General features: G+C 44.5%; 3 protein-coding genes across 18 annotated transcripts; 2 read left to right on the top strand and 1 right to left on the bottom strand.

Annotated features, from left to right (window-relative positions):
• The first annotated feature begins 16,230 nt into the window (after window positions 1–16,230).
• Window positions 16,231–57,965, top strand: LOC133347748 (tyrosine-protein kinase Fyn-like). Of its 3 annotated transcripts, none has more exons than XM_061560306.1 (12): window positions 16,231–16,531; window positions 33,290–33,555; window positions 40,839–40,935; window positions 42,933–43,031; window positions 44,251–44,354; window positions 45,636–45,785; window positions 47,440–47,604; window positions 49,723–49,902; window positions 51,153–51,229; window positions 52,081–52,234; window positions 54,602–54,733; window positions 55,559–57,965. In XM_061560306.1, the coding sequence occupies exons 2-12, from the start codon at window positions 33,306–33,308 to the stop codon at window positions 55,765–55,767; spliced, it is 1,617 nt and encodes a 538-aa protein (XP_061416290.1). In that variant the 5' UTR covers window positions 16,231–16,531; window positions 33,290–33,305; the 3' UTR covers window positions 55,768–57,965. The 3 variants fall into 3 exon arrangements, with proteins under 3 accessions (XP_061416290.1, XP_061416291.1, XP_061416289.1); XM_061560307.1 differs by lacking the exon at window positions 47,440–47,604 and adding an exon at window positions 48,171–48,326 and having other exon boundaries at window positions 40,836–40,935; XM_061560305.1 differs by having other exon boundaries at window positions 40,836–40,935.
• A 7,831-nt stretch (window positions 57,966–65,796) lies between these two features.
• LOC133347747 (tyrosine-protein kinase HCK-like) lies at window positions 65,797–110,643 on the top strand. Of its 5 annotated transcripts, none has more exons than XM_061560299.1 (13): window positions 65,797–65,985; window positions 70,364–70,521; window positions 80,322–80,373; window positions 81,889–81,979; window positions 84,292–84,390; window positions 85,464–85,567; window positions 88,222–88,371; window positions 90,953–91,105; window positions 91,868–92,047; window positions 97,107–97,183; window positions 103,386–103,539; window positions 105,292–105,423; window positions 105,668–110,643. In XM_061560299.1, exons 2-13 carry the CDS (start codon window positions 70,402–70,404, stop codon window positions 105,868–105,870), a joined length of 1,515 nt encoding a protein of 504 aa, XP_061416283.1. In that variant the 5' UTR covers window positions 65,797–65,985; window positions 70,364–70,401; the 3' UTR covers window positions 105,871–110,643. The 5 variants fall into 5 exon arrangements, with proteins under 5 accessions (XP_061416283.1, XP_061416285.1, XP_061416287.1 ...); XM_061560301.1 differs by having other exon boundaries at window positions 65,805–65,970; XM_061560303.1 differs by having other exon boundaries at window positions 65,983–66,000.
• A 4,972-nt stretch (window positions 110,644–115,615) lies between these two features.
• GCKR (glucokinase regulator) lies at window positions 115,616–143,977 on the bottom strand. 10 transcript variants are annotated; one of them, XM_061560297.1, is made up of 19 exons: window positions 140,424–140,512; window positions 139,141–139,209; window positions 138,173–138,241; window positions 137,134–137,195; window positions 136,785–136,858; window positions 136,352–136,418; window positions 135,606–135,659; window positions 134,134–134,228; window positions 132,761–132,869; window positions 128,663–128,781; window positions 126,510–126,608; window positions 124,873–124,970; window positions 124,487–124,563; window positions 123,963–124,059; window positions 122,679–122,776; window positions 121,037–121,120; window positions 120,414–120,563; window positions 119,623–119,757; window positions 115,616–118,771 (listed from the first exon to the last, which is right to left on the bottom strand). In XM_061560297.1, the coding sequence occupies exons 3-19, from the start codon at window positions 138,207–138,209 to the stop codon at window positions 118,583–118,585; spliced, it is 1,644 nt and encodes a 547-aa protein (XP_061416281.1). In that variant the 5' UTR covers window positions 138,210–138,241; window positions 139,141–139,209; window positions 140,424–140,512; the 3' UTR covers window positions 115,616–118,582. The 10 variants fall into 10 exon arrangements, with proteins under 10 accessions (XP_061416281.1, XP_061416279.1, XP_061416278.1 ...); XM_061560295.1 differs by lacking the exon at window positions 139,141–139,209 and adding an exon at window positions 139,276–139,313 and having other exon boundaries at window positions 140,424–140,510; XM_061560292.1 differs by lacking the exon at window positions 137,134–137,195 and adding an exon at window positions 143,952–143,977 and having other exon boundaries at window positions 115,617–118,771; window positions 140,424–140,598.
• Between the last annotated feature and the right edge of the window lie 202 nt (window positions 143,978–144,179).

The raw sequence follows: 144,179 nt of genomic DNA, 5'->3' as shown, positions 1-144,179 counted from the left end.
TGCAATCATCTACTCGTGTGCACGAGGCTCGGTGGATTGTTGCATCACAAGACCGCGAGAGACGGAGATGGCTTGGGGGAGGGCTTCACCCAGCAGTGTATAGATCAATGACTGATGGTGATGTTTGTTTACTTCGATGTGCACCAATTTGTGACAGAAAGAAAGAGACCCGAGATGACGACGTCAGATAAATACTTACATATACAATGTTATGTATCCACACGAGGTGACACACCTTTTAAATGCCCTGTAAACTCAAATTAAATAAACCGGCTTCGGTGTCTCTGACACATCATCAGCTTGATTTATTTTCATTTATTATTATTTAATTTTTTATTTTATTTTATTATTTTTACCTACGTGACTTTACCGGAAAAAAACCTAAGAGTACATCATCAGCTCCTTGAGCGAGCGGGCCACCAAACGGACATTATTTTCGTGCATGCAACATCAAGCGAAAGTTCTGCCTTGCCATAGCTTGGGTGACGTCAATGCCCTCTCAGAAAGGATAAAAAAAAGAGCCAGCGAGTGCACCACCGTGGGGACTGCGGATGATTGCCTGGAAACCTGGAAATAGTTACTCAACATTCAATGCATCGGGCGGGTTTTTCCCCCCACCCCCACTCCATTATTTTCGAAGCATTATCAAATCTGCTGTCAAAACAGTTACATGAACCCAACCTCAGTGTCAACACGATTCGGTTGGGCACAGCGAGTCGGGGAGGGACGTTCTCGTGAATCGTGACCGCAGCTGTTCATTTCCTGCCGTTGTTCGTGCCCAGCCGGGTTGTACCCAACGCGGTCCCAACTCCAGAGTTAAGGGAAGTGATCCACGGTTGCGCGTGACATCTCAAAACAAAACCAGGCCCGAATGACCACTCAGACAGCGGAGGGTGGCGGAGGATCGCTCCGTTTAGCACCGAAGAGGCACGAGGAATGGCACCCCCCCCCCCCCCCGGCTCTTGACACCGACCATACAACTGGAGTGGTTAATGACTTGCGCTCGCTGCAATGCCGTTGCGCGCGATGCAGGCAGCACACCCGGTACAAGCGCTACCTTTTGACCTCCCTTTATACGATGGATCGATAGCGAAGAGACCAATCGGACAACTGGAGTGCCTTCTTCTCTCGAGAGGCGATTTAATTGGTGTTTGTGAAAAGAAAAAACGTCTTTATAGAATGTGGGCTTCAAGCTTCCCGTAGCGAGCGCCAGACGTGAAAAGCAATTGGGCAGTCATCGCCAACGCATTGCTGCTCTCGGTGAATGCATCTCCCCAAGCACTGTCACAGAAGCTGCTTGCGCTTCTGTGGCCGTCTGGAACGCTCTTCCTTCCGACATTAGGAATCCACTGGGAGCTATGTACTTTTGCATAATCTAGATTGAAAACTCATTTCTTTAGAACAGTTTTTTTGTGTGATTAGTTTGATGTCTCTCCCCCGCACCTACAATTAGCGCGGTTGGCTCCGTACGGTGCGAAAGAAGTTCAACATACATGCATATACATACATTGGAGCAGCGATAGCAGAATGATGAGGAGACAACTTATGTTTGAGAGTCAGAGGCAGCCCTAACAGACAGACAGGCCGGATATTTGCCTGGGAGGGTTTCTGTGGAAGGGGAGGACGCAATTTATGGAGCAGCCTTGGTTGAAAATGACAACCACGGACAACCGTGTCCACCGGATGACCCAGCTGGTGGCGTCTGTCTCAATCAGGGGTTGGAGAAACTGTTCCTTGCCGAGGGCTGAACAGGACTCTCATACACCTTTTGGTGGGCAACCACACATGAAAACCCACACCTGAGAGTCACTGCTGTCACTGCCAGAGAAGCCCTTGCAAGTGACACACGTTTGCCGAGCCTCCTTTAAATTGAACAGCTTTACCAGTTTGACAATACAGCCCTCTAGTAGCCGATTAGTGTATCTTAAGGTACTTACGGTGATGGATAGACGTCGTTTTACGGGCCGTTTCGAAGCGGTAAGCCTCAGGCGGTCACGGCGCGAGTTAAACGAAGTTGCGACCCCGATGCGGGCCGCGGGCCGCATGTTCCCCAACCCTCGTTAAAAATAACCCCCAAAGGCTGCGTGCCCCTATCCCTGTCACTACCCCCACAGTACAAGGGGGCTTCGCCATTTGCACGTGGCCCAGTGCCCGGAATTCTGTGTCAATGACCATCACCTCCGTGCTGTCCGGATTCTCGGCCAACTTCCTGACATCCAGGATGAGACGTCAGTAAGATGACAATTTTTCCATTGAGCTTATCAGCGTTCTCGAGCGCTCTGTAAAGGAGACGCGGAGCTACGTGTTATTCAAATCCACGCCGTCCTTGTAACGTCTCCCAACAGACCTACAGTATGTCTACGATAAATAAGAAGTGATGATAATATGAAGCCCTGTGGGAGCCCCATACAGGAGATTCGCAGGGAGGGATGACGAGTGATGTTTGCTTACAATGACAATAAGAGATAGAAAAAAGGAAACACGTGCAGCAGGAAACAAACCCAAATCAGAAACATCGCATTGACAATGAATTGGCCGAAGCAGGGCACATCGCTGGACAGGATGAAGGTCTATGGACGAGACTGATAACGGAATGGCGTACATAGGAGAGAATTCATCCAAAAGGACGACCACCGCGGAGATGGAGGGATGGGATCAGTTCATGTGCAGGAGTGAGATGGAGTGATGGCATCAGTTCATGTGCAGGAGTAAGATGGAGTGATTGGATCAGCTCATGTGCAGGAGTAAGATGGAGTGATGGGATCAGCTCATGTGTAGGAGTGAGATGGAGTGATGGGATCAGTTCATGTGCAGGAGTAATATGGAGTGATGGGATCAGCTCATGGGTAGAAGTAAGATGGAGTGATTGGATCAGCTCATGTGCAGGAGTAAGATGGAGTGATGGGATCAGCTCATGTGCAGGAGTGAGATGAAGTGATGGCATCAGTTCATGTGCAGGAGTAAGATGGAGTGATTGGATCAGCTCATGTGCAGGAGTAATATGGAGTGATGGGATCAGCTCATGGGTAGGAGTAAGATGGAGTGATTGGATCAGCTCATGTGCAGGAGTAAGATGGAGTGATTGGATCAGCTCATGTGCAGGAGTAAGATGGAGTGATGGGATCAGCTCATGTGCAGGAGTGAGATGGAGTGATGGCATCAGTTCATGTGCAGGAGTAAGATGGAGTGATTGGATCAGCTCATGTGCAGGAGTAAGATGGAGTGATGGGATCAGCTCATGTGCAGGAGTGAGATGGAGTGATGGCATCAGTTCAAGTGCAGGAGTAAGATGGAGTGATTGGATCAGCTCATGTGCAGGAGTAAGATGGAGTGATGGGATCAGGTCAGTGCAGGAGTAAGATGGAGTGATGGGATCAGCTCATGTGCAGGAGTGAGATGGAGTGATGGGATCAGGTCAGTGCAGGAGTAAGATGGAGTGATGGGATCAGCTCATGTGCAGGAGTGAGATGGAGTGATGGCATCAGTTCATGTGCAGGAGTAAGATGGAGTGATTGGATCAGCTCATGTGCAGGAGTAAGATGGAGTGATGGGATCAGCTCATGTGTAGGAGTGATATGGAGTGATGGGATCAGTTCATGTGCAGGAGTAAGATGGAGTGCTGCGATCAGTTCATGTGCAGGAGTGAGATGGAGTGATGGCATCAGCTCATGTGCAGGAGTGAGATGGAGTGCTGCGATCAGCTCATGCGCAGGAGTGAGATGGAGTGATGGGATCAGTTCATGTGCAGGAGTAAGATGGAGTGATGGGATCAGCTCATGTGCAGGAGTGAGATGGAGTGATGGGATCAGCTCATGTGTAGGAGTGAGATGGAGTGATGGGATCAGTTCATGTGCAGGAGTAATATGGAGTGATGGGATCAGCTCATGGGTAGGAGTAAGATGGAGTGATTGGATCAGCTCATGTGCAGGAGTAAGATGGAGTGATGGGATCAGCTCATGTGCAGGAGTGAGATGGAGTGATGGCATCAGTTCATGTGCAGGAGTAAGATGGAGTGATTGGATCAGCTCATGTGCAGGAGTAAGATGGAGTGATGGGATCAGCTCATGTGCAGGAGTGAGATGGAGTGATGGCATCAGTTCATGTGCAGGAGTAAGATGGAGTGATTGGATCAGCTCATGTGCAGGAGTAAGATGGAGTGATGGGATCAGCTCATGTGCAGGAGTGAGATGGAGTGATGGCATCACTTCATGTGCAGGAGTAAGATGGAGTGATTGGATCAGCTCATGTGCAGGAGTAAGATGGAGTGATGGGATCAGCTCATGTGCAGGAGTGAGATGGAGTGCTGCGATCAGCTCATGTGCAGGAGTAAGATGGAGTGATGGAATCAGTTCATGCGGATGAGTGAGATCCGTGTTGTTCCGTCCAGGACTCAAGCGTCACTTCCCCAAACCCGAGCCGATTCCCGCCGTGTCGATAGCAATTTATCACTGATGTCGGAATAACATAACCAGTACAGACTGTTCTTCCATGTCTATCGCTACCATTGGGTAATCAAGTATGACCAGAATGGCTGCCTTGGTCCCATGTCCTGGTCTAAATCCTAAGTGGTGTATCATCACACATGTCACTCTTTGGGGTTTTCACCTGATTAAACTAAATAAACTCACATTTTATTTGCAGTCGATTGAGCTTCCTGGTGGTGCGTTAATCTTTAGCTTAGATTGCTTTTGGGTAGCATCACCACTGCATGCCCTCGTCTATCCAACTTCCTAGTTTTGCCGCAGCAGCAGTCCTGTGGAGCTCATCGTTTTATTGCGATGAGTTGCGAAGGCAAATCGGATCAGCTATTCCATCCATCCAGAGCAGCTGAACACAAGTCTATCGTTCAAATGGGAAATGGGTGTCAGTGTCAAAATACGATGCAGGGATGTGGCTGTCCGGTGTGTTTTCTGGTTGTACCACGTGTTGGTCAGATGACCTGTTGGAGACATCGGGTAGCCCATCGCACACAACTGCAAAAAACGTACGCGGTACGACCCACAGTGTTGTACTTAATGGACCCCCACTGTTATGAATGTGTCAGTTCTGAACAAGTGATAAATAAGCTATGGGCTACCCGATATCTAAATTATTAATGTTAAATAATTTATCGATTAAATGTAATTAATTATGACAAAAAACCCTATCAAAATTGTGCATGTGTGAAGGAAAATAGTTCAGCATATGCTCATATCAGGATGTGGGTAATTTAATCAGGATGTGGCAATTGCCACACACCGCGATACTTTCAGAAATGAAGATTAAAATGCAAACTTGGTTAATATATTTCCAAAACGCACCCAACCACCAGCAGAAATTATTCCACAGACCAGATTTGTTTTAAAATTGACACTGATTCATTTGGTAAAAATGGTAATACAATTAAAATAAAATGTATTTAAGTGCGTAATTATATATACGGTTCCACGGCATTTCCTTCACTTCATAAGCAGTGCTTTAGCTGATGATACCTATCAATCATATAGCTATCAATTTGCATCTATGGACCCATTCTAACAACCCATCCACCCATAAATGTGTGCACGTGTACACGTGTCCATCCACTCACTTGATCAAGGTACCTACATGCTAATCCATACATACATCCATAAATCTATATACATCCTTTCATCAATGTCAATACATACTCTCTGCCGATTATCTATCCAGGAAACTCTCAATGAGTCTCGATAAGCATTTTCCAGATGGTCCTGCATTTGTCTATTAGGATTCGAGTATTTTTTATACAGTATCTATAAGAAAAAATAAGGCCGATATTTCAATGCATTCAATGTGGGTATTTATCTGAATGAAAATGCTTAAATCCACTTGAAGTGTATTGAAATACATTTCCTATACCCATACATTTGTTTTACATTTGAAACGTGACTTCCCGTGTTCACATTAATCACGAGCAGAAGCGTGGCATGACAATAGTAATATGACGTTAGCCATCTGTGGGTATTGATCACACAAGACCTACTGCATTTGATCGCGCTACGTTATATATTACACAGTGGTACATTACGTGGAAGAATAAGACCGTGTGTGTACGCCACGTGCAAGCGTCGGTGTGGCGAGTGTGTCCTGCGCAGTGCAATAAGCAGAGATACACTCGGCCGCAGTGTCAATGGAAATCTTTATGATGCCACTGTACTTTCATTTAAGCGCTCTCGCTAATCACATCTGGAAGCCCTAGTAGCAGTAATACATTTGTTTAACCAGCGTAACTGCCGATGAGACCCAGCAGGTCAAAGCCAGTCGTCCAGTGCTTATTCATTTAACAGTTGCTGCTGGGTCAATTGTTCCGGAAGGCCAATAAATAGGCTATTGGAAACTAATCTAACATTTTAAAAATTTAAGTGGAGAAAGAATGCGGAGAAAGAAACGGAATGTCCGATTATTTATGAACTTTTCACAGGAGGTGCATCACTGTCGCACACTGGTGCGTAACCCCATCCCCCTTGCTGTCTGTTCTTGATTGCTTGCCAATACTGTACATATTTCACGTTCCTCGTTTGCTCATTGTAAACTGTTTATTTGTAAAGCGTCGTGGATCGGTGGCGCAGTGGTTAGCGCACTGCCCTATGAGCCCCGACGACATCTTGAGTGTCTTTTCCCAACCCTGGGAGTCTGCAAACCTCGCATTTGCCTGGAGCTACCTGGAAGCAGTGCCTGGAGCGACATCGTCATCCTCCGTAAGGGGCCGTGCCCCGGATACTTGTGCAGCCCATCCTGTGAGCCCTTCCTCGTGTCTCCTGCCGGGCGCTGACCTGGATGAGCGCTGCGTGTTACTTACTACGCATCCTCCTCCTCCACCCCCCATAGGACCCCAACTCCCATCGCCTCTGTCGCCAGTGTTCTCTTGGATTGAGCGCTCTGTTGTTTGAGACGACATTTCTTGTTGTTTTTGCATCCTTGCTGAAACTTAATAAATCACACTTATGAATTTTTTCGTTATTTATTTAGTTTTAGTGACTTGCTGTTGCAACTTGCTGACCCGCCCATACTGGACATTTATGAAAAAGAGCTTCATAGCTCATCGGATTCCTCTAGTTTAAATAGAGATTCAGACTCAGAGAGAGACTTTGTTCGCTTCATTAAGACCACCTCTGAGAGTAACTGCGCCCGACAGAGGTAGATCTCGGAACTCCCATAAGGGTGAGCAGTCCGGGAATTTGAAGCTTGTTAAATATGGCCCTATATTGCTATTCCACAAAACATACATTCAATATATTATCTCTGGTAAATATCAGGGTTGGTGGGGCTGGTGGCGATTGTCACTCTTGGATCCGCCAGTGAGGGTGCCTAACGACCCGCTGGCCGGAATGTCGCGCTGGTGGTCTCATCGGTAGAATTCGGCTGAGACATTTGGGGAGGTGGGCCTTGCTTCCTCAACAAGTCCTGTGTTCATCTTCTTGGTTCTTTCGGTAAAGTCACGTAGAAGGGAAGTAATCAAATAATAAAAATAAAACATAATAAAATAATTCTCACGACGTTTCGGCCACAACGCAAGCAGCCGTCCGAAACGTCATGAGAATTATTTTATTATCTTTTATTTTTTATTACTTTATTACTTCCCTTCTACGTGACTTTACCGAAAGAACCAAGAAGATGAATCCCTGCAGTCACGAAAGCTTTAAATCGAAAAGTCCTGTGTTCTCGTGATGGCCCGAGACTACGAGACTGATCCTCACAGGCCACACACTTTCGATATTGAAAATGACTGTAACATTATTGCACGTGCAGCTTCATCACTCAGGACTCCCATGTACCCATCGAACAAAGACGGGCACTGCATCACGCGCTTTCAGATGCGATTATGCGGCCCTCTAAAACGCTCTTCCTTCGGATGTTAGGAACCCACTGGAGCTAAGCACTTTTAAATCTAGATTAAAATTAATTTCTTTTAATTGCATTTCTGTGTTTAGTTTGTTGTCATTTCCCCGCACCTCCGATGAGCACAATTGGCTCGGTATGGTGATTAACAAGTTCAACATACACACACGTCATAATCACAATACACACACGTCATAATCACAATACACACACGTCATAATCACAATACACACACGTCATAATCACAATACACACACGTCATCATCACAATACACACACGTCATAATCACAATACACACACGTCATAATCACAATACACACACGTCATCATCACAATACACACACGTCATAATCACAATACACACACGTCATAATCACAATACACACACGTCATAATCACAATACACACACGTCATCATCACAATACACACACGTCATAATCACAATACACACACGTACGGTACCCAACACTGTTCATCATCAGACAATACGTCTTCATCATTATGTGCGTCTCTCAACATAAAACTAAAGTTTTTCTTCCACAACCAATGAGCCACACGGCCTTCTGAGAGAGTACATCATTCCAGCAGCATTGCTTCAAGGCAAGAAAACTGTGGACCAGCAGTCAAATTGGCTTTGAATCAATGCCGATGAACTGCTGATCTGACATGCAAGGACCCAATCTCGATTTGAAGCTTTCGTGACTGCAGGAATCCATACTATCGGTTCTTTCGGTAAAGTCACGTAGGTGACTTTATCGAAAGAACCAGAGAGTATGCAAGGACCCATTTCTTATTTACGATATGGATTCAATTTCGACGCATAATTATAGAACAATACTGCATGTAATGCTAATGATGATTTTGAGTTATATATACGGCACAGTACGGATATAGTCATTCTGACTCACCTTGTGGGTTCAATGTACCTTAAACTGTGGGCAGGATTCTATCAACAATAGTGCTCGCGTAGCACACAAATCGGACCGTTTACAGCCTGACTCTGATACGTGAACACCGAGCGTCGTAAAGAGGCAGCTGTTCGACAAAGGACCGTGGCACGCAGGGGGTGAAGTCATGCGTAAAGATGTGAACTGTAGTCGGTTTGGACATTGGTACTTTGCGGCAGTAATTCTAGATTTGAAGCTTTCGTGACTACAAGGATTCATACTCTTTGGTTTTTTCGGTCAAGTCACGTAGGTGAAAAATAAAATAAAACAACTAAATTAAATCACGACGTTTCGGGCGCACCACAAGTGTCCTTCTTCAGGTGGGGACAACGTAGCGAAAGCGCACACTTAAGCACACTTAAGCACACTTAAGCAGTTGCGCTTTCGCTACGTTGTCCCCACCTGAAGAAGGACGCTTGTGTTGCGCCCGAAACGTCGTGATTTAATTTAGTTGTTTTCATTTATTTTATTTTTTACCTAGGTGACTTTACCGAAAAAAACAAAGAGTACTCTGGGGCAGGGCTACATTGCAAGTTTCAAGTAGATTTTGTATTAACCGCGAGAGAAGTCATTACATTGCAGCCCATTCAATCAGTCCGCCTAAACACATTGCATGGCATTAATAATTATCATTGATAACTTACAGCAGTTATATGGATTGTTTGACCATACTTCACAACATTGGTCATTGAGGGTGAAGTGGTGGGGGAGGGGGCACGCGGAAAAAGGTTCAGATATCTCTTGCCACTGTCGTTAGCCGTGCCCAGGGATCGAACTCGGGTCGCTGGCTTCATAGCATCGTGCTAATCCAATACACCACCGTTCTTGCACACATTACGTTAATGTGCGTGTACCTTGTACTTGTAATTAAAGTAGGTATATGCATCGAAGCAATGATTACTTGATTTAGATTGATTATTACAACTTAATAATTCGGACTTGTATAGCGCCCTTCATTTAGGGATCACAGAGCGCTGTGCATAATACAATAACACAATGAGCAGATTGAAATTAATTATTCAGGCCATTGGCAATGATGAATAGATCATGGACAGACAAAATGAGTAACATAAATGTATGATGAATAGTGAGTACACAACAAGAAAATGAGTAACAAAACTAATTAGAGAAAGGAAGGGTTACATTTTTTGGACGTGTAATGAGAAAACAAGAGACTGAATACACAGCAATGTTTGACTCGGAAAATTATAAATACAACACGAAGCTGGGGAAGACAGCGAATGATGTTATGTAATCAATTTGAACATGCAGATGCATCTGGGAGGAGTATCTAATGCACGGTTCTTGAGTAATATCTCACGGGGACAGAGTTAAATGTATGGCCATTGAGTGCCGACATTTTAAAAAGAAAGGACACGGCACATGGAAAGAGAATATTTTCTTTGGTTACAAAGTACAAGTCAATTGAACTGTATTCACTTAAATGGGGGGAACTTCTGTAATTGATTAATGTTTAACTTATATTGTCGTTGTGTTCATTGACACGTCCTCCGTTGCACAATGTTGTGTACTGTACACAATGTTTTGTCCACAAGTTGGAATTTGTGTCGTTTTTTCTGTTGCAATCGCGCATACCCAAATCTCCCTCGGAAGATACTGCTATTGTCAGTGTTGAACGAACAAAACACGCGAGAATGCATTTGCACAAAAGATCAACACATTCGTTCAATAACACCGCCCTACAATGAAATGGTAATATATAATGTGCATGTTGGACTTCTTTCGCACCGTACGTCGTCAACCGTGCGAATCGGAGGTGCAGGGGGTGTGGGACAACAAACTAAACACAAAAAGCAGTTCTAAAGAAGTGAGCTTTCAATCTAGATATAAAAGGGCAATCTAGATATAAAAGGGCAAATCTCCAGTGGCTTCCTAATCTCGGAAGAAGATCGTTTTAGACGGCCACAGAAGCGCATCTGAAAGTTTCAAGCAATGCCCCTTCATAGCAGAGAAGTCATTCAGAGACATTGCCCGAAATGTTGCCAATTGCACATTGGGTCACATTAGGGCAGCGCAACTGCCAAGTTTTGTTCACTTTTAGTTATTTGTCCTCTACTCAAATGGATCTTCGCTGCTCACAAATAAAGTGTATCTACTGTTCTAATACCCGACAGAAAACCCCCTGATGCACGCTTTGTTTGCTTCCTCGAGCCGCCTTGTCGCTCATCAAACATCCACAACACAAACCTAACCTTGACCCCCCCGTACACCCTCACTATTGCTCCGGGGTCCACGCTTGCATATGAGACGTAACCCTCTCTCTCTCTCTCTCGACTTCTCACCGTACATTTTAATAATAATAATATGATAATAATAAAGTGGGGGCCAAAATAGATCGCGTGAAGACGAGCCATTGGCATTTCGGCACGTCCGTCAAAAAGCAGAAGATGTTTTTTTTGTAACCGTGTCCCTCCCTCTGCAGGGAGGACAACTTCGAGGGAGTGCCCTCCACCTATTTGTGGCGTGAGTCAATCGCGTGTCACTGCGGTGGACAAGTGACGCACAGCAAAGACAGATCTCTCTCTCACACACACACACGCACAGGTGAGTGTTGGCAGTGCCTAAGAGTAATCCACAGGATTTTACCCAACATTTCATCATCACTTATTCCATATTCCCCTGGCACTCGAAACCGCTGATCCGCCAAAGCAATCTTCGAAGAGTTTACACAGAGGGCGTATTTTTAGAGGGGGAAAAAAAACTCTATCCGTTACTGTACTGAGAATGTTAGCAGAATTGTGATATTTTAAGAACGTATTTGTTCCAGGTTGTCATAACAGTCAGTGAGGCCAATGAAGAATGTGTTTAATCAGTGTGTACTACCTGCTGGATGATATAAGGCTCAGAAAATGATGATGATCGTATTGTATTAATTAACCAAAAGTGTTTCTGGCTGGAAAGATGGACGGACAGTCACGTCCAGAGGACGTGCGCATTTTGCTAGTTCATGACAAAAGGAATTTTTAAAATGCAAAATGCACGACACATTGTGGAGAGAAACATGCGCGGAAATGATATTGAGAGCCAGAAAGAGGAACACGTGCATTCGAAAGCACACGCAGGTTAATGACATTCAAACTTTTAAATGAAAATAAGTGGCTTGGGCAGGACACGGTGCTTTGAAGGGATGACGCCAGATGGTCGACAATAAAGATTCCTGAGAAGTACGTCCACCGAGGAGACTTGAGTTTCAATATCAGCTCATGTGCCCAGTGTTATAGGCGATCCTGGCTTGGATGCATTCATCCAGCAGTGGGTCGACCAAGGCTCATGATAATTGCGACGATGATGCCACTCTGGGTACGTGTCTGCTTGCCATGCGTGTGCGGCTTGTCATCCCGCAGTAAACATCGCACTTGCAAATTCAGCAAGTCTTCCTCCCCGCTGTGCAGACGCACAGGAGGAGAGTGGGTGTCGCTGTTGCGGATTAATCGGATAAAACCTCCGAGGATAGAGGGAAGCAACACAGCGAAAGGATTTGGTCGTCAATATCGCGCAGATTTTCCAAAGCTTACATCAGGGCTAAATCCACGCCGCCCTTCTATCCAACACATTAGCGATTTGCACTATCACTCCCGGCACGAAAGACACACGGGAACGTAGAAAACGTGCTGCCTGCCACTTGTCAAATGTAAACAATGGACTGTACTGTGGTGGTGAAATAGATGGGAAGCTATGGCAGTGGGCTCAGTGGTGTGTGCACTGCACTACGAACCCAGTACCGTATGAGTTGGATTCCCACAGCCACAACCACCACACTAACGATCATGGTGAAGTATGATCAAATGACCAATACAGCGTGTAAGGGAGGCCTTGATCCAGCACTGGATTGACAAAGGGCTGTGCATTATTTATTGGGAGTGTGTTGCGTGGTAAGCTTCAATGGGTCAAAGTAAAAATGCACACTGTGACACCAGAGTTTTATTTTTGTAGCTCACCCTTTGCAATATATTTGAGTAAATTGTTTATCTTTGTAGTCTTGTGAATACTCCCTTAAAAAGTGATGGATTTTACACACACAATCAGGTTGCAGGAAAGAAGAGAGCAGCCATGATAGAAATCAGCCATTTGTCATGAAAGTGGGTCAATGCATCACTCCGATAACAAGAAATGCCAATAAGACACGCGCTGCTTTTTTAAAAAAACACGCAACGAGTGTGCGGATACCCTCTGGAGCATCGGGGCTCACGTTGAGACGAGTGGCAATGTCTTTGTGTGCGGGGTTTCTGCGCGTTAAAAATCCAGCGCCATGGCAATGTGCTGTGAGAACGCTCCATCTGTTAATAGCTGCGTCCATGTCGTTGATGAAATCTGAAGATTTCCTGTTTTCACTAAATAACCACATTATCCGTTCCCCCAAATGCCTTCCGAGGGCGGTACGCTAATAGCTGGACTGTAGGGAACCCCTCAAAATAAAGACTATGGGTTAAGATTTTTGCTTTGAGTTTTTTGTTACTCATAAAGTTATATTTATTTAAGTTACAAAGGTTTGGAACATTTGGATAATTACATTAAAAAAAAACATGTACCCAGGAATTTAAGCTTCACTGAATCGAATGCCATCGTTTTGGAAGGCTCCTGCACTGGGCTCTTTGTCGAATTCCATGAATGAGTACTCGGCTAACGTGGGAGGAAGCCTGGAGAAAATCCACCACGATAGTGTATCCACTCAGCACCGTCACCATGCCCTGGCCCACACCTCGCCGGCCCTGCCTGCAACACCTGGCACGCCCTGGCAGCGGTGCCTCCAATTACCAACCCAAAACAAGTAAACCCGTAAAAACAAAGTTTTTCACTCTAAATCCTTTATATGCGTGGCGGATAGAGTTCTCTCGTCCTCTGGCTTGAGATGGCTGCAATCTATGGGTCAGATGATTGTCTGCCAGTATTAAGCAATTGGTAATTAAATATTTAATTTGTTTTCCCTAAACAGTGTAAAATTTTGGAAAAAAATTCACGAAAATTAATTGTCACACACAACGAGTCTGTGTGGAAAATGTCAGCTCGATTGGATCACGGGAAGTGGGTTAAAAAACGAGCGAAAGATTTGCACGGTCCTAAGCAAGCAAGCGAACTTAATATAAAGGATTTAAAAATATATTCGCCTGTGGAGGACGCGGGGATCGATCCCGCGACCTTTGGCATGGGAAGCAAGGGCGCTACCAACTGCGCTACTCCGCCACGGCCTGTGGAGTGGTTACGCTCTGGGCGCTTACACTCTGACGTTCAGCCAAAGCCATGAATGCGTTCTATTTGAATATATGTAAAATAAAAATTTTTTGCCTAAAAAGTGTAACATTTTGGGAATTTTTTTTCACGAACAATAATTGTCTGGCACAACGAGTCTGTGTGGAAAATGTCAGCTCGATTGGATCACGGGAAGTGGGTTAAAAAACGACCGAAAGATTTGCACGGTCCTAAGCAAGCAAGCAAACACGTGAACTTAATATAAAGGATTTAAAAAAAACACTCAACACATTCGTCAATAACACTGTGGGCCTTAAAAGAAAATAAATATATATAGGCGACGTTTCGGGCAATGGTGCTTATTCTTAGAGCAAATACTAGCAAGACTCAACCGAGGCCACGTGGCCTAATCCAAAAATAAATAAGAATATTTGTATTGGGTACAATAACCTACGTTTTAAGTTAACAGGCTCAACATACTAAACTCGTGAGATTTGAGATTGGTGACTTTGTCATACGCTATACCTTAACGAATAAACACATATCCTCCTCCAGATCAAATATTTACACTGCTTGAATGCATTAAAAAAATACCGTACAGTACAATGATTGAGACTGACGTGGTATGGGGAGGCCTTTACCCAGTCAGCAGTGGATTGATAAATCTTAAAGTCTTAAAGTCACTTTATTGTCAAGTGTGTTACATGCATGACATACAACACAGATGAAATTGCAGTCCTCTCTCTTGGTCCCACGGTGCAACCAAGCAATTAAAAAATGAATCACAATTAACAGACATAAATAAACAATAAACAATCGGCGATCAACACAAGATAAATAATCTAAAATGTAATAAACTTAAAATAAACAGTCAAGAATTTTTAAAATGTAAAATATTATTTAAATAAAGTATTTAAAGAAATAAGATATTTAAACCAGTGTGGTAGTGCGATGTAGTGCAATGTGCAGTCCAGAGATCAGGATGTGCGAGTGAATGTGTGAATGACAGAATAAAGTGAATAGATTTTGAAATACGAACTTTTATTTTCTATTCGTACAACTGGCTAATATCATATATTTTTATTTTGAAACCCGGTGTATTCAGGACAACGATTGGACATTGCTCCTTGAGGGAGGAAGCGATGACTCAATGATTAGTTGGTCTGTCAGGGGTAACACTCGACTCATCAGTACATCTCTTTTAAACATGAGCCATTCTATTGAGAGCTGTATCAGGCGTTAACACTCGATTACTCTCATAATACATCTGTTGACTGACACGACTCCGTCATAGATTGTGTCAGGAGCTGGCAGAGATTAACAAATCGATTAACTACATTTCTCTCAATCAACACTTGCTTGAAATCACCGAATTAATCACAACACGGCTCCTCACTCATCGATTACAACTCATTTGCTTAGCACTGTCAAGGGGAGAACACTCGATTATTATACTTCATTAAAATTACGTACATACGATTAATCGATAACAGCTCCATTAATATATATCGCCAATGCAACTGACTGATCAGGTCCTCGTGTGACAAATTAATCGAATTGTTATCGATTACTGAAATCTCGTGAATTAATCGAGCTCATAACTCGACTAAACGAACTATAACCCAGCTAATAACGCGACTAATCGAGCTAATACATTCTAATAATCGAGATATTATCACGCTAATAACGCAACAACTCGAGTCTTCACAAAGTTAATAACTCGACTAATCGAGCTCCAATCGAATCGTAAATCACAACGCGCGCCTCTGCGCGCATGCGCATTGGCCGCCGCTCGAGACGTCAGCGGGGCGGGGCCATCACAAAGGGCGTGAGGGGGAGGGGCTCAGTGAGGTGGGGGTGGGGTGAGAGGCGTGGGGTGGGGCTCAGTGAGGGTGGGGTGAGAGGCGTGGGGCGGGGCTTAGCGAGGTGGGGGTGGGGGGGTAAGAGGCATGAGGGGGAGGGGCGGGGCGGTGTTTTTAGATTGCCCACAACAGGCGCGCGCCAGCCCACCCCCCTGGAGTCCCCCTTCGCGCCTCCCCATTGGCCCGTGGGCGTGGCTAGACGCGAAACCACGCCCCGGGGCGCCCTAGCGCCCTGCTCGCGATTGGCCTGAAGGCGCCGGGGGAGTGGGGCGGGGGTCACGCGAGGACCAATCGCGAGGCGCGACACGGGCGGAGGGGGCGGGTCGCGCGGACGGGTGGGGAATGTGAAGCCGCCTCCCTCTAGCGGCCATTTTAGCACCGCCCGGTTCGCGGCGGTGGAAGCAGCGGAGCCGCCCGTCGTTCTCCGTCTGTCGCCTGCCCCTCTCGCTCCCTCCCCGTGTCTCACGCTTCGGCCTCCTCGTTAGTCGTGTTTTGCTGCTGCTGCTGCTGCCGTCGTCGTCGTTCGCAGCATTTCCCCTCTCTCCGTCGCCGTCAATTCCCCGCGTTCGTCGCGAGGCAGTTCATTTTGCCGCCCCCTTCCCCCCTCCTCCTCCTCCCAGCAGGCGTCGGCGGTCGCAAGGTTGGGGCCGCATTCACCCCCCCCATGGGATAGGTGAGAGAGCGGGCATCGTCGTCTGGTGTCACTCCTCGCGGTGGTGTTTACCAAGCGTGGGTTCTGTGTTGGGTTCGATCCGTTTGGGTGTACTTGTTGTTGGCTTGGTGAGGAGGGGCTGTGATTTTGGTCGGAGAGACCGCTCCCTGACACGGGCCAGACAACTACCGTGGCTTGATTTGCATCGGCCCTCGTTTTCATTTGGACAGTGTCTCCAAAGCCTGGCGGCGTGGGGGAACGTCGTAGTCGTCGTCTGGCTGACGCCACCGTTGTTACCATTGCTGATGTCTCTTCATCACCATTGCTGTAGTCTCTTCATCACCATTGCTGGTGTCTCTTCATCACCATTGCTGTAGTCTCTTCATCACCATTGCTGTAGTCTCTTCATCACCATTGCTGGTGTCTCTTCATCACCATTGCTGGTGTCTCTTCATCACCATTGCTGTAGTCTCTTCATCACCATTGCTGTAGTCTCTTCATTACCATTGCTGGTGTCTCTTCATCACCATTGCTGGTGTCTCTTCATTACCATGGCTGTAGTCTCTTCATCACCATTGCTGGTGTCTCTTCATCACCATTGCTGGTGTCTCTTCATTACCATTGCTGTAGTCTCTTCATCACCATTGCTGGTGTCTCTTCATCACCATTGCTGGTGTCTCTTCATCACCATTGCTGTAGTCTCTTCATCACCATTGCTGTAGTCTCTTCATCACCATTGCTGTAGTCTCTTCATTACCATTGCTGGTGTCTCTTCATCACCATTGCTGTAGTCTCTTCATTACCATTGCTGGTGTCTCTTCATCACCATTGCTGGTGTCTCTTCATCACCATTGCTGTAGTCTCTTCATCACCATTGCTGTAGTCTCTTCATTACCATTGCTGGTGTCTCTTCATCACCATTGCTGGTGTCTCTTCATTACCATGGCTGTAGTCTCTTCATCACCATTGCTGGTGTCTCTTCATCACCATTGCTGGTGTCTCTTCATTACCATTGCTGTAGTCTCTTCATCACCATTGCTGGTGTCTCTTCATCACCATTGCTGGTGTCTCTTCATCACCATTGCTGTAGTCTCTTCATCACCATTGCTGTAGTCTCTTCATCACCATTGCTGTAGTCTCTTCATTACCATTGCTGGTGTCTCTTCATCACCATTGCTGTAGTCTCTTCATTACCATTGCTGGTGTCTCTTCATCACCATTGCTGGTGTCTCTTCATCACCATTGCTGGTGTCTCTTCATCACCATTGCTGGTGTCTCTTCATCACCATTGCTGGTGTCTCTTCATCACCATTGCTGGTGTCTCTTCATCACCATTGCTGGTGTCTCTTCATCACCATTGCTGATGTCTCTTCATCACCATTGCTGGTGTCTCTTCATCACCATTGCTGGTGTCTCTTCATCACCATTGCTGGTGTCTCTTCATCACCATTGCTGGTGTCTCTTCATCACCATTGCTGGTGTCTCTTCATCACCATTGCTGTAGTCTCTTCATTACCATTGCTGGTGTCTCTTCATCACCATTGCTGATGTCTCTTCATCACCATTGCTGGTGTCTCTTCATCACCATTGCTGGTGTCTCTTCATCACCCCCCCCCCCCCCCCCGCTGTTGTGTTGCGACCGGACGTGGTCGCATGTAAACTGCGTGTACAGTACAGTATACAGTACAGTATACAGTACAGTATACAGTACATCCTAATTGTTGCGGCTCGTTGCAAGTTTCTGCTGCTGCTTCTGTCGTTGTCTGCGGCTGTTGGATCAGCGGCCACCGCTGCTGCTTCAGCAGTTGCTGCTGTTGTTGATGTGAATACTGCCTTGTGCTGTTGCTGTTGTTGCTGTGAATACTGCCTTGTGCTGTTGCTGCTGCTGTTGTTGCTATGAATACTGCCTTGTGCTGTTGCTGTTGTTGCTGTGAATACTGCATTGTGCTGTTGCTGCTGCTGTTGTTGCTATGAATACTGCCTTGTGCTGTTGCTGCTGCTGCTGTTGTTGATGTGAATACTGCCTTGTGCTGTTGCTGCTGCTGTTGCTATGAATACTGCCTTGTGCTGTTGCTGTTGTTGCTGTGAATACTGCCTTGTGCTGTTGCTGCTGCTGTTGTTGCTGTGAATACTGCCTTTTGCTGCTGCTGTTGTTACTGTGAATACTGCCTTGTGCTGTTGCTGCTGCTGCTGTTGTTGCTGTGAATACTGCCTTGTGCTGTTGCTGTTGTTGCTGTGAATACTGCCTTGTGCTGTTGCTGCTGCTGTTGTTGCTGTGAATACTGCCTTGTGCTGTTGCTGCTGCTGTTGTTGCTGTGAATACTGCCTTGTGCTGTTGCTGATGCTGTGGCTATGACCGGTATCGTGCTGCTGTTACAGCTGCTGTTGCTGCTGTTACTGTTGCTGCTGTTGCTGCTGTTACAGCTGCTGTTACAGCTGCTGTTGCTGCCATTACGATGCTGTTGCTACTCTTATAGTTGCCGTGTATCTTGCTGTTGCTGCTGATGCATCTCTAAGAGCTGTTGCTACGCCTTGCTGCTGTGCCACTACCCATTATTACTGCTTGTGTCGCCGTTGATGCGAATGTTGAAGCTGCCTTTGTTTATGTTGCTGCTAATGGACCTTATTCTGTAGCTGTTGCATCTTTTGCTGCTGTACTAGCGTCTGTTTGGCTGCTTTGCGTTGTAGCCTCCTGTTGAGTCTGCTGCAATTGTTGTTGTTGTTGTGCTGCTATTGCTTTAGCTGTAGTTTTAGATGCCCTGCTTTGGCTGTCAATTGTTGCTGTCGAACCGAAAGGCATCCCCATGAGGCTTATTTGAAACCCATTGAAGTGCACTAGTTGCTTTTCTCGTCTCGAGGTCACTTCGCTTGTGTGACGGCGGTGTGTCTGCAGTGCTTGGCACTCCACTGGCTCATCCGTCAACCAGACAGTTAATGTGGCTTACAGTGGACAATGACTCGAATTCCAGGAATCGTAATGAACTAATGACAATGGTTAGCGTTGTACCCATACAGCCGGGTTAACGGGCTGCATTGTTAAGTTGTGGTAATAGCCTCAAATCGGTTAATAGTTGGAACTTTACACGCGGGTGTAATGAACGTTGAACTTCTTTCGCACCCTACGTAGCCAAACGTGCCAATCGGAGGTGTAATGTATGTATTGGTCAAAGCATTTTGCCTATAGGCAGCTCACGTTGAATTTGCCCAATCTCCGTCAGATTTCGGAAGTTAAGCGGGATTTGAGCCCAGAGGGCGCGCCCGGGTGGCTAACCATGATGCAGCACACACACACAAGTTGGCCTCGGGCTGGAGTGGCTACGTCGTTGGTCTGTTGAGGGTAGTTCATCCAAAATCCATTGTTGTACAACCCGTTGTGTGCAACCCACACTGAACCAGGGTGGTGTGAAGTTTTTGGCGATAAAGTTCACGGCCGGGGATGCGTTCCTGAAATTCGCGGCGACGAATATCGGAACGACGTAAATAAAAAGAAACGAATGACCGGGCAGGATACTAGATGATGCCGTAAGCGACGCAAGTGTGGGGTTGAGGCGACGCAAATGTGATAGCGGTGTTCATCAAGTGACGTAGTTGTGAAACGACGTAAATCGGGGTATTACTGTACTAGGTAACCCTCGTGCACCGTGGAGGCTTGGGCAGGCCCTTATTTAGCAATGCATTGCCAAAAGGGGGCTTGCGCCTGTTAACACGCGTTTGTGACTTAACCACTGGTGTGGGTGCTGATTGTCCGCTGTGTGGCCAGTGACCACCCCGATCTGGGTGACTTCGAGACCCGACATCTTTGGAAAACTTGCAGGAGGAGGGAACATTTTTGGTAATTGTAGAGTTCCGTGTTTGTGTCCATGCTGACTGCAATGTAAACATCTGCGGTAGAGCAAGAATCGGGGACAGTGGATTTCGCTAGAGAAGAGTCACGATAAGAGAAGTGCAAGGAGGAAAAATCCGATTAGTTGACCCCATACAACATGGAACTATTGGCTTCGAGTTTGGAAATCTCTACTCTGGCAGAGAACAAAGACCAACCAGTGTGGTGAAGTATGGTCTAATAGCCCCAATGACCAGCACAGCTTGCCTTCATCTAGCAGTACATTCGTATGAATATTAATGTAATGCTTTTAAGTGGACCAAGTGATTGGCTTTGGAAGCAGGAAGATAGCTTGTAACATAAATTGTGCTTTTTAATCTGATCCTAAGTATGGTGCAGTGCTTGCTTTGCGGGGGATGTTTGTAAAATAAATGTAAACTTAATTACGTAGACATGGTAATATGTTGTGTGTCCAGTGCTCGGGCACTTGGGAATTAATGTCATAAGCAGTGACAAAGTGCCATCAGATGTTGAACATGTAGTAACCACCACCATACGGTATGCATACAATTTGTACAAGTTTTTACATGATGTGTCTTAAGCACAGATTTAGCAATGTACAATGAAACTCATTGAAGACAGGAGTTGGCTTCGCTGGTCATCTGTTTGATTTATATTCACATCACACATAGCTTGCACCATATTTTTATGCTGTTGACGGTGCATTTGTGTACCTTCTCATGTCACGTGCCTTAACATAATACAACTTATGTGTGGGAGTCATCGGCTATTCTCTTAAGTGGCCCTGGGTGGCAGTGCCTTTAGGCCTGTGCACCTATTCCTGTTTTTGAGGACTCTAAATTACATTTAATTAAAATTGTGTGAACATTGCATGATGATATTTGAGTTGACTCATGTTGACACCAGGTATGTATGTTCACGTATAGATGCGTAACAACGTAAATGTGTGCATTAGAAATGGGAAAGAGGACTACTTACTATATTACTCTAATTTATAACAAATGTGACTTTGCGGAGTTGCGCACCTCCGATTAGCATGGTTGGCTACATACGGTGTGAAGGATAAGTTCTACATTCATGCATACAAATGTATTGGTGCACCCGAAGGAATTGACAAGAAAGGAAAATCCAAGAAATGTCCGCCTTGGGTCATCTCCCTGGCCACCCATAATAAAAAAAATTAAGTTAAAAAGGACGTTTGCCAACTCTGGCACAGCATAATGGGACCTCATTTGCCAGTACCAAAATATGAGAATAGGTTTTCCCCTTTTTTTCTGGCAACAAAACAGGTGTTAGTATGATAGAACACCAAACTGAAACCTTTTACAAGGAATCATGTCTGCATTAACCACAATACTTGTGGTCAGAATACAAAAAGCATACTCTGATAATATATGCATTGTCTGTGCAACCAGAAGACGTCCTCTGGTCTAACACCATTTGAGACTAGGCTCCAAAGAAAGCTGTCTGTGGTATGGACCAATCAGTTTCAAAGACAATGCATATATTAGAGTTTTTCTTTTTAATTCTGACCAAAAGTATTGTGGTTAATGCAGACATGATTCCTTGTAAAAGGTTTCAGTTTGGTGTTCTAACATCCTAACACCTGTTTTGTTGCCAGAAAAAAGGAGAACCTATTCTCATATTCTGGCACAGCATTTACATTCTGGCAGAAAAGGGCATATCGGAAGTGGCGGAATGATGCATCTCTTCATAACTTAATAGATCTCTAAACTCAAGATACTCGCTTGTGTTAGTCGGTATTTTTAGATTTATATATGTTGTATGTGATGGGTTCAAGTCACCCCTGCAGCCCTTAGAGGGGGCTATCATTCACTGCAGTGTTAGAAATAATAGTATTTGGCATCTAATTACAATGTTTGATCAAATAACCCTTGGAAGGCTGGTGAATCGGTCCACCCCTGATTATTAGAATGAAAGGGTTAAAGGTTGTATACTTTTGTGGAATTCTTTATTGTTTTTACAGAGTAATTGCAATGTGATCTACAAACAGTCCAGTTCTGCTTGAAGGATCTCTACGGCATATTCTTCTGCACGGCAAGTCAGTACTGTAGCTACAAATAAGGGTGATGTATATGTTAGAAGATTATTACTGAAACTGAGTACAGTCAGCCTCTGTCGCAACTCACATGCATCATGCCAGCAACGAGCTTGCCGTTTGGGAGCAACACCTGATGATAAATGCAGAGGAAACAGTAATTGGCGTCATACGGTGCGTGATGTTAGCAATGATTACTTCCCCCGGCCGTGAGCAGTGTAGCGCACGGCCGATTCCGGTTTATCTACCTAGGTCCTCTGCATTGCACAAGCGGAAGCATCTTAACTTGTTGACATCTACCTGACGTCTAGATTAGAACTAAACTTATCACAAAATCATCTTTTCATTCTTATTCAGGCGTAATCTGCTCATCTATGAAGGTTCCCCCCTTAATGAACATGAATGTAACGATTCAGCACAGCGATTCCGTCCGTGATTATTTGCACAATTAGGATTTGCAATTTTATTGAACAGTCGGTGTTTTTTTTGTCCATTTCATTTTTGTTCCTAGTTTTTTTTGTCTCAGTTGTAAAGGTCTGTTCACGCCATTAGCCTAAATCTCACCGCATATTGTTAATCTTGATTTGTGAGCATATTGTCAACTTAGCGTTATACAATTAGGACTTCATCTCATGATCATAGAATAATTCCCCTGATGTTATCCGCCGTCTTTAATATTTGTACAAGTACAGTGTGGGGTGCTGGCCACCTATTTAGATGTCGCCATGCTTCGGAACGAAAATGGATTCGTTCACAACAAGACTTGAGGTCTCCATGGAATGTGTCTTTGTCTGTTCGTCAAAGTTTCACTTTGAATGTAACTTTTCTTCACGTAGTTGATTTTGTGAAAATAAACTTAGCCCAACTACAAATCTTTCCTGGCTCGTGGACTTGTGCCTAAGTTGTTGTCTGGCACGAGTTTTTAGCTTCGATAATGAGACAAAGGACTTTAAAATCACTGTCATATGCTCTCTGTTGACGTCACTGCAATGATGTTATATAAAGTAAGGGATTGACACCATCCCGGTGCTCTGGCTGATTTTAAAGTATTATCTTTCTCATGAACAAGGCTTTTAAGTGTCTTAACAGCCCAGAACGCACATCTTAGGCGTGTAACTGTAAAGCAAGAGCCGTTTTTGGCCTGAAATTTTCTTTTAAACGGAGTCGGCTATTCTTCAACAGTATTCTTTTTTCTCAGGTCAGACAGCCAGCGACACGTCTCGACAGTGGGCACTTTCTACGTTGTACCACACTGCAGACTATAGCCCCAAGTGTCCTTTCGTCACGTTGTAAGCTTGGCTATAATTTCCCTAAAATTGCCTCTGGTAATTACATGCGCTTGGGTTTAGGGCCTCTAATGTATATCCACACCGTGCATCGTTATTAAAAACAAGGGTAATTGTTACACGCGAGCTGTAAATGTTCCTTTTTGAAGAAGTTTATTTTTCTGCACTTAAAAATATTGCACCGTTTTTACGTCCAATGCATTTGTTTGCTTTTTCGTCACGCAAACGGCCATATTATTTGTACGTATTTTGTGCGAAGGTTGAATTTGGTGACATGAATGCGTATATAAGTGCAAGTTAATGACTGACAGCAGCACATGCAAAAGACTGCGCGAGTCTCTGGAGAAACGCAGCGTATTGTGCATGTGCTGTTGCTCGAGTTTGCAGAGAGAATGTGTAAAAATGGTGTTGAGACATCTACACCAGGCGTGCGATTTGCGCACCCTGCCAGCGCCCCACTATTCGAAAAAGTCACGTTTTGAGGTCACACGAATTTATGTATTTTTTTTGTCTCCTTCATGCTGCCTCCATTGTCGGTTTCTCTGCTTTTGCCACTAGTTTATCTATACTGTCCCGATGAGCACAGTTGGCTACGTATGGCGCGAAATAAGTTACATGCATGTGTACATACGTACGCCCCTTTTTGTGCGATCATATTCAATGTGCACCGTCTCTTTCTGTTGAATGTGTCCTGTCTTGCGCTGCCTTGTTCATTCAGACCGTGAGCCCAACGGAAACGCTTGCATAAATCTACACAATCTTCTTGTGCGCACAATTTTACGCATTTACAGTATTGGTAGAGTAAGACTTGATTTTTTGATCCACGAATCGTGAGAATCCTGGTATACACAGTACTTTAGGTATACAATCGACCTTGATCTATCTAACAGGTTGTTCCCATTAGCAGAAACCATAATGTAATGGTCTGCCTATACGTTGTGCAATGGAGGAGAGCACTATAGTGTACATTTACCGTACTATTATGTACATGTACAGCCCTTTTCTTATGGTCAAATAACCCTCGTGACTATGATGGTTAAGGGGATTATTTGACCAAACTGCACCGTGCTGGTCAGCGCAGTTTGGGAATCGCTTTGAGCATGGTTGTGCAAGCATATGTGGTGGTTGACCATCGGAGCACTATCCAGGCTCATTTCAGCTTAACGCGTTCTGTTGAGATTGTGTGCATTCTGGGTGGTTTTGCCAGATGCATTGTATGTATACAGTATAATATTTGTTTTTAAATAAGCAGTGTGGAATTGGTATTTTAAAACAGTCTTGGGCTCACTCAAGCAATGGAGCAGTTGTCATCTTTATTAGCGACTAGGCTAGTGGTGTAATTTCCATGTTATTATGGAGATGGCCATTGTCAACTGCACGAACTTTGCTGGAGCTTTGCACTTTTAAATCTAAATTGAAAACTCATTTTTTTGAGAACTGCTTTTTGTGTTTAGTCTGTCATTCTCCCACACCCCCGATTAGCACGGTTGACTATGTATGGTGCGAAAGACGTTCTACATACATACAAGCACCGTTGAAACATTTTTATAGGGTCCAGAGGTGATGGGCTAAGGTGGATCCCACGAACCTGGGTTTGAACTCGTGACGTGGATGTTGGGTCATGGGGATCCATCCACGTTCACGCGAGTCATCGTGCAAACGTGTTTTATTTTGCCACACTGATGCAAATGGCGTAAAACATTAACACATAGATAGCTGCCTATAATTTACCATTGGTATTAGTCTTGCACTTTACCGCCACGTTAAGGCGGTTATGCCATTGCATTAATCATCTGGTTAAAATCAACAGTGAAGATGCTGATTTTGATAACCCCACCCACGAGTACAATAATTATAAATGGTTTTGTGAGATGTTCCATGCCTGATGAACCTTGCCTGTTTTGTCATTTTCGTCGTGGTGGGTTTTTTCTACCTTACGCTCACGATACATGCACGGAAGTGTGCGTTTGAGGATTTTTAAAAATGCATGTTTTGTGTAGCTTTACATCAAATGTTTTCATGCCACTGTTTCTACATGCGCCACATAGGGTAACATAAAAATTGGTTCAGAAATTGAATCATAATCCTGAATTGCAACAATGGAATTATGAAGGGCATGAATCCATATTCTTAATTTACTCTTGTTGTTTGTACTCAACAATTGCGTACCACTTGATTGTGCTTATCACTTGATTGTGATTATCAAGTTTTTTAAGCTCAGACATGAAATGCTAAGTCGTTACGGAGTAACCCTTTACCCTGAGCCTTGATAACAAGCTGTTTATTAGTGAGTTCCTCAGACATAATCGTTTGGTTTAATATTTCTTGTTGTCCCTTAATTTTTATATTTACTTATTTTAAATTGTAGACTACTTCATTTGAAACACATATGCCCTTTTTTGTAGCATCGCGTGCAACGCATACATTTCCATTCAATTCATTATTTAACTATGTAGTCACATGATTTTTGCAAATAAGAATGCTTGACCTTCGTGTTCATTACGCATTACGGTTCACACTCAGCCCCGAGGTGGAGCTAAATAACTGACTGGCATTAATACGTTGGCTGCACGGATGTTTTGTGGACGAGCGAGTGTTTCATGTGCGTAGGATTGTGTTTTAAGAGATTGGTTGTTTTTTGCAATTCTGTGGTTTAGTGCAAAGGCTTCCAAATCCATTTTGTCGTTTTTTTGTCCTAAGGATAGTGGGCACCAGCCGGTGGTTATCAAGCACAGACGGACTTGGAATGTTCTTGTTACAAAGGAAGTGGAAGAAACGTTGAGAACAGCACAAAGTAGCTGGAAAAGATGCAATGTGATATAACCAAAACGAAACTACAAAAAGCACAGACTTACTAGTCACAGATTTGCAGTTAAGTACATAATTGGATTTTAATATAGCGTATTGCTAACCCTAACAGTTTGTAGGAAATTTTACTCATTTGTGCTCGTAAGTCGAGGGAGGAACTTGTATTGAGAAGATCATGAAAGGGGTGCATTGTGAGGCCTTTATCATTTGGCGGATGTTTACAGCATGATGCATTTGAGCAATATTATGTTTCCAATATGATCCACTTGTTTCATATCGAAAGTATGCTTTTGCTGGTTATATCAAAAAGGGTTGTTTGAAATTAACCTAGTAGTCAGCTGAATGCATCTGGAATGCACATAATTATGGGTAATTGAGTTTAGTTGGTAATTGTATGTGCAGTCTGTTTTCGTATAATGAAAAAGTTGCGCATTATGGAAAAATCGCGTTATTATGAATAATATATAATATAGGGTAAAGCACAGTCCACAATAACACGTGAGATGCTTATGCAGGCTGAACAAAGACCGAGGTGCGTGGGTAGCATCTAGAAGCATCCAGCAGCATCCCTCCTACTCGCGCGATGTCGTTCTCTTCACTCAATCGCGTTGTATCAAATTCGCATCCGCGTTATAAAAACGTGTTTCCTCATTCATCACGTTATATCCAATTTGCGTTATGAAAACAAGCGTTATAGGAGAACAGGCTGTACATGCAAAGTTGACCAGTTTAGCCCAAACATATTTAAAAATGTAAATGCTGTAACATATTTTCATTTTTTAGTGTAAACTGCTAATCCAAGGAAAGCCTATGCAAAGAATTCTCCGATGAATTTTATCTTCCATTCTGGATTGCATAAATACCTGTAATGTGGCAATGAGAGAGTGCATTGGTTATTCAAGTTTGTCTTGGAAAATATTTAGCATTAAATGGAAATGAACAAGGATATTGAGTTCCAAGGGAGGAAAGATTCCCAGCACCACTTTTCATATGTTGATTTTTCTGATGGCTCTGGTGAGTCCTGCTTTGGTACTGTGCCATGCAAGCCAGGTTTTGACAGATTTTTAGTGGCCAAACCTGAACTGTGAAATCAAGTTTATCCTATACAATTAGTTTTATTTTCCCCAAACTCAAAATATCTGCTTCTGGTAGTTCTGTATTGGTTTAGTCATCCAGTAAAAAGATCTAAGCACCCAGACAATGCAGTGGTGTGCATGCTGCATGGGATAGTGAGTGATCCATAGTGTATTGATTGGGACTATATATCACTTGTGGTCTATAGTCAGTGGAGTGGTGCATTAGCTCGGCATTTGTGAAGGTCATGAATGTCTTTTTTTTGTTATAGTGGTTTTCATATTGTTAACTTGCAGCAACCCACCTTGGGCACAGAAGCCAATCGCTAGCAATGAACATTTGGGTGTTTGTGAAGTCAGATCGTCAGCAATACCCAGGAAAACTTAGAAGTATACACCTGATTTGTTTCCATTCATGTGAATTGGCCAATCAATGATGATTCTTCTATAATGAATATTTGGCGATGTCCAAATGCATCACCACTCGTTATTTATTTGTAATTTAGTAACTTGAGACATTTTAAATATGCTGAGTTAATGTTATGTTTGTTTTGCAATTTAATTAATGACCTTTTAAAAGTCTAACCACTGTACATTCAGCCTGCACCAGAAATAAACTTGCACTCTATCCAAATCTCATTTAATTACTTTGTTTGGCAAACACATGTGACTGTTGTAGCAACACTGCTTTCCTCTGTAGAATGGTCTGTGTGTTTCGTCCATAATTTTGGTCATTGAAATGTGTTTTATGCTTTATTTGAAAATATATTTTTTTACTTAATTAATGCCTGGGCTCAATGGCAACTGTTTCAACAAAATAATGTGGGAATTGAAATGAATCCTTAATTGAATAAAGCATTGGTGGATTTTAAAATAAATTTTAATTTGAATCTGAAATTACCCTTCTCTTTAAAGCAAGGTGTTGTCTTTAACTAATTGTCTCGATTTTCAACTGCCACAGCAAAATTAATTGCTTATTGGGGTTTGACGTGTACCTGCCATTGTGTGCAATATTGTATTTTTTAACCATGGAAATGCTCCTTAACTTCAATGTAGGTATTGTGTATTGATCTTCTACCATGCAGTAGGTAAATAGACTGGGTTTTCATATCGTTTCAGTAATGCAAATTTTGGTGCTTACCGTATGGAATAATGCTTACAGAAATTAGGGTTCTGTGGTGTAATGAAAATTGTTTCGTGGGATTGGTTAAATGAAAAAACAAGTAATTCACCTTTTAAGAATCTTGACTTAAAGCTTTCGTGACTGCAAGAATCTGTTTGAAAGCATACGAAACAAGCACAATTCACAACTCGGGGTCTTGCCATAGGTCCAAGCATTGTGTACATAGAAGCTCCTCCTTGGTAACGGGGTTTTTATACCTGAAACAGGAGCGTGCGTGTAATCACGATAAAAACCTGTTGCTGCCATGCACTGCCCTTTTTACTGGGAGACTCAATAATCTGTCCCCAAACATTGGCATGTAGAATGCACACAGTGCCCTTTTTATAAGCAAACAAGGAAGGAAACAATATTTTTGTTAATCTTGGTAATTGCGAGCAATGTTCCTATTTGGCAGGTTTGGACTGTGACGCTGACGTGCGACGGCCTGTGTTTGTAAATGATGTCCGAGGCTCTATCGTGCACTTCCCAGCTGTCTGTACCAAAAGAAGGCAAAAGAATCATGCCGACCTCCTTCCACCCACAACTCGATGAATTGTCACACATCAGGGTTATGACTTGATTCAGAAAAAATCCATTTTCCTACGTGTTGTTTGTACTGTCATTTTTACTTTATCGCGTGTTGCCTGTGTCAATTTGTCAATTAGCATACGTAGGTTATGAAACAAATACATGATTACAAGGCTCGATAAATGTGCACGTGGCGGAGCTTCAATTGTGAAAATAAGAATACATTTAAATCGGTGAATCGTTGTCATGTTGCCCAGATTGTGCATAGACACAAATGCTAGGCTATCCGCAAGCACAATAGTAGTTGTGAGCATTATATTCAGAAGACTTACCCGACAGATGGTGGGGCAGTGCTACCTGAATTATTTTCAAATGAAGTTGAATGTGTCTCATGATATGACAGCATGAACACATTTGGAGGAATACATTTTATGGAAAGGAAAACAAACAATTGTACAATCGTTGTCTTTTCACATTTCAAACCTCACCCGCTGCATAAAACATACTGGATTTTGTAGCTGCTAGTTTAGTGAACCCAGCCTCATTGTACCAGTGCTTAACATCAACACGGTGACCTGGTGTTTTGTGGGCAGTCGATATTTACGATCAGTGTATTGCAATCCTCACGTTACATGTGTGTTTTTTTTGCCCATGACCGGGGAATTGCAGCTGAACGGCGTCAAGCCACGGTAAGCAATGGGTAACCAGTGCAGCTCTGTGCAACGGAGCTGTGACCCACTTAGCATGGCGGGGAACAAAGCCCAGGAAAGACACTAACGATCTTGAAGACAAGGGCCCTGCCTTCATCAATGCTGCCTAATGGGGGAGGGGGGGGGGGGGCACTTGGAGCATTTTTCAGGCTTTTGGATCAGAGGGCATTCAACAAGTGGCCTTTTTTGTAAAGGTGTGACTACTGCAAAACAAGTAATCTTTTGGCTTGAACATCATTAGTGAAGTATCTTTGACATTGTGTTTTTAGTTAAATGGTTAATAGCACATGAGTAGCCTAACCAACAATCTTTATTTTTGAGAATTGTTTCCTTCTAATTTATTTATGTCTGTCATCACTACCTGTTCTCACTTACCTTATCACCCAAATCTTGCCTCAGATTCCCTCTGGCCATGCATGATATGCTTTGTGTAGATGGTTTTATCTCTTGATTAATGGTTGTTTGTTCCTTAATTGCGCCATTACCACAAGGATATTGCTAAAGTTTTGCAAGCCATTTTTTGGCTTTCTTCTACATTGAGATATTGTGAGTTGGTATAATTTAATTGTCAACACTGGTGAGCTGTGGTTTTTGTGACACTTTTAAACGGTTTATGGAAATGAAAATGTACTCCTAATAGACACACACACACACATCTCCACACTTCTTACTAAACAATCGTTATGTGCAGTCCACAATTTTAAGCAGAAAAGACGAATATTTTGTTACTAAATGAATGACGTGCATGAGGATGCATGTTTTCCTTTGCATAAATCAATATAGTGCATATTCTAAACAAAATATTAAGAGTAACCCCACTCACTGCTTTAAGAACAGAACATTTCAGCATTTTATATCATTGCCCACATTGGGGCATCCGCGTCCTGGGTATGAGCTGAAATGCTTCTGTCCAGGTGGCGTTGTGGAAAGGTCAGGGGTTCAAATCTCGGTCTGGGTCAAGTTCGCCTGGCTTTCCGAGGGCATTAAAATTAGCGCCACTTCGTGTGAGGTCTTAATAAGAGACCGATCTTTGTAATTGGGTGTGTGTAAAATCTATCCTCACCCCTAGCTCCTGTCTGCCAATGGGGATATGAGCACCACTGGTTTAGAGTGGCCACACACCTGAACTTGTAATGTTGGCAATTAAAGGTTTCCTAACCGGAATGATTGTTCGTGTGTAGTTGTACTGTATGTATGTTGAACTTCTTTCGCATCGTACACAGCCAACCGTGCTAATCGGAGGTGTGGATTAAGAATCGCACTTCATATTAAATGGCACAGAAGCAAACAATATGGAGACCTAACAGATGTTTCACTGCAAGATTGACGGACTAATGCTGTTAGGTAGTGACACAAGGCCCCCCCCCCCCATTTCACGTTAAGTTTTTCTTGTATTTTGATGTAGCCGAGGACACTGCCACTCATTCATGTAGTAGCTGTCTGCCCATGGCTTTATTACACTCGCACAGCTGCCACCACCCCTACATTCACCTCTTTGTTGGCTGCAGCCCCATTTTTGAAATGTGGTTTGGCATGATTACAATAAGCTCACGCACTCCCCATTGTATAAGACATTCAGCCCAATTGATGTTACCAAGGTCATACATGCGACTTTTCCTAGAAAGCAGCTTGGCAGTCAGGCGTTTAATGATTCGTCATGTGAATTGATCCTTATGCTTAATATATATTTGCATTTAACGATATATATATATAAGAATCAATGATTTACAATGGAAAAAAAAAGCTCAAGCATTATCTCTACAGTCTTGGAACTAATGACAACTTTGTCTCCTCTCATCTGATTGTGTATGGACATAACTCTCCACACGTGGCCTTTTGTGCCTATGACCAAATCACCTGGGATGTGCCAAATCTCTTTAGATCTTGGAAGTTTTGCAGGTTTGAGTCTGGATAATGCTGGGATGGGTAACCACTTTGCATAACCTGGCCTGGGCAGTGGGGCTGTGTGGTGGGCAGCAGAGGGCAGTGCAGTTAAATCCATTGTTGTGATGTATTGATTTTTGACCAGTGTGGATAAGTATGTTCATATAACCCCCACTACTCACATGGGGTCGGGAGGCCCTCATTTCAGCAGTGGATTAGCAAAAAGGCTGTACATTTACAGTTGTACATCCATTTACATGGGTATGCATATACATACCAGAAACCTGCATGCACGCGTTAAAGCACTGGCTGCTTAGAAATAAACGTAATGGGATCTGAAGTTCACTCGCCTGAAATTAAGTGTGTATCACTTAAATGTTATCCTGGAACTGCAATAGTAAGAGTATTAAATCACCCGCAATGCAGTGCTTACATATTTATATTAGTGCGCACTTAAATGGAATATATGACAAGTCTATCCGAATTCGTAAGAAGTTTCCATGAATAGCACACCGCACATTTGCAGCTCAGTTTCTTAAGGGGCAATTCTATGATTGTGTTACATTGGTGATGGCATCATTAAATGTCTTTTTTTTACGAAATCCGAGAAGGCGACCATGTAAATATCATTGCCTTGGGCATAATATTACATACAGATGTACCTTGGGTGCAATGTTGTTTAATCAAAAGACTGCTACTTGGCATACACTTAGATGTGAAATGCACGTCACCGCTTGTTTAAAGCCTGCAATCAAGTGGCATGCGCCAATTCTTGCACAGGCCCCATAACTATTATGCTCATCACCACCAGTTACACAGCTACACTTTAACTGAGACGACCAGGATTCTGGTAGCATTTTGAAATATACTGCCAAGACGTGTGCAGGACCAGCAGCCGTAATTATTCACACGTTTTGAAAATTAGCGGCACTTTTCCCTTGGGCGCCCTTTTGCGAGAAGCTCTAATGTTATGTGTTGTGACATTTCCAAGATGCCTTAATGGGGTAGCTTGCAGCTGTGTATTCATCCGCATCTTTCACACCAATTGTGTTTCTAAGCGTCTATAACCAAATCGTTCAGAAATGCGTCTAATATCATTAGACGTCGGAGGATAAGCACGGTTGAGCATGCACGGTGTTTGGATGGGTGACCACCAAACACATCCAGGTTGTCGTCGTGCTGCGGCACTACGTAGTGGGCAGTGAAGCCAAATTCATCATTGCACGTGCATCTGTTCTCGCCTTCACCAACCCCGCACTAACCAGCATGGCAAAGTACAATCGATGAACGCATAAGGCACGCAAGCACACGGGGAGGCCCTTATCCCGCAGTATATCGACAAAAGGGCTGCATGTGTGGATTATTCATGTGACAAGCTGTACATCACCGGTTTGTGTCGTTTTTTTATGCTCCTCTCTTGCACAGGCCCAAAGGTAAAACCATGGGTTGTATGAAGAGCAAGCAAAAGCAGTCTCCACCGAGGAAGCACCAGGTGGATGAAAGTGTCGGCAACTTGGGGCACTCGACCCCGACCAACCGCTACGAATCCGAACCCAGGACGCAGTCTGCTCAGCAACCGATGCGCATCACCAACGCCATTCCCGACTTCAACTTTGCGGGGTCCATGCTCTCACCATTTGGTGGAGCCAGCTCCATGAGTGTGTCTTCTCCACAGCGCACACATCTTGCAGGTTGGTCACTGCGCGCGCTCGCAATCGGGCTAGTAGTGTCATGCAATGTGTAAGTGTGGATTTGCTCTAAAGCTCTCCGGTGTGTTTCAGGGTTTTATTGCGTGGCGTTTGGCGTACGCGTTTGATGTTTTGCTCCATGTGCTGGGAATTTCAGCAGGAATTTCAGAATATTATTTTCTTTCTGAATATTTAGTTGCACTGCAGGAGTCTGATAAGCGATAAAGCTTTTTCACAGATGGCCATTAGAGGCAGGTCAGAACGTTACAGTAATAAACAGTACAAAAAAAATAGGAGTGAAAAGCATAGTAAAGGTAATCAAATCGCTTTATAATATATACCAAAAAACTAAACAACTTTTTATCTTACCAGGTAAAGCCCAGTGAGTTATTAACTTCTTTTTCAGAAGCGACCTGACCACAATGACAGCTCAACGAAGTGGCGTGTGTGCAAATTAATTGCGGCAAAATAATGCAAATAATGTAAACGCATGTTTCTAAATATGAAGGGATAAATTTCGATTTAAAGCTTTCGTGACTGCAGGGATTCATCTTCTTGGTTCTTTCGGTAAAGTCACGTAGAAGGGAAGTAATAAAATAATAAAAATAAAAATAAAACATTGTTTTATTATGTTTTATTTTTATTATTTTATTACTTCCCTTCTACGTGACTTTACCGAAAGAACCAAGAAGATGAAGGGATAAACCGAACAACCCGGAGAAAGATTCCACGCGACCACAGTGAGAACATGCAAACTCCGAAAATACAGGTGTCAGGGTCGGGATCGAAACCCCCCCCCCGACCTCCGGCATACCAGGCGAGGAAGATAACATCTCGCCAACGTGGCACCCCTTGAGGAATTTCATTCCTGGGGTGCCAGGAATGATTTGTCAATAATAAGCAAAAGGCTTATGGCGAGGACCGTGCCGAAAGGCAATTTGTATTGTCGTTAAATATGAACGTTAAATACTGTATGAACGGTACTTTTCCAACTTCTGTCGTTTCCTCGGCTGTAAAGGTGTTTGTGCTAATTTTGTGAACAAAAAAGAAGATAGTTGACCTCTTTAATACCTGACTGGTGTTTGGATAGATTCATGCATTGGTCTGGATGGCAAATGAATCAGGAATTGTTCACCCCAGAGAGCTGTAAGCCCATTCCACAGTGGATATCTTGGCCAAACTATCCATTAAAGCAGCAAGTTTGCAACCTTTTTTTATGGCTGACCCTAGTCAAAATTCCCCGTGGCCCGTTCCCCAGCCTCTGCGCCTTCCGACCAGCTTACTAAGCTTACAATGCAACATCGACGTCTCTCGTCAACACATTGTAAGGCATTGGTGTTATGTTGTGTATTCATGTTTTTGTCACTGCAACGCAGTGCTGATCTTGCGCACATTCAGAATTTCTTTTGCACAGTATCCATGTCGCAGTTGGCATCCCCCCCCCCTCCCATGAAAAGCTTTCGCACGGGTTGAAGGATAATCATAATGGGTGGCAGACATGCTGATTCTGAACTCTGGTACCTGCCTGCTCACTGCTCTGACACGGTATTAGCCCCCGAGTCATCTGACCACCTCAAAGGAGGGGGATGTCTAAACACGCTGGAGTTTGTGGGAGTCCTGTGTGTGGGTGTGTGCGTTAGCGAGTGCTTCCCCAGCCTTGTCTTCAGACAGTGTTGATGGTTAAGCAAGGAAGTTGCTCCGACAATAACTTTCCTGTTGAGCATGCAGGTGTTTCCTGACATTTTGTCTGTCGAATCTTCAACAACTTTTTCACCACCGTGATTTAGTTTTATTAAATCAGTTACTTTGCCATTCGGTTCCATGTAAAGTTGGTGCATTAGTTTGAAATATTGAGAGTGCATCATCCCATCGGTTAATTTAACAAGCTTCGTTGCACATTACACCTAATTTACAAAAAAAAGCTGAAGATTTACTCGTGGCAGTTGAATGAATGTGATTATAATCAAGCATTGTGTACATTTTGGCAGTTATTTAATACGAAGTAGAATCGAGGAAACATTGTAATTAAACTCTGTTGCGCTGTAGTTTTATACATGTGCATGACCATGGTTGTTGTCCTGGGATACCACGTGCACTTTGAGAGCCTGGTGGCTCCTCCTGTAGGCCGGGGAGACCGTCCCAGAGACTGGCATTGGTGAACAGTGCTCCGGACACGCTTATTGTGCAAGGCAGTGTTAAATCTGGTGTGAAAAAAATCGCACACTGTTAATGTAAATGCACCTTAGTGTATCAGTTTGGCTTCTTTTGCCAAGGTGGTGGGTGGGGTGAGGGATAGGTTTGATTTTTTTAAATCCTAGGCCAGGTTTTTGCTCTTAAATTGACAAATGCATGCACTACTTGGTAAATTAAGTCTGAAAGAATTACTTCATCAGCTGGATCATTTCTCAACAGTGCCAGGTATGAGTACCTCGAAGGTCATGTCATCAGTCCAGAGGACAGACAGGCAAGGACAGTCTGGAAAGTCAGTTCACTGGCAGAATCTGCTTGGTGTGTTGCTTCTGTGGCAAAACAAATTGAATTATAAAATTGTCTTCAGGGCCTCTTGAGACCAAACATCAGTGATGTCCCTGTGCATTCTTAGGGTGCCTTAGGCTGCCTTTCTTGAGTATTTTGCAGTGACATTGACGAAAATGAGTTTTGCAGTTACATTGACGAAAATGAGTTTTGCTTTTAATGATCCATCAATTGAAATGTATTCTTATGCTCAAGATACACTAGTTAAATCGTAGGTGAAAGAATCGATTATGATTTAGGAAAATTATATACAACTCTTACATGTAGGCTCGTTGAATGAGGCAACAAACAATAAAAACATTAAAATTCTACAGGCAGTACAAAAAAGGTGGTAACATCTATAAGATGGTACATCTTGGTACACTGTTGGCTACGTAGAGTGCGAAAGATGTTTTACATACATGCAATTTGACAATTATTGAAATGTGACCCCTAATTGTGACAGTTGAATCATTGATAGTGGAATGAATTGTTGCATCTGTTTTAGAAAACCAAGGACACCTTTGTCTTTGAGCTTGTGAGGCCTTGAGATTGAACCGTTAACTTCTGAGTAGTTATCTTTACTCTTGGATTTTCAGATATTCTTAGTGACCACTGAAAGTGCTAACACTGCCTTGGTATCTCTGGTACAACACTGAGCATTTTCATAGAACTCCACGGCTCCTAAGAACGCTGCAATCATGCAGAGTCTGTTGACACTGTTTTAATTTTCGTTATTCTTAACATTATTACGCTATTGCCTCATCATCTTATAAGCAGTGGGAGTCAGACAGGCAGCATGTGTCCGCCTACGTGCATACGTGTGCGTGTGTGACGGTCATGTCTGCACGATCGAAGCCCGCAGCATAACCTCCCCCACGTTCCTCGGTGCATCCTCTGTTCATCCCACTGCTGAGTCCTCCCTCTGTGTGCTTGGCGTTCCTAAACCATTTACACCCCCTGGTGTAAATAATGACAAAAATATTCATCAAACAGAAGATTGTGTGCAGGCTGGCAACAAATAAGAGCAGTAATAATACACAAGAGGTAGTGATTTCAAGATGGCAAAGGTTCTTCACAGTGAGCAGGGAGGGCCTGTCCCACAAAGCACAGGACATTGCAGGCATTGACTGCACTGTACTGAATCAAAAAAATAATTAAACTGCTATCGTTGTTTATGCTGCTGTCTAAAAGAATTTGGCCAGAGTTTTGGGTCTTGGTGGTTTAAAATAAGGCTTTATGCATTATATTTTGCACGTAGTTTGGTGATGTCAACGTGACATGCAAAGCATTATGGGAAGACATATCCTGATCACTATTATGACTTTTGTTGCCCAAATATTACTGTTTGCGAGCACAAGTAGTCACCGAAATACGAACGTCCGACTTGACATCTGCACTTGCGAACGAACCGCCATTAGATTTTATTTTAACCATCCTACTTGGTTGTCCTCACGAACCACGGAAATATTTTGTTTGGCGAAGCGATCCCCCGCTAGATGTAATGAGTCTCAGCATATCGTTTGATGAAATGGCCCTTTCGACAAGTAGGCCAGCATGAGAATTTTGAGGTAGGTGAAAATAAAACATTTTATTTTCATGTTACTCTATTTAATGTTTTATTTACTATACAGTATTTATTACATTATTACATGCAAATGTATAATATTTCTTATTTATGAGTTTAACAATGCTTCCCTTTATTGTTGAACCATAGCACATTTTCTAACACTAACCATGTGCAATTAAAGCTTGACTTCAGAGATACGAAAAGATTTACTTACGAGCACGCCTCAGGAATGTTACCCGTTTGTAAGTCGAGGCTTTGCCTGTATTGCTACTCTTACAGTTCCTTGTTTGAATAGGCAAAACCCCCTGCGTGCAGACGCTTAGCATATTTATTATAACCAATAATGTCCACAGTTGGATCAGCATTGGGTAGTCGTGTTTTTCACCATGGTGTGTGCCCAGCACATTGTGTTTTTGCGGTAGGAGCCGTGGGCAATGGCACAAAACCGGAGGAAGTGGATGATGCTCTGCTGGACGGTCCCACTGGGGCGATGCTAAATACATGAGTGGGCCCTGAGGATCCTTGTTTATTCACGAAGCAGAAAATAAACATCATCAATAAACAACATCAATAAACATTGCACCCAAGGGGGACCCATGTCTAGCAGCTTTGGGGGGGCCCATGTCAAGCAGCCTTGGGGGAGGTGCACGATAAGTTATGGGGGGCTGCTACCACGCACACCTTCCATGTTTCCTGGTGCACGGTTATCCCTTTGTGAAAATTGGCATTGTATTAAGTCTTTTTGGCTGGCTGTGAACAGAAACAATGCAAAATCGTTTGCTGTATTGTAGTCATAATGACACGTGTATTTATCCTAGTTTTGACCTATTGTATAATTTACACCAAACAGCACCTGATGTCATGTTTCACCTTGTAGGAAATAATTCACTTTGCAGTAATTCAATGACTTTCAGTAAATATCCATCTGAATTTAATACATATTCATTTTCATGTAATATGGCAATGCAGCAGAGTACTTAGAGCACCCAGCTCACAATTGGAAGGTTATAAGTTAAGTCTGTTGGAATGTTGACTCGGCATAAGTACAGTATTTCCTCATTCACAAAATTGCTGTCTGTGATTTTGGCTATCCGTGAATCGCACCTGGAACTTTGCATGACTGCATTGAGAGAGAAAAAAAGTGAGCTAAAGTGATGAGATAATTTTTATGTATTTCACCCTTTCCCGAGAAAAATAAAATAGCTTTAGCGGTAACGAGGCCCCCACAAGGCTATGTGGGAAGGGACGGGGCACAGTTTGGTGCCAGCTATCATAGAGTGCGGTCGTGTCGCGACAGTTCCCTGCGCTGAGTACGATGTCTTTAAAAACAACGGTGCTATCCCTCTCTAAATCAAATTAATGCTAACCACTTGCGCGTTCCGAGATTCAGCGGTGAATGTGACCCACCCTGGAACTTGCAGACATCTCGCAGAGGGTCAATACCTTATTTATATATTTAAGGTGATTCATTTTCATAGTCCATTATCATCCCCTGAGCTTGCTATCCACGAGCATCTCCGGAACGTATCCTTCGTGAATAATAAGAGAATACTGTACCACTATGTTTGTCGTCAACATTGGTTGTCTGGTGTACAAGTCAACCCCACCGTATATGGATGTGTAATGTCTTCTGCTGGCTGCAGAGCTATAAACATCAGATGAGCACATCCCCGTGCTCATTGGCGAAGTAAACCACTCTGAAGATTTTCGACAACAAAGTTTTTACACTAACAACAAGGGGATAACAATCTTGCGGTTCAGAATTATATGGTCGTGAGCTGCACTGCGCTTATGATAGCACTGGTTTTTTTGCGTGCTCATAAAATCCAAATGCTTTAAAAGAAAGTGAAAATTTATTGTAATGAAAAATGGCAGCCCCAGTGAGATCTCAAAGCTGCATGGCAGCATTCGCTCAGAATTACATAATCAGTCCCACTGCACCAGCCAATCGCTTGGCAGGAGACAACCCCATGCAACATGGGCTTTAAGAAGTCAACCATGCACTTTGGCAACCATGACAGCATTACTTTGTGCGTTTTAGCCAGTGTTACTGAGGTAAATGTATTTGTTTTTAATTAAAGTATTCATGTTATCGATATGAGTGTTATTCATATTAAGGTTATTAATTTGCTAATGAGTGGTCCTGACCACCCTTAAGTTCTTTCCTAATTTTCCGATGCTTTATCTTAATGCCCTTGTGGAAGTGGTGTTATGACAAGTCTTAGCATTTCTAGAGAAAGCATACTTTAAAGTCTGTCAGAGGCTCTCGTAACATCACAGCAATGATTTATGAAACTGTTATTGTAGACGCATGCATTCATGTCGTTATACTACTGCGATGGTAATGTGCCTGAAAGTGACTTGAAACTTTTTTCTTTCTCATTTTTAAGATCTCCAGGTTATGTACTTAGCTACAATCTGAGCGTTCAAAATACAGTTTTTTGTTGGGTTAGATCGCGTAAATATATAAATGTGTCGTTAAACCCGCCACCACCTGACAGTCAATTAGTAAGGTTTGTCACGTAAAAAGAACATGCCAATTTGTTACTAGTACAGCACATCAGTATGTTGGAGAGCCAAGCCACAACATTTACAATCTGAGTACGACGTTTCGCCAGTAATTACAACTAGCTTCAGGCGACAGCCAGATTTGTGGAGAAGTCTAACGGGTTTGTTCCTTAAATAGAGGCGTAGATGTGATGACAACACTTGTGCACTCTTCTTGCGTGAAGAGCAAGACATGTATATACTTACACGATCTAACCCCAAAAACCTGTATTATGGATGATATTGATCGCGAAAGCTTCCGTGTTAACCCAAATTGAGCGTAGTAAGAGATTTGTGTTTTTTGGGTTGAGTCTTCCTTTAATGTAGCTCTAAAGACACATTCACATGATGTTAAGGTTTCCATTTTATGTTGGGCCTTTGAACTCGGAAAGGCGTAAGTTTGAGTGAAACCTCACAATGACACGAGGGCTTCACATTGCACGTGACTGTCGGCTGAATTGCAAAAATAGATGATTGGACCACTGTAAATGTCCATAAAATGTTTTTTTTTAAACAAAGGTTAGCCAGTTGCTTTTTAATTAACCAACTAAAAATGTTACCTTTGTTCAATTGCATTTTACCATAATTTGTGCTATGGGGCTCATGCAAGAAACACAGTTGAATGAGATTTTTATGGTCTGCTTCTGTCAAGGAGGAGTAACGCTGTTTGTCGCGCTCTATGACTACGACGCCCGAACACAGGACGACTTGAGCTTCAGAAAAGGCGAAAAATTCCAGATCATTAACAACACGTGAGTAAGCCCAACCCTGGCGTCCTTATACACCAAATATCTAATTTTGTTTTCGTCGTTTTGCCAGTCAACTGCAGAACATACACGAGTACATAATTCCAAAACCAGGGGATGTTATGTTCCAGATGATTCGCTAAGTTTGACGAGTGACATTTTATTTGAACCAAAAAGACCACGGCCAAATATTTTCGCTGTGCTAATAAATAGCATTGAGTGGCGGTGCCGCCTCGTGCCAAATATGCAGTATTGTTCCCGATGAAAAGTGTGGCGGGCGAAGCCTACAGAGGCGTCGGGTCACTCGTACGATGCAATGTTCCCAAGTGTTGTTGTTTATTGCCGTACCAGATTTTGAACAATGTCTTGGTTGGCACACCAAACACGGTCATTTGGAATGCTTTTCTACTAAACAAAGGAAATGTTCTCGAGGGGCTTTGTGTTTTTTTACACCCCAGAAGAAGAGTGGTCTAACTTGGTCATAATAAAATCCAAATAGGTGATGCTGTACAATGCAATGTCACCGTCCACAGTGCAATGGATGTCTCAAAAACTGCACTGCTCATTAACCCCGTGGTATATTCTTGGATCTTTTGGTAAAGTCACGTAGAAGGGAAATAATAAAATAGTAAAAATACAACTTATTTCCCCTCTACGTGACTTTACCGAAAGATCCAAGAATATGAATCCCTGCAGTTACGAAAGCTTTAAATCGAAACCCCGTGGTAGTTGGTAATGCCGGTAAACCCAACAGTTCTAGGCAGTGTCATAATTTCTGTACTTATTATGGAACACTTAATGTCCCTAAGGATAGTTATTCTCATAAGCTGGTATAGATGCAGTACCAAGGCTGGCTCTAAAATAATTATCTCTTGTGCAAACCTATTTTAAAAAGTGTTTTGAAAAATGTTGCTTTAATATTTTAAAATCTTTCCTTATTTAAAAAAAGTGTATTAAAATACATACACTTAACAGCACAGTCGTTACATTCTTGATATTGTTTCTCAACATTGAAGTGGCCGTGGCCTGTTTTGGTTTCCCTCTGAGATAAGCTTCTGTATTTATAGTTCTTGGTGATGGGCTTGGCTGCTATTGATTCATAGCATGTGTGTTGGACGTCTTTAAGACTCTTGGTGGGAGTGTGGATGAATGATTTCACATATGTTCACACCTAAAATATAATGTTTAGTTTTCACAACTGCTGGGGAATGTGCCTAGCACACCCTCACCTTAAGAGGCGTGTCTCATCAATTAATATGAATTATTATTCTCATGATACATGGCGTGTGAAATCGGTTTTCTGTAATTTATGAAGGATTGCATGCAAGTTATAAGAGCACTTTACATTGAGAAAACAAAACCCTACAAATGAATTAGACGATAATCTAAACATTAAAAACGAGATGGATTAAATGGGGCAAAAATATACACTATATTCTTGCATTGAATTGCAACCCTTAATTGTGATAATCCATTAAATTAGTCTTAGTTAGTGGGGGGGACAAGTTTTTACATGCCTAACCCTTCACCCGGTTGTCTTAAAGCTGCACGTAAAAATTATTAGTGTTAATTTTAAACCATGCCTAGTCTAACAAAGCCTATGTAAACTTTGTACAACGGCAGTTTTAAACAAACATTGTTTCCTAAAAATCACTCCCGCTCTGCACAGGGAATAAGTAGGGAAAAATAGGGTCACATGGACAGAAATAGCCTCGCAGACATTCTGAACGTGCGCACCGGATGGCCCCGAGTGTGGGGGCTGATTTCTGGCAACCGTACACAGCCAACTGCTAATCAGAGGTGCGGGGGAAGGACCACAAACTAAACACAAAAAGCAGTTCTAAAGAAATGAGTTTTCAATCTAGATTTAAAAGTGCAAGTTCCAGTGGCTTCCTAATATCGGAAGGTTGAGTATTCCAGGCGGCATCTCAAAGCGCGCAATGCAGTGATCATCTGTAATCTGTTTGCCGTTTCATTTGCATGTGATGTACGTCGGTGTACAGGGAAGGGGACTGGTGGGAGGCAAGATCCCTCTCTACTGGAAACAAAGGGTACATACCCAGCAACTACGTGGCACCTGCGGACTCAGTGCAAGCAGAAGAGTGAGTAGTACTGCCTCCCGCTGTCGAGGAAGCATGTTTATTCGTATACATTCCTTCCTCCCACCCACGTGTCTTGGCCGCTAGTGTTAGCGTCGCATTTACAAACCAGTCTGGTGGCATTGAACGAATGTCTGTATATCGTACACGCGTGTTAACATCGTGGTGTCACTTTCCGCTGGCAGAGCTTGCTCATGAGTGCTATGTGAGCTGCAGCTGTGGTGAAGCCTCTTGCGTGTGGTGTTAGTGGATTGTGTTTTTTGCATGCTCCCGAGCTATTATTGGCGGTGAACTTTAGTGGATTGTAAAGCCAAGAACACTAAATGATATTGCCTCTAAATGTTGAAATGTCACTTAATGTTTATGTGAAAACTGTAACCTTTAAATAATAAATTCAGCTATTCTTATGAAGCTTATTGTCACAATTTATGTATTAATATAAATATGCATAATTTATTTAAGGCTTTTTGTTTAGCATTAATATATTTAGTGTTTGTTATTGGATGGTTCAAAGGTTTGTACTTTTGCTGTATTGTTTTGTGACCCAGGTCTCCCTTTCAAAATAGACTTTCTGTTAGCAGGCTCTAGAATGGTGTAAATAAGGCATACATATATACCTACAAACATGCACGCGTACATATATGAAGAGCATTACTGCATATGTGTGTGCATGCATTTGTCGTAGTTAGGTGAAAAAGAATACTTGATATTTGGTTTCCCAGGCTTGCCGTGTCTGCTGCACGTGTACCAAAAATCATAATATAAATAATGTTCTAAATGTATCCAGGAAAGCCTCATTGAGTCCACAATCTTTCAGTCGAGTCATGCATACAGATATTGGAATTTATGCGGGAGAAAATCTAATGTACCTCTAGTAAACCCATGCGTACAAGAATGCATAGTGCTCAAATTCAAGAATCCATTGGTCTGCTGCAAATCTCCTGGCCACCTTGCGGTGATTGTTTTGCATTCGGGGTATCGTGGTCAGTATCAGTACAATTTACATTGATACATTGTCTAGAACCGCATCTCAAGATGTAGTGTAGAGGGAGGAGGGGAGCAGCACATGCACATCGAGGGCATTGTCACACACACCATATATACTGGCTACTGTATGTGCTCGCAGCTTATGAGCCGAACGTGGAGTCTGATGATTGCCTCCTTTGTCACATGTGCTACTTGGTGAAAGTGAGCTGACTGCTTTCTCTCTGTGTCCTCCTAGGTGGTATTTTGGGAAAGTTAGCCGCAAAGATGCGGAGCGCCAACTGCTCTGTCCAGGAAATCCTCGGGGCACATTTTTGATCCGTGAAAGTGAGACCACCAAAGGTGCGTGTTTTCATGACCCTCTACATTTCCTTCTATAGTTTCACTTTTTTTTAGCTTTTACCACAATTACACTCCAATTGTGTGGTCTGCATCAGGTTATCAAATGAATACGCTTCCAATTGAAACTCTCACATTGGGTGTGTGCACCACACTACATCAGAGAACAGTCCTGAAAGATGATCACGCCAAATAACTAATTCTTAAGTCAACATCAATAGGCCTCATCTGCAGGAGAGGCACGCATACTCTGTATGCCCTGCAAAAACGGTTGCATTTCAACCCAACCTATTTAATTTTCAGAGTTTTACTTCGCCAAATGAAGTAAACTACAACGTTTGTTTGTGTGAGGTTCTCTTTTTTGTTTACAGTTATTGGTCACTGGGCTTAAAAACAAAGTGTTTAAAGAATATTTAAACCCAAAAACCTACCCGTATATCTTCTTGGTTCTTTCGGTAAAGTCACGTAGAAGGGAAGTAATAAAATAATAAAAATAAAATAAAAATAAATATAAATAAAAATAAAACTAAAACATAATAAAACAATTCTCACTTGTTTTATTATGTTTTATTTTTATTATTTTATTACTTCCCTTCTACGTGACTTTACCGAAAGAACCAAGAAGATGAATCCCTGCAGTCACGAAAGCTTTAAATCGAAATCTACCCGTATATTTTTTATACAAACCTGGGCTGTATATCTTAGGCTCTCCTTCATGAATTTGGAAGCTTCATTCATAAGGAAAGAGCATTTATAGCCATTGTGCCCTCGAGTGACCACAGCCACATGAGTCGTTTGGTGTTGCGGGCGAGTCACTTGACCGCAGATAACGCTCCACATTGTGCACGCTGCGATTGGTTCCAAGTTAGTCTACAGAGCCCAACGCACAGAGGGCAAGTTGAGTCCATTTTGGCTGGACCCCCTATCCTTCATTAAAGATTTATTCAGTGAAGGCAATGATTTAATTACAGAATCAACTTGCATCTACATTGTCATGTATTCATGAAGTAATGCGAGTGTTTTTACATCTCAAAACGCTGTAGAATTTGTATCGCGCCCAGTTTTCGCATTGGAGGTGCGGGAAACCACAAACAAAGGGGGAAGCAACCAGAAACGGCACCTATAATTACCCAAGCTCTGGGGCCCTATATTGGAATGTGTTTTCGTATCCCCTTGGTAACCTAATAAAGTTACCATTCAATAGTTACTTTGGGTTTCGTCTTCCTTCAAGGAGCCCGTTTTCTTTTTGCGTCACCATGTGCTGTGCTGCGCGCGTGTGCCCAGGTGCCTACTCACTGTCCATTCGGGACTGGGATGAGGTAAAGGGGGATAACGTGAAGCATTACAAAATCCGTAAGCTGGACAATGGTGGGTATTACATCACCACTCGGGCGCAGTTTGACACACTGCAGAAGCTGGTACAGCACTACTCAGGTGAGTTTGTGCGAGCGGGCGTGTCTGTTGTTGGCCATCGCTCCACATTCGTAGAGATTAGTGACGTTAATGTTTTATAAACACGGTTTCCAGACCTAAGTTAATGTAGTTTATTAAATGTTACCCAATTATTGAAAATATAATACGTGTTTGTAGTTACAAGGCCTGTAATGATGCTTTTATCCATCGATTATAAATATGGCACTCAGGAAAAAGGCCTTGCATCATCGTCATGTGTAATGGTCACTTGTATGATTAATTTAAACATGCCAGTAATATGCTGTTACATTTCTACCAACAAAAGGAATAAAACCGTACAATACCTAATGAAAATAAATGGAGGAAATTGTTTAATTAGAAAAAAAAAATTGTTTAATCTAATCACGACCCTCAAATTGTGACAATTGGATCACCTGGGGGGTGGGTTGTCATGTCTGGAGGTAGGTCCACTGGACATTATGTAGTCATTGTATAAATGTTTGAGTATGAAAGAAATGGCACGAACTTGCCAGAGCATCACATGTTGTGAATGCAGCCCTGTTGTGAATGGTCCTGCATATAACATAGCAGGGACACTGAACATCAAATTGATTAATGTGTCAGCTGTAGATGACCCGCTTCCCAACTCCACAGTGGATCACCCTAACTAAGTAGGGTAAAGAGAGATTGTAGAGTGAAGTGTTTTGTAACATACGAATCATTGTTAAACCCTGGCATGCAGTGCTGTGATCCAGATCATTGTTTTCATGGCCCTCTATTAGTGTTACATTATTATGTGAAGTGCTGTTTTTCTATAAATCAAGAGAAAATGTAAATTACATATATCGTCTCATTTAGGTCTACATTAATTATTTCCCCCCTTTTTAAAATGATCACCTATCGGCTAAAATACACTGAATTGAAAAAGTGTGTGTGCAGTGCGATGTCTTTTCATATTTTTGTGAATGAAATGGTTGATGTTAAATGCCATGTATTACTGAACTTTCCACTACTGATTTAAATTTCTAACAACTAGTATATTCAAACAAATTTTTGAAAAAGTACAAGTTTTATTTTAAATTATGATAAATATTGGAAAATTGTATGCCCCATCAATATTAGTCATGTTTCCAGTACTTAAAGTGGGTGGAGGAAGATGGAAAATGTTGCTGTGAAATTTGCTCAAACTGCTAGAAAAACAAATCTGTGAAAAAGTCATCACTGGAATAATCTGTCAAGTGACTTCCTAACGTTCCCAGGAAGCTTAGCGTTGTAATGCCGATAACATTTGTAAGTCGCTCTCATTCCACTTAACATAAAAATGATGGTGTTTAGGGAGCTTACCCTAGTATTCGCTTCCTCTAGCTGTTGGCGGTGATAACGACCAAAGGCAGATTAACCATGTTGTCCTTGTGTGATGCACTCCCCTCTCTTGGATCATCCTTTACCGACCATGTCTCTTCTTCCTTTGTATCCTGTCCACCCTCGTCTCGTTCATTTTTTTTGTTGTTGCCCATATTTTGTGTTTCTTTCTCTGCAAATTTGATTCTCTTTGTGTCCGTCCCCATTTTCTATTTTACCATTCTTTATACCTTTCCTGTCCCCTGTGTCCCGTCCCCCCCCTCCCCCCCCCGTCTGCCCTTTTCCCTTACCCCCTCACCCGATGGGTGGGCAGAGCGGGCAGCGGGGCTGTGCTGCCGGTTAGTGGTGCCTTGTCGCAAGGGGATGCCCAAGCTGGCAGACCTGTCGGTGAAAACCAAAGACATGTGGGAGATCCCTCGCGAGTCCCTGCAGCTTATCAAGCGCCTGGGCAATGGGCAGTTTGGGGAAGTCTGGATGGGTAGGAGTCTCGCTTGTCCTCCCTCACTCGTGGGAGAGACACATAGAGAGGATGCCTGTGAGCCGTTTGCTACCCACGCCCATTTCCGCCTGTGTTTCCCTGCCCGTGTGCTGTTCCGAAGACCAGAGCTTACCCCCAATGTCTCTGACATCTTGCATGCTCATTTTTTTCTGTTTGAGTCCCATTTCTTACTACGTAACCACCTCCCACCACCACCACCACCCATCCCAGTTGTTCTGGAAAGGGGTAGTGGTGGCACAAGGCAGGGCAGCGGTGAGAGTAAGCAGAGGCACGCTGAGTGGGGGTCAAAGATAAACGAGTAACTGCCTCCGCTCGTAATTCAGATGAATCACCCACAGATTAAGTATAAAATAAACATTGACAATGGCTACGTTAAAACGAAAGGGCACTTGCTAAATGCCCCCGCTTCTGGGCAGCCTCTCTTTACACTTGCCTTTATTAATATTGCAACTTTTGATTTGTGTTCGTACGCGTGTGTTGTGTGCATGTGTGTGTGCGTGTCTCTCCATTGCATCCATCTCCCGCTCCCCTTTGCCCCCTTATAGAGCATGCTGACGGTTTGTGTTACAAACTAACCTTGGTTTGCCCTAACGAGAAACCACAAACCCAAGGGTTGGCTAGAGATGCCTGGGAAATGCCACGAGATTCCTTGAAATTGGAGCTTAAACTTGGTCAGGGATGTTTTGGTGAAGTATGGGCTGGTAAGATACATAAAAACAGCATAATGCTGTTTATGTGTGTTTGTCTTGTTTGTCTATTTTCCCAAGTCAAATCAGTAGCGTATATAAATGGGTTTTACGCATTTATTTTCCCTGTAGTGTAGTGACATGAGTGAAACGAAAGGTACTTCACGGTGATATAAATCACTTGTCAAGCATAAGCAAATTCAATAAAAAAACAAATCAGACTTCATAAACTTCAATTGATGATTAAATTAGATTTGCATTGCTGTATATCAACATGCAAGTGCGGCGAGATGTAAGTGGAATTAATTGCATTCCAATTATACAGTAATGAAGCCAATTACTGAATTATTACAATGATCTGTTCAGCCATGCTTGACAGTCAATTGTGCCTTGCACAGGCTACGGGCGTGATGTATCTGTCCTGGTGTGTAAACCTCGCTGCAAGTGCCGCGTACGCACCACTGAGCAGTTGTTTGTCTCTCCAAGCCGTCAGTAGTTTACTTCATAACCACTCATTTCATATTTACCGCATGTGCAGTTTTAACCCATTGTAGTGATGCATGCTTTTTAACAGTTTGCTTTGAATTTTATTTACTGTGACAGCTTAAAATTATACTTTTCTGTATTGCTGAACCGTACATATGGCGGTTTTCAACCATTCATTTACAGCCCGCTGTATAACTTTAAGATTGCCAGGTGGATTTTAAATTGTAACGTTGATTTCAATTGGCGGGCATTTGTGAATGACACTGGGCTGTGGACATGGAAAGGTTGAAAGCCTTTTGTTTTAATTTGATGACAAGATAAGTGCAGATGTTAATTCAGTTTTGTAAATATAAATTCACATGCACCAGTAGCATTGTCGAATGTGTTTTTAAAAACGAGGAATCTTACTTGCTAATATGTAACGTGGGGGGTGGTGGTGAAGCAGTCACGCACAGCGACTGGCGCTCAGTTTCCTGCCGTGGCAAACAGCAGTGGCGAGTGAAATATGAACTGGTCCTGGGTGCTCCCCCACCCCGGCCACTTCACCAACCCTCACTGTCGAGAATGGTGAAATATGGTCAACAACCCTCCCTATGACACCATTTGGGGAGTCCTTGATCCAAAATTTAATTGACAAAGCAATAAATGTATTATATGTACGGTACTTATTTAAATGTATATACTTACAAGTGTTTCAAAATATTGTTTACAATCAGTGATATGTTACTTTATTTCAGCGATGCTAATGTGTTTTTTTTTGTTCTTTCCCTTCATGTTGGCATTGTGGTCCATTGTGTACACCCTGCTGTGTGTGTGTGTGCGCGCGCATGTCCTTGTGTGTATACTCTCTGCTGCGCATGTACGTCCCCCATGTGTGGCTTGTGCGCGAATGCCCTTTGTTTCGTACCTTTATCTTGGTGCTCAGGCACATGGAATGGTACCACCAAGGTGGCGATAAAGACACTCAAACCCGGCACCATGTCGCCCGAGGCTTTCTTGGAGGAGGCTCAGATCATGAAGAAGCTTCGGCACGATAAGCTGGTGCAGCTATACGCCGTCGTCTCTGAGGAGCCCATCTACATCGTCACTGAGTTCATGAGCAAGGGTGAGGAGCGCTTGTCCTCTGTGCACAGCGGATGGCTCACGGCCTGGGCTTATACTCATCTGGGTTTGTCCTGGACGGCAGGCCAGACAATATGCACCAAAAAATATCACCAAAATTAAGGCCTCGTCTTCTTCCCTCTACAGTCCCCTCTTTAGGCCTACTCCAGTGTGCTACTTAGTGTCTACAACTTACTTGCTTAGTTCTTAGTGTGTCCCCTCTGTTACTGACTCACCAGGCAACGTGCATGCCTCTACTCCTCAATGGTATTGCACCATCACTTGGAATTATTCGCATGCAACCCGGAGAATAACCAGTGATTAATGAATCCCTGCTCATGGGCATCTTCTCTCTTCGAATATTGCTTCTCTGGGTTTAATTATTCTATGAATCCTGGTGCAAAAACAACAGAAAAAAGCCCTGCTTTCTATGAGGCTAGATCGGGTAAAAAGATTAAGTGATTCCCCCCCCCCCTTCCGTGACTGGTCGGTACCCGTATATCCATTAGCGAGTTGTCATCTACCTGGCACTGGCTGCTGCGATGCAGCACCCCAACTCTGGTGTGCCAGACCCTGCAAAAGGAAACCGTTATTGAATCTATCAATCTGGATAGGGTAAAAAAATGTTTATGGATAGGAACCCTGTTGCTTCTTTGACTGTTATACTGCAATTTAGACAACCTTTTCCATGCTTACATTGTGAGCAGCAGCGTGCAGTGCAGCACAATCCATTTTTATACTGTACTTTTACCCTCCCTTGATTGTGCTCTAAACCTTAAACCCACACGGTTTAGGGAGGCCCTCATCTAGTAGTGGAATAACCAAGAGCTGTGGTGTTGACTACTCACCTCCATCTGTGCCGTGTTAGACCTTAATAGATGCTTGTTAATACTACTTGCCCCAACAGTCTGTTAAAAGCTATATGGTGAGGGATGTTCGTCTGCTGTGCTCTTGTGCACACTGTGTTATCATTCTACAACCTGTGTTTAATTCCCTGTCAGGGGGTAACATCATTGGCAAGTGGTATCTGGACATATCCTTGGATTCCCTGAGGTTGAATCGGTTTTAATCAAAGTCTTGTTGCTGCTGTGTAAATGTCCAGCGTTGGGGAGGCAAAGGTTGGGGGGAGGTGGGCTTGATCCTTGCCACACACCCCTTCATGTACCATATATATGTGTGTGTGGACTAAGTGTACCTATCCCTACCCCTACAGGCTAAATGTGGTGTGTTTGTTTTGTTGATGCATCTGCATAGGGAGCTTGCTGGATTTCCTTAAGGAGGGTGATGGACGGTATTTAAAGCTGCCCCAGCTAGTAGACATGGCTGCCCAGGTAAGGTATACATTGGCGATGGAGCTCATGTGCATCGTTTCATAACAATTCTGAATAATGCATTACAATGTTAATTATGTAAGGATTCGCTGCCTCTAATTGATTAATTTTTTTAATTCGGGAGTGCAAATTTTACTTCACGAATCAATTGTTTCTTTCACTCTAGTGGCTGCAGGGTTCATGCAAACCATTCGCATTAAAAACATCTCATTGCGTTATTTGGATAGTAGAAATCCGCTTTAATTAATTAATCCATTCGTAATTATGAATGAATTAATTAATTGGATTTTTTAAGCTTTTGAATGCAAGAGTGCTTATTTAGCTTTCTATGAACGTTCAGTTCATTATAATGATACGTCTTTAACATATTAATCGTATAGTTTAAATTGTGTCGTCGCTTTTAATTTCTCTTGTGAAGCACTTTGTATTGCATTTTATGCACGAATTGTGCAATATAAGAAAAGTTTTATTTGATTTGAATACTAAAAATACACAAACCGTCTCAAGGGAGGTGGTTTAATTCTGCCACTGTCATTACAATTAATTCTAATATTCAGCTGTCGGCGGTTTGTTCTCCACTTATTTATCACACCACGTAATTATTATCCCATGCAACTGCAGTGCAGACCATGTTGCGAAAGCTCCTGCCGCTTTATAATAGCAGCTCCTTCACATAATCATTGTGTGTTCGTGTTAAACTGTTAAAATGTCTCGAGCCTACAACTCGTCGCTGTGATCAGCAGTGCTGGAGGAACAAGTCAAGGTGTCCTGTTCGTGTAATGAGTTGAAACGCGCTGTGCGACCCAGCCCGTTACGGCAATGCAAATGTTAACACGAATTTTTGTATTCAGATTGCGGCCGGGATGGCATACATTGAACGGATGAACTACATCCATCGAGACCTGCGTGCCGCCAACATCCTCGTGGGCGATAACCTCATCTGCAAGATCGCTGACTTTGGTCTTGCCCGTCTCATCGAGGACAACGAGTACACAGCTCGCCAGGGTATGGCCGTCCTCATCGCTCCATGTGACGCGCGACACCCGATTCTCTCCAGACGCGCGCTACTTACCCCACTTTCTCTAGACACGCGCCACTCACCCGATTCTCTGTAGACACACGCCACTCACCCGATTCTCTCTATACACGCGCCACTCACCCGACAGTCACTAACCAATCGCACTCACCCAACACGAACCAATCGCACTCACCCGACACTCACGAACCAGTCGCACTCACCCGACACTCACGAACCAATCGCACTCACCCGACACTCACGAACCAATTGCACTCACCCGACACTCACAAACCAATCGCACTCACCCGACACTCACGAACCAATTGCACTCACCCGACACTCACAAACCAATCACACTCGCCCGCCACTCACGAACCAATCGCACTCACCCGACACTCATGAACCAATCGCACTCACCAGACACTCTTACTCGGCATATGCTCACAACTCAACTTGACACTTACCCATACATGCATGATTCACCAGGAATTCACCAATAACCTAACAATAATCATACTCGCCAGACACTCGTACTCACCCATACGTTCATCACCTTTACCTGTTACTGCTCACTAATCGCACTCACTAGATTCACCTCTCATGCGCACTGACAAACTCAAGACTCACAACATTGCCTGCCACTTGGCCCTCACCATCAACACCACTTGTGTAGACTTGCCAGACACTCACCGCTTACCTCTTACTGATAGCCGAAGCATCCAGAGTACAGAGGCTACCACTGTTACTGGGTAGCCAACTCTGGAATGTTGAACCAGAAGGCAGAACGTACACGCTTTATATTCTTTAATCGAAATCAAAACTGAAGTAAAATGTGTCATTCCAGAATGGGGGAGTAAAGGATGAAATTTCCGATTTTAACGGGTTAAAAAAGAGCTAAAATACAAGAATGCACTTTGTAACAGGAGTGTTTAAAAGTTAAAATGTTCATGATGGCTCGGCCATTTCCACAGTTATTACGTGTTACGCTTAAGGGCACGATTAGCTGTGGTCCCTCAGTGACTTGGTGAGATGTCATGCACGGAGCCCACAGTGCTTGCTCAGCAGTCGGTGGGCGTAAGACCAAAAGGTATGACGGGTACGCTCACCGAGACTCGGAAAGCGACACAGATCGTATAAGACAGGGCGAGATTTTATGTTTGGCAGTACTGCATGAATTTATGCTCAATGATTAACCGTAGCATTTCTTACAACATAATAACAATTATAGTAGGAATTAAAGTACATTTAATAAATACTGTGAATTGTTGGTGGCGGTGTTTTACACACACGGTGTATGCATTACTATACATACTGTGCTTTTAACGCTTGCAATAATGCGTTGCTAAATGGAGCATTCTGATTGATCAGTTGTGGCGGTTGGACACAAGACAGACATTAGCATTTTCATATTTCGCTTATGTAACATTGTCATTACAGCAGAGAAGATATACGATGCCCACACGTAATTTTTTTGTTTGTTTCCCGAGCAAAGAGAGTAAATGGCCTGGCGTCTCTGAATCTGATTATAGCTCTTTATTTGTGACGCCTTTCAACTTTAATGAAACTCTACTCTGTTCTTTAAGAAGAGAACATTTGTTAACTCACTTATTAAAAATCTGAGTGATACAGTAATATGCAAGTGGGGGCAGAGCTGTCCTCTTGTAATGTTTAACACGATGAACTTGCAAGCCAAAGGTCACCCGTTCGATTCGGTGTTCCGTCGCAACAGTTGAAGCAAAAAAAAAATAATTCCCAATCGCCTCTGTCCACCCAGCAGTATACATGGGAGTGCACCGTATTTAGCTGATCAGCAGTTTGTTTGTGGTGGGATAAAGTGTGGGCATCTTTTCAAAGATGTCTGGTCGGTGTGGAAGAGAAGACCAAGTAGCATCTAGAGTTGGCTGTCGTGGAGGAGTGCACCGCTGCATCTTTACCTTTTATTAAATGGGTGGCGATGAAACGGGTCGCACTCATTCCACACAGTGCTCGCCACGAATGAAACACAATACCTTGCTGATCTCGTAAAGAAGCATACACCATCTTGCAAACTCTGGTCGTCCGCGCAGCGGATTTTGTTAACTGTTAAACAAAGACGGTGACTGCAACGCGCTCTTTCAGATGTGCTTCTGTGGTCGTCTGGAATGCTCTTCCGATATGTGAGAGCCACTGGAGCTCTGCCCTTTAAAATCTATATTATAAACGAATTTCTTGAACTGCTTTTTTGTTTAGTTTGGGTTTTTTTTTCCCGCACCTCCGTTTGGCACTGTTCGCTACGTACGGTGGGAAAGAAGTGCAACATACATACGTACATTTTGTACTCTGTAGGCACATTTATTTTGTGTTTTGCATTTCAGGTGCCAAGTTTCCAATTAAGTGGACAGCCCCAGAAGCAGCCATGTTTGGCCGATTTACCATAAAATCTGATGTCTGGTCGTTTGGCATTCTACTGACGGAGCTGGTGACCAAGGGGAGGGTACCGTATCCAGGTCAGTTTTGTGTTCTTCATATACCTCCTGTTATAGTAATAGGTTTTTACCCTTTCATCTGGTACAAAAAACTGACACCTTTTATACAAGGGGTCATGTTTGCAGTAACCACAACACAAGCAGTCAGAATGCAAACAAAAAGAAACAACTCTGATAATGATAAGCACTGTCCTTGAAGTTGATTGGTCCACACCCTAGACAGCTTTTCTTAGAGCCTAGTATCCATTGGTGTTGGACCAGATGACACCAAAAGGCGTACAACTGACAAAACAGCGCACTATCAGAGTATCGTTCATAACATCGCGTGTGAGGAGTGGCGTGGTGATTAGAAACATGTTGCTACGAACCCAGCGACCCGATTTTATATTCCCAGCCATAGATACCATGAATGGTAAGTGATGTCAGCCTGTCCCTCGACTTGCACCAGAGCATTGCAACACCAACAGCATGGAAGAGTAATTTTCATTGCGTTATTATCGAATGGGTAGCCAAATACACAGTGGAAATTCAAATGTTATATTTTCGTCTTTTACACAGTCATTAGTGACTGTGCCAAGACCAATAATTCACTACCCTTGGGAGCCCAGTTTTACATATCTCCCTGGATTCTAACCCATCATCTCAGCAGTCCATGCTTGGCACGCACTGCAACACACATCCAGGGATTTGGAAATTAGTTGATGAGTGAATAAATGCTATTTCTGTCACTTTCGAAATTAACCTTACTGGCAGCTGTGAGGTTAACAGCGTTTGTTTGTACCAACACTACTCATGCTGCCTTGTCCTTTGCTACGTGCTTCTTTGCCCCCCACCCCTTGCTGCAAGGCATGGTAAACCGCGAGGTGCTGGAGCAGGTGGAGCGTGGCTACCGCATGCCATGCCCACCCAGCTGCCCCGAGTCGCTGCACGAGCTCATGATGCAGTGCTGGAAGAAGGACCCTGAGGAACGGCCCACCTTTGAGTACCTGCAGGCCTTCCTCGAGGACTACTTTACTGCCACGGAGCCACAGTACCAGCCTGGGGAGAACCTGTGACCCGCTCTGCCCACCACACAGTGTGCTTCCTGCCTGAAAATTGTCCGGGCCCACACGCAGGCATTAATCTGGGGGAGGGCGTGGGTTGAGTGCGTTCGTCTGCGCACGCACGCGTACGTACGCGCTTTCAACTTGGCCTGTGAAGTTGCCGCGAGAAAAGAGGATGGATGGGGTTTTTTGCTGGTCAGGGTGGAACAGGGTCTTTTGAACCCTGTGTTAATTTTTATTATAATGAAGGCCCTGTTTCTATACAGACAGTTGGCCTTTCTGAAGGTTAAGCCACTCGCCACGCTAAACCAAGTCGCCTGATGCCGGATGCAAGTTTCAACACTTTTAAATGCTACTTGTATAACAATGTTTTTTTTATATATTGCATATTGCTCACTGTAATTACGGCATACTACTACTACTGCTAATGCTGCTTTAATGCAGTTTGATAAGAGACTGAGGAGGCAGGATCTGGTACACTAATTCCACATTTGGATGCGCAGTCTTGGGCTCAAAGGGGTCGCAATGGAAACCATTCCTGTGCCAAAGACTCAGCCACTCTGATTAATTGCGTACTCGTGTTGTATAGCGCATAGCCTCTGGGTTTTTGCGATGCAGTGATGTAATTAACAACAATAATTTATGTTTGTCCTGGGGTTCAGTGTCACACTCACAAGAGCAGGGACTCGGACAAAAATTGCCACTACGTAATGCAAGAAAACCCGACAATATTATTATTACAGGAGAAAATTAATGACACATTCCACTATTCTGACAAACTTTTTGAAAATGGTAAGCTGGCTCAAATGTAACTGGATGGTTCTAAAGTTACCCGGTTATCATGTACAAAGGTGGCTGTTGTGGATTCGCGCGTGTATAACGAAAACAATATACTGTTTGGCGCATATGAAACGGTGCACCGTACCTATGAAACGGTTACTTTCATGGTTCTGGCTTTGTGCATTTTACGTTGCTTTAAAGCTAATTTGCTAACCAGTGCTGCACGATTACTCCAAGCCTGACCACTGGGCAATAAGCTTACTGAGAATAAACAATGTAAAGATGAAAATACTGTAGGAGGGGTGCTGATTAATGATGTTTTTTGCGAAGGATTGTACAGATTAAGTGGGAGGAGTCACATTGAGACTGCCGTGAAGTCCGTTTTTACTTGCTCTGTGTTGAACACTACATTTTTATAACAGATGTCATGGTTAAATGTTTGTTTATTATTGTATGCATTTTAATGAATCTATTATGCTTAGCCAATTTATAAATATTTTTTCTAGTAAAATGTGTATATTTTAGCCAGTTAGAGTTGTCACTGTGTGCTCTGTTTAGTTGCAATCTTTTCCATAAATGTGCAACCGATTTCAGCCTAGTTGAGCTTTTATACTTTTTTTGAAATAAATTATACTATATATGCATACCTGCATGCATGACTAATGTTTTATTACAGAGTTCAACAGTAATTGATTTCTTTTTTTAACTGGTGCCATTGCTCTGAAATGAAACTATGCTAAAAGTGAAGCTTTTTTGTAAGTACGGTTCCAAGAGCTTAACATGAATAGCGAGAGATCATGACATTCAATTTTCAAGTTTTTGTAATTTAGCCTAAATATAATTTGTACTGGTGCCAGCAATTGAGTAGGCCCTTGTGTGAGCCAGTCCTTTTTGCCTATTGGTGAGGTATAATGTGGTGGTGGTGAGAATCGACAACTATTTAGGCTTTTGTTCGAACATGTTGGAATATTTTTCAGATTCCTCTGCGGTCATTTGTTGATTGCCTACACAGTATTTGTTATAAAGGAAAATCCACGTTGCATTGGCGGTCTTTTAGTTTAGCCTCTTTGAGTGTGAGTTTAACTCTTTTTTTCGAATATAGTTTCATACAGCCCATTTTTGAAGGAGGTGGCAGTAAGGTTGTGAAAGAGTAGCTTGCTCAGAACGGTTATCAGCTCCTGGTCAGTGCATGAGCCTACCTTGGACTGCAGGCTTTGAGTACACTCATGCCAGCACTCGTGCTAATCACGACGCTAAAATGTTTTCGCTGATCGTTTCTCTCTCCACCCCAAAATTGGTTTACATATTGTATTTACTGTAAAGTTATCATGATTGAATGTTCCTGGAAAATACTTGTAATGCTTCACCCAATATGTATCAAAATCCATTCCTTCATTTCTTACATTAAATAAAAGCACTAGCTACTTAAATGTCTCATGTTTATTTGTTTCTCTCATCCCAGAAACGTTGGGCCCCCTTTTCCCCCCCATGGAGTATTTTGCTACGTAGCAAGCAATTGTGCACAATAATTAAGTGGACGTTATTGTTACATTTTGACATCCATCTTTGAAAACGTTCATTATTTTTTAAAGTCTTATTCCTGTGGGTTTTCCAGTATACTGTCTTCATGGCATGCACCCCGAGTAGGGTCAGCCATGAGTCCAGGTGCCCTGTTGACAACATTAACCACTCCGGCAGTTTGAAGATGTATGGTTGAGTGTGTGTGGTATTGAATATATGTTTGAATGTTTGCTCTTCACGTGTCATTTCCACGCAAACGTATGTTTTAAACAGAGTAGTTACATATAAGGAAGGAAATGCATGGCTTTTTTTATGTAGTAACACTTAAAATTGACAAGTGAACGTTTAGAGCACGAATGAGTGTTGGCGGATGCTGTTAAGAACAGCGTTTTGACACGTGCAGTGTGTCTCTCCACGTGTTTGCGTCTGCAAGCTATGTTGGTGTTGATTTTGACACGAATTATTTCCGGGGCCACATTGTGAATATCTGCAGTCTCCAAGTCAAGATATCAAAATACATTAATCACATTTGCAAGTCACCTGGACTTGCCGTCTAATAAATACTGTATGGGCATTGGCAGATGCACGGCCGTGCTACATATGCGAATTAAAAACTAACCTTATAACATCTTTTAACAAATTCCTCACGATATTGGCTCATATCTTTGTGTAATGTGTGCCAGTGTTATATTCTGACCAAAGTACACTTACACGACGCTTAATGTGGCACGTGATGCTGCAATTAGGCTCCGCTCTGCCAGCAGATGGCACAATATTTGTTGGGCAGCGCAGTTTAATTTTCATCGCATTTCAGTCTTCAGTGTCCCTCCTTAAACCAGAGCTGGGCTGCGATTTTCGTAATTCCACTTTTCCCAAGTTGTTGAACTTCTTCCGACCCGTTCGGAGCTAACCGTCAAATATATATTTGGGTCCCGCAATTTTAATTTCAGGGCTCTGCAACACATTCGACCAATCGTGTTGGTGATGTCACGACTCAGTGGCATACAGCATAGTATCGACAAAGCTCGATGATTGCAACTCAACTGTACGGGACGTCTGCTAAAAACATTAATAAGCTGCAGCGTTTATAAAATTCTCTGGCACGTGTCGTGCGATGGGTACTGCAAGATCCGACCATGTCCGTCGATCTCCATTGGCTTCCGGTTGCTGAACAAACGCACTAGAAGGTCGAACTCATTACACGCAAAGTGCTTGCCACAAATTAACCACAATACCTTGCTGATCTCGTTAAGGAACATCAACCTTCATGCGAACTCCGGTCATCCTCGCAACGGTGTTTGGCTCGTCGTTGAACAAAGACGGTCACTGCATCGTGCGGTTTCAAATGCGCTTCTGCGGCCGTCTGGAACGCTCTTCCTTACGATATTAGGAAGCCACTGGAGCTATGCACTTTCAAATCCGGATTGAAAACGCATATCTTAAACAACTGTGTTTACACTATGGGGACCTCATTTGCCAGTAAAAATATGATAATTGGTTCTTTACCCTTCTATCTGGCAACAAAACTGACACCTTTTTGCAAGGAGTCATGTTTGCATAGACCGCAATACCTGCAGTCATAATACAAACAAAAGAACATAACTCTGATAATGTGCACTGTCCTTGAAGTTGATTGGTCCACACCCGAGACAGCTTTCCTTCGAGCCTAGTCTCATATGGGTTGGACCAGATGACGCCAAAAGGTGCACTGTGTTTAGTTTGTTGCCCTTCCCCATACTTCCGAATAGCATGGTTAGCTACGTATGGTGCGAAAGAAGTTCAACATACAAATGTAATAAGTGACTTCCGCGACACGTCGTGTAGAGGGCACTCTTCTTTATTTCACGTATGGGCACAGCACAAGCCAACGTTATCCTCTTCCAAGTACACACTTTAGATATTCACGTTGTTACAGACTACACACACGGTTGATCACACTGCCGGCCTCGCTGACGGCGTGCCGGTGGAATTCCGCAGGAGATCCGCCACGTGGCCGAACGACGGGGAGAGATGACGGCGAGCAGCGACGCAGTCTGAACCCAAGACTCCACACGCCGAGTCCGCCTCCCCTTATATAGCCGCAGGCGCGGCTAGGCCCCGCCTCTGGCCACGCCCTCTCGTGGAACCTTCTCGCCGGTTCCCAGAGTTTCTCGGCCAGCCCCGCCCTTTACCTTTGGCGGCCCAGATACCTCTCTCCCTTTGGGATTGGGTGATGTTTATAGTGGGGCCTGTACCCGTGCTTCCCTTTTACAACCAGTAGATGTCACTATGTCATTACACATACATAACCATGCTGATCGGAAGTGCGGGTCCATAACGTATTTGTCATTATTCTGTTGAAATGCATGTGTCGTTTCTATGGAAGTTGTAATTAGGGGCCGTCCATAAATGACGTCACGCGATTTTGGACGATTTTTGACCCCTTCGTAACACGGTGTCACAAAAAGTCAGACCCTCTCTCAAATATGACGTCACAAAGCTCTGCCCTCCCCCCCCAATAAAACATGCTTCAAATCGCTTTAGACGATTGTCATTGTCGTTCGTATTTAATGTGGCGCTGCACTCTGATGTTGTCGGAGAAAACATTTAAAAATTAAGTAGAACGTGTTGTCTATATTTATGTAAAGTTGCGCATTTTGATGTGACGTCACATTTCTCACCCCCCCCCCCCTCGTCACGCATCGTCACAAATGTCTGACCCCGCCCCCCGCCCCTCCCCTAGGTATGTGACGTCATTTATGATGTGACGTCACATTTCTCACCCCCCCCTCGCCACACATCGTCACAAATGTCTGACCCCCACCCCCTAGGTGCGTGACGTCATTTATGGACGCCCCACACATCCGCGTGGGTGTTCTATTGCCCCAATGAATGCAAACAAATGGGTGGTGGTGGTGAGCTGGAAAGTGTTGCAGGGATCGGTTGATTGCTTGGCGGTATTGTAGTTGTTTTTTTCAGAAAACATGAAGTCTCCTTTATATGAACGGTCATAACATTTCCCGGGCATAACAATGAGTAGTCAATCAGCTCCCTTAAAAACAAACACATACACTACATGTGCAATAGCAGCAGCCCTTATTGTTCCGCGCAAGTATTAAACTCTTTCGAATTTAAAACACTGAAATCAAGGCCGCGATTACAATATAATTATAATGTAATTATAATATAATATTCAAATATGCTCAAAATGCCCCCCCCCCCCATATATTGCTATAAAATATATTTTTGTTTATATGATTGTGGTTATGGTTGTACTTTATTAATCCCTAATCTTTGCCATTACATACAATGAAACAAGAAAAGGTAAAACAGAAAAAACTGAGCAATGTAATACAATACACTACTAGACATTATTGTAAAATAAAAGTCCATCCTATGTGTTAGTGAATTTTAAAATATTTTAGGCAGAAAATTCGTTTTTTTTTTTTTTGGGGGGGGGGGGGGGACCCCAGACCCTGGAAGATTTGGTCCCCCCCAATGTTGACTCCATGGCTATGGCCTAGACAGAAACAACAGCGCACATGAACACGGCTCCACGACAGCGCAGGGAGGGCGTGAAGACGACGCGACGGGCACGTGGATCTGGGCTTCACGCAGGTTCGCGAGGGACGACGTCACGTGGGGAGAGGCCTTCATCCAGCAGTGGATAGACCATGACGCAAATTCTATATACATTAATTCGTCTCAATAAGATGACCCGAAAATAATGTTCTTATTCGCGTATCACAACATGCGCACATCCCTTTGTCATTGTCACTGCGGGATGAATCTCCGCACGCCTTTCGGGGTCGGGGAGGTTATTGGACCATACTTCACCTCGCTGGTCCAGTGCGGGTTCGTGGGTAAAGGCGAGGCGCATAGACGTGGCAGCATAGCGGAGTGCAACAATGGATTTTTCGCCACTGCCCTCTGCTGACAACCTATATAATACTCTTTGGTTCTTTCGGTAAATTCACGTAGGTATAAAATAAAATAAATTCATTGTAAATAAATTAAATGTATTTTAAATTGCAAGGTTTCATGTCTGCATTAACCACAGATACGTGTGGTGAACATGCAAACAAAAAAACATACTCTGACAGTCTATGCATTGTCTTTGAAACTGATTGGTCCACACCAGAGACAGCTTTCTTTAGAGCCTCGTCTCGAACGGTGCTAGACCAGAGGACGCCAAAAGGCGTACAGCACAAAGGCAATGCACTATCAGGACATTGAGAGCTCGGGGTGAGCATCTACATCATGGGACCTCCTTTGCCAGTATACAATTATGATAATAAGGTTTTCCCCTTTCTAGCAATAAAACCTATGTAATGTGTGCTGGGCCGTGTAAAATATATTTTTTTATGATATGTCGAGGGACAGATAGGCGAAGGAGTCATATCGTCTGCTTAATTAATTCGTTTGTCATATTTTCCATGACGGGAATGGGTATCGTGTGATTTAAAGCTTTCGTAACTGCAGGGATTCATATTCTTGGTTCTTTCGGTAAAGTCACGTAGAAGAGAAACAATAAAATATGAGTATCGTGTGCTTGTGTACTACACCGAACTAGGACTCGTATCTAACACAGTAGGAGAGAGTCCTTGCCTCTAAACATCTGGAGGTTCATCATCATTGTTGGGTTAAGCAAACTTGACTTGAAACGAGATTCGAAGATTTCGTGACTGCAAGAATTACTTTTTGGCTCTTTCGGTAAAGTCACGTAGAAAATAAATCAAACAATAATAGAATACGACGTTTCGATTGCAACACAAGCAACCGTCATCAGGTAAGAATACATGAGAAAAAAACTAACATTAAAAAGTTATAATTAATAAAATTGATTTTTATTAATTTAAAATGTTTTACCTACCTGACTTAACCGAAAAAACCCAAGAATATGAATCCTTGCAGTCACGAAAGCTTCAAATCTAGAATTAACATATTAAACTTAGAAACACAGTGCAACACAACACAGAGAGCCGGACAACACAGCTGCAATCACCCCACGAGCTGACCACGCTCCTTCCAAAGCAGTGAAGGACAGAATGCTTTAAAAACACAACTTTTCTGGAGGAAATGTAATTACAGTACAATATACAGCACATACAAATCACCAATTAACCGCCATCTGGCGTGCTATAAATACACATAGCCAATTACTGAGGTGAGTCATTTAGTCGCCTGTTTGAAATGACAAGTGTATTGTAATGCGGCTACTTATTTCACTTATATGCTATTTGGATCCTGCCCCAAAATTCCATGGTGGTGTTTCGCTGCTGTGCCCGCGGCCTCGGGTCAACTCCGTAGTCCGTTCCATCTCGACCCTGGCCGTGGGAATCCCTCAAACTCAACGGAAACGTTGCCCACTCTTTGTTTTTTTCCGGAGCTGCTAACTTTTTTTTTTCAAAGAAACCGCAATACAGTAAAGTGTGCAATTGTTACAAACGTGCCTGCACAAGTTTATTGCCAGGTTCGGCTCGGCTCTGATCGCAACTCCACTGCTGGATGAGAGCCTCCTCCCACGCCTCGTGGGTAAGGAGTTGTGTCACCATAATCACAAAGTAGGGAAATGGGCACATCATGGATAGGTAGCCGCTCTGCATACGCCCATTTAAAACCTGGCCATCAGAAAACATGTTTTAAAATGTAATTCTCATCAGGCCCCATGGTGTTCAGTCTCAAACTCGTAGTATTCACCCTCTCTCTCTCTCTCTCTGGCGTTCTCCGTTTACGTGCTGCAAAGAAGGCCCATTGCCCGAAATGTCGCCGATTATATTCGTTCTTACGGGCACACAGTGTTGTTTTACCCTATTTTTGTCGAGGCTTGTGCGTGCGTGGAGAGGGCCCACGACTTGCTGCAGGGAGCCAGGCGAAACCACGGGGCGGCGCTTTGTGCGCGTTCAACACGCGCCCTTCTGTTCCAGCGTGGGTCGGGGAGCGGTGGCGAAGTGGTTAGCGCACCGCGCTACGATCCCGGCGACCCGAGTTTCGTTTCTCGCCCACAACCAATATCAGTGGTGAATACATGCACCGTTCCTGGACCTTCTCTCGGGTCCGACTCAGCCTTTAAATAAGTACCTGCCTCGGTGTGTAAATATCAGCACTGGGGAGACAAAGGCGGCCTAGGCGTGGTGCTGGTCACCCATTCCTTGATGTGCCCTGCCGGCCTTCATGAGTGCTCGCTAACAGCACTTGCCTCCAACAGTCTGTTAAGGCTATACGGGGGGTCTTTGTCTTTGCTTGTGAGTGTGCTTGCTACATACGCGTGTGTTGGTGAGCGTTTGTAAGTGCGTCCGTGCGTGGGTGCAGCGGGTGGCGCGGTGTTGTTGTTCGTGGTGAGCGCACTGCCAACAGTGACATCTGAGCCAAATCTGGGCCTCCCCTAGATCGACTGAGCCTCAAATGAGTACCTGAGGAAACATTCCGCATTGGGGAAACAAAGGCGACGGGCTCGGTGATGTCCACACCAAACCCCTCCCGGCTTCAATCGAGGTGCTCGCCCAGAGCCCTTGCTCCCAACAAGTCCCAGGGTTACACTGAGACCCTTTCTCGTCTTGAAATGTCTTCTCGAGTCAGAGCGTACCGTGGATAAAAATGTTCTAGTAAAACTATTTCATAAAAAAGGCCAGTCAGCCGAAATATCACGATTATTCCCCCCCCCCCCCCTTCAATGACAATGAAAAAGCGCCTCGGTTTTTTGTTGTTATTTTTGTTGTTGTTATTGTTGTTGTTTTTGTTGTTGTTGTTATTGTTGTTATTGTTGTTGTTATTGTTGTTATTTTTGTTGTTGTTGTTGTTGTTGTGGGTGAGCGCGTTGCGCCCCTAACCCGGCGACCCGAGTTGAGTTCGATTCCCGCAGGCGGTGGCCAGCACCACCCCGAAGGTCACCTGAACCGGTCGTCGTGGGCTTCTCCTCGGTCGACTCAGCCTCAATGAGGACAGACGTGCAGTACCTGCAGCGATGTGCGAACATTGTCACGGGAGAGACAAAGGCGGACGGCTTTGGTGCTGGCCACCCACCTCCTCGTGTTCCGACCTTTGGTGAAAGGCGCTTTGTATAAATATGAAATAGAAGAGGTGCTCGCTAACAGCACTTCCCCCAACAGTCTGTTAAGGCTATCTTTGTCTTTGTCTTTGTCTCGTACGGGAGATGGACAAAGGAATGGAGAGACGAGACGCGGAAGAAAAAAAATACAGAGTCGCAGCAAAGAGTGAGACTGAGAGACAGAGACACGCAGATCGACAACATGGCAAGAGAGACACTGAGACGGAGAGTGGATGACACAGGCAGACCCGTAGACGCACGTGTAAGTATGTACGCGTGTAATCTACGTTCGTGGAGAACCGGACAGACAATTTCGGTCGAGGCAGGATGAACCTCGCGCCTGCCAAGGTCGGCACGCCACGAAGAGAGCGGGTTTCACGTGGCTTAGAAATCACGCCGGGACACATTTATGTGTCTCTCCCCAGCGCTGACGTTTAAACACCTCACCGGGTAGCCATTTCAGGCTGAGTGGACCTAGGCGAGACCCCCGGGACCCGGTCCGAACATTGGCCACTGTCAAGTGGTTGTCGCGCGCAATGCGCTAACCGCCGCGCCACCGCTCCCCCGCACAACACGTGCGCGCGCACGCACGCACGCGCGTTGAGCGATGCCCGCAACACCACGCCGGGCTGCCGCCACTTCCTCGTCACAGGGGGAAGCGGCAAGGAGAAGTCTTCCGCGGTCCCCCCCCCCCCCACCATTTATTTCATTTTCACTCAGGCGCCACTGCCTCTCGAGAGAAGGGCGGATACCTCAGTAACCAGCAGCAGCAGCCGCCGCCGCCGACGCATCAGTAGCAGCAGCAGCAGCAGCGGCCGCATCATCGGCACCAGCGGTCTGTGCTGCTGCCTTTGAGGGGCGGAGAAGAACGAAGCGTCCCCGGCCAGGTGAGCTGTCTCCAGGTGAGCTGTCTCCAGGTGAAGGGTCTCCAGGTGGGAAGAGAGTGAGGTAGGGGGGGGAGGAGCTCAGCCAGATGAGGTTACCCTGACCCTGGGGTGAGAATGGATCATGTTTCAGGCAGGTGACGTCTCTCCAGATAGATGAGAGGGGAGAGGGGGTTTGTCAAGCCAGGTGAGAATGGAGAGGGGAGATCCAGGCAGGAGGAGATCCCCTCGGCGGTGAGAGGGGGTTCATGCAGGTGTGGTGTCTCCAGGTGAGGCAGGAGAGTTTCAATCAGGTAAGCTCTCTCTCTAGGCTAGAACTGAAAGGAGTCTCAGCCGAGTGTTACCTAGCCCAGGTGCACTGTTTTACCGAGCAATGTTCAAATCAGACCGCATCGTTGTGCGTGGGATCGTCTAACAACTTAGCTGTGGTCAAGGTGCAGTGTTGGTTACACTGGTCCACATGGGTTACAGACTGTGAGCCTGCATCACTGACGAGTTAGTTGGACCTGTTTGGTCCTGGGGTGATGGAACCATCACTACGAAGGTTTTGATTTATTATCATGAATTACCGCCCTATTAAAAATGTGTAAGACTGCGATATCAGGGATGCACATGCACCACCGTTAACAAAACTCAACACAGTCTGCAATAGCACTGCCAGTGACTGTACAGTAATAGGCAACGTGTCGAACAATAGCCCATCTTCGTAGCAGAAATGCCAGAGAAATTGAGTGAATAATAGTTGGAGCACTGCACCGTACACAATATCAGAATATTTTTCAGAATGAAAATATTTATACTGGACGAATCCGATGAGCTATAAAGCTCTTTTTCACTGATGTCCAGAAGGGCGGGATAAGAACGTTACAACAACAACAAACAATACAAACACATGACCGTACTTTAGGGGCCTCATAGAAATTAATATTTAGACTGTGGATGAACAGCCCGACATTGACCAACACCCGAAACGTCGCCTATTGTTTTATTTCAAGATTATCGACGAATGTGTTTTTTGTTTGTTATTTGTCCTTGTTGCAAAATTGCCAACGCAGCAGCAGCAGCAGCCTCGCCACATTCTTACTTCAGTCCAACATTGGCACACTGAAAAGTGACCCATCATCATCATCAGTAGATACGCTGCCGTGCGGCTTTGTTCAAGTTGCCTTACTGCGTCTGCCGAACCGGTAATTCATTTTCTCGTTATTTTACAGCCCCTCCCCCCCACCCGCATCATTGCTGTGACCGTGTAACGCAACCCTGCCCGTGTTTTAATTAGTAACGCGACCGGCAGCAGCGCTAATATATGGCCTGCGAGTGGAGGGGAGTATTTAGTCAAATCGATCGGGATCAACGTAGGTCGCGCAACAATGGGCTCACGAGGAGGGCCTCCGCCCTAAGTCTGCCACGGTGGGTGGATTGCAGCGGCCCAACGAGCGCCCCACCACTCATTGTCACACCCACTCCATGCCTGTCAACCCATACGGTTTATACCACGTATTCTTGTCCGGGGAAATTGAGTTTTCAGGTCAATACGGCGTGCAGCCGTTTCAATACGGGCAATATATATTTTGTCTATGTGTTTGTGTTTCTCCTTTGTGATGGGACTTTGCAGGATGAACGTCGAGATTAATAAGGGCACGGGGTGATCAATACAGTCTGAATCGGTCTGTAACAAGGCCGCCACTCATAGGGAGTGTGCGACTATTGAACGGCGTGGGGGTGGCGTGCTTTGTGCTGGCTCTGCCGTGCAGTAGTCAGTACACCGCGTTGAGAGAGCAGCCCGTGTTGTCGATCCACTGCTGGAAGCGAACCTTGCCACGCCTTGAGGACTATTTGACAATACTTCACCGCGCCGGTAAAGGTGTGGGTGGGTGGGTGGGATGCAGACATCACGGTGTCTTTGGCTGTCCTGCCCTCTCGCTGCTGCCCACAACGCCGAGATTGTGCCTGTTTTGTGCGCACGGCTGTGGTCACGCATCCCAAGCGCTGTCCAGGCTCAGCACCTGCTTAGCTTCCCGGCTCTGGCGAGATTCGAACGGGCGCCTTCTCTGGGTGATTTTGGTCGGCGGCTGGAGTCGCACAGGATTCGCCGTTCTTAACTAACATCAACCGCTCATTTATAATTCATTTACAAGCCATTGTCATTTCATTTCATTATTCAATTAAATGCGTGACCCGTTAGGAGCGGGGGGTGAAGGGTAATTCAAACAAACGTGTACGGACCATTTAAAAGCCACACAATTTGGGGTGGGATGGGCTGGGGTGGGTAAGCAGACGACACAGGGATGGATTTGCTCCACGTAGAGAGCGTTAATAAATCGGTATTCCCCATTAAAATCGGACGGGATGATTGTGAGAAACACGACGGCGTAAAATGCAGTGCAGCAAACAACGAAAAAAAAGCCACGATGTGAAATAAATGCTGTAGAATGGACAATCCTGGGGGGGGGGGGGGGCTGCCGTGGTGTTCATGGATCAGAAAACAGGACTTGCAATCCAGAGGTCATCTGCTCGATTCGATTTCCCGGCGTGGCAGTTTATAAACAATGGGCAACATTTCGAGAACCACCCCATCCACACCCGCCTCTGTCCATGCACCCAGCCAGCAGTATAAAAGGGCTTCACCACAGTTGGGGTAAAGTGTGGGTACTCCCACGTCTGACAGGACGTCTGTCAACCGTGGAAGAGTAGGCCGAATTACCCCCCCCCCCCCCCCACATTCCTCACTGGACGGGGCTCTATAGGGGCTACCTGCAGTGGAGGCCTCTTTCGCCAGCAGTGGCATGAGCGGGAAATTGCAGGGCCGCACATAACCTTTCACCTCATTTGCAAGAACAACATCGCAACATTCATTATTGTTTTTGTATATCCCAGCAGTGGGTTGTGGGGGGGGAAAAAAGGGGCTGTAATAAGTATTTACCGCATTATCACTGGAATATTTCTTACGTTGCGGCTCCTAAGTGTTGACATTCCAAATGAGAAAATCGTTACAGCTGGTAACATTGCCTGCTGCCCTGCCCGGCTCTGCTCTTCTCCTTCACCTGCGCCCGCTGTGCGCCGCTGCAATGTTTAGTATTTACACGGTGGTGTTGATGCCAACGGACGCCTTGGCCCGACCGGATTTTTGAACTGAATGTTCAAATCGAACGCACGGTGCATCCCCCTGTAAGTGACAACCCGGCTCTGGGGAGCCATTAGGCCAATCGATTTGCCAATAGCTGGAGGGCAGTCATCTCAGACCTATCACTGCTGTGTGTGTGCCAGTGTGTGTGCCAGTGTCTTTTCGTGTGGGCCGCTGTCTTTGTGTGCCAGTGTGTGTGTCCAGCTGCATGTGTGTGTGCGTCTGTGTGCCAGTGTGTGTGTGCCAGTGTCTTTGTGTGTGCCAGTGTATTTGTGTGTGCCAGTGTATTTGTGTGTGCTAGTGTATTTGTGTGTGCCAGTGTATTTGTGTGTGCCAGTGTCTTTGTGTGTGCCAGTGTCTTTGTGTGTGCCAGTGTCTTTGTGTGTGCCAGTGTCTTTGTGTGTGCCAGTGTATTTGTGTGTGCCAGTGTCTTTGTGCGTGCCAGTGTCTTTGTGCGTGCTAGTGTATTTGTGTGTGCCAGTGTCTTTGTGTGTGCCAGTGTATTTGTGTGTACCAGTGTCTTTGTGTGTGCCAGTGTATTTGTGTGTGCCAGTGCATTTGTGTGTGCCAGTGTATTTGTGTGTACCAGTGTATTTGTGTGTGCCAGTGTATTTGTGTGTACCAGTGTATTTGTGTGTACCAGTGTATTTGTGTGTGCCAGTGCATTTGTGTGTGCTAGTGTATTTGTGTGTACCAGTGTATTTGTGTGTGCCATTGTATTTGTGTGTGCCAGTGTATTTGTGTGTGCCAGTGTCTTTGTGTGTGCCAGTGTATTTGTGTGTGCCAGTGTATTTGTGTGTGCCAGTGTATGTGTGTGTGCCAGTGCATTTGTGTGTGCCAGTGTATTTGTGTGTACCAGTGTATTTGTGTGTGCCAGTGTATTTGTGTGTGCCAGTGTCTTTGTGTGTGCCAGTGTATTTGTGTGTGCCAGTGTCTTTGTGTGTGCCAGTGTATTTGTGTGTGCCAGTGTCTTTGTGTGTGCCAGTGTATTTGTGTGTGCCAGTGCGTGCGCCTGGCTGCGGACTGCGCTGCGAATCCATTAACATCGATGCCGAGAATATTCTAATCCAGTCTTCAGGGCATCTCCTCTACGAGCTGTGGTTTGTAAGCATCAGCACTGGGGAGACAAAGGCGTCGGGGCGTGGTGTTGGCCACCCAATCCCTTCGTGTGCCGATCCAGTCTTTCTTACGTGTCTCGCTAACAGCACTTGCCCCAGAAATCTGTTCAATGCTACATGGATGATCTCTGTCTGTGCCCGGCTGTGGTGACAGGTAGTGCCTGTGCACAGAGGGCTCGATTTGGATAAAGGATGGGCTGTGCCCAGTCCGCACTGCAGTCCGGATTGGACGAACAAGATGGCAAGAAGGACAAGGTGCAGAGCAAGGCGCCGGGGGGTATCTACGTTCGGGACCCCACGTTACGACCGCAGGTGCTCCGCAACGCAACACACGCACAGCACACACTTCACACAGTACACAAAGAGTTCACAGAGGTCACGCACTACACACAAAACACTCATTACACTATACACACACAACTTGCATTACGCACAACACACTCGTTATGCACAGCATACGCACAATCAGCACCTAACACATGCAGCACATGCACACAACGCAGGCGCAGCACACTCATTACTGGAGCAGCACACGCAGTACGTACATCACGCTCACTGGACATAGTGCACAAAGAACACACGCACTGGACACACGGTGCACTCACGTGTGTGTGTGTGTATGTACGTTGAATTTCTTTGGCACCGTACGTAGCCAACCGTGCTATTTGGAAGTGCGGAGGTAGGACAAGAAATTCAACGCAAAAAGCAGTTCTAAAAAAAAGTTCGTTTTCAATCGAGCACTAATTGGGCGAACACTGCAGTCCCAATTCGAGTGTGCGAACCCGAGTTTATCGCGACTCAATTGGCCAGAATATAGTTTGCTAGTTTCCTGCTGTCTCTCTAAGACGAACAGACATTTATTATTAACCAAGTGAGAACCCACTGAGAAACTCTGTCGGTTATGCGCGCAGAAAACAGGAAACTCAAATGTGAAATGTCACAAATAAACCTTGAAGATACAGTACATCGAGACTAACTTCCTGCTCAACTGAGAATTGAACCGGCGGTCAGCACCCGTTTTACAGCCCTTGGTGTATAATTCCGCGTTCATATGGCGGGGGTTGAGTCCATTCATTGGACAGCCACTCTAATTTTTTCCCACAGTCGTTGTTTGTTTTATAGACCCCGGAGGAATTATGAGGCTGAATCAACCCCGAAACCCAGAAATTGAATTCGCGACCACCGTGATTGCGAGCCGATTGCGAGCCGCTCGCTCTGTCGAACAAGCCACCGGACCCCGTTAACTATCAAGAGCACATATTCTTATTCTTAGGTTTTTCGGTAAAGTCACGTCGGTAAAACATAAAAATTTATAAAAGTAAATAAAAATCACGACGGTTCGGAGGCAACACAAGCTTCCGTCTTCAGGTGGAACCGTCACAGCCACGACAGCTGTATCAAGTAAATGAGAGATTGCAGGAGCTACCACTCCGTTTATATAAAAAAAACCTTGCAGTCACGAAAGCTTCAAATCTAGTATCAAGAGCACATTAAAACCATCGGTCACAGACATGGACAATGAACACAACAGCGGTTCAAGAATCTGTACAGCTCAGATGTGGCACAGGGGTGACCAAAAAAGCATTTGCACTGAACGCGCCCGACCACTGGGTCAGGTTTTGTTGAAAAAGGACTTATTAAAAGAGGACATCCTCGTTCTATTCGAGAGACGTAGCATGATGATGAGTTTCATCATCCCCCGCCTCCATTTTTCTACTTTACGTTTGTTCCGCTCGCCTTCCCTTCCCCTTATAAGAACCCTACGCCCCCTCTGCTCGCAGTCCCTACTACGTGAGTGAGGCAGTGTGCCCCCCGCCCCCCAAAAGTTTCTCCCCATTCCCAGAACCCAGGAGAACACCGAGTTCGCACTGAGGTCCGCGGAATTTCTAAAATCCCCTCTCACCCCCTCCCTTATTACGGTTCGTGTCTTTTACCAGACTCTTGTCAATTAAAGTAAACAATAAAAAAAATACTTAATAACAAATAATAATGAAGATTGAAAAAGGTTACTACTGTACAGATTACTTAATAAGGAGTAACTTCAGGGCTTTTTGAACGCTTCCGCGGGCTGCTTCTACTCAGATCGAAGGTGGCTACGCCCAGCCCGTGATGCTGGGCGCTGAGATGACGCGTTGGTGACACTATCAGAAATATTTGTTCTAACTTATCATTATTACATACTCTTTGGTTCTTATTATCATTGAAAATGATTTTTTCTTTTTAAAAAAATGTTTGTTAAACACATTTTTTTAGTTTTTCTTGAGCACGTAACTGTGACACGCATAGCTAAATGTGAAGTGGGACCCTAAAAGATGAATTGCGTAACTGCGAATTCGCGAAATGGGAGTGGGTGGGGGGGTACGTTACGCAAGGGACACCGGCAGGGGCGGTTTCTTCATTAGGGCGATTGGGCGACGCACCACCAATGTCATTCAACCACAGAGTCACGCTAGCTGTCACTGTGCCTCTGGATATAGTCCAATCAGCGTCATGCTACGTTCTGTGGAGTACCGCCTCTTTTTGGGCGATTTCACTCCGGCTGAGAATCGCCCCGAGTGGCCCCATCGACTTACATTCAAAGATGTTTTTTTTCGAACGGGGGGCGCTCCAATGCATTCTCTATGGCTTCCGGGAGGGCTCGCCCTAACGTGCTTACGTCATCACACGTGCTTACGTCATCATACGTGCTTACGTCATCATACGTAAGCACGTTTCATCCAACAATATAATTTGTCGCCACCTAGTGGAATCTTTAATAAAAGAAACTTGAGTGATTTGTTTTAATAGTGAGTATAGAAACAAACAAGATGTATTGTAAGAGTCACTTTATTTTTCATTAATATTAAAGAAGTGAAGTTGCCTTTACATGCTTAAGCTGTTAATTTATCCATTGCATGGGTGGACCTTATCCTTATCAATCATCCAGACATTTGCCCCCCCTGAGAGATTTTGCAGGAGCCGCCACTGGACACCGGTACACTACCACATAGGATAATACGTGCACAGTCACATCGGCCAAGATACTTCCAAGTATTGCGCAAGATTTAAAAAGCTTAGTGTGTGTACGTATTTGTAACGTCTTCCACACCGCACGTAGTCAACCGTGCTTCTTAGATTGTGATAAAATGTGCAATTGTACCATACCTGTCAACCCCTTATCACTGCCTACTTTATTACAGACCAATTCAGAGCTTATTGGTCACCCCGTGACCTTATAAATCCCAACGTTCATCCTACAACGTCCCATCACAAGGGGGAAATACAAACAAGTAGACAAAAATAAATGTGTCCGTATTGAAACGGCCCGACGCCGTATGGAACAGAAAACTCAATTTCCTGTCCAATAATACGGGTAAACCGTATGGGTTGACAAGTATGGTGTATTAATTATACAGTCACGAGAGTAGTAGTTACTGTGACCAGAGCCTTTAAAATAACATGTTATATTGAAACTTGTGGCGTGTAGTCCTTTGCGGAGTGTAGTCATCTGCGCTGGGGAAGTGGCACCGAAACGCACGCACCCGCCGCATCGTGCACTCGTATTGGCGCTGCCCACTCCGCTCACGGAGGGCACCACGGCAGTGCCCTCCTCCATGCTCACACTCGCGCACAAGTGTCAGAAACACGGCGGAGCGACGCAAGGCGCCAACGCGAACCATCGATGTCGATTCATCACAACCACCGCACAGCGCCGATCTTCACTGCCACCGCAACATCCCGCAGCCGCCGCCAACCCCCTAACCACCACCTCCCATTGTCTCGCGTAACTGCGTCTGCCCAGCCTCTCTCTCTCCTTCCTGGCCCATTCAGGTCTGCTCACCAGAAATCCGGTGCTAATTATAGTAGCGGTGTATTCGTATGCACCGAGTGGACAATGGCGCAATGGTTAGCGACGTGACTTCCATTCCATCAGTGGCGAATGCTGTTACCTGAATCGGTCCCGAGTCTTTTCGCTTCAGCATCACGCATTGACCACCTCCGATTAGCACGGTTGGCTACTTACGATGCGAAAGAAGTTCAATAAACATTCATACGACCAGCGTGTCCCTGTCCTCACCCCTCCACGTGTGGGGGAAGGTTTACAAACTAAACACAAAAAGCAGTTCTAAAGAAATTAGGTTTCAATCTCGATTTAAAAGTGCATAGCTCCAAGTGATGTTCGTGCAGTTGACACTCTGCCCTTGTTCGAGCCAAGATTTGAGGCTCATGTTTCATGCGCACGTAGCTAAAAATGTGTCGTTAGTTTTTTTTTCTTGCTACGAAGCATCTGGAGATGTGGGTGCATTTAAACGCTGAAGAAAAGGTAAATTGTTCAGCAACAGCCGTTTCAATAACCGAATCTTCTCTAGTCGCGGCATGTCATTTTCCCAAATGCCGTCCCTCACTAGTGTGTAACGCAAATCTTCGTACGCGGTTTTATTGGGCCACCGTGCGTCCAAGGACAATTGCGTGGCGGGACACTGCGATGCGTTCCAACTCTGGCTGACGCCTGATGAGGCTGGTTGTAATTACCGGCGAAACGTCATGGTACTCGAATGGTAAATGTAATGGGTTTTACTCTCAAACACACCGATGTGCTGAACTAGTAACGAACTGGCATGTTTTGTTTACGTGAGATGCCTCACGAATTGACTGTCGGGTGGTGGCGGGTTTAACGACACATTTGCGAGATCTAACCCAAAAAACTACTTTTATGGCATTCCTCCTCGTGGGACGTTTGGAGGAGCTCGTGGAGTTTCACTGAAACATTAACTCGCCGTTGATTTTGTTTTCAGGGAAACGGTCTCCCCGCGTATATAGGAAATGTTTCCACGTGCAGGCTTTGCCCCGTGCCTGTGGGATGTGAGTGCCGTGGCAGGGAAATTGCTGCCTGTAAGTTCGCTGCAGGAAGATGTCCGCTTGTAAAGTGGAACATGGACGCAAAAGTAGCCCAACTGCGTTCCCTAGCACCGAGCCATTAGCGTTATTGTCTGGTGACGCCGCAGCTCCCAAGAGCAAAGATTAAGGTCATCTTATTGCCATTTCAAAAGGAAAATGTTGGGCAATGGTTATATTATATAAGTGTTAGCCATAAAGCGTGATAATTTTTTACTGCTTAGTTTTTCCAATTGTATTCTGTCAAAATATTCAGCATTTTGGGGCGATTGCTTTGAGATCGTAAGTGCATTTAAAATTACATCCTGATAATGCATCGCGCTCGCAACTTTAGTAAAACATTAATGCTTCGATAATGCCATGTCTTGTAAAATTAAATACGTTAAATGTTTCTTTAGAACAGCAGAGAAGAAAGAAACGACGCACGGCGTTAGAAATGTGGTTGTTGGTGTCGGTTGCGGTGGGAATTCACGAGGTAAATTATCCAAAACAGTTGCAGGGCCGATGCGCGTTATCGTGCAGGCTGCAATTGTGATAGTGGGTTGCACTTTGGCAGTGAGCACTGTTGAATCTACCGCGAACACGCCTGACATGTCCAGTAGATATATATTTTTTATTTAACAATCCTGTCACAAGTGAAGATTAGGTCGAGTGGTCCGTGAGGTATCGAGTTACGGTGGGGATTTTTTTTTTACATGGAAGGCAGGTTGTAGAGATACAGTGCTTCTGGGGCCTTCATATAAGCCCCCGGGACACTCTCTTTTCAAGAGGCGCAGACTCGGGGTGTGTGCAATAGTTGCTACCTCTCCTGGGTTTCTATTCTCCCAGTCCCCTCCTATTTTTGAACCAGCTGTCCTGGGAGATCCGTCAGTCTTCCCAGGACATTAAAATCTCCGTGTTTTGTCAGTTGTGTCACAATGCATGTATCAGACAATACATTAACGTGTCGTTCTGCACCCCCCCCCCCTCTTCCCTCTAGTATCCTGATATAGTCTAATTATTCTTCCCATGATTGTGTGGTAAACCAAGTATGTGTGCCTCTCTTTATTTTGAGTTCCGGCTGTAGTGTGGATTTTGGCATCTTCAAGGAAGACTGTACAGGTTGACATATTTGCAGGCCTCTTAGAGACGTATGGACTCGGTGTGGTGTGTGGCTGCACGATGAGCCACAAGTTCTGACCCAGCGACACGAGCAATGCCTTTGCTGGTTAGCTTTGCACATGGTCCGATTAATTATTTTAATGAATTTGTTTTCACGAGCTTATCTGATTCGAGTGCTCCCCATGTGTTCGTGACACGGCATGCACTTCATTATGCAGCGTGGCTAAACCGTGCACACAAAGCCCCGTTGCGCTAACGCCTTCGCACACACTCGCCGCATATTTTTGTTTACAAAACCCACATTTACATCCGTGCTAGGCACACACACACAGGGCTAAGCAGAGCGACGCCCCATGCGATGATGGTAGAGGCAGTCCCAGCCAGGCATTCCATGCAGGAGACAATATTCATCATTGTATTTCCCCAAACTACGCGGCTTTTCTCCTATCGTCTCCAGGTCTACTCTTGCAAACGACCGTCATCCCGGTCTCATGAGTTCTCACACCTGGCTGAAAGAAAATACACTCGTTGACCTTCACAAGTTGCTCTACTAACCTTGTCCAAGACACGTGGTCTCACCCTCCTTATCTGATTCACCGTCGCAAGCGCCTCGATTCTGCAGGTTCACGTTGCGTTGTCGGCATTGGGCTCGTGATGAGCTGCACGACGTTACGAGCACTTTAAACGCCACGAATACCTGCCCGCGGAAACAGCAATGCACGGACGCCACGAACTGGGGTGGCCGGAAACCGGACGGTTTAAGTTTTATCTTGAAATGTGATCGTTGGAAATATTTCTCGTGAACTGAAGGTTCACATTTTTTGCATTTGCATTGCGCTTTGCATGGCTCCGTCACTCGCTCGCTCTGTCACTCACGTGTTCTCCACTGCTGTCCATCCCCCCCCCCCCCGTAGTCTGGCACCCCCCTCCCTCACGTGCTCACATGTAGACGCCACGCACATCCACAGTGTGCTGGCATAACTTGGTTTTCGTTGTGTTTTTTCCGCGTCGTATTGTGCGCCCGATGTTTGGCACAAGCTAAAGCGTGACCAAACAACATGTGGCGTGTCCAAGAATGTGTACTCGTGTCACAACGTGGATTTCGAGGGCTTCTGAATGAAGCTGCGTTGCCTTAAGACGCTGTACAAATACGGTCAATGCGTAAATCACGATGACCCCAATACCCGTACACGTGTAGACGCTATTTTTAGAAGAAGAAGAACAACAAGAACCACATTCGAGGGGTATAAGTTGACATACTACTACAGGGCGAGGAATCTGGTGAAGGTGCAAATGAAAACACTGAATAATATCTCGAGAATGTGAAAAGGAGGGGTTTGGGCCTGGACTTCAATACGGGCAGGAGGTTACCTGTGGATCGACAGAGGAATGGCGTTCCAGACAGTGGGAGCAACAGCAGGGAAGGAGCGACCTCCCACTGAGAGGAGGTTGCTTGGGGACATTGGCACAAGCACGTGGATGGGGAGTAGAGTGAGATGAGAGGGGAGAGGTTGGAGAGTGTATGGAGGGGAGTAGAGTGAGGTGAGAGGGGAGAGGCAGGTGAGTGTGTGTAGAGGAGTTGAGTGAGATGACAGGGGAGAGGTGAACAGGCGTGGGTGTATGTTGGATCTGGAGCCATCGAAGGGATTGGAAGTACAGAATGGGGATGATGTGTTCTCATTTATGGGTGCGGGTTATGAAACGTTTACGTTACTGGGTGAGTTGGTCTGCTTTCGTGAGTTGCAGGATCATTCCGAGACTGTCCCTGTCATGTTTTAAGTGCTCTCGTTTCCCGGTGACAAATCGTGCACCCGTGGATCGTTTTCCCTTCAACATATTTGCTGATTGAAAAGCCTCGTTAATACTGCGACCGCGCCGTTCAATTTCATAAAAAAAAATATTGTTTCTCACGTCATACGTTATGCACATTAATACGTCTCTAAAGTGTGTGCCGGTGAATAATTAATACCGGACATCTTGTCGGTTTAATATCATCGCGAGGCTTTGTTGATCTCTTGTGAGCTTTTGTCTGCCCCAAGAAGGACAAGGCAGTGTCTGGTAACATCTGAGTAAGATCGTTACACTGGTAGGAACCTCCTGGTTACACCAGCCCACAGGGGATTATTGTGTCCGTCGTGCTGGGAGGGGCTGGGTGGGGAGGGAAGGGGCTGGGTGGGGAGGATGGAGTGGGGCTGGGTGGGGAGGGGAGGGTGGGGAGGGGCTGGGTGGGGAGGGTGGGGCTGGGTGGGGGGGTGGGAGGGGTGCGGCTGGGTGGGGAGGGGCTGGTCACTCCGTGGTGCCCTTATAAAACTCAACGTTTAACCTACTCACGCCGGCTTGTGCCCGCCCTCACAGTCGGGCATATTTGCGGAATACACCACGCCGCCGTTGACCCTGCAGGCCATTGACCAAGCAATCCAACGTTCCTACCAGCTCCCTCCGCAGGAGGAATGTGTTAATGTTGCTGCCTTGGAGAGTTGTGGATACTAAAACAATCAAGAGACAAGGCGTCATTTTGTCGCCACAAGTGCATTGAAGTTACACTCACGTGCACCAACCTCTGGGCCTTTTGGACTCGTGGTTTTTCTTCCCAGCAGGATTTATTTAAATACCAAAATCTTCTATTGTATGTACACAAGTTTCAAGTCGTTGACATACATAGTTCTCCGATGTGTTTGTCGGGTTGTTTCGTGTTACTGTTCGGCTTCCTCAGAAACTTAATTCCCAGCCTGTGGAGTGAAACGTCAAACATCGTGATGAATGTCACGCGCTATAACCGAAAACACATCGGAGAGCTGTACAGCGTGATCAATATTTTTGGACAAGATTCATATGCTTATTTGTTTGTTATTTCATGACCGACTTCATTAAGATAGTGTGCTTTGCAGCATTTTCAGCATTTTAGGAAAGGCCCTCGCTGTTGGCAAGCTGGGACAAATGAATGATAAAAGGTCGAGAAAGGGATCCGCATTAAGATAACGCGTAAACATTTTTTTAATGTCCCTTTACTGCACTTGAACAGAGGCCCTCGGTGTTCACGGAGTGCTCTTGCATGTAACACAAGACAACCAGGCAGTGACATCTACCAGATTGAAAACTCATTTTTTTTACACTTAGGCTTTCACGAGCAATATTATTCATAATAAAGTTTTTTTTTTATTAGATCACAAAGTATAAATGTGTCGTTGACCCGCCACCACCCGACATAGACAATTAGTAAGGTTTGTCATGTCAACAAAGCGTGCCAGTTAGTTACTCCTGCAGACAGTGTGTTGGAGAGTAAATCCACAACATTTACAATTACGACAATTATGGCAAAATTGCCCGATGATGCTGGATGTAATTACCAGTGATGCGTCGTACCCAAAGTGTAAATGTTGAAGTAGTAACTAATTGGCACGTTTTGTTTATATGAAAAACCTATAATTAGCTGTGTATGGTGGTGTCGGGTTAACGACACATTCATATTTACGCGATCTAACAACAACTAAAAAACCTTTATTATTAATCATTTCTTCGGAACATTTTTTTGTGTTTAGTTTATTGACCTTCCCCCGCACCTCCGACAATCACGGTTGGCTACGTATGGTGCGAAATAAGTTCGACGTTTTCCATACATACAACAGGTCATTCATTCCCTGCTGATGAGACTTAGAGAAGTGAAAACAATGTTAAAGTCTGCCTGCCTAAACAAATGCTGGTAGAAAACATTGGTCCGGAAAAATCTTTTGGCTGGGGAAGCAAAGTGTCATTTAATTTTTTGGTGGTCAAACAGCCCTCGTCGGTTTATTTAATTAAGATTTCCGTAAGCAACCGGTGTGTGTAACAGACGTTGAACCAGCAACTTCCTTAGGCAGTGGTGGAGGGCAGTCCCGAAATGTCAAGCCTATTAAATAGGACCCTACATTAATAAATAAACAATCTATAAGATATCAACTTCCAGGGTCTTTAAGGTGCGGGATGAATGGGGTGGATGGGGGCGGAGTCTCATCACTTGCAGTGGATACATTCTCAATGTAGATTTTAAAGCGTTAAGAAAATTTCGTTACGGTTTTGCAAAATTCCACAGTGACGATTGTGTATCAACTAACCAGCTGTGAAGCGGACTGTGACCGATCTGTGGACTTTCGTTTCAGAAGGCACAGTCTAACGTGGACGTCACCCTCCCAGGAATGCGTGAGCCTGCAGGTACGTGCCGTTTAATTTCTTTCTTCCCGTCACATTCTGTAAAGTTACAACTTGGTTTGTTTTAACGATGAAGCCAGTAAACCCTTTATAGAATCGGTCGCTGATTCCAAGTGTCGGGAACCGGTCGTCGATTCCAGTGGGACTTTCGTCATAGATTCACTGATTGACACACAGTCCAATTCAGGGCAGTGCAAGTTTTGTGCGGTCATGTGGCCCAAGAGCCTTTACTTTGAAGGTGTTATTTCCCTTGTTGAAGACAATCATTTACTTGGTGAAGCATCAGCAGAGGGAGGGAAACCACTTTTACCTTGCTGTCAATGAGTAATTATCACGTATGATTGCAACAGTTCTCACAATTCAGGCGACTTCCTGATGGTGCTGGTTGTAACTTCCAGCGAAACATCCGCACCAAATTGTTCAAAGCTGTGGATTTCTCTCCTACGATAACACACCAGTGGCGCTGCTGAAGCAGTAATAGATTGGCACGTTTGTTCACGTGACAACTTTGTTCACGTGGCCTTGTCTAGTGGAGGAGGGTATAAGACACATATTGTTCTCATGCGATTTGGCCCCAAAATCTATTATGAATCATAATATTGGTCGTAAAGGACAACGTGTTAAAGCTACTAATGCTTATAAATTATAAACACGTTACAGGGTTGATAATTGGTTTTTTTACCCTTCTATCTGGCAACAAAACTGACACCTTTTTTACAAGGAGTCATGTTTGCATATACCACAATACCTGCAGTCATAATGCAAACATGACTCCTTGTAAAAAAGGTGTCAGTTTTGTTGCTAGATAGAAGGGTAAAAAAACAATTATCATATTTTTACTGGCAAATGAGGTTCCAATGACGTAACAGGGTTATTAAAAAACGCATTTATTGCCGTTCCATACTCTGTAGACCAGATGTCACTTCAACATATCTTAGAAGTTGTTTTGTGATGTCCACTTCCATGGGCAATTCTCTAACATGAAGCCGGGTGGGGGGGGGGGGGTACTGCTCTGCAAGAGATCCCAATGGAGTCTTTGTCTCGTAACGCGACACTGATCGGGGATAAAATTGAGAAGTAGACAAAAAAGCGTGGCACTCTGGTGAGGTTGTGTTCATGCTGCCTTGTGCGCCCTGCTCCCAGTCACCGTGCTCGTTTTTTTTCCCTTCACTGGAACAAATTCCCACCGCATAATAAAACAATAATTCTCACTCACGTGGTTTCCGTTCCTCCCTTAAAACAATCACCATCTCATCTCCCTTACCAATCCTACGACTGCTACTCCCTGCCCCAGCCCTGCAGCTACTAGGCCTACCCCAACTCCTCCTTAACCTCTCCCGTCTGTCCTCCTGTCACCATAACTACACCACGTTTAATAACCCCGCTCTCTATCTCAACTCACTATCATCTTATGCACAATTTTGTAATTGCTGTAGAGCGCCTTGGAATAAGGCGCTATGTAAATATATATAAGATCACATCCAGCAGTGTTGACGTTTGCGGTTTTATCATTCGCAGTTGACCTCGTGGTGGCCTTATATGACTTCGAACAGCTGAACCCGGACGACATGGGCTTCAAGAAAGGAGATAAAATGCGAATCATCGAGGAGTAAGTCGGCACATTACTCTCCTATGTCGGCAACCAGGCACCCAAACCGATAGAAACCCCCCGCGCACTCTAACACACCTCCACTTCGACACACTGAATTACAGCGATGGACACGCAGTGTGCGTATGTTGCACGTATGTTGAATCGGAGATGTGCGGGGAAATTGTAGAGCAGAGTGCATTTGCTCGTTGCGGAAGTGCAACCTTCGGCGGGTGAAATGCTGCACCACTTTATTTGAACGAGTGCAACAATGAATTATTACAGGACAAACAATTCATTATTACAGTGCAAACAATTGCACAGTGATTATGATGATATGCTTTGTTGTGATTTCATACCGCGCGACATTGAAATGATGTTAAGTATTCACGGTTAACCCAATCGTTATGAATGAGAATGTTGTTGTTGTTGTTATTAATGATGAGGTAAAGATAGTTTCTTCTGTTTATCCAAGGAAACCTCAAACTGACACTCAATACCTTTGTTTATCAGGAGGATCCTGTTATTTTTGGGACGTTTGGCCAATTTCATTGGGGAGTGTTTGTTTTCATGTTGGAGGAAACTGGAGTATGCAGAGAACACGCCCCACGTGTGCAACGGGATAATACACAACGTTTTGCATGGTTCGCTTCAATGCTGTACTACCATCATCACGCCGGCTATGTGACAGCCACCTCGCAACACGGTGGGTTTGGGAATTTTAAAGATCGTGATCTGCCCACCCCTTAACTCCACGATCCTGGGATCACAGGCTGGACGCGCGCCACCACACCGGACTGTGCGTGTGTGCATGTGCACGTCTGCGTGTGTGCAAACTACGAATGAAACATACATTTGTTGTTGTTGTTGCTGTGTGTGTACATGTGCACGTCTGCGTGTGTGCATGTGCGTGCTGTGTGTGTGCATGGGCACGTCTGCGTATGTGCATGTGCGTGTGTGCATGTGCGTGCTGTGTGGGTGTGCATGTGCGTGCTGTGTGCGTGCTGTGCGCGTGCATGTGCGTGCTGTGTGCGTGCTGCGTGTGTGCATGTGCGTGCTGTATGGGTGTGTATGTGCGTGCTGTGTGTGTGCGTGTGTGCGTGCTGTGTGGGTGTGCATACAGATGTGGAGGGAGCAAGCGCCACAAACCCCGCTGCCCAGTTCCATTCCCACTCACGACCAATAACAGTGGTGATTTTTTTTAAACGGTCCTGGGCCTCTTCGTAGGTTGACTCAGCCTCAAATGAGCACCTGGTGCATTGTGTAAACATCACCACTGGGGACACAAAGGCGGCCAGACGTGGTGTTGACCACCCATCCCCACGTGTGCCACAGTGCCGGCCTTCAGAGGTGCTCGCTAACAGCACTTGCCCCAACAGTCTGCTAAAGGCTACACGGGGGATCTTGGTCTGCCTGTGTTATCTAAGCCGCAGATGAAAGTGTTGGCTGTATTTTACAGTACGAGAGGGTCGTTGCTCAAACCCAAGCCGGCTGCCAAATCACTCAATTACAGTTACCGGAGCTAAAAGGACCACCGTGGTTACTGCAGTGTTTTAAAACAAGTCGCGATTGATCCAATTCCTTTTCGAGGACATTGGGAGTGATAGGAGCGGGCGTTTTGGCTTGCTTAAGCTTGACGCGTGTCAGTGTCAGTGTACATTAGGCTAATGTACACATACGCACAACAACAACAAAAAAAAACCACAATCGTTGCACTGCAGAACGATGCGTCTCTCAGTGTCACTCTTGGCCAAGCCCCAGCCTTGAGTCAGGGGCGCGTGGAGGTGGCTCACTCCGGCTCCGTCCAATGTCCTTTCTTTTTGGGGTCATCCCGCAAAGGACGCGTGCCGCATGGGTTGCTGTTCTAGACGTGCGGCCGTGACACGAACCCGGCGGAGAGCTGGGTTCCATTCCCGCTCACGTCCCCCCACGTCTGTGCTATTATCTAAGCCGCCGGTCCTGAGTTTCCTCCCTCAAGCCGACATCCTCAGACGAGTAACGGGTACGGAAGGCGTCAGCGGCGCGGAGAGACGAAGGTTGACCCGGCGTGGTTCTGGACTTTTCTGGCTTCGCTGACAACGCTTGTCCCGACGGTCTATGTCGGCTATGCACGGTGGGGGAATTATCTTTTATATTCTTAGGTTTTTTCGGTAAAGTCAGGTGGAACCGACGAAAGCTTGCGTTGCCTCCGAAACGTCGTGATTTTTATTTTATTTTACTTTTATTAATTTTTTTTTTTACCTACGTGACTTTACCGAAAAAACCTAAGAATATGAATCCTTGCAGTCACGAAAGCTTAAAATCTAGAATTATCTTTTGTCTCTGTGTGGCAGGCGTGGCGAGTGGTGGATGGCGGAGCTGATGGACGGCAGTCAGAAAGGATACATTCCCAGCAATTACGTGGCCAAAGCCAACTCACTGGAGACTGAGGAGTGAGCAACTTGTTTTTGTGTTCACACGCACGCGGTGCGGCGTTTCGCACGCACGCGCGCTGGACAATCACCTGGCGCTTACATTACACGCGGGGGGGGGGGCTGGGGGGGTACAGACGCATGAAGTCTAGGTATGTGGCTGGGCTGGTTCAGCTCTGTCTGAAGTCACTGGTATGAAATGCCATGCAAATACAACAGTCTGAGGAGAGCGGAACAGGCTATGATTGATATGTGATTACGCACGAGTCACCTTTAACGTGCATTTATCATCGTCGAATGATTTGTCCGCCATTATGCTTCTAATTTGAGAATTCAAAAGTGGTGCAAAAGATGAGCGGTTCACCAAAAGAAATTGTCAAACAAAATCTCCCCCTTTGCAAGATTCTAGTTTTTTTAACTAGCAGGAGAACGGGGGCGAAATATTTTGAATTTATTCATTATCAGCTCGGCAAACACCACCTCACTGCCATCTGCGAGTCACAACGCAATCGATAACTGAGTGAACAACAGGGAGCGTACAACAGTGCCCCTTTGCACAAGGTGAAGAGAGAGAGAGGATTGAACTGTACACCGTTCATGATCCATCCATTGCCTCGAATTGACCACGACAGACACAGCCACCGTAGCGGTAGGAGCGCCAGTGGCCCCATTAGAGCTCGTACTGATTATCATTATTTTTGGAAAGCATCATTTCACATGAGGATAATGTGTCTTGTTGCATGTGACTGAGTGAATTAGCCACTTACAGATCCGATTGTGAGAGAGACACTCTGTGGCTTCATGCGAGGCTGAGTGAATCGCTGCTACTGATGCTACTGCCTCTGTTGAATTCCCTACGTAATAATAATAATCATTAATTGTTATTCGAAATGACGCGTTTGCTGCATGGCTAACACGAGCGGCATAACAACACTGGCAGCGTGGGGTCACGCGGTGCCACTAACGATCTGAGTTATAAACGAGATGCTGGACGAGAGGCGATGTTGACGTTCATCCCTACCCTGTACGCGTCTCACTTCCCCGCTCCCCTCCACCCCTACCCGCTTCCCCGTGGCCTGCACGTCCGTACGTAGGTGGTTCTTCTCGGGTGTGAGTCGCAAGGAGGGCGAGCGGTTGCTGCTGGCGCCGGGGAACAGCATCGGCGCTTACCTGCTCCGAGACAGCGAGTCCAACAAAGGCAACTGTCCCATCCCCTGGCACCCCGTTGCACCACCTACACTCACTTCCTCCCCAAACATCGACACTGAGTTCTGAACTCCCCTAGATAATACACACTTCCTCGTTGCTCATTCTTTTTTTTATTTTGCCAGTATGTAAGGCACACTGAGCTGTATCGCTTTTTTTTTCAGAAGCGATCTGGCCAAAAGCGATAGCTCAACGAAGTGGCTGACCGTGTGGAAATTTATAGCAGCCAAAAACTCTCAACGCACGTTGATTCTAAACGTGGATGGGGAAAACCGGAGGACTCACAGAGAAAAATGAACACGACGACGGGCCAATAGCCACGCAAACTCCACACATACAGCAGGCTTCAGGGTCGGAATAGAGCCCACGACCTCCTGCATACCAGGCGAGGTAGTTAACATCTTGCTATTGTAGCGAGATGAAAATAATATCAAGACTTTTTGTTCAATGCTATGTTGAGTGTAATTCATATTTACTTCAAATTGCATCTAATACGTGGTCTGCCTCTGCAAATGTATTGTTCTTACTTGCACTCGATTAGGATTAAACAATGACGACATCTGAACCTTATGGCGGGACCCCGGGGTCCCATAAGCCCCCGGCTCTCGCATAAACATTATATTATAATGTAAACAAAAACTTTGCTCTTTTTAACCAATGTGTTTGAAGGATGGTGGCAAGTGTTGTCTTGTTAAACTATGCCACCTTTAAAACTGAAAAACTTCTTACCTGCAGTACCTCTATTTAAATACACTGTCGAAAAAAAAATGTACACCCCTCTGTCAATCATCGTGTTTCTCAGTGTGGATTTGTGAACACACTTTATAAACAGTACATAAAATAGTAAGCGTTTTCAATGCGCCGTTCACATTGTAACAAGCGCTTATACCAATGTTACTCTACAGATTAGTGGGTCGCCACTCCTCTTATCCGCATTGATACGAGCGGTATGTGGGGACTACGGTTTAACCGCAAAAAAACAAACCTATCTGCGCAGATGCATACGGACAAGAGAAGTATTATCAAACAGGAGGAATTAATGGTGCAACGCATCTCATTTGTTAAATATCTGCAGGTAATAGGATTGTCATCGATTGATCCTGGCTGCAGACATTGTTAGGTCACAAATAATAATGAAGATAAGAGAGCAGTTTGACTGTATTATGCATGCCGTGGTGACAAATAAAGGACCTAAGTCGTGTAGGCAGTTTGAGCAGCTTTGGATAAGACTTATGATCCTGCCCATACCCGAGCATGGAGTGCAGCATTCGCTTGTTCAGCTCTTCCTCACTGCGCTTGGATGACACGACAACAGAATGATCCGCGCTACGTGGGTCGCGGTGTTTATGTGCGCGGTGGGACGGAGTCGCCAAAAATAAATTAATGACGATTTTGACTTCCGTTTATGGCGGGAACCTAGGGTCCCGCCATAAGGTTCATCTCTGCACCGCCGGCAGTCTGCAACTGTCCACTGCTTGGAGAGGGCCCCCCCCCCCCCTTTTCTCCCATTGATAAATAGACAGACGTGGGATGACCTTTGGCACCGTCTAACCGGGCAAGGGGTGAAGGTGGTGGCAGCGCTTTGCGCACTACACTATGGGCCAGCGGCTCGTGTGAGTGGTGAGCGATATCTGTGACCGGTGCTAGGAACCCCCCCCCCCACCTTCACTGATCCATATTCACCGGTGTGGTACAGTGTGGTTAGACATCGTCCATGACAAAAACATGCTAATGGCAATGGAGTGACAAGAGGCCCGTACGTTTTATTTTATTTTTTTATCTACATTGCCAAATTGAGTTTAATTTTTCAAGGGGAGAGTTGTGAATAAATAAGTACAGCAAATCAGCAAAACAAATTCCAATGTGTAAACAAAACAACACGGCGGGACAGGTGGTTTCCCGCGGCTCGGGGGGTAGGATTCTGCATGCGTGAGGGCATTTGGAGAGAATGCGTTGCGTTTCGTGGCTGCGTGCAATTGGGCTAAAAGAAAACGGCATCAAATCGGTTACAAATTAATAACGACGTGGGCAGAAAAAGTTTAATCCGATCACTGTCAAATTTACCGATTGTGTTTGATTGGCTGATCCGAAGACACACTTGTGATGCTCCTCTAAATTTGATGCCACGCTTCCTTTCAGCACAGCCAACGGAAAGGGAAATGTCTCGAGTGACCCATTACCCGAATAGACCCAGAGCTGAAGCCCCCCTGTGTGTCACCGCAGCGACGTCGTGACACCGCTTGACGGCTGCAGCACTGGAGCAGTCCGGCTGTGCACCGGCTACGCGTTGGGTTGCATTTTTTCCCATTACCGTAACGCGACGGTGTTTACCTCTCCGGTGTGTTTTCGGGGGTTGTAACCGCATCACGAAGTCCGACGTTTCGCTCCATGTGACCCCGGGAGCTTTGTTGGGAAGATGTTCCCGGCACTTGGAGCGAAACGTCGGAACATCATGCTGAACCGTGCGTGGTACAACCCGAAACGCACATCAGAGAGCTGTACGGCACAGTCGTGCAAACCCACGCAGTAGAAAACAGTTCCGTTTGTTCTCTGTGTTTAGTAATTGTCTTCCAAGCCTCAGCCCCATGTGACCACGTCCACAATTGTTTCCGTGTCTCCCGCTGGTGTCTCTTGTGCTCATTCCAGGTTCGTATTCGCTGTCTGTGCGCGACTACGACATCACGAACGGCGACGTGGTGCGGCATTACAAGATCCGGACGCTGGACAATGGGGGATACTTCATCTCCGCACGACTCACGTTCCCAGACCTGTTTGCCCTCATCAAGCACTACACCGGTAGAGACCTGCACGCACGGTGTCACACTCACCAAACCCTCTTCTGCTCTCCTCGCGTTTACAGCGGCGATACCGGTGGTCCGTGCCATATCCATGAATCGGGTTAGTTCACGGGTCACCGTGAACTTGCTTTTAACAATATCAGCATCGTCATCGTCATCATCATCGCCGTACTGCCATTGATTTGTTGAAAGATATTTGTTTGGCCATCATTCTACTTATAACTCAAAATAGAAAAGTAACAATTCAGGAAAATACGTAGCAAAAATTCCCCCTTTAAAAAAAGCATGGGTGTTTTTTTTTCCGGCGTGCATGACTTGATTTAGTGAGTGACAAATTAAATCTATTGGAGATGATTAACAGCTCAGCCATCCACCTCGACGCCATCTGCCAGTTGCGAGCAATCAAGCAGACGTTGATCGGAGACGTACCAGAGATTGCGCACAGACTGTGTGTTTGGACGAGGTGAAGAGAGCGAGTGGGGATTGTGCACACAAAACTTCCTGTCAATTTCGAATGCACGATGACTATGGACACAGTCGTGAATAGGTGCCAAAGGTACCACCAAAGCTAATAATTAACTCACAAGCGATCTTTGCCTGCGTGTGGTTATCTTACTGCACCTCTTGTGCGTTGACCCCAATTCAATAGTTTTAAGTCGTATGCCTATAACTGCTCTGAGCTCCTAGATCCACTTGGAGTAGAATGTATGTTGACCTATTTTCGCACCGTACGTAGCCAACCGTGCTAATCGTAGGTGACAAAGGTATTTGCAGTGCTCGCCTTGAGTGACATTCATTCTCAAACAGTGGCCGTGTTTAATCTACGCTGGGATGTGTGACAGCGTCTCAGCATTCGTGTCCAAAAGTGAAGGAGGGAGGGGACGTTACGGGCAGCGCTGTCGATGCGCCACACACATTGCCACCACCTCCTTCTGTTCGCTCCCTTAGCTGCTACAAGGTTGACACCCGACCTCCAAGACATACTATGACCGTGTCACACCATCTGGCTTCAGCTCTTCTCTCTCGGTGTCACTCCACCCTGCACAACACGTGTCCTACCCATCACCCATCACTACCTCCTCCAAACTGCACATCATATGTCCCACTCATCACAACCTCCTCCACTCTGCACACCACGTGTCCCACCCATCACAACCTCCTCCACCCTGCACACCACGTGTCCCACCCATCACAACCTCCTCCACTCTGCACACCACGTGTCCCACCCATCACAACCATATCCTCCACGTGATTACATCGAGAGCAAGCTCCTGCCACGTTTAACTGTAAACTTCCAAATTTGTCACCCTATCCTGCGATGGAATCTGCTGATGCCACACTGCCTTTCAGCACGGCCAACAGAAGAGAAATGTCCTGAGAGACCCATTACTGAAGAGAGCCAGAGCTGAAGTCCTCCTGTGTGTCACCGCAGCGATGTCATTACACCGCTTGACAGTCGTAGCACCGGAGCAGTCCGGCTCTGCGCCGGCTACGCGTTGGGTTGCATTTTTTCCGTTACCAGTAATGCGACGATGTTTAACTCTCCGGTGTGTTTTGCGGGTTATGACTGCATCACGATGTCCGACGTTTCGCTCCACGTGCCGGGAGCTCTGTCGAGAAAAGCTCCCGGGCACCTGGAGGGAAACGTCGCACATCATCACATCCTCCACACGAACCTGCCGTGAAAATCGAGTGTCTTTTTAAATCCTTTATATTAAGTTCACTTGCTTGCTTGCTTGCGCGCTTACAACCGTGCAAATCTTTCGGTCGTTTTTTAACCCACTTCCCGTGATCCAATCGAGCTGACATTTTGCACACAGACTCGTTGTGCGTGACAATTTATTTTCGTGAAAAAAATTCCAAAATTTTCCACTTTTTAGGGGAAAAAATTATATTTAATTTAAAATACCAATGTGATAAAAATTAAACTCTTACTCAAGAAAAGCAGAAATGAATAATAAAATGAAACCGATGCCACGCATTTAAAGGATTTATAGTGAAAAACTTTGTTTTTACGGGTTAATTTTTTCTAGATGATCTGTTCACGTCCAGATCTCTGACCCGAACAGCAACACAGACCTTGCTCGTGCCTTCAACACTCATCTGGCACCAAGAGTATTATACCTCTCTGGCTTTTGAGATTGTGTGACGATTACGAGAAAAAACACATTGTAAACAGAAAATCAAGATTGAACAGAAACAATAATTGGTATTCGCGTGGAGTTATCAATATCCCTTGTACACGATGACCCCCAGGCTTCTGTTTGTGTTTACAAAGTGAAACTTTAAAGGCGGTATCTTGTTATCAACTACAATTGTAATTAAGCAAGCAAATGAAAACAAGACACTTTGCTTACATTTAATCATTCAACCGTGTTTTTTAATACTTCAGTGTTTGATCATGGTTAGAGAATATAAAGCAGTGAACACGCGAGTGTTATATTGCAAACGAACATGCACCCTCCGTTACTTGTGCGGTAACCGTATTCACATTTCAAGGCATCTCACTCTAGGTTCTATAATGCCCTGCGTAGACTTCTTCTTGTTGTTGTTCGAACGCCGTCTCTCTTGCCTCCTAGCCCACTCGGATGGGCTGTGCCAGAAGCTGCTGCGGCCGTGCGTCAGCAAGAAGCCGCAGCAGTTGTGGGAGAAGGACGCGTGGGAGATCCCCAGGGATTCGCTGAAGCTCTCCAAGCGGCTGGGTGCTGGCCAGTTCGGGGAGGTGTGGATGGGTGAGGCCTCTACACCACGCAATCACGCGCGGGCAAACGCACATACGGTAAACGCCACCACCAACGGCAAGTGTTGTCAGCGAGTAGCACTTAGAAAGGCCGGCACGGCACACGACAGGATGGGTGGCAAGTCCCACATCTCTCCCCAGCGGCGATGTTTTCGCACCACAGCAGGTAATCATTTGAGGCTGAGTCGACCTAGGGGAGGCCCAGGACTGGTTCAGAAATTCGTCACTGTCGTTGGCCGTGAGCGGGAATTGAACTCGCGCAGCGCGCTTACCGTTATACTTCCACTCTCCACCACCACCACCACCAGCAGCGGCAGGGAGCGGTCACACACTGAGAAGGCCGTATGCTGACAGGCGGGAGGAGAGGCGGGATGTTTGGTGTGGAGCACGCTGGCCAGCGGAGCCCTTTCCCTACAGCGACGACTAGTACTAACCCTTCCCCTAACCACACGAGCTAATCAAACACTTGCCCTACCCTAAAGCCTAACCAACCGACCAACCAGCTACTCATATTCGTGCTCCCAACTGACCCTAACCAACAATTCACCAATTCCTCATCAACAAAGTTAAACACTCATGTTGAACTGCAGGGGCTCACAGCCTAGGTGTAAAACTGCAAGATGAGAGCCGTTGTTTTTGTGTTTCCGTCTTCAAGTTCGATCAAGTCCTGTGCGCCGAGAATGTTCGTCTCCCGTGCAGCGCCGACGTGTGTTCACCGCCCCCGCTTTTCCCGCCACCACGCGTCTCACCGCAGGCATTTACAACAACCGCACGAAGGTGGCCATCAAGACAATGAAGCCGGGCAGCATGTCACCCGAGGCGTTCCTGGACGAAGCAAACCTGATGAAGACGCTGCAGCACCCTCGGCTCGTGCGCCTCTACGCCGTCGTCACACAGGAGCCCATCTACATCGTCACGGAGTTCATGGAGAATGGTGCGTGCGCAATGCTCGCTTGCACCCGTCGCGAAATAACACTCAGAAGTTTTCAATTTGATCGAAGCCATCTAATTTCTACGAGGCTCAACCAGGACACACCACGAGCTGGCAGCTTCTTCCTCAGGTCAATTCCCACCCACTTTTAAATAGCCACGCCCACTCACCTGCTAGCCCCTGTCGATCACGTTGACCCTGCCTACTGCTCATAGGCACTGCCCATTCCACTGCCAGCCCCAACTACTATTCATGTAGCCCCAAAATGTGTCTGTAAAAGCTTCAGGACACCGCGATAGACTTTGTGAAACCACTGGCCACTGCCCCTCGCATCTTCTTACTCACCATGGAATGGCACAAGACTCCCTAACCCATCGTGGTCTCATACCTGATATGTTCTTACTTAGCAGAACAACGAAGTGGAAAACAAAATTCCTCTTTTCTACCCCACGTGAGCGTTGGCTTTGTGAGTAACTATCAAAGTGCCGATTGTAAACTTCTCTATTTGGGTTTAGAAATTCAACACTGTATTGTAGGGGGCAGGAAACTGACACATTAAAATGAAATTGCACCCACTGTGGGAAACATAAGCTTCCTTCAACTGCCGGCGAGCAACTTGTATGCAAATTGGCAATGCCAATGGCCGCTCCATTGCACATATAATGTGGAACCAAGTTTCCTCTATTCGTGTACTCGTGCGGTATTCTTGCACACACACATGCGCACATTCACGTGCACACCCACGCACACCCTCGCTCACATCCACTCGCGCTCGTGCACACAACAACAGCCGCCGTTCGCCGTTAAGTGACCTGCGACGTCACCACAGCGCGTGTGCCAGGCTAGGTGCGCCGTGATGTGGCGTAAAATGTGGAAGGCTCATTCGCAGGGGGCGACAGGAAAGACCTAGATTATACCGGTTAACTAAGATGACTGACAGATGCGTGCACACTCGTGCACACGTTCACATCATACAGTTACACAAACTAGCTCAAGCTCAGTCGCGCACACACACAAATCCCCGTTATAACCTCAACAGACTTTTGGGGCAAGTGCTGTTAGCAAGCACCTACGAAGACCGGCACGGTACACGATGGGATAAGTAGCCAGCACTACGCCCGACCGGTTTGCTCTCCCCAGTGACGATGTTTATACACTGCGCCAGGTACTCATTTGAGGCTGGGTCGATTATTGCCACCGATGTTGGCCATAAGCAGGAAATAAACTCGGGTCGGCGGGTCCGTAGAGTAGCGCACTAACCGCGACACCACCGCTCTCCACGCACACTCTTGCACACTCACACGCAACACACTTGCACAGACTCAGCCAGTCTCATACACAGGTTCCACATTCACACCCTCATCACACACAATCACCTCCACATAAGTACGATATTTTCCTAACTTGCCCAATTGGACACTCACTTACGCACACGTGCGCACACACACACCAAGTGGTCGCTGTTGTGAAAGGACAGTATGCTTACAAATCGAGGGGTTAAGCCACAATGAACCTTTTGTGCTTCCTGGAAAATGTGACCACCGTCGTGACATCCGCAAATGTCTCTACTTCAGGTTTGACTTCTGGCAGCCAGGCACTTGTGAGACACGAACGCTTTAGCGCATTCAAAAACGTTCACCCGGTGATTGTAATGCTATAGCTTAGAGCTTGAGTGGACTTGTGCCTTCAATAATGGGATGATTAAAACAAAATTACGATAGCGTTTAAAAAAAAATTCTATCAAAGGTCTCGTTGCTACAGACAGCCTTCTTTAGTTTGGCTGTAGAACTCTTCATGCATGTTAGACATTAAGAGCTAGTGAAAATATTATCTGGAAAATTGTATTTCCAAGTAAATATGGCCACTTTGGCTTTTGCAACGATAAATAATAATACTAGTTATCCACTCCTGGATGAAGGCCACGTGCTGTGTCGGTCGTGGGGGAATAATTTGATTGGTTTATGAATTGTTACATAAACACTGTGATGTGACGATGATTGTAAACAAGGCGGTGCGTGTTGTGTTTGGCGTCGTGTTGACGTGGACACTGTCGAGGGTGACACAGAATTCAAACATGAATCCCATCTCCCGTCGTCCTCTCAGACTCATTGTCTCACGACGTTGACACGAATTGCATTCCTCTCCCATGCCAGGCATATTCCTTCCCGTGGCGGCAGTGAACAAAACAACAATGCTAAAACATACAGAAGGCAAAAACAGTGCAGGCTACAAGCGAGGCATCACGTCGAGACAGTGGTACAAGACTGAGGCTGTGGCTCGACCTCTCACTACGGAACACTCTACACTGGGCCGATGTGCAGCGAAGGCATTCTCTGTTGGTTGATAATAACTTAATTGAAACCAAATTCGAGAGAATGTGTTTATTTTGCACAGTGTCTATAAAACTAAAAAAACATAAAATTCACTAGTTTTTACTTTTATGGGAAAAATCCGATTTGAATCAGGAATCGAATCACCAGCCCTTACGGAGGTGACGCTTCGGTTGACGAGAGGGTTGAGTTGTTCCGGGCCGAGTGACTCTGTACACTTGGTACCATATCCGCAACGTTCTTAGGGCACAGAGAGGATACAACGAGAGGGCATTTCATTGCCAATGTTCACGCCCGTGATGTCACCATGCCCTGGTCACCCCCATGCACACATCAAAGTCCACAAATAACGACCTCTATTTTTCAACAAATCATAGCCTTGAATCATGACAATTTATCCAACTGCTCAGAGGCTGGCACACTGCACTGTGGAGACGTGACGACCTGAGTGTTGATTTTCAGCCGTGGCCATTATAGGTTAGTGATATCTAAACCAATACTGGGAAACCACTCCCATCGCCAATCCGCACTGTATGTATGCATGTCGAACTTCTTTCGCACCGTATGTAGCCAACCGTGCTAATCGGAGATGCGGGAAATTGTAGAGCAGAGTGCATTTGCTGGTTTGCAGAAGTGCAACTTTCAGCGGGTAAAATTCTGCACCACTTTACCAGCAAGTACAACAATTATGGTACAAAAAATGATTGCACAATGATTATGATGGTATGGTGCAGTATGTCTGTGTATGTGGTTGTGTGTGAGGGCGTGAATGTTTAACCTGTATATGAGTGTGGGTTAGTCTGTGCACGTGTGTTGCATACGTGTGTGCGTGCGAGAGTGTGCAGGAGCGGTAGTGTAGCGGTTGGTGCACTGTGCTCCTCACCTGTAGGTGTGGGCGAAGGACCAGCTTGTTGAAGTGTTTTGTTGTTTATCAAAACAAAAACAAAATAAATAAAATTATTTTACAAAATAAGGCCGACTGAGCTCTGTAGGTATTTTTCAGAAGCGGCTTGGCCACAAATGATAGCTGAATAAAGTGGCTTATCATGTGGAAATTGATAGCAGCCAATTACCTGCGTAACCAGGCGACCCGCTGCTGGGCAAAGGCAATTCCAATCGTGTCCCACTCAACTCTACGGATGTGTCCCCGGTCCAACCAGCGCCTCAGTACGCCGGTCACGTCCATCGCTCCGTCTCTACTTTGGGCGTTCTCTATTCCTTTTACCATCAAGTGGTATCTGGTCCGTTGTAAATTATATCCATTTGCAATGGCCTGAATGTTCCTGGTTAATCAGAAGGTGGCATGTGACAAGTACCCACGTATGTTTGTTGAACTTCTTTCGCACCTTACATAGACAACCGCGCTAATCGGAGGTGCGGAGGAAGGACAACAAACTAAACACAAAAATCAGTTCTAAAGAAATGAGTTCTCGATCTAGATGATTTAAAAGTGCATAGCTCCAGTGGCTTCCTAATGTCGGAAGAGCATTTCAGACGGCCGCAGAAGCGCATCTGAAAGCGCGCGATGCAGTCACCCTCTTTGTTCGATGGCTATACAAACACCGCTGCTAGGATGACCGGAGTTTGCGTGATGGTTTATGCTCCTTAACGAGATCAGCAAAGATATTGTGGTTCATTTTTGGCAAGCACTTTGTGCGTAATGAGTGCAAACTTATAACGTATTCGTTCGGCAACCAGAAGCCAACGCAGTTCAACCAGCACTGGATGGACATGGTCGGATCTTGCAGTACCCGTCATGACACGTGCCAGAGAATTTTATACACGATTAAGCTTGCTAATGTTTTTTGCCAGACGTCCCGTAGAGTAGTGAGTTGCACGACCATAGATGAGAGATATCGTGAATGCGGTGTGTGCTGGGGGTGTACAAATATTGTATAGGTCACCCACCCAGACAGCCTTGGCTGGAATTAAGCCCTGTTGATTAGTCTCTTCTGCCCCTTGCAATGTGATTGCTGATTCTGTCTCTTCTCGTTAACGTTCAACGGGCTTCTCGTTTCCTTCGTGCCTTGACGTATTTGGTAGTTTTTTTCGAAAATGTTTTTGCGTCGTTGGTGCTCGCATTTACCAAGTGGTGACGTGTGGTCAGGCAAACCACTATGATCAATTTGGTGTGGGGAGGCGTTCATCCAGCAGTGAATTAACAGTGGGCTCTAAGTTAATATTAGCAGGAGGAAGTTTGTAATTCTTCTTATGATAATGAGTTCCCACCACGCACAAAGTTATCGGATTTTGTTTTTGAAACATACTCATAGGATTTTCACGTATTTTAAGTGTTGCATCAGACCTTGAATGCATTGTGTTCTTGGGGTGTGGAGGGCAGTATTAACTAGAAAACACCTGCTTTGTGAGAAAATGTGTGTCATAAGCAGAAACGCTTGCAACACTTGCAACGCCAGCGATGGGAACACCACTGTTGCAGCAATGAGGAAGCCTTGTGGGGTTTTTTTTCTGACAAAGTCGGCATTCTGCTCAACTATTTCCTTAAATATCTCGCACAATGTTTCAGGGCAGTACCCTGCTCTGCTATGCTCGGCATGGCGTCCGACATTTCACTCCGTGTGCTGGGAACTGATTCTGACTCTGAAACGTCAGTACAACCCAAAAGCACATCGGGAAGAGCTTCACTCCACAGCTGTGAAAACCCATGCGGTGGAACATCCCCTTAGAATCCTCATCTTATATGCTCTCTCTCTCTCCACGTGCTCTCACAGGAAGCCTGCTCGACTACCTGAAGAGCACAGAGGGCAGCACCTTGCCGATGCCCAAGATGATTGACATGGCTGCCCAGGTAAGAATGTCACTTCACTCACAAGCACTGAGCACTGAACAATGATCCCATTGATTAATCGATTTAATAACGTGTTTTTTTTAGTTTACCGCAGCAGCAGCATTAGTATTATTATTTACAATGCAGCTTGGCTCTGATTGCATGACCCACGAGTACCCAGATCACGCCCACTGAAACCAAAGCTGGAGCCACAGCTACTGAATCTTCGTGATGTTTTGTCAACACATGATGACAGTAACTGAGCAATCACGTAAACACCAAAATAATTATCTCATCAAAACACTATTCCACAGAGCTCATGGCATCTCTGACCAACACCACCTGACCAGTGAATTAAAACATGTACATCGGGCCCTCAAGATAAATGGATACTCTGACCGTGCTGTCCGCCAAGCTGTTTCTCCCACCATACAGACACTGCGCTAAGAACTGGGCTACCTGAGTTTGATTCCCATCAGTAGCCGAGTGATATCAGAAACGTTCCTGGGCCTGTTTCCCCTTAATCCTTCACCAACACATGGTGACCAATGTGGTGAAGTACGGTCAAACAACCCCCTGTGGCCGACACACTATTGAAGTCTTGATACTACAGATGTATAAAGGGTTGTAAATCATGATTTTTTTTCCACCCCCCCCCTCCCCCCACTAAAGTATTTCCACTGCACTCTCAGTGTCACGTGGTATGAGACGAAGATGTTTCCATCCAGAACTGCACAACTAAGAGTGCATCGCTTAGTGTCAAAGAATGGCCCCGGAAGATGACATCACAGAACTACGTTTTAATAGAGGGCGCTCGATCTGCAATGAGGGCAAACCTTTCATATGCCCTGCTAATTGTGTCTTTGGTTGTAAACATCCCGGTGAGAGTCCATTTAATGTGCTGAACAACCGAACGTATTGGTGGTAGTTCCGTATTATGGCCATTGATGTGAGCGGCCCCAAGGAGTGAGTGTACCCTGAGTGTGAAGGGGCGAGGCCACAGCGGCACAGGAAAAGTGTGCAAGAGTCCTAGATGCTATAGTTCCTTGCAGCAATTACAGAGGAGTGATTCGATTTTAAAAATTGGAAACAAATTTTTGTAAATCCACTGCTGGTTAAAAGCCTCTCCATGCTGTGTCGGTCCTGATAATTGTTTGACCATACTTCTCCGTGCTGGTCAGGAGCAGGCAGATGAAGGTGGGGGGGGGAGGGCTATGACCGATTCAGGTATTGCTCGTTGCCGTTGTTAGCCGTGGCCGTAAATCAAATTCGGCTCGCCGGGTTCGTAGCGAAGTGCGCTATCCACTGCAAAATCGCTCCATCCACTGTGTTTAGATGTTAAGGGCACATATCTTGGTGAACTTTTGCATTGGCAGTGGACAATGTTTCACTCCACCTCTTTATCTAACAGGTTTCGGGTTCTTGATGATGTGACATTTTCATTGTTAATGCGTCATAAAGATGTCCTTAAATGTTGTTCGGTACAACTCAACAAATAAGAAAGAGATGTACTAAAATAGCAAATAAATCATAACACAGAATGACCTTCAAAAGTGACGGGTGGCGAATTCCACATTACTCTTCGTGGTCACTTCAATGTCAATTTCCTGATCGGGGTTGCCACTTGTCCTGGTTTTCTCAGGATCGCCCTTAGTGGCTATCCTGGGATATCTGCAAGTCTTCCGGGCCTTTAAAAGTCCTGGTTGTTGTCGGTTTTGTAATAATCACCACGATGGTCAACACATTTGCATGTAGTTCTCCCCTCTCTGCCGGCATTGTGAGATATTCTTCTTCCAATGATATATCCCAGTTTTTTTGTAGCTCAGAGGTGGCAACCCTATCCTTTGCTTTTCATGTCTTGAGAAGCTGATTATTATCTTCAGAAATCACCGAGCCTTTAAAAACTCCCATTCCCGTAACAAACTTGTTAATATACGCTCTAACATCAATTCCGAATATATACGCCGCAAACGGAAAACACACATTCTGCAATTGGTGTACGTAACACCGTGGAATTCGTTTTGTTGTTTTTGAAAGATAAGATATTTTTGTACAGCTGTAGTGTTCCGTTGCATGCGTTTTCTGTTACAAGCAGAGCCAGCAGAAAAAAAGGGAAAAAAATGCATTAGGGCTCCAGGAGGAAAAAAAAATGTGACTCCTTTTTGATTTGCCCGAGTGCATGTGATCAATGACACCATTGAGATTAAATTGGAGGAGAGGGAGGGGAGTGCAGTGGTGAGAGAAGGAGGGGTACACGGAAACCGATCGCCTCGTTTCCTTGACTACGGAACCCAGGCTGTGCTGGTCCAGGAACAGTCGCACAGACTTGAGCCCCACCCCCCCACTCCGTCTGATATGCAAATGAAACATCTTAAGTTCAACCAATACCATCCATCTCCTCTGCCCCCCTTCCTCCCCATATGCCCTCCTGTGCCTCTCCCCGTTTACTGCGACCGAGTGTCTGACCCTGGGAGGGTGGCCTCCGATGGGCAACAATCTATTGTTTAATATTTTTATTATTTTATTGTTTCCCTTCCACGTGACTTTACCGAAAGAACCAAGAATATGAATCCCTGCAGTCACGAAAGCTTTAAATCAAAATCTATGCGGGGTGAAGAGGTATTGGGTGGAGAGCAATTTAACAAAAATTCTACTTGTTTTAGCTCAAGTGAAATGTCGGCGTAAGGTTAGATAGTAAAACTGACATGTATTGGAATTGGATTTGAATTATTTGGTCCCTAGATTTGAAAATTAATTCGTAAAAGACATATATGTGAACTGGGCACATTCTCAGAGATGAAAGGTTGATGAAGGGAGTTCTAGAAGGGCATTGCCTAGAGGCAGATAAAGAAAAATGCTGCTTTATGACTAAAAGTAGGTCTATACAGTGCATTTATTCATAATAATTTACTATGTTTGGTATTTGTGCCATTCTTATCATGCAAGGCTCAAAGGAAGATGCTTAGTCTCATAGAGAAATGTGCACCGCCAGTCGGAGAGATGTTGCTATGTGGTTTTACCTCAAGTGATATTCGAGTAATTTTTAAATCTTACAAATATGGACCTCGACACTGGTACACATGACCTGTTTAACGTCACGGAATCTTAAACGTTCACTGCAAAGCAGATGGCGTGCATTGTGTGTTTATTGATAATGTAATAAGAGTATTAACTAAGGTGGCCACTGGGTTCAAACCACGAATCTCTGCAACGGGTGGAAATAACATTTTTCCAGTTGATTGCTTGAGTTTTATCACCAGATAAACAAATACAATGTGGCACTCTCACAGCTAGCAGTGCATCACCATGCGTGAGAGAAATGCCCCGAGGAATGAGTTACCTTAAACCATGTCCGAGACGACCAATGGAAGACAAAAAATCACCCAAAATGCAATTCTGCGGCGTGCCGCAACGAACGTTAGGAACGGATCGTGAACTCGTGTCCACTGCCAGCGTTATCTGAGGACACGAGCGAGCGGTCTCCACGATCGTTGTGTCCCCTGAAGTCAGCTTCTGGATTCACAGCACTTGATATCGATTTATGGTTGCTACTCGCTTAACCACATGAAAGAATAAACCTGGAAGTTGATATAATAGAACTACTTCTTGAAGTCACTACCAACACTCAGAATTAAGTCTTTTTTAGAGCTGGAATAAGATAAATGGATGATGAACCAAACGTAACATAATGGGGTTTTTTTGTGTAGTCATTGATGACCAAGCTGAGACAATTCACTACACTGGAGAACCCAGTTTAATTTTGGTTGGCTGAAACCTCGACGCAAACCGTGGGTTTCAGCAGTGGTGGCTCAGAACCCTCAACCCCTTCGGCCACTCGGCCACTCGGCCACTCTCAAATGCAATATTTTGCACATCAATTCTGAATGAGAATAAAATTCAGGTCAGCCCACTGATGAATACTAATATAAATCCACTCCACAATACTGTGCTCTATAATCCCATTAAGACACACTTGCAAGAGGAATTGCATTTTGAAAGCATTTTAATTAAGGGAATTATGCAAAACTGAATTTAGTTTGCATTTCAAGCACCATGTTATGAAGACTGCAGTGCAGTAATGTCTCCACAATAATTTAGTTTAAATTGGAATCTCTCCTCTCGTCATGTATGTGCCACGTTTTAGAACCGTTTTAATTATAGACGTTTAATAAACTGACGGAACCCTTTTCAGTAGAGTCCTTCATGAACAGCAATATTAAAGCAGACTTTAATCTGAATTGCAGGGGAGAGTGAGCAATCCGGAGGCAGATGTTAATTAAGTGGTTTGCAGATATTAACAAGTCACCCCATGAAACAACTCGATTGAATGTTATGATTTTGATAGGATTCACAAATCTACATTTACAGTGCGGTGCACGTGGTATCACTGAACTGCAATAGGGGCTGCAAAGTTTACAGGAACCAAATCGCAACGAACGAAAACAATATCGCCGATTTTGAAACTGCTCGATTCAAAGCATTTTTTGTTGAATAAAAATAATAATTATTCAGTTTGGTCACTTTGAGCAAAATCAAACAATATTTCGTGGGACATGAGTGGAAAACACATTATTATCTGTATAGCTAGATCAATTATTGAAGGTGAACCGAGATGGATTTAATCTGTTTATGGAGAGTGGCATTACCATTGGAAACACGTACACGGACAAAGAAGGTGATAAAACAAGATTTAAAAGGTGCAGAGAGGTCCGTGCTTGAAATTACACCGAGAGACAGACAAGCAGCACGTGTGGACACCATACGCGTGTATGTTGAACTTCTTTCGCACCGTGCGTAGCCAACTACGCTCATCGGAGGCGCGGGTGAAGGACAACAAACTTAACGCAAAAAGCAGTTCTAAAGAAATTCGTATTCAATTGAGGTGATTTAAAAGTGCATAGTAGCCCCAGTGGCTTCCTAATACTATGGACTGTGAAGAAGAGTGTGCTTGGGCAGGACACGTCGAGTGACATGGATTGTGGCATGGCACAATCCATGAGAGATGGCTACCGCTTGGGGAAGCCTTCATACAGCAGTGGGTAGAACATGGCTGACGAATCGGTTTTGAACGTCAAATCTGTGGATGACCAAACAGGGTTCTAAGTCCACCGTAGGCTGTGCGCTCCGTGTGGTTTCGTTCGACAGGGGGGCGCCTCTGATTCATTCCTTTCCTGCCGTGCTGATTTTTTTTTTAAACAACAATAACCCATGGCCTTAATTGGCGTGAGACTGGAGCTGAAGATGCAAAGCTGCACGGACGCAGCGAGACAGATTGAGCGAGGACACGGGGTGTGCGCCCTCTCCGGCTCTCTCGCATCAAACGTAACTTTATCCTTTTTCTTCAACGTGAAAGATTGATGACCCAATGCTTTTAAGAAATAACTAGCAACCAACACCTCCCTGACCCCTCGTAGTTTTGATCAAATGAAGGCAGCAGTTGCTTTTATCAGATGAACCAGTAAATGTGCCCGAGAGATTACATAACCGATCGTAGAGGGACTTAGGAACTCTGTTACACGTTTTGTATTGGACACTATTATCGATTGTTTATTGTTTCTTACACTCTTCGCTTCTGCCAAGAATGCTCCATCGTTATCATCTTGGGCCATTGTCTATCCACTGCTGGATGACGGCCTTCCTACATCGTCGCCGTCGCGGTCCTGCAATGCTTGAACCCACCTCACCCCTATCTATTAACGCAAATTGCAGCATGGACGCTCGTTAAAATGCACTCATGAATAAAGTACGGTCAGTTAATGTCCTGCCATTTAAAACTGTATTCTAAATTTGCCGTTGTATGATACTCACATTTAGCAACTCTGACTGGACAAACACGCACGAGAACATACGTGTGCAAGTGTACACAAGACAAAGGTCCCCCATAGAGTCTGTTGGGGCAAGTGCTGTTAGCGAACACCTATGAAGGCTGGCACGGCACACGAGGGGGTGGGTGGCCAGCACCACGCCCGACCACCGTTGTCTCCCAGGCGGCGATGTTTACGCATCGCACCAGGTACTCATTTGAGGCTGAGTCGACCTAGCTAGGGGAGGCCCAGGACTGGTTCAGATAATCTAGCGTTGGCCGTGAGCGGGAATCGAATTCAGGTCGCCGGGCCCGTAGCGCAGGGCACCAACCGCTACGCCACTGCTCTCCACTCAGCACCGAGGCCGAGTCACACATCCAAACGGCACTGACTGCACGAAACGCACCTGACGTTCACAGATCGCCGAGGGCATGGCGTTCATCGAGAGGAAGAACTACATCCACCGAGACCTCCGCGCCGCCAACATTCTGGTCAACGAGCAGCTCGCCAGCAAGATCGCCGACTTCGGGCTGGCCCGCATCATCGAGGACAACGAGTACACGGCGAGAGAAGGTGCACAACCGCTCGCGTTTCTAACCACAGCAGCTTAGGCACGGGCATGAAACAACGGCTGTTATGCAAGGCAACTAGCTTGTGACTAGCCTAGTAAAAAGGTTAAGGCACAGCCTTGCAATGTCTTGCTCACGGCACTGCTGAGAGAAGGGACTCCACTCCACACGCTGGCCATACATCCTGGAAGAGCTAGGGGGTACCCACAAATTACCCCACCACACGCGGCCTGCCAATCAACTAACTGTGGCGTGCCTATTTATACTGCTGGGTAGACAGAGGCGCGGGGTGGGCGGGGGATTTTAAAAAAGAAACGTGCCTGCCATGCCGGGAGATCGAACCGAACAGGTGACCTCAGGATTTCAAAGCCAGTGTGCCGAGAACCTTTCCACCACTGCGGCAGCATCCCGTGAAAATCCTACAGCAGATGCAGCTGTCATGCCAAGTATGTTGACGGATTCACTAAGAGATTATAATTGTGAAACTTGGTCAGAGAAACCCTAGTGGTGTGTGCAATCCAAACAATGGCCTTGGTTTAGGACCGTACTGAAGAGTAAACTGACATAAACATTATCTGTTTCAAAGGAGACCTGGGGTGCAAATATGAGCACAAATATTTGTACCAGTTACAAAAATTCTCTGCTGAAAACACCATAAAGTTACAAAAAATATTTATAAGTACAAAATATACGTTGCCAAGAAAACACCAAATGTAAATCATTGCACAGTGAAGAGGCTTCAGAAAAGTGATTTTATACCAGAGCAAATATGTACAGTCTTTGTACAAATCGGGGTTTGTATAAAATTGGGACAGACGTGGGAGGAAGTGGTCATTATTGGCTTCCTGTGTAATTTATCTTTCTAGGAAGTGGCATCCATTTATTCGTTCAGGAAATTCCCGCTGAGCCTCAAGACTTTTATAGGAGGGTCCTGAATAAGGATGATTGCTCACTTCACTTGTAAGGATTGGTTTTCACCTGGCAAGATACGAAGGAACCTGGAGAAAGCCCTCCTATTATGAGATTATAACAATCAAAGTTCCACAGACGGTCTCACACAGGGCCCACTTGTTGTGCTGTCACAATTTTTGTTACTTTGCAGCGAAGTGGATTTTAGGAGTCAAAACAGGGCCACCCAGGGGTTCCGAGATACCCTGAGCAGATTGCCACGAGGAGCCGGCTCGATTCATGAGCGGCAAAATTAGACGCCCGTTGTGGGGACCTCGCTCCTCTTGCCCCCCCCCCCCCCCCCCCCCCCCCCCCCCCCCCCACTCAAAAGCCCTATTTGATTACGAGCGTACGTCACCATGCCCGGCTCGGCCCAGAATCTTTCGTTCATCCCTCATGACAGTTTGTGCGTGTGCGTGCGGTGCCTCTTCCACGTGTGGAGGCGGGTGGTGCAGCGGTTAGCGTGCTTGCGCTATGAACCCGGCGACCAGAGTTCGATTCCCGCTCACGGCCAACACCAGTGACGATTATCTGAACCGCTCCTGGGCCTCCCCTAGGTCGACTCAGCCTCAAATGAGTACCTGGTGCGATGTGTAAACATCGCCGCTCGGGAGACAAATGCGGCCGGGCGTGGTGTTGGCCACCCACCCCCTCGTGTTCCGTGCCGGCCTTCATAGGTGCTCGCTAAGAGCACTTCCTCCAACAGTCTATTTAGGCGAAATGAGGATATTTGTCTTTGGTGCCTCTTCCGTGTGGCTCGGCGATCACCCCTTGTCTGCGCTCTCTTGGCTTTGTTCAAACTGAGCAGGCGCCAAGTTCCCCATCAAGTGGACGGCGCCCGAAGCCATAAACTACGGCTCCTTCTCCATCAAGTCCGACGTGTGGTCCTTTGGCATCTTGCTCACGGAGATCATCACCTTCGGCAGGATCCCCTACCCAGGTTTGGACTGCGCGCGCTGTGTTATCGACCCTTTGCACACCGCAACATGAAACATTGGAGTCGTACCCAACACACCGGGGACAACGATCAACGTGACCCAGGGTTCATGCACGCGCGCCTGCGTCTGTCTGCATGCCTGCTTATGACCTGTGCATGCTTCTGCGTGTCTACCCGTGACCTTTGCGAGTGTTTGTGACCCGTGCGTGCTTGTGTGCGTGCGTGCGCGTCCGCGCGCATTTTTCAGGGATGAGCAACTCGGACGTGATCCGCCAGCTCGAGCGCGGCTACCGCATGCCGTGCCCTGAGCAGGCTCCCAAGCAGCTCCACGGCGTCATGATGGACTGCTGGAAGGAGCGGCCCGAGGAGAGGCCCACGTTTGAGTTTCTGCAGGGAGTGCTCGAAGACTTTTTCACGTCGACCGAGGGCCAGTACCAGCAGCAGGTGTAGGGCGCGGAGAGTGTGCAACGGCGCGCGCCAGCGGCCTGCGATGTGAACTGCGACGCACGCGCGCGGGTACGCGATCGCACGTCAAGTGCACTTTGTGCGCGCGTGTGTGTCTGGTCACATGCAAATGTGCACGTACGGTAAATGAAATACACATTGCACAAATGTAGGAACACAGGTTTTTTTTTCTTTCTCCTGGGATTTTACGTGCATGCATGTGCACACTGCACACGTGCGCGTGTAAACGCTCGTATGAATAGAACACGCATAACACAAATGTGCCGCTTACAGGATGCACACAAATGCACATGAGCACTTAGACAAATTGTATTCCCAGTGCACAGCTGTGGAAATACCATAAATAAGTAACATCCGTAGCATGCGCGTTGTTATCACCGTTTTTCATTTTCTTTGTGTCAGCAGTTTTAATTTGTGCTGGGTCTGTGATTTGTTTTGAGAGCATTCGTCTTGACAGCTGACAGCTACGACCTCGCGTTTAGAGTCTGCACAAGCGATCTGTGGTCATGGTTTAGTGCGTTTGTGCTACAGTCACGAGACCACTTTTGCTTCATTAAACAATGCTCAAATGTTATATTTTTGTTACATTAAACACCATGCCTTTTCCAAGTACACTTTCAAATTTAAAATACCGTGTCACATTTGACATAGGCGACAACGTACTGCTCGTGGTGAGTAGCGTTGGCTTCCACTATATTTGTGCTTGGGGATCTCCGCATAAAACGCCGCGTGTCACCGATTGGAGCTGTGGAAACCGTTAACCCAGGTTACCAAAACTCACACTGCTTTTGCAGTACTCGTAGAACGAGATCCACTTCATGATAATGTGGCTTCTTAAGAGGGCTCATGCCAGACAATTTAAATGTTGAGGCAGGGCGTACGCGTACAGGGTCACACGTGGGGTGAACGAACCCCCGCTTAACGATTCGTGTGACATTAACCTCTCCCCGCGGGAGCAGGGTTAACTTCTGACACCGTGAAAGATGTGGCCTCGGTCTCATGCCTTGAAATCAATTCAGAAGTTCTTCACTTTGCCAAAGACGCATAACGCTGTCATAAATTGTGTTACAACCATCATCATACACAAGACTTTTGCAGTATATAACACAAATCAAAATCGTTTGGCCTCAACCTGCTAGAGTTTGCTAACATTGAGACCCACGGTTGGTTTCATTATAAGTTCCCTCCAGTGGCCCACACCAGCTCCGTGAAATTGTGTTTGTGTTCATCGAGTCCAATTTAGGACTCCGGGTTTGGGACCACACGCATCCGTCACATCGCCCGGAACCGAATCGTGACCGTACTGTACAGTAATGGGTTTGTTACAGAGTATTCTGCAATGTTTTTAATGGGAGAGCGTAAATCGGGTTTTTTCTGAACTCCGTGTGACGCTACTTAGCCGCGTCACACACGCAAAAATACCAAAAACAGGGCCTTAATCTAAACAAAGCGCTGTGTGCTGTTTAGAAACCAAAACGCGAATATGGCAAAATCCAATTTTAAAAAAGCGGACGGTGGACTTCTCCACTGTGGGTGTTTTTGACACGGGTCCGCATTTTGTCAAATCGCATTGGTTACGTTTAACATTGCTTCACGCGTTCACGTCCACTGCGGGTGAAGTCGCTAAGATTTATACGACTGCTGTGAAATTTTATTTCAACACGTTTTTGGGATGGGACGGGAGGGGGCGCTTCTCCTAAAATCACATTAAACAAAAGAAAATAGCTCTCGGGTTTTTGTTTTAATAGTTGATGCACGAGAGGGTTAATATTGGCAAGCGTCATAACCATGCAAAACGTTCGGTGTTGATGTGTTTTTTTACACCTGCCATCACAATGGATTGTCTTGCTCCCGTGTGTCTCTGGGGTGGTACTGGCTGCGGGGGCTTTGTCGTTATTCTTACGGCGAGTGGGTGAGTGTTCCGCATTGTTGCCCGTCAGCAGCTGTGAGCATTGTTTTAACAAAGCGAATAACAACCGAGACAGGAAGTCGGGAGTGGCCCACCGTTCGCAAAGGTTGCTCCTTCGTGGAGGTTGGGGTCTGCTCCCATGACCTTTTATTTTGAAATTCCTTGTGGTTGAGCGGTAGTTTGATTCCGGCGACCTCAGTTCAAGTCCCGACCACGGCTATCATGATCGCCGAGTAATATCTGAACCAGTTTCTGCTTCAACTCACCGCCATGCTTAACCAACCTGCACTGACCAGGATGGTGAAGTATGGTCACATTAGCAAGGGGGGGGAGATAAGCCTTTGATCCAGCAGTGGAATGAAAAAAGGCCTGCAAATAAATTGTTAGTTAACATGTAATAGTTTGATCGACTAATTGTGAGGACATTAGCTTAATAACTCATGCCATGACTTTCCCAGTTGTGACCGACAAGATTTAAATTGAATGGTACACAGGCACTCCCCACACCACCCCTGGCCCCACGTGAAAAAGCAGAAAATTGCGTTGGTCGGTTCACTGGGTAAACGTGGAACGCCATCGCGCCCAGTTCAGGGTCACGCGCCGAGGTCATGGACGCGGCGAGAAAACTTTTCCACTGCGCGCCACTGCCCTCGTCACCCCCCGCAGCCGTGCGTGGCTGCTAGGCGAGAGCAGACGGCTGCCTCGCAAGGAGTGCGCATAATCATCAGCGTGTCCGTGTTGGCCCTCGGTGTGTAAACATCGCCACCGGAGAGATGACGGCGGTTGGGCGCGTGGTGCTGGCCACCAACCCCCACGTGCGCTGTGCCGACCTTCATAGGGGCTCGCTAACAGCGCTCGCTCGTCTGTTATTCCGGCTATACGTGGGATCTTTGTTGTCTTTGTGTGTAAATGCATGTGTGTGTGTGTGGTGATAGTTGTGGGAGCGGTGGCGCAGTGGTTAGCGTGCCTCGCCACGAACCCGGCGACCCGAGATCGATTCCCGCTCACGGCCAACACCAGTGACGATTATCTGAACAGGTTCTGGGCTTCCCCTAGGTTGACTCAGCCTCAAATGAGTACCTGGTGCGTCGTGGTGTTATCTACCTTTTCGTGACGGGGTGGGTGGTTTGCACAGGTGCTCGCTAACAGCACTTGCCCCAAACAGCATGTGCGTGCGAGGAGGGTGTTGTACAGGCAAGTTGATCAGTGGTGATGTTTTCAGGAAGCAGCATGGTTGGCCTCGTTCTGCTGATAAGAGGACATGGGTTTATCGTTGTTCCCCATTCTCATGCACTGTACAGTACTTCGCTTTTTTTCTCTCTACAAAGTTCCTTTAAAACGTAAATTTATAACTATCGGTGACCCGAATGTGCCAACACGCAACAGAATATAATGCGTTTAATTAAACTTGTTTTTTCATTCCAGAAACATGTAATCATCTTATTTTTACTGGAAGCTTTTTAAAAGGTAATTCATGACACAATTAGGCACATAGTCAAAGTATACAATTTAAGCTACTCGATTTAACATTTTTACGAAACATTTTAAGAAAAATCCAGGTTTGTAACTGAAATATATACGATTCAATGTTGAGCCGCAAGCCTTGAACAGGAGTACATCAAATTTAGGAATAACTGTTATTTAGGTTTTTGCTGTTGCGCTGCCTGCCTCTCAGTGATGTGCTGTTTTGGCTTTGATGTCCGACGTTCCGCGTCAGGGAGCTTGAGAGCTTCTCAGGAGGTGTTTCAATTCACACCAAAAAGTGTCGTCATGTCATTTAACGGGTCACCCAGCCTTTGAGGTTTGACGTTCTTATACATCTCGAGTCGATGGTGTTCCTCTCGTTGCTGTGGGTCATCGGCTCGCCATGTGAAGCGACACGTCAAACAAATGCCGACCGACACGCGGAGACACAAACCCAGAGCCCACCAGAGAGATCCGATCGCATTTGTCGGCGGGGGATGAAGGCTGACGGTGAAACTGAGGTCCCCAAGTGGTACCGAATTGTCAAGTGCTTCGCGTCACGGGCTCATACTGGGTTTCTTTTATTTGATAACGCTGCCATTAATGTGAAAGAGCTTCCTTTTGCGATTAAGCAAAGTACGATATACACGACTTCTGTTTTGGTTATTTAAACGACGTAATGTTGTTCAGAGTTATATTTTATATATCGTGACCCATTCCCTAGCTTGCTTTGTAAGTGTGTTTTGTTAAGCGTTGGATACGATTAAAGGTTACCTATAAAATAAAACAACCCGCTTTGACATTCTAACACAGCAAGTTTCCCTTGCCGCCTTTTCCAACACGCTCGTGTTCAAAATATATTTTCCATCTAACGTGTGATTGTAAGGTAATAATGATAATAAGTTATAGCCATCTTTGTTAATCAGCTCTAAAATCCAGGAGAGAGGTGAGGGTGACCAGACGCTTGAATCTTGTGGCGCCCACTTCAGCAAGAGGGCGAGAGTGCAACAGAACGGCTTGTTGTACTGCACTATGATCCACGCTTTCACCAACCCACACTGGCCATTGGTGACATTTATTATTGCCAAATAACCTCCACACGGAGGAGTGGGGAAGCCTTTCATTCAGCAGTGGATTGGCAAAAGAGGCTCTCTGTACATTTCCACGTACGTCACACGAGGCCCAATTGATTCCAGGTCAAACCATGATTTCCAGCCTTCGGTGAAACCCCCACACGCCACAATCAGTCACTCCACACTCGTCACCTGGATTCTAGTGCCAGCCTTAAAGACAGCTTCACTGTGTTACGATACGCTGAAGATTTTTGTTTTCTGGAAAGAAAAAAAACTTCCTAATAAAGTGTAAGAGCCGATCAACTAACTCCAGCCATTTGCAATGTTGCCTGAATGCACTCTGTGTTTGCGTGGTTTATATTCAATGGTCGCTGCCCACGTGCTTTTCGCTTGGGAGCTTGTGGTTTTACCGTTTTTGTAAGGGCTCCGATGATGACCACAAGCCTTCAAGGTAAACCACAGTGAGTTGATTGGCAGGTCGTGTGTAGTTGGGTAAACTGTAGGTACCCTCACCTCCTCCCAAGACGTCTTCGCAGGATAGAAGAGCAGATCAAAAATACCCTCTAGCGAGCATTTCCACCAGCAGTGGCATCGAAAAGTACTTGCAGATCTGCGCCATTATCTCTGTTTCAGCCACCTGGTCCGATTTACACATTCAATTGAGGCACTTTTAACCAGGTAAGGCCCAATGAGCTATATAGCTATTTTTCAGAAGCGATCTGGCCACAAATTATAGCTCAACGACGTGCCTTATGTGGAAATTTATAGCAGCCAAATACTCTAAATACATGCTGATTATAAATGTGGAGGGAAAAACAGAGGACCCGGAGAAAAATCCACACAACCACGGGGAGATCTTGCATACTCCAAATATAGAGCAGGCGTCAGGGTCGGGATCGAACCTACGACTTCCTGTATACCAGGCGAGGTAGTTAACATCTCGCCATTGCGGCGAGACGAAAATAGTATAAAGACTTTAAGTTCAATGCTATGTTATATTTAGTGCAATTAATAATTACTTAAAATGGCATCTAAAACGTGCTTCGCAAATGTATTGTTCTTATTACTGATCTTCTTGGTTCTTTCGGTAAAGTCACATAGAAGGGAAGTAATAAAATAATAAAAAATAAAACATAATAATACAATTAATAATTAAAAATAAAACATAATATAACAATTGTTTTATTATGTTTTATTATTTTATTATTTTATTACTTCCCTTCTACGTGACTTTACCGAAAGAACCAAGAAGATGAATCCCTGCAGTCACGAAAGCTTTAAATCGAAATTCTTATAACTGCTAAACCGATTAATCCATTTCATATTTTCGGTTATGAAAACGATGACCAGTTAAGGAGTCGGAAACCGATTCCAGTGGCATTTTATGAACACATGCCCTCATCGACACGCACAATGGCACAAACCGCACCGCGTGGTACATTTGCGCACATTTTTAGTTTTTAAAACAGGTAAAGGTGCAGCCCTGCGATGGCTTACTCAAGGGAGCGCTGGAGGGTGTTTGGTCTACTCTTCCACGTCGGCCCTGACATCTCTGGGAAGATGTGGTAGTACACCCACACTTTACCCCAGCACACGTGACCTCCCAATCTGCTCGCCGTGGTGTCACTCATTTATACTGTTGGATGGACCGATGCCGGAGCGAGGGGCGGGAGGTGGAATCGAACCGGCGACATCTGAATTAGCAAGTCCAATGTGACAACGATGAACACCATTGTGGCGGCAGCTCCCTTCGTTTCTCAGTTAAGAAGATAAATACATTCCACGTTTACTCATATACATGTCTATATATATTCGAGCTGAAAACCGGTAACCTGGATTCATAGCCCGGTTTTTTTTCATTTGGTTACCGGTAAATTGTTATTTTAAACTCCTTGCATTGTACGCACAAGGCCACGGGTTGATGTACAAATACAACAACAATGTAACGATGCATCATTCAATTCATTAGCATGGTATTACGCTCATGGTAGGTAATCAATGCATCTCATCATGCGCGCGGGAATCGATTGGTTTGGATTCAGAGATGTGTTTGTTTGGCTCCACGTATAAAGCCTGCAGTCACTCGGCGAGAGAAGATTGGAGAATATTGACCACGGACATTGAAAACTAGTCACGGCGATCGACTCTTGAATCAAGTGATGACTTCGAATCCCTGAATCCATGGGTATCGCGCTGAGTGTGAATTCTAGTTATATCTCTAACATGTAAGTGAGATAAATTACAGTCAAATTATTGTACAGGGTAGTCCTGATTTCATGTGACCCCCATTTAATTAACTAAAACATAGTACAGTATTCTTAAATAAAGTTGATTTAAAACAGAAATGAATCTAAAACGGAAAAGCAATGCAAAGGTCAATTCATTGAGGGTCACAAGACATATGGATCACCCTGTATATTCAGCACAAGAACGCTGCTCATGATTACGCTTGCAAACGACGATGGGGAATTAATCTTGAATGAAAATAGTCAATCAAAGATTGAAAACACATTCGTCAAAAAAAACTGACCTTAAAAGAAAACAAACATAGACTGGCTGGCCATCGAACAAACACCGTCGCTGAATCGCCCGATTTCAGGTGCGCTTCTGCGGCCGTCTGGAACGCTCGTTCTTTCGATATTAGGAAGCCACTCGATTGACAAACTCACTTCTTCCGAACTGCTTTTTGTGTTTAGTTTGCTGTCCTTCCCCCACACCTCCGATTGGTTGGTTACGTACGGGGCGAATTCGTAGCCAGCCTATATGACACAGACAACCGATGTACTCAAATATGTTAACCATTGCATTATCTTCTTGGTCGCAAGCTGAGAACCCAAATCCGTTCATAATTAATTTATAATTATCCATTCCACGGGCTCTTAATGTTTTAAGTACACCATTAATTATGCATCACCGCACAAGACTTAATAACGCTTGTTGATTCAAATGTGTGCAATGTCGTATGCATCCCGTATGTTTTACGTAAATATTGTAACAGTGCTCATTCACACAGAGCGTCTTTCGGAAGAAGGCCTGCCAATGCTGTACAGCGGTGTAAAGTGGTGGGTCTGAGCAACATATACCCAGGACAGACCCACTCAATGAGCTTTCATTATATAATTATAATTTTAAAAAATGATTTGATGATGTGCTATGAAGAAGGGTTATTATCCGTAACGTCGCCGATTACAGTGTATAGTTTTTTTTCTTTTATAAAGGTCAAAGTATTTTATATTTTTATTATTTTATTGTTTCCCTTCGACGTGACTTTACCGAAAGAACCAAGAATATGAATCCCTGCAGTCACGAAAGCTTTAAATCAAAAGGCCAAAGTGTTGATGATGAGTGTGTTGATGTTTTGTTCTCTCTCTCAATAATGGAATTAATTAAACATCCTAAAATCAGGACCCTCCTGCAAACAGAGGGGTAAGACTGACTTATGTTTAAACTGGATATTAAATACTCTTTGGTTCTTTCGGTAAATGTAACATCAGGGCAGGCCGTCGCAGTGGTTAGCACACTGCCCTCTACACGTGGGGAAACCGGAGTCCAATTCCCGGTCACGGATGTTGAACTTATTTCGCAACGTACGGAGCCAACCCCCCCGCTAATCGGAGGTGCGGGGGAAGGACAACAAACTAAACACAAAAAGCAGTTCTAAATAAATTAGTTTTCAATCTACATCATTTGAAAGTGCATAGCTCCAGTGGCTTCCTAATATCAGAAGAGCGTTCCAGACGGCCGCATAAGCGCGCGCATCTGAAAGCGCGCAATGCGGTGGCCGTTTTTGTTCGATGGCTATCCAAACACCGCTGCGATGATGACCGGGGTTTGCGTGATGATGGTTTATGCTCCTTGACGAGAACAGCAACGGCATCGTGGTTAATTTGCGGCCAAGCACTTTGTGTGTAGACGAGTGCCAGCTGATAATGGCTTCGTTCGGCAAAGCGGAAGCCAATGCATTCTCGGCGATCACCGGATGGACGGACACGGTCGAATCCCGACATCACGACACGTGCCAGAGATTTGTGTACACGCCGCAGTTGTAACATCAGTGGCGCGGTTTATTTTGTGAACCCAGGGAAGATACGTTCATATTTAGCGCGATCTGGCCCAACAAAAAAAGAAAGCCTCCATGTTAATACAAACCTGGGAACACTTGACTCCCTCAATCTCCACCTACACGAAACCCCACCGAGCGGTATGGTTAAGTATTTTTTAGATTAGAAGTTTTCGTGACTGCAAGGGTCCAAAAACAAAGAGTATGGTTAAGTATGTCTCGTCACACCTGGACTGTGGGGATACCATTTGTCCAGCAGTAGTTCACAAAATGTGATCTGTACCGTACAGGTACTGTAATAAAACATTTTTTAAAATTACCGCAATTCAGATGCCACAAAATACGATAACGTTAAAACTCCCAACACATTCGCCAATAGTGTTGTGGCCTCAAAAGAAGAAAAAAAAGTATAATAGGCGATGTTTCGCGCAATGGTCCTTTTTCATAGCACGACATGTTTGACTGCAGTTTAGTCTTATGTTACGAAAACAAAATATACACATGTACTTACTGTATTTACCTGTTAGCTATTTTAACCATTTCACTGAGTGACTATTGCCTGGCTGGTGTTGGTTCTTGATTATGATAAGCGTGGTTGTTGATCACTAATGCAGTTTACTTGTAAATGGCCATTACTCGTATGGATTTGCATCAACATGCGATAAACAAAATTACCTTCCTCATGACTATCCATGATGCTCTCGTGTGGCCAGTTGTTCTCTTAAGTCAATACCTTCTGCTGCGCCTCGTATAGGTTTATCTCCCTCGCCCTCGATGCAGGGATCATTGGGTTCGATCCCCGATCCTTGCGATGCCCGGAGTGTATTTGGGGTTCCCGTGGATCGTTCTCCGGGTCCCTCTGGTCTTTTTTTTTTGCCCTGAACATTGAGGAAACAACACGCGTTTAGATGATTTGGCTGCCACTATAAATTCCCACGTGCGATGATGATGAGTCGATAAGCCACTCCAATGGGCCATTATCACGTGTGGCCAGATCGCCTCTGAGAAAGAGGCAACAGCTCGGTGAGCTTTGGGGCCGTCCATAAATGACGTCACGCACCTGGGAGGTGGGGGGGTCAGACATTTGTGACGATGTGTGACGATGGGGGGGGGGGGGGTTTGAGAAATGCGACGTCATATCAAAACGCGCAACTTTAAATAAAGATAGACAACACGTGCTACTTAATTAAATAGACTTTTTAATAAATGTTTTCTCCTACAACATCAGAGTGCAGCGCCACAATTACAATAGCTTAAAGCGATTTGAAGCATGTTTATTTGGGGGGGGGGGGGGGCAAAGCTTTGTGACGCCGTGTGACGAAGTGGGGGGGGGTCAAAAATCGTCCAAAATCGCGTGACGTCATTTATGGACGGCCCCTTTACCTGGTAAATAAAATCGTTTACTGATTTAAAAGTTGCATTTTTGTTCGTTACATTTGTTCCATAAACACGAGGGAAACAATCGCTCTTTCGACACACGTCACAGAATGTGACATCAACTCAATACATTCGTTAATAACATTTTCTTAAACGGAAAAGTACCGTATATAATATGTAAATACAGTATGATGAAATGAGTTTGCGGCGTACGTAGCCAACGGGGCTAATCGAAGGTGACGTTTCAGGCAATGACCCTTCTTCATTGCACATATAGGCTACAGAGTGGCTAAGGGTTGGACACTGCACTGTACACAATGGGGCATGATACGAAAAACATTTTGAAAATGTTTCCTTTCGCAGCGTTTTGCTTAACATAATTAACTTATGAACAACTGGCTTTCATCCGTTCCAAGGTCGCTTAGAATTGACACGGTTTGAAACGGTGACTTATTATGAACACTAATATGATGAGTGAGGGCAATGTCTACTGGGTTCCCAGCTGGTGATGTTGAGATCACCGCTGTGCCGGGATGACCAATCTGTGTGCCACTCAGTGCGTATGTGGAGCGGTGGCGCAGCAGTTGGCAACACCTCGGTGGCGAGTGAGATATTGGAACCGCTTGTGGGCCTCCCCCACCTTCACCAACGCGCGCTGACCGGCGTGGTGGTGAGGTGTGGTCAAATGATCCCCCCGTGATTTACAATAAGCGTGCGAAAGGCACCCGTCTAGCAGTGGAGTTGGCAGTGGAGGGACATCAACGGCTGCGGTTAACGCGATGTTTGTCACTGGCCCGTGCCCCCTGGTTGCCGCTGGACATTGTACGGTAAATTTATGCGGATCCTAAAACAAGTGTCCCCGACTCTTGCATGAGAGTTTGATGGAATATAAGCATTCGTGGCAAAGGTTTGTCGTAAGCAATCCACACTTTTGGTTTGTAGATGTTTTAATGTTTAAGGGCTGGCGTCAAATGTGGGTTATAGTTACGTAACAATGTGTATTTAGATTGGCATTTGCACTTAAAAGTACCACCATAAAACCGTTTCAACATACTATTTATAAACAATGTGAACTTATCCATGATTAAATCTGAATTGTATTTTATCTTCAAATTACTAACTGGCTATGAATTGTATAACTTACATTTGTTTACCACACTCACAATCATACACATACAGTTCAAGGCAAAGCTCCCCCAATATCGCCTTAGACTTGTTGTTAGCAAGCACTTACGACACACGAGGTGATGGGTAGCCTTTGTTTCCACATCGCACCAGGTACTCATTTGAGGTCATCGTCAGTGGTGCTGGCCATGAGCGGGAATCGAACTCGGGTCGCCGGGTTCGTAACGCACCGCTCCAACCGCTGCATTACCACAATTTAAATTGTTGATCTTGCCTAAACTTGAAGTACCCTAATAAACTAGACCATTTTTAAATTACCGGATAAGTCCCACTTGTAGAAGCGACCTGGCCAGAAATGATAGATCAACGAAGTGGCTTATCAACTGTAAATTTAAAATGTGGAGGGAAAAACCGAAGGACTCAGAGAAAAATCCATGCGACCATAGGGATAACGTGCAGACTCCAAATATACAGGCGTCAGGGTCCTGACCCTGGGTTCTATCCTGATAGAACCCACGAACTCCAGCATACCAGGCGAATAAAGTTGCGTGTATCCAGGGAGGTTCATTTTAGGTATGGAGATAAAAAGAAATGTAACCAGAAGCAGCAGTTTAATTGGTCTTCGAAACGTCTTTGGTGCAATGAGATACATTAGATGAGGGCTGCCTAAGAAAAACGTGAACATCTTAATTTTGGAGCTTTCGTGACTGCAGGAATTATTCTTTGGTTCTTTCGGTTAAGTCACGTCCTCTCTCTGTGTGTCCTTGTGATGTCTGTCTGCTTGTATGTCTGTCTATAGTTTTTTTGTTAGATTTTTGTTGCTATTTCTTTTATGCCTGATAATGATTGCTTGTGTTGCAATCGAAACGTCGCTATTATTTTAATTTATTATTTTATCTTTAGACGTGACTTAACCGAAAGAACCAAAGAATAAGAAACGTGAACTTTAACAAAGTGGTTGGGAACGTTATCTTCAGGGGATGGACCAAGTTCTATTTAACAGTGAGGGTAACAATTCGGTTAATTCTCGTGATTCGATTCAAAATCAGTTCTTGTTTGTGTCGTTTTTATTGTTGTTGATGTTATCTGCCCTGTTTGTACAGTTTTGTTTGCTCCGTTAACCAGCATTTATAATTTTCATAAGTTGCAAATACTCGAATTTTTTTTTATCCACATGATTTAAGCATTGGATGGTCTTTAGAAAATTAAAACTTGTAGTTAAAAAGAATGGCAATGTTATACTGTATCTTACATTAAACTTTCCCTAAACTTTGGCTCTGATTTTACATACAGTATTTTAAAAGTGGTTAAAATATTTATACTCCAGCAGTTGCCGACACTGTAAAAAATAAAACTGCCAATCCTAATCACATGACCGTGGAAATAATCATCTCCTTTCAAAAAATTTAATATTTTATAAAGGTAACGTTTAAAGCATGCCACAGTGAAAGTTAATGAGACGTTTTTATCCTGTGGTGATACTTATTTCCTCACACTGCTCAATCTGGAATACCCTCCCATCGTCTGTTCTCGCCAGTTTCTTAGAACAACCTTGCTCAATTCAAGAAACTCATACAAGCGTTTATCTATTCTACTTTCAACAGTGCAGTTGACTGCTGGCAGTTTGGGCCATTGGGTCTGTGCTTAAAAACCGTGATTTTTTTTGATTAAGGAAGGGCCTGGTCTGTGTCAAATCTTTTCAGACCCCGTGGTCTTTTTGGCCAGCATTGCTTGGTGAGAGACAATGGGTGTCCTCTCTCTGCGGAGGTCCAGGCAGTGCTCAATCGCGTCTCTGATGACGCGGCGTTCACTCAGCAGCCTCCGTGCCTCTGGTACGGAGCAGTCGCACAGCAGAGCCACCATGGCAGTGGGCACCACCTGCAGACCACAGTAACGATTCATGATGTATCCAAATGTTACGTTTTTTTTTATATAGCGTCATTGTTCATGCTACACTAAAACTAAACTATATTTATTTTACCAGGTAAGGCACACTGAGCTATATAACTCTTTTTTATATGCGACCTGGCTATCACAATTGATAGATCATCGAAGTGGCTTATCATGTGGAAATGTACAGCAGCCAAATACTCTGAACGCATATTTCTAAATGGAATAACGGGACGAACCGGAGAAAAATCCACGCGACCACGGGAAAAACATGAAAACTCCAAAACGGCACCACATCTGGTCAGCGTGGCAGTAAATTGCATCTCACAATTTTTAAGGAAGCACAGATAAGCTGGAAGGAGCCCAAGCTCTGTAATGATCTATATATTTAGATATTTGCAGCCAATTTATAATAATTTCTACGTGTTGCGTAGTTTTCTGAGTTTGCGCAGTTTGCGGAGTTTGCGCAGTTTTCTGAGTTTTCTGAGTTTGCGGAGTTTGTGGAGTTTTTGGAATTTGCGTAGTTTGCGAAATGCTTCAAGGGTCGGGATCGAACCAGGAGGTCTCCTGTGCCACGGGGAGATTCAGCGATGGGGACGGGAGCAAGCTGCCCAAGAACGTCTTTGCGGGGGGCGGGGATGATTAACAAAATCACGGTATTGTTAAATTCTATCCCGAGCAGGTGGAACAGATCTCGATCTGTTCCACCCGCTCGCTATTGAAAAACTTCCTTTGTGGCCCAAAATAATGTAACCATTAACTGGTGCTGGTTGGTACCAGCACGAAGGAGAGTTATGGTCAGACACGAATGTGTATAAACAAGTCAGGGTTTACATCACCTTTTCTTCGTGCGCAATGACTTGGATGTGCCTTGAAATGTCTGCATTGCAAGTCTCCTCAGAAATCTCCTCTGTTTCATAGATGCATCGCAGTAAGGCCTTTAGGCACTCATCCCGCGGTTGTCCTGTGAATTTCTGAAGCACATCATCTGCAGTTCAATATAAATACCATACGTCTCCAGCAATGCATTGTCATTCGTGACCGATTTACCAAAGATAGAATACCCTGAAAAAGAGATTCTTAGCTCAATGGGCCTTACCCTAAATAAACTGAGATGCCATGGGGCACAAGATAGATTTCCTAGTGTAATGTGCTGTACTACAAGAATCGTCTGACCTCTGTGATTACTAACAAGGGTTTTGCCACCAAGTACTAAGTCATGTTTTGCAGAGGGGTCAAATTATTATTTCCCTCATTAAAATACAAATCAATTTATAACATTTTTGACATGCGTTTTTCTGGATTTTGTTGTTGTTATTCTGTCTCTCACTGTTCAAATAAACCTACCATTAAAATTATAGACTGATCATTTCTTTGTTAGTGGGCAAACGTACAAAATCAGCAGGGGATCAAATACTTTTTTCCCTCACTGTATATGTATGTTCAACTGCTTTCGCACCGTACGTAGCCAACCGTGCTAATCGGAGGTGCGGGGGAAGAGACAACAAACTAAACACAAAAAGCTGTTCTAGAGAAATGAGTTTTCAATGTAGATGTTAAAGTGCATCGCTAACAGCGGCTTCCTAATATCGGAGGGGAAGAGCGTTCCAGACTGTCGCCGTTGGCTTACCTGCAGTATTCCCAAAGCTCGCTCAAACAGCTTCTTGTTGCTGACTTTCAGGTCCACCATGAAGTTGTGGAGCACCTTTCCCTTGGCCACATGGGCGCCCGTGCTGGCGGCATTCAGGATCCACTTTGTGCTAAGCTCCCAGTGGAATATCTGGAGAACACGTTATCGTTTACTACTCTCGCTATCGGCATCACCGTCTTCATGATCAACAATTTAATTGCCTTCAGGAATATCAATGATATTATCAACTTCTTTATTGCATACTGAAAGCTGGTGCCGAGCTTCGTGGTGGTAACTGAACCATTCAACTGGATATAGCAAAACATGTAATCAATCTTTATTTTATGTGCCAATATTGCCCTCAATAAAGTAGGCATCAGTGCACATTACAACAGAATGGAAATTGTACAAGGGGCGTAGAGCAGCATGAATTAAAAATAAACATGTGACGCCCTCGGTCGCTAACACTGACTTAGCAAAGGTAATGTTCTTGCCTGCCCCTACTGGCAATCTGTGAAAAAGAGCTTTATAGCTCATCAGATTCCTTCAGAAAATAAATATCCAGATTCTGATCAATTGCAACCACACGCAAAGTAAAGTGCAACCATGAAACGTTTGTGTACCTTCAAGTAATGATCCATCTTGTGTGAACTGTTTGTAGGCCATGTTACTTTCACGATTGTAGCAAACAGACTCTCCAGTTCTCCCTGCAGAGAAAACCCTACATTAGTGGGTACCATTCACTCATTATTGGGTGGCATATATATGACAAGCACTCTATGTGGTAGATACAGCAAGGGCAGATCTTTGAGGTCACGTGTCTACTGAGAATGGCGGAGGATAGAAAGCATTGCCACGGTGATGTGGTGGCATTAGTGGCTTTGAGCATGAAGACATCTTGATTTTGTGGTCGAGGAGGCTGGGTGGCTCAAAAGGTTAACACCGTACTCTTTGATTTTTTTCGGTAATGTCACGTAGGTTAAAAGAAAACAAATAAATTAAATCACGACGTTTCGGAGGAAACACAAGCTTCCGTCTTCAGGTGAAACCGTCACAGCACGCTTGCTGTATCAAGTAAAGAGAAGTCCCAAGTGACACGACCTTATATACTAGTTAAGGGGGGAGGAGCCAGGATAGGTCCGGGAGAGGAGTTGCTGTGAGATGGTCAGTACGGCTGCTGGAACTGAGCCTTTGTAATGTAGATGGCAGAAGTAGATAAGCAAGCTAGGATTAAGCTGCCTTTTGTTATGCTGCTGGGTGGGTAAAATTCAAAGCAGGCCACCAGCATGTGAAAAAAGAAGCTAAACATGATAAAACAAAACTGGCTGTCCATCAGTAAACTGCACATTGCTGACCGCATTCAATTGGGACTTATCTTTACTTGATACGGCAATTTTGCTGTGACGGTTTCACCTGAAGACGGAAGCTTGTGTTGCCTCCGAAACGTCGTGATTTAATTTATTTGTTTTCTTTTAACCTACGTGACTTTACCGAAAAAACCAAAGAGTATGAATCCTTGCAGTCACGAAAGCTTCAAATCTAGGGTTAACACCGTGTCGGAGACATGAAGCCGGCACCACTGTTTGTGTCATGGGTTCAGCTGCCCATGATTAAAACTGGTTTTTAAAAGTATGGTCGCAGCTGAGTCAGAAGAACAATACATACAACATTACATTTATTTATTCTTTTTTATAATCAAGACTGCTTATTCTAGTTCTGAGAATTAAATAAAAACGTTGGTTTGATTGATATACGGTAATTGCTCTGCATAGAGCATATGGAAAATAAGGCATTTTGATGGAACTTCAGAAGTAGATTTGAAGCTTTCGTGACTGCAAGGATTCATATTCTTAGGTTTTTTCGGTAAAGTCACGTAGGTAAAAAATTAAAATTAATAAAAGTTAAATAAAAATAAAAATCACGACATTTTGGAGGCAACACAAGCTTTTTACCTACGTGACTTTACCGAAAAAACCTAAGAATATACTTCAGAAGTAGTTCTGTGATGTAATCATCCGGCATCTTTCTCTGACATCGCATGTTTACTACTAACTGCAATATTTCCAAATAGACATGATTCTTAGTTTGCTGACATAATTCTGATAGCACAGTTATAATTTTGCGTTGCTCACTGCCCACAGTTCCAAATAAAAATGTGTGCAGCTCAGGAAAATATGACGTCAAGAAGATGATTGGAATATTATTCGGAGAATAAAAATACAACAAAGGAAATTAAATTAAACAAAATGTTGTGTTGACGCTTACCGTTAGATGTTTCTCACTTGATGCATGAACGATGGCTGAGATGTGTGGAGAGCGGGCGCGGATCGTCTCTGCGAAGCACCGTACTTCCAGCTGATCGTCTGTGCGCACACACAAAAGGAATTTTGTGTGGTGCCTGGGGGTCCGAGCCGGCACCGCCAAGATCCTGGGTACGAATCAGGGTTTCAGCCGCGCGTTAATTCACCTGGGTTCTCATGGTTACCAAGTTGATGACCTGAGTCAGGCCACCAATCACTGCACCCAAAAATAAACAAGTATAACCCGTAAAAACAAAGTTTTTCACTATAAATCCTTTATATGCGTGGTGGCTAGAGTCCTCTCGTCCTCTGGCTTGAGATGGCTGCCACCTATGGGTCAGATGATTGCATTGCACCATTAAGCAATTGGTAAATAAATATAATATTTTTGTCCTAAAAAGTGTAAAATTTTGGGAAAAAAATTTCACGAACATTAATTGTCACGCACAACGAGTCTGTGTGGAAAATGTCAGCTCGATTGGATCATGGGAAGTGGATTAAAAAACGACCGAAAGATTTGCACGGTCGTAAGCAAGTAAGCGAACTTAATATAAAGGATTTAAAAATATCACTGTATATTTAGTTTTGCTCAATTAGGCTAAATTCTATGTATAAGTTGAAAATGTTAGTTTGACTTTTGATTGACATATGATGAACAATATTTGCACTACATTAAAATATCTTAATATAATCTGAAGGCGACTTAAAAACAAATTATAGTTCAACGAAGTGGCTTATCATGTGGAAATGTATAGCAGCCAAATACTCAAAATGCATGTTTCTTTAGGTGAAAATGTAACTCCATTGGTATGTTTAACACGTAGGCTTTTGCGACCGATATTATTAATAATAAAGGTTTTTGGGTTAGATCGTGTAAGTATAAATGTGTTGTAACTTTCCAACCATACCGGTGGGCTGAAGTAGTAACTAATTGGCGCGTTTTTTTAACGTGACAACCCTTACTGGCTGTGTGGTGGAGGGTTACGATACATTTATACTTACGCGATCTAACCCAAAAACCTTTATTATGAATCAATTTATACGGACTGCTGGAAGGTTATTGCCCAATAGTTTCCTTTTATAAATCGCGTAAAAAAGTTTTAGTGTCGTGTATCATTGCAACTTGATAGCACTTAAGCACATGATTGGTGTCATTAAGATCTCATTTAAATAACACAATTACAAATATACAGAAATTGGCTTGTGAGAGATGCTTCATTCAGGCATATAGTCATGTTAAAAGACAAACCATCGCCAGTGAAGATAAGGATCACTGTGTCCCGATCAGTCAAGCACGGTAAGATGTTCTTCTTGAAGTCCTCATGAGAAAGGCAAAACTGTTGACCCTAAACACAAAGTTGTCACATGGTTAAGGCCCTGTCAAGACTGTTTTACATGGGAAGCAGCACTGCCCGCGCATTTGCATGAGGTACACGGCTGGGTTGGAGGGTGTTTGGGAGGCGTGACGTCGGCGCGGTGCATGAACCCGGCTCAACACTGTGGGATGCGGGCCACGTCATCACGCAGATGTGCGCTGTGACGTCACCACAGCGCACCTGCGATTTGGATTTAAACCTCTCCACGCAGTGCAGGTTGTTGAAGCGGCGTAGAGCCCAAGACCAATTCCGATATCACTCGCTACGGATGTTAGCCGGAACCAGGAATCGTACTCGGGTGGCTTTTAACCATTGCGCCAACACCGCTCCAGTTACAAAAAATACTCTATTTGTTCAATAATGTCTCTTAGACGTGAGCCAAACACAATACTTGTACCTTAGATGAGACGTCACCCTCCTTGATTCCCAGCGTTTGGTAACCCCCATGGAGAAAAGCACGCACGTCATTGATGTCTTCAAAAGGAAACACAGACAGGACAATGCACATCACTTGTTGTAATAAGGACCTGCATGTATAGTTTGTATCGCATTAGCTGTATTACCGCCCTATTACCGACCCACCCGGAATGTGCCCAAGTAATACACACATCTCACTCGAATTAAAAGTGAAATGAGCAAATTAGACGTAGAATGACATCAGGAAATCAATGAATCCGAGATTTTTAACGTGCCATATTCAGCAAATATGTTACACGGAAGTGCCAAAGGCAGTGCAGGTGCAGTGACGTGGGTGTTCATGCGGTGGCGGTGAACGTGTCTGACCGGCTCCGAAGGTCGGTGGACACTCGCTGGCGTCTATCATCGCCACGATGCCCAACGTCCCCCAACCCAGGTAGTACAGGTGCCCAGCTTGCTGTAAGCTGTGAATGAGGTATCAAGAGCCTTGACCAAGTGAGACGATCATATTGTGATGATTCAAATTTAGGAAGTTTAGGATCAACATTGCAACGGCCCAAAAGTGTTAATGTTCACGCAATACTAGTTTAAGTTCATATTCTTGGCTCTTTCGGTAAAGTCACGTAGAAGGGAAAGCTTTAACTCAAAAAAATTGTTTAAGTTCATTTTATTTATTTACACGGACGATCACTTTTAGCCAGTTTTCTGGCTATTTCCACAAGGGACATCCGGGGTGCGTGAGCACAGCGACAACAAAACAAAACCAAAAACAGCAGTGTTGCAGCTTGACTCAAGCTTGACTCAATTTATCACTCGGCCTTAAGAGTTGCATTGAACTGCCCATTTAGGACCCACCACTACATTGGATCAAACTTAACATATCTTAATGATCGACGGCTTGTGCATCAGATCTTATTTATTCACGATGTACTTACAAAACAAATCAGCAGGATTTCCTCACTGTTTCGAAGAACAAATGTGACCTAAGGTCTTCGCTCATTTACCAGCATCACATTCCTTATTGCCGTACAAATACTGGAGGAAGGGCCTTTGCTATTGATGCCCCCAGGGTCTGGAATGGTATCGTCAATAAACTGCAACTTGGAACACTACCTGTGAGATCTTCACTAAAAACTGATCTTGAGTTTTGATTATAGTGTGCTTATCTTTAAAGGTGCATTGAAATGTTTTGATACTCCTACTGATACTCCTGCTGTTATGGAGTGACTCATGCTGCCAGCTATGGCTACAAAGTTTGGTCGTATATGTTATGTATATCGTTTATTGTTAAATTGTTTGTTGCGGTTGCACCCAATTCAAGAACCGCAAGGCTCACAGGGCTATACCTAATAAATGAACTGAAATGAACTGAACCCACATGCCAATTTTCAAGTTTGTTGCATGGCAGGAAGTATGCTAAACATTTCGAACAAACACACATATTCACAAATTTCCCTTTAATTTTTATAGATTGTGTCACTTGACTTCCTGCCATGTGCTCTCCCCTCGAACCATGAAGGCCTTCCTTTGTCATCCTCCTCGTACACTGTACTGTATACCGTACGTTGAAATTTTGCACTGTACGTAGCCAACCGTGCTCATGGGAAGTGCGAGGGAAGAACAAACTAAACACAAAAATCAGTTCGAAAGAAATGCGTTTTCAATCTAGATTTAAAGGTGCACAGCTCCAGTGGTTTCCTAATATCAAAAAGAAGAGCATTCCAGACGGCCGCAGACGTTCATCTGAAAGTGCGTGCTGCGGTGGCCATTTTTGTTCGATGGATAGTCAAAATCCACTGTGAGGATGACCGCAGTTTGTGATAGTGTATGCTACTTGACGAGATAAATATAGCTTCTCGTCTGTGGTTTCCCAAGAAAACGTGCGCCCCGATTTTCTCCAGCGTCTTGTAGACGAAGTCGCATTGAGATGCAATACGAAGACTACAATTTTCGTTGTACATTTAAATGACACTATTGAGTGGGAGGTAGAATCTGTAGTTCACCTTGTTCCACATCTGTGCACCAGTTCAGCGATGCTTGGGCTGCAGGCGTAGGTGATCTTGTGCACCGCCTCATAGGACAGCAGGCACTCGCGAACACAGCTGCACACGCGGTCACACAATACCGTCACCGTGTTAGTGTACAACTTTCTTCTTCTTTCGTCTTGGCAGGGAGTAAATCGACGTTCATGTCGAGGTTGGTGAGTGAGCCAGTGGACAGCTCCAGGATGAGTAGCCCGACAGAATAAACAGTGGCCCTCGGTTTTACAATGCCATCGATAAACGATATTTCGATTAACGATCCGCCTCCCATAGGGTCCCATTATTTTTATTAACGAGACATTTTCGATTAACGATTTATTTACGATATCACATGGCCGCTAATTTTGGCCAATTGGAGTGCTCCGAAGTGCACTCGGCAGACCTCAGCCAATCAGCGAAGCCCTTCAATAAGCGTCAAGAGCAACTAGCTGCTCAAAAGAAAGCTGTCTCTGGCGTGGACCAATCAGTTTCAAGGACAATGCATATATTATCAGAGTATGTATTTTGTTTGCATTCTCACCACAAGTATGGTGGTTAATGCAGACATCATTCCTTGTAAAAATGTTTCAGTTATGTTGCCAAAAAAAAGGGGAAAAACCTATTCTTATAGCCTAAGGTAATATTTGTTTTATTGTATGCTCTATCTATTAATTATTTATCCATGTTTGTATTAGTATAGATTATTTAACATGTTTTATAACGTTTATTTATTAAAATTGCGTGCTTAAATAGTTACACTGTTTTTAGGGTGAAAAAAGTTAACTTCTGCTCGCCTTGGCACAAATTAATCCTTTAACAAGTATTTCCTACATTCGATTTACGATTATTTCAATTAACGATGATTTTCGTGGAACCAATTAATATCGTTAACGAGGGACAATTGCACATGAAAATACTTCCCAGAAAGTGTGCAGCATCGACCTAAGCCTGCTGAAAGTTAACGCCAGCAAAGCCATGGACTTGCAGGGGTTCATTTGAGGACACTGACCTCAAAGAATGTTTAACAATTTGCACTACTGCCGGGCTAAAAAAGGCTGCGTGTACCAATATGTGCGCGTGCATTCATATTTAATTGCGTTTTAAGAGCAAACAAATTGGAGGAACATGACATTGATATCTAGGAAAGCACTCTTGACTCCTGCATGTCAATATGCTTTAAGTAGAAGACATGAGGAAGACACTCGAGCTACGCACTTTTAAATCAAGATAAAAAATATAATTCCTTTAGAATTGCTTTTGTGTTTAGTTTGTTGACCTTCCTCCGCACCTCCGATTAGCATGGTTGGTTGAAAGAATGTCAACGTACATTCATACATGAGCTATGATTACACAGGCACTTTCGTGTGAAGTGGCGGTGCCGTGGTGACCATACTGTGAACCCAGAGGCCCGAGTTTGATTCTCAGTCAATGCCACTCAATGGCGAGTTATTTCTGAACCACTCCAAGGCCCTACTCTTACCAACCACCGAACGGTCAAGCAACACCCATGCTCAATACAGCACGGGGAAGACCTTCGTACAGCAGTGGATTGACAATCCGAGGAAAATTAAACCACCTGTATCCTTCATATGTGACATCTTTACACATTATATATTGCGTAGATATGAGTGTGTAATCGATATTGTATAAATCCCCATAATTTTTATATGATTGCATTCATAAAATGCACCACCTTAACAGGCAAAAATTATGGGCAATGGCCTTTCTTCAGAGGAGCAGACAGAGACGATGGCCACATTGGGTGACCGCTCTTTCACCACACGTCACCATGTTGGTCACAGCGCGGATTGATGAAGAGGCCAGCCCAGAAATGGTTTAGATATCAATCGCCACTGATGTTAGCCGTGTTAACATCATCGGTCGCTGGGTTCTCCGTTCCACTCTGGGACAAACATGAGCCCACGACATCTTTTAATATTATAAAGGAAGTCAATTGGCGAACGTGACTTGTACATTTCTCCCAATGCGTTTGCAGTTTTCATATAATCCCCAATCATATTACTTTATTGGAAAAAATTGGCGCCCTTGTATCCGTCAGTCAAAGGCTCAGGAGCTGTGTCAATTGCGTCCCATGTGCGGACACTGACTTTCGTGAGTTTTGTATGAAGTCGCACCTGGGTGAGACCGCAACGCCGGTGTTTAGAGCCGTGTGTGCGGCCAGGAAAACCGTTTCTAAGACGACCTTGGTCGCACTTCCTCCTTTCATGCGAGTGGAGCCAGTCAGAGCCTCCGCCTGTCACACGCCAAACATTTCAAACAGTTCCTTAGCGCAGCGTAGAGCTGTTAAGTGCAAGAGTCTACAGTTATTGGCATATAGGGGTCGAGGTTACAAAACTCCACCGTGGGAATTTAATATCATATTTCGATATGTATTATTCAAAAAACATGTATTTTGTGAATTTTTACGTGTCAATTATTACTTATATGCAAGGAGGTTGGCAGAATATGATGTGAGACATTTATACTGTGAAAGTGGCATCAAGCTCAAGCTGTTTTTCATGTTACACAGCAATCCCTCGCCAACCGCGGGGGTTAGGTTCCTGAAAAAGGTCACGGTAAGCAAAACCGCGGTTGGTAAAGCACAGGACATATGGGAAATAAGGGGGTTAGGGGAACCACAGCAGCGGTCAGACTCGTCATTGCTTAACTAAGTTGCCTGTTTCTTCACTAAACACGAATGAAATCCAGTGCATTGCACAATAACATAATACAATTTGAAATAAACATACAATTTACTTTGCATACCTTTAATATTAACGCGGACGATGACATGATGGGGGGAAGGGCTGATTAGAAGGAGGGGGGCTCAGTCCACAACAACTCGCTTCGGGTTCATGATTAAGGACAAAATTAGCCCTTTTACGGAATAGGAAGAACAAATTAAATAGCGTTAGCGGTAAAGTGCGTCTTTAGGTCGTAAGATGTACGGAGGCTCCCACTACAGGCTATGCGGGAGGACGTGTGGCACAGTTTGGCGCCAGCTATGAGAGCGCGGTCGTGTCGCTACAGTTCTCTGCGGTGAATACAATGTCTTTAGATCAGGGGTCGGGAACCTTTTTGACTGGGAGAGCCATAAAAGCCAAATATTTCTAAATATATTTCATTGACAGCCATATAGTATTTTTAACGTATAATAAATTAAACATGTCTTACTTTTAATGCGACTTCTGGTCACGGGACCCGTGACCCGAGAAATTTTATCTTCAAAACTAATTTCTGTTTACTTTAAAATGACACAGTATTATTAAGCAATATCACAAGTATTTTAAAATCAGTTCCAAACTGATTTTATTTTTTATAATTTTTTTTTTCAACTCAAAATTGTCTGGGAGCCATATGCCGTCACCGGAAGAGCCATATATGGCTCGCGAGCCATAGGTTCCCGACCGCTGCTTTAGATCAACAGCAATAAAGCCCCTAAATAAAATTAACGCTAACCGCTTGCACGTAGCGGGGTGGCGCTGTGGCGCAGACAACCACGGCACCTGCCAAAGTTGCAACAGGACGTAATGCTGTAACGCAATGACGTCATTGCTGTAACGCAATGCCGTCATTGCTGTAACGCAATGACGTAATACGGATGTCGCGTGACTTCCTTAACACCGTGTCTACTCGCAGAGACTCACATTTTCAGGCCGTGATTGGTAAATTGTTATACAAATAATAAACCATGTATAATAATTGGTTGGACCAGATGACAACCCATGTGAGACTAGGCTCTAAGGAAAGCTGTCTCGGGTGTGGACCAATCAACTTCAAGGACAGTGCACATTATCAGAGTTATGTTCTTTTGTTTGTATTATGACTGCTGGTATTGCGGTCTATGCAAACATGACTCCTTGTAAAAAGGTGTCAGTTTTGTTGCCAGATAGAAGGGTAAAAAAACAATTATATTTTTACTGGCAAATGAGGTTCCCATAGGTGTCAGTTTTGTTACCAGATAGAAGGGTAAAAATACAATTATATTTTTACTGGCAAATGAGGTTCCCATAGTGTAGAAACCATGTATACATGAAACCGCGGTTGGCAAGGGATTCGTGTATAGCATCATAATTGTGTCACGGGTTCAGAAGGCACCCTTTAAACCACTTCAGCCAAGGCAGCATCTCACCACATGAGAGATCAACTGAGCAAAATTACAGGGCTACTGTAGTCACTTCAATGGACCTCTCTTACACAGCACTGAGCAATGCCCCTTCAAACCCTGCAGCCAGCTATAGCTACAGGGTTTGGTGGTGCATGTTGTTTACGTCGTTTATTGTGAAAATTCCGTCACAGTTCCTATGATCACTGTTTCATTGCTTTCATGGCTTTATTTTGGTGATTTCGAAAAGTTTTTTGGTTTGGCCATGTTTGTTGTAGTACGGAGTTAGACTGATGGCCTGAATCTAAGTTGTTTTGTGGTTGTTGTTGTTGTTGTTTGACTTGCATCCCACTGGTATTTTTGCACACAGCGTTGGTGTATGGTGCTTTTTTAGCAATATTTTGCTGTCTTGGATTTTCTGTTTGCACTTAGTCACATAGTCACTTTAAGATGTTTTCTTGTTCATGTTTTTGTTTATTGAGATTGCACCCGATTCAAGAGCCGAATGGCTCACAGGGCTATACCTAATAAATTAACTTGAATGCTCTCAGTGCAGGGTTATACTCCCAATGTATACATTTTAATCCTGAGAGCTGTATGCGTGTGAATTAAATGTGTGCGTGCAGTGCCTTTAATGTAATCCAGCACTTTGCAGGCAATGGTTTAAGGATCAGGTTTGTGGAACTTCCAGACCCATGGCAGTAGAGCAATTAGATTGAACCCATCTGTGCGGAGGTTTGAGTGTTATTGTGTCATTCATGCAGTTTTCTTCAGTTACCTTAGTTTCCACCCACACGCCAAATTGAAATTGTTCAAACATCCCAACGCAGAACCTTTAAAAAAATAACTATTCAGACTAAGAGGCTTTCCTCGATAAATACGGGACATTGTATGTACAAATCGAGTATAACACTAAATTGACTGACATACGATGGTGTTTTTTTTATACAGCCATTGGAGATTGGGCTGAGACTACCAGTTTACTGTTACAGACTGCCCCAATTCTAAAAAAAAGAAAAATAAACTTTTTATTCTACCAGGTAAAGCGCACTGAGCTATATAGCTCTTTTTCAGACGTGACCTGGCCACAAATGATAGCTCAACCAAGTGACTTATGTGGAAATTGATAGCAGCCAAACACTCTAAACACATGTTGATTCTAAATGTTGAGAAGAAAAAAACGGAGGACCCGGAGAAAAGTCCACACGACCGTATATCCGACCGCACAAAATATGCACTTGAGACTTCATTTTCTGCAGACACAACAAATAATTTATGCTGATAGATTTGTACTTAATAAATGAACGTTTTCATATTTTTAATATCCTGTTTTCAAAATGTTTTGGTAACATCTCACTTGCCTACGGTCACATTTTCCACCCGTCTACAGCGATGTAGATCCCGCAAGTCATCGAAATGATGACTATGTCCAGCAAAAAGGGGAAGAATTATAAAATATTAAAATGCATTTTTTGTGGGGTGGAAACCAAGTAAAATAAATAGACTTCATCTCAGAATTTTAAAAAACTCCAAACTGCCTTGTCTGCCAACAGTATCTTCATCATGGAGTTCCTCATGGGCATTATACACTATGGTTCTGTTTTTCTTGGAAGACCAATACCTGAATAATACATTTCAGATATTTTATTCTATCTTTTTCTTGCCCAGTTTGATTCCAGTTGCATTAGACGTCATGTCTTCAGATGAAATGTCCATCTGGAATTCACGCAGAGTGATGCATCACTCCGTGTTATAGAATGGCTCGTGAAAGATATCACATAACTACTTCTGAAGGGATTCAACTGACCTCTTATTCACACTCGGGGTCTCTGCAATTTCACACATGCCGTACTCTAGAGAGTTGTTGGTCCCGTGGGAGTCATCATGTCATGCAAGTTTGCCAAGTTAAGCGAAACACGAAATCTTGATGGGTTTTTTTGTGCAATTGTTATTGACCAAGTGGTGACCACTTGGTCAATAATTATCGTTTGCAGCTGAAACCCACAAATTAACTGAGTGGTCTCGCCTCTCGAGTCACTTGACCACTTCGATACATTTGACTATTTACTGGAAATAATTACTGAGTCTACGGTGACTTGTGAAAGTGCCCACCACAGGAGGGACTCACCCCGACCAATGGGTTGAGAAGGAAGGAGGTGGTCGTTGAGATGCTTCTTGAGTGAATCCTTTCTGCCACCTGTGCAAAACTTGAGTGCCAGCCCTCCACCTTGGCTGTCCTGAGCACAACACCGACAGGACGCGCTCAGAATTAAACTCACTCTGAAATTTCTTACATAACCTGACATTTTTGGCAAAACAACCATAGAATTAATCGTATAAATGAGACATCACGATTGGTCTCCTTTGTATCATGTGTTTGAGTGCTGAATACTTGGGGATGTAAGGATTCATTTATTAAAATATCATCTTTAACCAAAGATATATGCAGCGAATCATGTACAGAAGAATCGAGATTTGATGAAAAAAAAACATTTTGTGTAATTGAGGCTTTACCCAGCGAACAAGACTGTACAAACAAGATGGAACGTGCAGATAATATAATGGAGACAGTACAAGCAAGACAAATGTTTTAAATCAAATTGAAATACAGATTCTTTTTTTTATGTCGGGGTAAGATGTTATGATTCCAGCATAGAATATTAGTACTTACACTCATGATACAAACACCACATTAACATGTGATTTGTATATTTAAATGTTGTAATAGTTTAGCACACTAGTTTACCTAGAAAATCCTGAGTCTCGTGACTTAAATATATTTGGCTTATGGAAACCCTGCAGCCACTATACATTTTACACACACTGTTGATTTCACAGGTTATACTGCACTTGAAAAAAAAATTCAGTGAGTGACTCATCATCCCTGATTGTCATAAACTCACGAAGGGGTCAATCATCAGAGCCTTACTGTTTTATCTTTATATAAATCGGTTACACATGTGATGTGAGTGTCGTCCCGCAAAGGGCTAACACCTAAAAAATAAGTTTACATTTCTTGTAATAATTTAGTGCTGACGTTTAAATCAAGAGACAGATGAGACAGAGTATCTTTATCAAGCGAATCCGGGGTCCAAATAAATACATCAGACAGCTGTTGTAAAATTTACACTCGGTGCTAAGGCTAGCTTGGTGTTATTCCTTGAAACACCTGCGTAGATTGTTCACGTGTAGATGTGTGTGTGTGAGTTGTGTGCGTGGGGAGCGATAATGTAGCGGTTAGCGCACTGCGCTACGAACCCAGAAACCCGTGTTCGATTCCTGCTCAACACCAGTGACGATTATCTGAACTGGCCATGGGCATCCCCTAGGTCGACTCAGCCTCAAATAAGTACCTGGTGTGGTGTGTTAACATTGCCACTGGTATTGACCACCCACCCTCTCGTGTGCCGTGCCAGCCTTCATAGGTGCTCGCGAACAGCACTTGCCCCAACAGTCTGTTCAGGCTATACAGGGAATCTTTTTCTTTGTGTGTGTTCTCACCGTGCCAGACTGAGAGGGTTGAACCCTAACAGCACTGCTGTGAAGCGACCTGGATCCGCCAGACACATGTCCAACTGTCCAGCTACAAAGGGAGCCTGAGAATGGGGAAGGGTCATAGGTCATCTTTCCAGAACCTGCCATACACTTTCTGTGCGTGAGCTCGTAGGCTGTAGGTTCAGTAGTGGTATGTGTAGCAGTGAAGCCATGTTTTCGGTGGAAGTACGATGCAGCCTTTCATCAATTAGCATTGATTCTTAGGTTCGTGATTCACGCGCAGAATCATGTGATGGAAGTGATATTTTTGTATTAGTGTATGTTGCATGTAATTGCTTCAAGTGACCAGTGCAGAGAATAGAGCTGGTATCGTTCACCACAACGTTCAACAATTAATCTAGTCTTCAATCTAATTATGGCCCTGAATCGTGACAATCTGTCAAATCTCCGGAGAGGGAGATATGAATTGTTCCACAAGTACACGTTAACAAGATTGGATGTTACTGTATATCGGTGACTACGTTATGTTTGCTCATCCCCACGGTGCTATAAATCACACAGCCACACTTAGACTAATTCCAAATGTATATTATATTATGTTTAGTTACATTATTATTTAATATTGAGTGTCATACATTTTCAAAGGGTGTTATGCTTTTATTGAGAATACATCTGAAACCCTCATCTCCCTTTTTAAAACAGCTCTGATCTCACTGGGCTTGTAAAGTAATTGGTGGTGAATAAGGAGACATCTGTCAATGTTAAGTACAAGGGGACATCACTTGTGACCTCAGACAAGAGAACAACAATGCACTTCTTCAGGAAGTGGCTATGGGTTTGCTTGCATGTGCACAAAGGCTGTGTGCTTTTTACACATGTTTGCGTGTTGTTTCAAACTCATGGTTTTTCTAGTCTACACTATTATTCTCTATTATTTACATATTAGGATTATTTAGGATATTAGCAACAAATAAAAATGGTGCAGCCTCACTTTGTGCAGTAGAGAATCTATGAAAATTTAGAGAAATCAAACAGATGTTTAACAGTTCTGCCAGCTAGACTCAGTGCTGCTTCAAAGTGTATTCCAGTATTAAGAAATGCACTGTTTAACTGCATGCCTATTCAGGTAATCACATATTGTTTAACTAGGATTAACCCAACCGATAATATATACTGAATATTTTCAGATTAACATAAGCCATGATAATTTATAGAATTACATTCACCTCCATCCGATCTTCATGCCTGATAGGCACACAGTGATGACATCATCTTGCTCTATTTAACACCAGAGGCAGGAAGACTTCAAACCTTACTAATTGGCTGTGTCGGGTGGTGGTGGATTAACAACACATTTATATTTACGCGATCTAACAAAAAAAACATTATTAAGAATAATATTGGTCGAGAAATCTTACGTGTTAAACTAAGTTAGGCACAACTTTGTGGCTTAATGGTGGGACTCCGTTTTCGCTCACCGACAACCCGCACGTAATGCCTATGAAGAGGATCATCTTCTTATCCATTGTGACCTACATTAGAAAGGGAGGAAAAATCATCCAAAGCCAGATTCCCACCGCACGCATCTGCGTCGTGATTTGCCCCCATTGTCGGTAACTGGAGACATATGGACACATTTTTTTTTACTGAAAAATCCATAAAATATCACATTGCCCAACAAGAGAATCTGGCTCGAGCCGTGCAAGTGTATGGTGTGAAATATTAAATTTAAAATATTCCAAGATGCACGAGGATAATCATACAGGAAGACTTTTGCTACAAAACAAATTTTAATAATAACCTCGGCGTGATGCTATAATCCATGCTATAATCCATGCTCCAGCAATTTATAGTACGGCACTATTTTGCGACAGAAAACAAACTCTTTCCCATTCCCAAGGATATGTTCCCTCTCACTTGCTTAGAAGGACAAACCACACAATTTAGCAGAGAAACCGGTGAGCGAAAGCAACATGACGTCCCAAGAGGTGAACGAAGAAGGGGCATGAGATGTAAAAGGAAGACAGCCCACGAAGGTCACGTGTCAAAACTGTGCAACAGCTCAGGAAAACTGGCAGGAGATGAGGGCAAGATGTGATGACATTAATAGAACCAGCAGTAATTACCTCTTCGCAATAAAAAAAAGAGAATGTCGCCTTACATAAGCTGCTGCAGTAAGCCACCGTTTGCCAACCCAGTCCGTTTATAGGGTCACCCTGAATACCTCTCTCAGCTGCTGTATTCCAAGCTCGGGCTGGTCTTCCTGGGCCTCTTGAGATGTCATCAACGCCCTGTGGGCATATAGAGGGCATTTACAGGACGTGACAATTCGGCTTGTACTGGGTGTCAGCTCTGTGATTTAGATTCGTTATACTCTAACAATTCACTCCCTCGGACCCCCACCCCACGAAATTGGGTGAATTATTGTCGTAATTCGATTAAAGTATCAATGATTTTTACATCTTTTTAATCGTCTCATTTGTGCTATTTCATTTATATTGCTTCGTCTCACTGGGCTCTCGCTTGAGTAACGTTCATGTGTGTGTGTGTACAGTACACGTGAATATATGCGTATATAAATGCCCATCTTTAAGATGGACTCTGCATGCACACCGCGTTGACACGCACAAGTGCTGTTCATGCATCACGGCCCATACTTATCTCCACCCGCAATTACGTGGGTGTAGCACGGGGAGCGTCCACAGTCCTGCAGCAGTTTGTTGAAAGATTTCTACGGTAAACAGTGCACACACATGGCAGTAAATTAAACTAATGGCAGCAGAACTTATGGATAAAAAAAAAAATCAAATAGTCAATTTTATCCCAATTGTGCCAATGGTGTTATGGTCACGTGCGTAGAATCCATTCAGAGCTCTCGCATAGGGCAGCTGTCTTATTGAAAAGGGCCATGGTAGCGGATACATCAAAGTTCAAAGTTCATTTATTAGGTATAGCCCTATTATTAGATATATACATATCACTAGTCTTGAGATCTCTTCAAGTTACCTCTGATTCACACGTGCTCTTCTGCAGAATAATATTCGTTGCTTGACAGTCAATGCTCACAGCTGTAATTTAGCCACATTGAGATACTGAGTGCAGAACCAATCAAATAAAAGCAGTTTTAAAGTCATTCTGACCAGCTAAATAGAGCAACACTTGATTGTGTTCATAAGAGTATGAACACTTGATGAACCTAGTTGAATCACAGGCAGCTGCCTCGACGATTTCAGTTTATAGTGTTACATTTTTAATTTGTTTAGGTAGTTCATAATGTGTATTCCCATGTTAATTCAATCGTGGCTTGCTCTCGGTACAGATATTTTTGTCGAGACTACGGAATTTTAATGCAATAAGTGCAAAGTCAATTTGACTGTCGCAATTCGGCATGTAACAGGTCACATCCTCCCTTCGAGCAGTTCGACGAATAGTCACCATTCGGAGTCACAGTCTGATTTAATAATGCAGTACGGTAATTTTTGTTCTAATTTTACCATCTCGACAATTGTATTTTATTCTACAGTTTTGATTGCTAATTTATCATACATGTAACATGAACATATAACTTGATTGGATGCAGAAAGAGCATAGCAATCTATTTTAAATATTCACTGCATCATTATTTGTCCAGTGGCAATGCTGATGCATATCGTGGAGTTTAATCGTAATTAAAGATACATTTAAAATATACTTACAAAACTATGCATAATTAAATCTTGACTTAAAGCTTTCATGACTGCAGGAATTCATATTCTTTGGGTCTTTCGGTAAAGTCACGTAGATAGGTTCAAAGAAAATAACAAAAAATAACAAAAAACTACATTTCGATCGCTTGTGTTGTGATCGAAACGTCGTAGTTTTTTGTTATTTTCTTTGAACCTATCTAAGTGACTTTACCGAAAGACCCGAGGACTAGGCATAATTAAAGGACTTAACCTGGCTGAAAGGTATTTTATGATTGTGTGCTATTTTGATATACAGCACCATCATGCACTGCTCATCTGTAAAGTCCTAAAGTAGAAGTAGCGGCTGCAATTAGACATACCGCAAGAAGAAACGCCAGTCTTCCCGATGTCCCACATCCACTCAGCACGATCGCATTGTTCTCCGGGTTCTGAGAACCAAGCCATGTACAATCGATACACTGTCAGTTTTCAAAATAATACAATACACTGTACATTCATAGTCTAGCACGTGAAAATGAATTCACACACAGGTCTACAGGACACACATGCACTTACTTGGCAGACCTAATGAATTGTAATAGCCTTTGTCTTGCAATTTGTTGAATATTTCTAGATTTGAAGCTTTCGTGACTGCAAGGATTCATATTCTAAGGTTTTCGGTAAAGTCACGTAGGTAAATAATTAAAATAAAAGTAAAACCGTCACAGCACGATAGCTGTATCAAGTAAGTTACTTGATACAGCTATCGTGCTGTGACGGTTCCACCTGAAGACGGAAGCTTGTGTTGCCTCCGAAACGTCGTGATTTTTATTTTGTTGAATATTGTCCGAACATGAAAAGGCCCAATTTCTTAAACTGCATTTGTGTATGATGGGTTACTTTTGAATGAAATACTTTTTTAGGAGCCTTAGAACTCAATCAAAATAACTGCACATGGTGTACCTGAATAACATTAATATTTAAAGTATTGATAAACACTTCCGATAACAGCGTGGGCAATTTCAAAAAACAATGATCGCGTCATTTATTTCTCGAGGGAAATCCTCATTGAGTCTTAAGGCTTTTTTAGAAGGGTACTGCATTGGGATGTTTGCCCAATTTCCCTTTAAGTTGAAAACCCACACATAAGAGGTCCACTTTCTTTTCTGCCATCTCCTCTCTTTGCATACAAAGTATACAAATCGATGCATCATTTCACAACCTAAAAAAGTTGATATTCAAATGTCAACAAAGAATATATGACAAACGTATGTTATTGCCTTTGTGCCATATTAAACTTGCACATATTCTCTGTATTTTCAATGTGGCTTTTAATGGGAGTCCTTACCTCGAGTATGCGTTTTGCTTGTGCAGCCACATCGCTCATTAACCTTATTGTGGACTCACCAAATAATGTCTATAAAGGAAAGAATAATGAATGGTTGAATTAGGACTTCATTGGTATTTAGTATTTTTACTTCACCTTGCATTGAACGCAAACAACTTCATATCCCATACAACCTAATCACACACACACACGGGATGCCTTTACACATGATAGACATAGAAACTTTGCAGAGGTTGGCAAACTACCTTCTGTAACAAAAACAACTCTACAATGACAATGTGCGTGAAAGAAAAAAAGAGGCGACGTTTCTAGCAATGGCCCCTTCACAGCATATAGAGGCCAGAGAAGAAACAGAGTGGATAACCTTCTCTGTAGCCTCCTATGACCTGCAAAATCCATCAACCCCACTTCTAAAGCGAGATGAGCCATGGGCTGTGTTGCTTCCGAAACGTAGTGAATTTTTTATTTTGTTCTATTTTACTTTTATTAATTTAATTTTTTTTACCTACGTGACTTTACCGAAAAAACCTAAGAATACGTGAATTCTCTGTTACTGTATATTCGATCACATTACAGTGGTAATGATGCTATGAGGTTGTTCTTTAATTGTGCTTGTAAACCACAGCTAACAAAGCCTATTTTTTATATTTACATAAAATTAAAGGGTATACATTTTCAAAAGGATGCATTTAAATTTTGAACTATTATTTATTTTAATTATGTAGTCTTTCTAAAAATAAACATGTTAATTTCACCGGAATGTGAATGCACGCACTTTGTACAATAAGTCCAGCTGGATCAAAGCCTCTGAATAGATATGAACAAAATACACTTATTCGTTGCCCAGATGAATCAACACCATTGTGACGTTATCCTCTGACCATGCATAAAGTAGTAATGTGTTTCTAAATGTTGCACAAAACACATTTTCTAAAATAGGGCTTTTCATTCTCAATTATCTAAATGTTTGTTTTGGATTGGTCCACAACTATGAAGTCACTGGAAAGTGAAAATAATTCTACGCCCTCATTTCCTTTAATGGCAAGAGCGATGGCGCGTGGTATCAGCAAATGTCACTTTTGTTAGCAAAGCACGAAGACATGTTAAGTTAAAAATGCTATTACAGTATATATAATTATAATAAATGTAAAGATGCAAAAATCCACCCAAAAAGGTCTGTAATTTCCCTTAAAAGTCTGAAATTTTAAAATCCAAAATTGCATCTCATACAAAGTGTTGTGCACACAAGTTATTGTCACAGGGGTAACCACAAATGTTAGCACCATGTGTTTTTCAGCCGCTGTTGCTTTGTCATCTCGTTGGAATATCTCTAAATCGCACTCCTGAAGAAGCTGGACAAGCTGGGATGGCGAGGCAGTGTCCATGCCATGGGTAAGTGGATTTGCCCTCTCTGTGTGTGGCACCAAATCTTCAAGTGCTGCCATCTCCCCACAGATTCTGCTATCCAGACAGACATCTCAGAATAGAACATGCGCCACACACAAACGAACTGCAAATACGTAAAACAAACTTGAATACAGGTTTAGTGTGGCAGTCAATTAATCAAGAGTTTGCAATGTGTGAAGAGCATGCAACTGACGCACGACTGCATATTAATATACTGTACAATCATCGTAAAAGCTTTAAGCTAATAAACTTGCTCACTTAATTGCAGGTGTAAGGGCCGCCACTACAGAGGAGTTCTAGATGGTAATTTTAGTCCACGGTAATGTAATATATGTATAGTATTTTAAAAAGCAACAATGACACAACATTCATAGAATACACTCTGCCCAACTTACATTTTCAATAAAACTGGAGTGTATTCGTTTTTATCTGAATGACTTTTTTATGTGGAAATAACTGTATTTGCTTTTGCAACATGCATTGACTTTCATGGCTATGCTGATATATACATGTATAGTGCATGATATGCTCCATTGAATTTTTGAGTATTATCCATCGAAAATGGTTTAAATGAGACTGACATTACATTTTGTGACGATCAACATTTTTACGAACATCTCCATTCCCAGTTTCACTGGGTCACACGACTGTAATATAATTGAACAAAGCAAGATTTTTATTCAATGTTCACCAATAGCTTGAACCAATTTATATTCGGAATCATTTCTTGATTTAAAATGCATTGAAATATTTTCACTCAACCACGTTATGTATGCCGATGATCTGGTAATTGTTGCTCATTCAGAGGAGGAGTTGGAGACGCTGCTGCTGAACCTAGATCTTGCCACTAAGAGGTGGTACCTTACCATCAGCCCCACCAAAACTAAGCACCTGCCTGGGTATTTTGTACCATCGGATACTCCGCCCCCACAACTCCCAATCGGTGATAGGGCAGTTGTGGAGAGAGCGGAGAGTTTCCCATACCTGGGCAGTGTGCTCATGACCGGCTCCGGTTGAACAGTAGAGGTCTCACTCCGAATCAGCGTAACGCTGTGTGGAAGCTACCTGGTCTGTCGCTCAGCACGAAGCTTCAGGTCATTCCCTCCCTTCTCTACGCTTGCGAAACATGGACCCCACCTAATGGAACATCTTCACCGGTTAGAAATCTTTAGGCTGACCTGCCTACGATCCATCCTGGGTTTAACCAGGCTGGGTTGTGTGAAGAGCTCACAAATCCTTGAAAGATCTGGACAAAGTCCCATCGGTGAGCTCCTCCGGCAGACAAAGCTGCGTTGGCTGGGTCATGTAGCCCGCATGCCCAGCCACCGCATGCCTAAACAGCTTTTGTTCGGCCGCATAGAGGGGGCTAAATGGGCGCGGCACCGGCTAGAGAAGAGATGGAGTGACGTGGTACAGGAGGACGTGGAGCTGAGTGGACTTGCCGATGATCGGCCTCTGTAGAGGAGGCTCGTGAAGGACGCTGCTACTGGGCAGTTGGAGGCAGTCGCCCTCCAACAACAACAGAAGGCGGAGGAGAGACGCTCACAACAACGAGCGGAGCGCCGGGTGGCTAAAGCACAGCAAGTTGGCACAGTGGGGGCAAAGGTGGTGCATCAGCCACTCATCTCGGTCATCTCAGTCAGTCGACCCGTGGCACCTGGGTCTGCCCCTTGACCTGCCAGCGGGCGTTTGACACTTCACGTGGCCTCAACGTGCACGTAGCCTGGCACAAGCGCCGTGATGACGTCACTGCCACTTAGTGGTGAATGGCGGTTGTTGTTGTTGTTCATGTGTCTATGTTGATGGGGATCGTTGGTGTAGCGGTTATTGTGGCGCAGCCCTTTCAACCCGGCGTCCCGAGTTCAATTCCCGATTATCTGAACCGGTCCCTGGGCCCCCCCTCGGTCGACTCAGCCTCAAATGAGTACCTGGTTTAGCGGTGTGTAGTAAACATCGCCGCTGGGGCGTGGTGCTGGCCACCCACCCCCTCGTATGCCACGGTGCCGGCCCTTCACAGGTGCTCGCTCACGGCACTTGCCCCGACAGTCTGTTAGAGGCTACACGGGGGGTCTTTGTCTTTGTCGATGCGTCCTGAGTTGGCGGCGAACGAGTGTGTCGATGTGTTCACATGTACACCCACGTGTACGCTTCGGTGTGTTAACGTGTCGCGGAGAACAGCGAGTGCGTCTCTGTTAATGCGCGTGTGTGTGTGCGCACACACACAGTGCCTGTCATGCGCGTCAACGTCTGCATTGTGCCACTGTGTCTCGATGTCAAGAGGGTCGTGTTCATGTGTTTCGCAGGGTACACACATGAACGTCGACGTGAATGCGTAATGTGTGTGTGTGTGTTCATGTGGGTACAAATATGTGCATGTACCGTCAAGACGACCCCCAAGGCACGCACGCACACACACCTGCGGTCTTTGAGCCTCACGCTCCACGTGCTGAGACGTCACGGGGAAATTCCCCCCACAAACCACCCCCCCCCCTCCGCCAGTTTCCACCGCCCCGTCTATAGTACGTCTGTAGTTTTTGTACAAACAGAATAACGTAACCGCAAGCGGAAGAACGCCAGACATTTCTGGTCCTCTTCGTTCGGAAACGCGAACCTCTTTGTCACAGTTCAACGGGAAACTGTTTGTGTTGAAAACGAAAAAGGGGAATGCTGCTAACCCCTTGACAAATTGCCCACGCGGTTTCCCCATGTGCCAGTCTTAGAGCCATTGTGATCGTGATCGATGCGCTTGTGCAGTTCATCGCTGAATGTGGATGGGGGGGGGGGACTGGATCATAACAGACGCAATTTTAACCAAACAACAGGTGAAGCTAAGAGGGACGGTAACAGTGAGAAAAGATTAACAATCAGCTTGATGTTTGTGATTAGAATTTAAACTTGCCAAAATGTGATCTGTGCCATCTGTATGTGATAGAGTGTTGCCCCTTTGCACGCTGTGCGTTTTCTCCTGGTGCTCCGGTTTCATCCCACATGTAAAACAATCATTAACTGGCTGGAAACATCTTAATAAATAGACAACCGCAGAGCTTGGGCAATTGTTAGCGCCTGCTCGCCCACTGACTGCCTTGCTGCCTGTCGTTGTGGTTCCTCCTCGTGCCTATTGGTCGTTCTCTCTCTTCGAGAGTGATAAAATAGTGTGCGGCACGTTACAAGTACAAACATAGCACTATATTTGGAATTAAAAGTAGCTACTTGTATACTGTACTCTTCAAAACAATACTTGAGAAAAGTTTGATTCCTGGATGATTTTTTTACTAATGTATAGAGATCTTCATACAATTCCCCCAGCAATTTTAAATTCTACTTGGCGAGACTTTCATCCAGTAGTGGATAGATCGTGGTTGATGAAGACAGTATAGTACAATCATACTTCACATTTAAATCACCATGGTTGGGCGGAATGCCTCCATTCGATTTAGCGTCACAGAATGCCACCACTATCTTCTCCAACGTGGTGATTTGCTGCCTTCTAGTGGACTATTGAGACATCGTATATAAGTGACTATCTGTACTACCCGGGGACATGGATCCACCACGCCCGGCCGCTTTTGTCTCCGCAGTGGCGATGTTCACACACAACACCAGTTACTCGTTTGAGGCTGAGTCGACCTAGG

The sequence above is a fragment of the Lethenteron reissneri genome, chromosome 26 (assembly GCF_015708825.2).
Source record: "Lethenteron reissneri isolate LAM-NWPU_2019-01 chromosome 26, ASM1570882v1, whole genome shotgun sequence".
In the NCBI taxonomy this organism is placed as follows: Eukaryota; Metazoa; Chordata; class Hyperoartia; order Petromyzontiformes; family Petromyzontidae; genus Lethenteron; species Lethenteron reissneri.
The sequence above is the reverse complement of the archived record's forward strand: the minus strand, read 5'-3'. Positions and strand labels throughout refer to the sequence as shown.

Bases quoted from the DNA above. Each gene is read 5' to 3' on its own strand.
- LOC133347747 (XM_061560299.1), top strand. From the start codon at position 70,402: ATGGGCTGTGCCCAGTCCGCACTGCAGTCCGGATTGGACGAACAAGAT. The intron at 80,374-81,888 runs GTACGTGCCGTT...TATCATTCGCAG, and splicing joins AGGAATGCGTGAGCCTGCAG to TTGACCTCGTGGTGGCCTTA. The intron at 84,391-85,463 runs GTGAGCAACTTG...GTCCGTACGTAG, and splicing joins AACTCACTGGAGACTGAGGA to GTGGTTCTTCTCGGGTGTGA.
- GCKR (XM_061560292.1), bottom strand. From the start codon at position 140,585: ATGGCAGCACTTGAAGATTTGGTGCCACACACAGAGAGGGCAAATCCA. The intron at 136,419-136,784 runs GTATGGGCCGTG...ATATGCCCACAG, and splicing joins GTAATTGCGGGTGGAGATAA to GGCGTTGATGACATCTCAAG. The intron at 118,772-119,622 runs GTGATGTAAACC...TGTGGTCTGCAG, and splicing joins TCATTGCGCACGAAGAAAAG to GTGGTGCCCACTGCCATGGT.
- LOC133347748 (XM_061560305.1), top strand. From the start codon at position 33,306: ATGGGTTGTATGAAGAGCAAGCAAAAGCAGTCTCCACCGAGGAAGCAC. The intron at 40,936-42,932 runs GTGAGTAAGCCC...GTCGGTGTACAG, and splicing joins TTCCAGATCATTAACAACAC to GGAAGGGGACTGGTGGGAGG. The intron at 52,235-54,601 runs GTATGGCCGTCC...TTTGCATTTCAG, and splicing joins CGAGTACACAGCTCGCCAGG to GTGCCAAGTTTCCAATTAAG.